This window comes from Phodopus roborovskii, unplaced genomic scaffold, assembly GCF_943737965.1.
Source record: "Phodopus roborovskii unplaced genomic scaffold, PHOROB, whole genome shotgun sequence".
Lineage (NCBI taxonomy): Eukaryota > Metazoa > Chordata > Mammalia > Rodentia > Cricetidae > Phodopus > Phodopus roborovskii.
This window is the reverse complement of record NW_026125939.1, coordinates 211,864-356,042: the sequence shown is the minus strand read 5'-3', so window position 1 is coordinate 356,042 and position 144,179 is coordinate 211,864. Positions and strand designations below refer to the sequence as shown.

At 38.2% G+C, this 144,179-nt stretch overlaps 2 protein-coding genes across 3 annotated transcripts; one reads left to right on the top strand and one right to left on the bottom strand.

Annotated features, from left to right (window-relative positions):
- Nucleotides 1–64,807: 64,807 nt before the first annotated feature.
- On the bottom strand, nucleotides 64,808–106,831 carry Mospd2 (motile sperm domain containing 2). Of its 2 annotated transcripts, XM_051179060.1 has the most exons (16): nucleotides 106,712–106,831; nucleotides 106,497–106,566; nucleotides 91,950–92,105; nucleotides 89,475–89,561; nucleotides 87,596–87,750; nucleotides 84,609–84,669; nucleotides 81,833–81,871; nucleotides 78,652–78,776; nucleotides 75,060–75,236; nucleotides 74,257–74,369; nucleotides 71,982–72,078; nucleotides 71,571–71,667; nucleotides 70,793–70,922; nucleotides 68,317–68,419; nucleotides 67,331–67,420; nucleotides 64,808–65,775 (listed from the first exon to the last, which is right to left on the bottom strand). In XM_051179060.1, the coding sequence occupies exons 1-16, from the start codon at nucleotides 106,718–106,720 to the stop codon at nucleotides 65,734–65,736; spliced, it is 1,551 nt and encodes a 516-aa protein (XP_051035017.1). In that variant the 5' UTR covers nucleotides 106,721–106,831; the 3' UTR covers nucleotides 64,808–65,733. The 2 variants fall into 2 exon arrangements, with proteins under 2 accessions (XP_051035017.1, XP_051035016.1); XM_051179059.1 differs by lacking the exon at nucleotides 64,808–65,775 and having other exon boundaries at nucleotides 65,820–67,420.
- Nucleotides 106,832–110,319: 3,488 nt separating this feature from the next.
- Fancb (FA complementation group B) lies at nucleotides 110,320–134,736 on the top strand. Its single transcript, XM_051179058.1, has 8 exons — nucleotides 110,320–111,321; nucleotides 114,345–114,497; nucleotides 115,355–115,447; nucleotides 118,636–118,764; nucleotides 119,734–119,897; nucleotides 132,816–133,246; nucleotides 133,353–133,587; nucleotides 134,017–134,736. The coding sequence occupies exons 1-8, from the start codon at nucleotides 110,383–110,385 to the stop codon at nucleotides 134,423–134,425; spliced, it is 2,553 nt and encodes an 850-aa protein (XP_051035015.1). The 5' UTR covers nucleotides 110,320–110,382; the 3' UTR covers nucleotides 134,426–134,736.
- The last annotated feature ends 9,443 nt before the right edge of the window (nucleotides 134,737–144,179 follow it).

Sequence of the window (144,179 nt, the reverse complement as noted above, 5' to 3'; positions counted from 1 at the left end):
AAATGTTCATTATAATGAGTTGTTGGCCTGGTTCAAGGCCTCTGGCTTCTGATATATCATCAACACTGGACCTTCACTGAAACTCCACCTGGATATCCTGCCGTTGCCCCCATGAGGAGCCTGTGGTCTTTATTCTGCAGGACCAATCCCTTTGCACACTCTGGCAGGTCATGGATGATAGCTGCTGGGGTGGACTAATTCAAAGCCCTAAATATGGGTCTGAGTGGTAGCTGATTTGGTCATTCCAGCCAACTGGGGCTTCCCCCTCAAGTAAGGAACAGCGCCTGCTCTTATATGTCCATACAATCAGGGCATCTCTCCCATACCCACGATGAGGGCATGAGGGGTAAGACCATCTCTCCTGAATGTGGATCAAGCTCTCTTGTGTAGGGTGGGACTAGTTCTTTTGCTGCAATGGCCAGCCAGGGCCAAGGCCAGCTCTCTCAGGACAAGTATAGCATGGTGTTGGTTCAGCATTACCCTCTGATTTCAACATACATGGTTCCTATGACCCCATGTGGTTTCTTGGGCCACAGAGTTCAGCACAGACCCAAGCTACAGCAGGACCACAGAACCAGACATGGACTTCAGCAGCAACTCAGGCTCAGATATCACCATGGCTCCTGTGGTAGCATGGCCCTAACACACCAACATATCCTTGGGTAGCTGGCCAGATCCCAGGTATCAGCATGGTTCTCAGTGGTAACAGGAACCATGAACATCAAATCAGACCCTGGCTGCTGTAGGGCCATGGAACCAGACATGGCCTTTGGCAGCAGCTCAGGCCAGATGTCACCATGTCACTGGGTGGCACAGGCCACCCAGAATGGTATGGCTTCTGAGGTGGCACAGACCTTGAACATCAACATGATCACAGATGGTGACCCAGATCCTGGGGCATCCATGTGGCCTTTGGTGGGACCATGGTCCAGGCATGGTCCTCAGCAGCAGCCTGGGCCTGGATTTCACCCTGGCCTTGGGTGGCAAGCAAGCCGCTCTCATCAGCCTGTTCCTCACCACCTTTACCTCTTTAGTTCTGCCTCTTTCCACAGCACATGAATTGGTCTCCTTCTCTTTCTCACCCATGTCTCCAGCTAAGTGGGCCTGTGGATATCTTAAGTCAATCCCAGGGTTTGAGAACCCAGGCAGACTCATGCCTGTTTTGCCAGCCTGGTAGTGAGGGTCTCTCTACATTCTGTTACCTTTTTGAGACATACTTATTTTTATTTCATGTTGATTGGTAATTTGCCTGCATGTATGTTTGTACACGCTATGACTTCTTGGTGGCAGCAGAGCCCAGAAGATGCCAGATTCCCTGGATATGAAACTATAAATGGTTGTGAGCCACATAAATGGTTGTGAGCCACCAAGTGGGTGCTGTGGGTTGGACTCAGGTCCAACAAGAGCAATAAGTTCTCTTAACCTTTGAGCCATCTCTCCATCTTTGGCTTACTTTCTGAGACAGAATTTCTCAATGAAACTGAAGCTTACTTTTTCAGCCAGTGTGGCTATCCAATAAGCTTCCATGAACTGCCTTTCTCCACACTTCTTCCTCTTCCCCTGCACTGGGGTTACAGGCCCACTCTCTCATGCCCAGCTCTGTTTATTTATTTTTTATTTTTTTATTTTTTTTTTTTTAGCATACGAATGTTGGGAAGCCAAATTCAGGTACTTGTGCTTACACAGCAAACACAAAGCCATCTCTGCAGCCTTGATTTCAGTATTTTAACCTTAAGTATGTACAGTATGCATAATAATTCTGGGATACCTTCTTAATTTTGCTACAGGAAAACAAATAAGAATGATGAATGTGTGTAAAAATAGAGATTCAATAACTGAGAGTCATCAACCCAAATGTTTCCATTTCTGTTTCTCTCTTGTAATTCTCTCTGAGAATTACCTCTTTGCAATCTCCAAATATCCAGAAGGCAGAATAAGGCATTTCCTTAACTACCCTCACTCTCCTTCCTTCAGCTCTTGAAAAGATTTTCACAGAGTGTAATCTATAAAACATTGTAAAATTTCTCATCCTTAGGGAATGAAATGTCCATGTAGTCTGGCTGTACACAGGAAGATTCATCTACACCGATGCCATTTCCTTAGAGTCTCTCGTGGCCCAAGGGCAGAGAATTTCTAGTTGCATGATCATAAGGCTGCAACTCTAAGACTATGTTTTCTGTAAATTGACACTGTGGTGGATAATGAAAGTAATAGTCTGGGCAGCAAATGGATACACTTCTGGATTTGTAAAATACAGAAAATGAGATGAGATCATTCTGAGGTCCTTTGCAACTGTAGCATTTTATGCTGTATATCAATGGGACTGTATCTTTTTGGAAGCACATTCTCACTTCTTGTTCTTTTCATTACTGAAAAAAAGAGCTTCGTTTTGTGTTAAGACCTTTATGATACCATTGCTTTATAGTGAATGGTGAATAAGTCTATCCCCCTCAATCCTCACATTATACCTTTCTCCTTCTAGGAAGAGTAGGGAGATTACAACAACTAAATCCTAACATTCTAAACTCTCTAAGCTTAATATTCTTACACAAGGTTAAGAACTCTGAACAGTGACAGACACTGTGTCATCTTGTTTTTCCAAGAGGATTTTATTTTTGACCTCTAAGAACTGAAATAACTCAACAGTAAAACATTGAGGACTTTGTGGTAAAGGGCTTGCTAAAGCAAACAGCTGAAATGAAAATTCTATCATCATAGAAAAGCTTTTTGACTTGCACTCTGCAATGGCAGATGGCAAGAGAAAAGGCTGGATTTATGCTTCAATATTAATAGCTAACCCCAAGACAGATGATGCTTTGATATTATAATGACCACCAAACAAGTGCTTAAATTGTGTTCATCTCTGAATTCACTCTCATAACCAGTTTATTGACAGAGAGTGGCTATAAATATGACTGAGTTCATTTTTCCTTTCTACCTTGTGTTGTAAGATCTTGTCCCTCTGGAAAGTAGTACCTTGCTTAATAGATATATTGGAAGATTCTGGTGGTCCAAGTTCAAGTTTCAAACTCAGACTTTATTTATAGGTCACCTGTTAACTGCCACTAAAACAAATTTAATGTGGGACAATGCTTTCTACCTGTGAGGAGGATGGTGGTCAATTCTGAGGTATGACTTATCACCATTACATTTCCAGAATTAACTGCTGAGAATAGCTGACAAAAAGTACCTCTTTACTTAAACTGGTTGTTATGGTCCTCTTTGACTATGACAGTATCACTAGCTAATATGTGGATCTCTCTACAGAACACCTTCAGGGAAGCCAAATGTTAAATCTCCGGTGGAGCTGGAGTTTGATGGCATGAATTCTTGGGAATGAAGGACCTCAAAGGACCTCTTTCTTACCCTAAGATCAGTTCTTTCCCATTTCTTCTCAGTTCCTATACTTCCTGGAATTTAGGTTACCTTAGTAGATAGCTAGCCATCTTATATGGTATATCAACACAATTGTCAACTTCCATTGGTGGCTTAGTATGATTACTGGAATCAGAACTCTTGGATAAGAAATGTCAGTCAAAGGGTAGGGATGTGAGACATGGAAGGGAAGATGAACAGAGATGCAGAGAGAGAGAGAGAGAGAGAGAGAGAGAGAGAGAGAGAGAGAGAGAGAGAGAGAGATCCTGTGGGCAAACTGGAGTTCAACTTACCAGGGAACTTCTTTGAATGATTCTAGAATGTGAGTGTTTTCATTATCTTGTCTAAGGAACTGAGTATTATACAACAATTCCGTCAGTCATTGGTTGAGCATTATTCACAAAGATGTTAATTTCCTGGCATTACCAGCCTGCATCAGCATGGGCACAGTAGATTTAGTGGTAACAGAGACTCTCAAGGAGAGATACAGGTTCTTAAAGTTGGAAGTCCCCTTCAAGAAGCCACCTCAAAGATCTATAGCACACAGAGTACTCTGTATGAATCAAGCTATAGATCTGAAAGATGACTGAATCAGGTAAGTAACATACCCTGGTCTCTAGTTCATGTGCCCAGTCTCTTCATAGTAAGAATTAGAGAATGGTCTAGAAGAAAATACTTGGAGCTTCTTAACATCTAGATACTGAATTCATTCTTTGCCCTTTTTTGCCCACTTTTTAATGGGGAGAATGCTATTTTTTCTATAGAGATAATATAAGGGAGATCGTTATTGTTAAATAAAAATCCAATCTACCATGTTCTCTAAGCCTGAAGTTTCAATATCATATTAACAAATGTCTACAGAGAAAAAGAAATGGCTCCTATCATTGTTGACTAATGGTACCTATTGATAATCTTTAAGGATGTGCTTTCAGTAGGAGAGAAGTGATATTAATGAAACCATTATAAAAATATTAATTAAAAGTAATTAATACTTGTATATATTACAATAAGTAATTTATTGTAAAGCAACCTTTAAAAAATAACTAACATGACCAGGACATTAGATTGGACAAGAACTACATTAAACAAGAAGATCTCAGGAAAGATGTAATCCTTTGTTAGAAATCAACAAAATACCATGAAATCAAGAAGGAAAGCATTGGCTATGAGAGTGAATTTGTGAAGGAGGTTCATTCTGAGAGAGACTTCTGAAAGCAGAGCTGCCAAACATGGTGAATATCACAGCAATACATTCAGGTGTTTTTCTGCCTAGATTCAAAACTAATTATTCATTAAGATAACAATTATGAACCCTTGTAGTAATTTTCGTCACACAATTTTGTGACTGGGGGTTTTCATTCTCTTTATTTTTAGTGTCATCTTTTCTCCTAAACTGTTAATTTGAAAATCAAACTCTGAACTAATAATATTCTTATTAATATTTGTGTGACAGGCTTTCTAATGGCTCACAAGGACGTTTTGAGCTGAATTTCTAGAACCTGTGAACACTTTACAATTTTGAGGATGTTATTAAAATGAGGATAAAGCCTGAATTACACAATTCAATCAGAAGAAGCTGGTAAGACATAGGAAGGAGGAAAAATGGGGAAGACAGTAATTTAGAGAACTAAACCAAAATGGTATCTATGTCATCAAGAACCAACCCACATGAGAAGCCTCTAGAAGTTAATAAAGGTGAAGATCAGATTCTCTGAAGCCTCTAGAAGACTCTGTGTCTGCCAACACCTCGATTTTGTCTTTCTAAGACTTATTTCAGACCTCTGACCTCTGGAAATGTAAGATTGCATTTGTGTTAAGCCTATGCTGAGTTGTTGCAGCTGATATGTTCAGGAAGTCAAAACTCAAACTCAGTCTTCACACTACAGGATTTTCTCTCCATGTTGAGTAAAGAACCTTCTGCTTTTTCAATTAAAGGCATAAGCAGTTCTCAAAGAAATGACCACTTCTAGGGTGAGAGCAAGAAAGACCCATTGCATTGTTGTGAGCAGATTTCTGACAGAAGATTTTTAAGGACAAATTACTTGTTTTAGAACACAGTTTTGGAAGGCTCAATGAATGGCCACTTGACTCCCTGTTTCTAGGTTCCTGGTGAAACACAAAATCATGTGAGTGGGATCATGTTGTAGAGATTGATTATCTTACCACGATACAACAAGAAGGGCCAGAGCAAGAAATAACCTCTAAGAATGTACTCCAGCAGCCTACTCTTTTCAAGAGGTTCCCTGCCCACCTCCAAAAGTTTCCACTACTTCTGAATAATTCCATTAAATGGATTGGTGATACCCTGGAACAATCCACGAATAAATTCAGAGGATCATCCAGTCACTTTCCCCAAATCCCACTGGCTGTCAACTGAGCCCACAGTACATGAACTTGTGAGGAATTTTCATACTTAACACATGACAGAAGTCAAAGTAGAAGGCCTAGAACCAAGTATTTATTTTTATAAAATATTTAGATTGCCTTCTTCTTCAAAACTTGGAGCTTAATCGTCTCACCCAGTATTGAGTAAATTTATTGAGAGTATGGCTAGTATTATTAAGAGTATGATAAGAGAAAAGTGGTAACTGTTCAGCTGCTAAACGTGGCAAACAGGTATACCCTGATATGATGTGATTAAAGCATTTCATTTCTTTTTTAATTCATTATTGTTTCTTTCTTTTTAAATATATATTTATTATTTTTTCTTATTTTACACATTCATCCCAGTTTCCTCTCCCTCCCCCATCTCATGCCCCCATTGTTCCCTCCTGTCCCTTCCCCACCCACTCCACAGGGAGGGTGACATCTTGCAGGAGGATCATCAAAATCTGTCAAGTCATTTGAAGTAGGGTCTAGACCCTCCCTCCTGTCTCTAGACTTTGGGAGTATCTCTCCATGACGAATATGCTCCCAAAATCATTTCGTGCACTAGGGATACATCCTGGTTCCACTGTCAGATGTCCCTTAAATTGCCCAGGCCTTGCAATTGAGACCCAATTCAGGGGTCTGAGTCAGTCCAATGCTTGTTTCCCAGCTATCAGTTTGGGGGGCCATGAGATCCCCTTGTTCAGGTCAGCTGTCTCTGTGGGTTTCTGTAACCTGGTTTCGACTCCTTTTCTCATCACTCCTCCCTTTCTGCAACTGTATTCCAGGAGTTCAGCTCAGTGTTCAGCTGTGGTTGTCTGCTTCTGTTTCCAACAGCTTCTACATGAAGGTTCTATGATGGCATATAAGTTAGTTATCAAACTCATTATCATGGAAGGGCATTTAAAGTAGCCTCTCCACTGTTGCTCATATTGTTAGTTGGGGTCATCCTTGTACATCTTGAAAGGATGGAAAAACACAGCCTAACTCTCCAATGACGACAAGAAGCTAGAAGTTTAGAAAGGCCCTAAATACCTTAAATTCTAGACCCTGTTCTCTGGCAGTAAATAGGTAAAAGGTCACATTCCCTGCTGTTTATGACAGGACCTTGAGTACATGATCCTGGCCTGGTAAGATAACAGGAATTGAACTTTGTCACCCCACCTAGGAGCTCGCACAAATGCAGACCTCTGGGGCTATAGAAAACTGGTTGGTCTATAAAGTGAGGCTTGGATGGTTTAAATTGATTGGCCCACACCATGCAGGCTCTTGATGTTATGAGATGATTGGTTTACTATGCATGGGCTTTGCTGTAAACCCTGTAAAAGCTGTCTCGATTCTGCACTCGGGATCCTCAGTCCTCTACCCCTGTGTGGCATATGACTGTGGACCCCAGTGCACTTGTAATAAACAAGGTCTCATGCATTTTGCATCAAGATATCTTCTCCTTGAATGAGTGAGTGATTTGGGGCGTCGCCTTTCCTGAGTTGGAGCTTGAGGTTCCAAGCTCTGCGGGTCTTTCAGCCTCTGGACATTTCTCTAGAATGAGTTTTCTTTTCAAACCTATAATGGCTCCATTATGGTATTTCGTTTTTTATTTTGTTTTTATATCTCATCTATTGATCCCCTGACTCAATCTTCCCACTCCCACGTGTTCTCAGATCCTCCCCTTTTCTTTCTCCTAACAGTCTCTCCACTCACTGCCTCCCTCCCCTGCTGCCAATATGCTCAGAAGATCTTGCCCCTTTCCCCTTCTGTGAGGGACCTTATATGAATCTTAGACTCCTCCTTGTATTCCAGTTTCTCTGATGGTATGAATTGTAAGCTGGTGATCCTTTCCTCTATGTCTAAAAACAATATATATGAATTAGTACATGCCATGATCCTCTTTTTTGTGACTGGGTTACCTCATTCAGGATAGTTTCTTCAAGTTCCATCCATTTGCCTGCAAATTTCAAGATTCCATTATCATTTTTTTTCTGTTGTGTAAATGTCCCCCATCTTCTTTAGCCATTTTTTCAGTTGAGAGGCATCTAGGTTGCTTCCAAGTTCTTGCTATTACAAATAATGCTAGAATCCAGATGCAGAGGGAGAGGACAAGACCAGGTTGCAGAAACACATAGAGACAGCTGACCTGAACAAGGAGGAGCTAACGAGCCCCCAGACTGATACCTGGGAATCCAGCATGGGATTGACTCAGGCCCCCCTGAATATGGGTCTCAGCCAGAAGGACTGAGCAGTCTAAGGGACCTCAGACAGTGGAACCAGGATGTATCCCTGGTGCACAAAAGGACCTTGCAGACACATCCCCCATGGAGGGATACTGCCTTAACCTAGAGACAGGAGAGAAGTCCTAGTCCCCACTTCAAATGACTTGATAGATCTACATGACCCACCTGGATGGCATTGTCCTACATGTGGAATTGGGGTGGAGATAGGAGGCGATGGTGGTCAGGGTGCATGTGAGGGAGCAGAGAGGGTAAAAGTGAGGGAGGGGGAGGGAGGGAGAGGGAACTGGAATCGACATGTAAAATAATAATTAAATAAAAAATTAACTTAAAAAAAGAAGCCAAAAAAAAGATCTATACTCTAGTTTCCACATATGCATAGCAAGTACATAAGATATATCCATGCCTCTGAACTGAATTATACTTGTGTGCTGTTGACATTTTGTATGTGTTGGAAATAATTTAAATAATAAAATATAATTATCATAATATATACTACTTCTACAAAAAACAAACAAACAAATAATGCTACTATGGACATACTTGAACAGATGTCATTGTTGCATGGATAGTGATCATTTGGGTATATGTCTAAGAGTGGAATTGCCAGGTCCTGTGGTAGATTAATTCCATTTTCCAGAAGATCCACCATACTGATCTCCAAAATGGCTATACAAATTTGCACTCCCACTGGCATATCCTCTCCAGCATAAGTTGTCATTGCTGTTTCTGATTTTAGCCATTCTGACAGGAGTAAGTAAGATGGTATGTCAAAGTTTTTTTGATTTGCATTTCCCTGATGTCTAAAGATATTGAACACTTTCTTAAGTGTCTTTCAGCCATCTTGGATTCTTCTATTAAGAATTCTCTATTCAGTTCTGTACCCCACTTTACAGCAGGGTTATTTGGTGTTTTGGTGACTAGTTTCTTGAGTTCTGTGTATATTTTGGGGATCAGCCCTCTGTCAGATGTGGGGTTGGTGAAGATCTTTTCCCAGTCTGTGGGCTGCCATTTGGTCTTGTCGGCTGTGTCTTTTGGCTTACAAAAGCTTCTCAGTTTCAGGAGGTCCCATTTATTAATTGTTTATCTCAGTGTCTATGCTACTGGTGTTATATTCAGGAAGTGGTCTCCTATACCAATTCTTTCAGGGTACCTCCCACTTTGTCTTCTAAGAGGTTCAGTGTGGCTTGATTTATGTTGAGGTCTTTGATCCATTTTTTTACATGGTGATAGACATGGATCTATCTGCAGTCTTCTACACACCATCATCCAGTTGTGCAAGCACCATTTGTTGAAGATGCTTTCCTCCTTCCATTGTATAATTTTAGCTGAAGATAAACTAGTAGAAATAGATTCATTGACCAAAGAAAATCTTAAATCTAAAAAATATATAACACAAAACATTCAGGAAATGTGGTACACAGTGAAAAGACCAAACCTAAGAATAATAGCCATAGAAGGCAAAGACACCCAGCTCAAAGGTGCAGAAAACGTATTCAACAAAATCATTGAAGAAAACTTTACCAATCTGAAGAAGGACATGCCTTTGAAATACAAGAAGCATACTGAACACCAAATATAGAAAGGACCAAAAAAAAAATGTCCGTAATAATCAAAACACCTAACATATAGAATAAAGAAATAATATTAAGAGCAGCAAAGGAAAAAAAGCCAGGTAACATATAAAGGCAGACCTATCAAAATTACACCTGACTTCTCCATGGAAACTTTGAAGGCCAGAAGGTCCTGGATAGATGTTTTACAAATACTAAGAGTCCAAGGATGCCAGCCCAGGCTACTATACCCAGGAAAACCCTCCATCACTATAGATGGAGAAAACAAGATATTCAATGACAAAGCCAATTTTCACAATACATATCCACAAATTCAGCCCTACAGAAAGTTCTGGGAGGAAAACTCCAACCCAAGGAAGTTAACTGCACTCACAAAGACACAGGCAATAATAGATAATTCCACTTTACTGGAATCCAAAAGAAAAAGTTAATCAGATATACTTACAATACCACCGCCAACAATAAATCTAACACAAACAAGCATTAACAATCAATGGTCCTTACTTTCCCTCAATATTAACGGTCTTAACTCGCCTATAAAAAGCATTTTTTCAATGTTGTTTTCTTATTGCAAAGTCTCTAAGTCGAAAGAATGAGAAAACACCAGATAAACAACAATTAGGGGTATTCTATATGATACATGGCCAGTAGTCTTCAAAACTTTTAAGATTAATGAAAGTCTAAAAAAAAGTGTCAGACCACAGAGTCCAGGAAACAGGGTGACCAGTGTGCCTAGGAAATTATATTATTGGAAAAATCAAGTCTGTAGTTTTGTTAACAGTAAAAGAATGAGACAGATGTGGTGTTTCACACTTGTAGTGCCCTAGAAGCTGAAACATTTTTGCAAGTTCATACAAGCCTGGATTACATAATAAATTTTAGACCAGCTTGAACAACCAAATAAGTCCCTCATCTAAAAATTATAGTGAATGACTTGAAAGAGTAAGAGAGCAATTGTGGATATGTAGCCGTATGTTTTAGACTTGGAGCTTCATAAAAGCAACAGCAACATCTAAATGATGTTTTTCCATTTTCTTCAAACCACTCCCATATGTCAGAGTATCCCAAGTTGTAATCTCTCTCTCTCTCTCTCTCTCTCTCTCTCTCTCTCTCTCTCTCTCTCTCTCTCACACACACACACACACACACACACACACACACATAAACACACACACACTTTATTGTCCTCAGTATCTGCTGAGCACAGCCCCAAATAAATTAAGCATACTGTCATATAGCTCAAATAATCATCACAATAATTCAGTGGAGTAGTTTGTGTATCTCTTCTTTCCAAAGGAGAATGCTGAATCACAAAGAGGTTAACTGACTCACCCAAGGTATTGCAATAATTAATGAAGGAGCATTGACTCTGATTGAGCACAGGCAGTTGGCTCTACTTCTTGTCTAGAATAATAAGTTACAATGCCTTAGAGGCTACATGATTGCCTTGAAGTCACAAAGTTGACTGACTTAGAACAAAGACTAGTATTGAAGCTCCCTGCTTCCCAGTTGGAGGCTTCCCTCTCTCTCCAGGTAACACCCCACCCTCCTTTTTCATTTTCCAAAACACAGTGATGGTCTTTTCAATTTCAGCAGTCACTCTGAACCTTTCCTAATTGCCAAAATGGAACAATTTGAGCAACAAAATAAATAAAAAAGTATTAAATTACAGCCCAAGGTATAAATAAATAGGCACAATCCCTGCCACTGTAATTAAATGATTAAATAAATAACTGAACAGAGAAGAAGGATTTCTTTTTATTCTAGCCCCTGACCCAGCTTAACAACATCTAAACAGCTAAGTCTCTATCAGCCTTGATAGGAGGGCCTGTGCCTCGTCTTATTATAACTTGTTATGTTGTGTTTGGTTGATATCCCTGGGAGGCCTGCTCTTTTCTGAAGGGGAAAAGGAGGAGGAGGGGATCTGATAGAGAGGTGCAGTGTGTGGGAGTGGAGGTGACGGAGTGGGAGGAGGGGAAGGAAGGGAAGCTTAAGTGGGGATGGAGTTGTCTGGATGTAATGTATGAGAGAAGAAAGAAATTGACGAAATTGACATTAGGAGAGAGAGAGAGAGAAGGGAGGGAGGGAGGAAGGAAGGAAAGATGGGGAGGGAGGAAAGGAAGGAATGAAGGAAGAAAGAAAGAAAGGAAGGAAGGAAGGAAGGAAGGAAGAAAGGAAGAAAGAAAGAAAGAAAGAAAGAAAGAAAACGAAAGTTCTCCTTGACATACATTGTAAATCCAGGTTGAAAGCTGAACAGATTTTTTTTTTTTTTTAATTATCGTTGGTCTAGTTTTTTTGTTTTTTGTTTTTTTAAACAAGATTCTGATCCTAAAAGATTGTCTCGGGAACTGAGGACAATTCAAAATTTATTCTGCTTTATGGACATTGTTTTGACAGCTCCTGGCCTTTTTAATCTTTCAGGATTAGCTTTGCTTACAGGAGCTTTATGCTTAATATCTTTTGGCACCCTTTAGAGTTTTTACCTTTATTTATGTGTTCTCTACAGTTAGTTAGTAGTGTTGTCACAAGTTATTGTTCTTCTCCAAAATACTTCACTCTCAAAGAGAACAACAACACAAGATTTTTAGGATTGGAGAACACATTATTGATTTTTTGAAGCCTTGAATCTCTTTTTTTTCAAATTGTATTCAAATGGAATCTTCTCATGCTTTCTTTAGAATCATGCCAACATCTCAGTGCTTAGTGGCTTTCCATGGAACAGATTGAGAACTCTTCACCAAAAGTATCAGCACTTGAACTCATGATTCAATCACGTGTAGCTCAGAAACAATAAAATAGAAAAAAAAATATTTTCAAATTAGTCACAATTACAATTAATACACAATTGTAAAGGGCATTTCTGCTTCTAGTGAGCACTTGCCCTGTTTTATTTCCCCAAAATCTCATGAAACCTAGTGAGGTTATATGTGAGGAGATATAAGTTAGACTAAAGTTTGCTACATTAATTGTGGAACACCATCATTTCATGTTGCCTTGACATCTTAAGGAGAAATGATTATAGTAAAGTAAATTCTGTGACTGTACCAATAATAATCACTTTTATAAGGAAATCATTTTGGTTCTTAAATATACTACCTCCACAAAAATGACAACAAGACAAATTTACTAGTTCATTAGGTACGATAGTAGGAGATGAAGCAAAAGAGAGGCTACCAATAGCTATTCTTCTGATTTCCATTTATATTTCACAAGCAAGGGAAAAGTCATGTGCAAAAGCCTACTAAAACATGGGAAGAAAATATATCAGTAATCTCTACAACCAGCCTTTTAGAAGAAACAAAATTAAAAGTAACAAAATTGTTAATTGGTAATTATTTTTAAAAGCACACAGCAAGTGATGCAATGGGGAGAATTTTGGACTCTGGCACTTTGTAGTTGAGATGTTTAATTGAGATGATAAAATTTTTATGAAGCTTCTGTATTATAAGGGGAAAATTATGCCTTTTGTGTAATGTATTTACACTCAATAGTTATTATAGTTGTTGTTTATGGTTTTATTAAATGACTGTCCAGTTGCCTGCTTTAGAAAATCTTCAGATAAATGCCTTCTTGTCACTAGACTAGAAAATGTCAGCCCTGAAATTTGTTCCTTCTTTGTACTCACCAGCATCCGAATGCTTTAAAAATTAATGTACTGAAGAATTACTTGTTTAATGCTCATAAAACCACTTCTTAGGCTATTTACTTGAAAATGAATTTCATGGGGAGGAAAACACCAAGCAGTAGGGCAGGAGAATATCTTCTAACTGTGATATCAAGGCAGGTTACAAGTATTGAAGTAGCAGCAGGCACTTCAGATGAAGAAGTACATACTTTTCAAATAATGAGGAAAACCATCTGAAGCAGAACAGTGAAGACAAGTCCAATTTGTTAAATGCTCTTAAGATGTAGAGGTAAGAGTAACACTTCAAACATGTTCAGCTTCTGCCTTCACACATGAAAGGAGTTTTATTTCGGTAACCATGGTTACCTTTTTGCTCTACTAAAATACTCGTTAAGTGGAAGAGACCAATGAAGAGTAAAGTTAAACCCTGTTGAGATGTATAATGCAGGCACTGGTTAAATCATAAAATTCCCTGTTGCTTTGAAAATTTTTATTTGTTTGGACAGTGATGAAGTTATTTTCTATAAATGCATTTTCCCATTTCAGGACAGTACCTTGACCTAGTACATAATATGAAATGGCAACTTCTCATAGAAAAACATATACTGACTGACAGTGGAATTATGAGAGTGATTGAGGGAGTAGAATGTGACAGCAAAATGACCATTAACTGCTCATAGCACATAAATCTTAAAAAGTAATACACACCACAATCATATGCAATTATAATTGTGATAAAAAATTGAAAGCCAATACCACTTCCCATAAAAAAATAAGGGAGCCCAAACAGTCAAACTGTGCCACTGTGTCATTATTGAATAACTCAATGTAAGGCTGTGCAACTTATTACTAAGGGGGACCAGGAGGCTGGCAATGGGACCTAAATCCAATACTGGCCTTTCTATGGTTCAATATTGTACACTGGCATTTGTCTTCTATACTTTAAATATAGATGGGAGTATAATATAGATGAACTCAATAGATGATTCTGATAATCATTATTAAATGCTACCTTCTTCATCAAGCCCATAGAGAAAAACTGGTCTTAGAGGATTCCTCTGTGTCAAAAAGATATGTTTGAGGAGAGGAGAAAACCCTGAATGAGTGAAGTCCTGAATGAATGTGTGCTGTTGACATGGACATGGGTGTGGCAATGATGCCATAACCTCAGGCTCAGAGGGATGGCAAGTCTTCCTTGGGGGACCAAGTGAGACAATTGACAATGTATGCAGAGAATGTCAACCATAACTCTCTCTGCCCTGATACTAGTGGCCTGAAGACTGCCACCTACAGAGACTGCCCTACTGAGATTAACAAAACATGTTTCTTTGCTTCCAGTATATGCCATAAACCCTACATTCTTTCCTATCTGTATGTAATAACACTGCCTTCCAGCTAAGATATATATATATATATATATATATATATATATATATATATATATATATATCACTCCATGCTTCCAGAGTGCTTTGATTTCTCCACTAGAAGTCCCAGTCCACCTTATTCCAGCTTTGCTTAGTGTCTGTCAATCTGGCTTTTCTTCTTATTGGGATACTGCAGTCAAGTCTTTCCTTGAAGCTGTGCTAGATGCAGCAGGTATACCTTTTTCCACTACTTCCCAACATAGGGTTCCCTCCCACTCTTTTAGAAGAGAATTTTAGCTGAAAAATACCACTAATATTCAATGGAGAGTTAATTTCCATACTCTCTACAATATTTTTATTGAAAATTATCTCCTTTAGGATTATTTTTTATTTTTAATTATGTGTACACATGTATGTGGACATGAGTACAAGTGTCCAAGGAGTCAAGAAATGGTGGCCAGTAGGGAGCTACTAGGTGTGGGTGCTGAGAAATGAATGCAGGTCCTCTGTAAGAGCAGTATGCACCCTTAACCCTTAAGAATTATTGAATGAACAAATTTACATAGTATAAAGGAAAAGAATACAAGACTGTTGTGGAATATTAGTTCAAAATGTGTTATATTCATTTATGCTGAGGAATATTTATTTAATAATACGAAGATGTGTTACATTCTTTTATGTTGCATTTGTTTAACTCTGTAAAGCTGTGCTACTTTGCCTGGCTAAAAGTTTATCTGATTGGTGTGATAAAGAGATAAACAGAAAATAGCTGGAAAGAGAAAGAAGCAGGCAGGTGTGCCAGTCAGAGAGAATAAATAGGCTCAAGAGAAGAGGGAGGAGTGAGAAAACGAAGAGGAAAGGAAGACACCTGGGACCAGCCACCCAACCACACAGCCAGCTATGGCATAAGAAGGAAAGAAAGATATATAGAATACAGAAATGTTAAAAGCCTATAGGCAAAACGTAGTTAAAGATAAATGGAATAATTTATGTTAGAAAAGTTGACTAGAGAATAGACAAGAGAAGAGAGAGGAGGAAGAGGGAGGGGGAAGAGAGGAAGGGAGAGAGAGAGGGAGACCATAAAAGAGGGAGCCATTATAGGTTTGAAGAGAAAACTGAACCTAGAGAAATATCCAAAGACCTACAAGACTGACCCCAACTAACAATTTGAGCAACAGTGGAAAGGCTACCATAAATGCCCTTCCCTGATAATGAGATTGATGACTAAATTATCCACCATCATATAGCCCTCATCTAGTAGCTGAAACACTGAGCTGAACTGGAATCCAGAGAATGCAGAGAGGGAGGACAAGTCTAAGCTACAGAAACACATAGAGACAGCTGACCTGAACAAGGAGGAGCTAATGTGCTCTCAGACTGATAGCTGAGGATCCAGCATGGGACTGACTCAGACCCTCTGATCATGGGTCTCAGCTAGAAGGCCAGAGCAGTCTAAAGGACCTCAGACAGTGGAACCAGGATGTATTCCTGGTGCACAAAAGGACTTTGGGGACACATCCCCATGGAGGGATACTCCCTTTACCTAGGGACAGGAGAGAAGTCCTAGTCCCTACTCCAAATGACTTGACAGATGTAGATGACCCCTCCTGAAGGACATCATCCTACATGTGGAGTGGGGAGAGGATGGGAGGGGAGGGTGGTCATGGGGCATGAGAGGATGGGAGAGAAAGAAAGGAGGAGGGAGGGAGGGAGAGGGAACTGGGATCAATATGTAAAATAAAAATTAAAAAAAAAAAGAATAAAAAAGAATGTCAAAAAGATTGTTTTTAATTTAAATAAAAATTTATTTTAAAAAAAAGAATGAAATTTGACTAGAAACAAGCCAAGATGAGGTTGGGCATTCATAAGAAAGAATAAGTCTCTATGTATTTATTTGGGAACTAGGTGATGGGCCCCTAAATAATTAAAAAAAACTACACAAGACAGTTTATGAAGAAAAAATAATCTTTCACTTCACATCTCATAATTATCCAGTGTCACTCTTCAGTGCAATTTTGTGTTTATTTTTCCTATTTCAGTGAGTACATGTCATGGTAAGTTTATGTGCCACCTGGATGTCTATGATCATTTTGTCACTAAGGGGAAAGTATGCTTGCAAGGAATACTTATTCTTACAGAAGTGATTGTGATTATGGAATGACAAGGTAATTGAATGAGAGTCCTGCTTCAATCACACCTAAAAGACACCTCTCTCCACTGCAAAATCAACAGATCATTTTTCTTTAATTTAAAAGAGGAAGTTAAAAAGTTTACAAACCAAGTTTTCAAAAGAAAATGTCTTCTCCTCTGAGCCCCATATTTTGAATACCAAGCCTCCTTCCTCTAGTATTTAAACTTCCTTAAGCTCCATTCAACTGACAATCTTCCACTCTAATTTTTACATCAGATCGTTGTCCATTTTTCTTCACCCAATTTTACAAGTGAATGGTCAATACTGTCCATTTTCTCACTTCTTCTCACACTTTACAATGTAATTTGACTCCTTTCTTATGATAAAAATAGCTTAGAGCAAGATAGCCAATCATTTCGGCATTCCTAAATCCATTGAACAGTCTTCAGAATTCTGACATGTTACCAACTACCTTCAAAACTATTGTTCTGTCTTACTTTGGTATATGTATTCTGTGCCTCTATGGCAATTCTAATAAGTATTATACATATGTACTTATTTATGAGGGGGAAGGACTGCATACGCCGTGGTGCAAGTGTGGCTGTCAGAGGACAACTTGTGGGAATCAGTTCTCTCCCTCTATTTTGTAAATAAATAAACATTCTTAAAACTATTCTCTCTTCTGTCCTCCAGATAAGTTTATTGTCTGGTGGGGATTTTAAACTAGTTTGTAGCTAAGTTAAATTCATCATAATTTTTACAATATGGGTTTCTTTTAATAGTTACTAATTTAATAGTTGTCTTCCACAATCATTCCAAATGTTGAAGACAGAAATCTAAGTAATAATGTGATTAAGTCTCTCACTCACCTACCTTCCATCAAGCCCTGTCATAGGAGAAAGAGGATAAAAGGAATTGTAGACTGGTACAAGAACTTCAGAATCCAAAATTTAGAAATGGAAAATATGCAGACATTGTTTTATAGGTGTGACTGTGAAGCCACTGGAGTAAGAAAGTGAAAGCAACTATGAGACTAACAGGTTGAAGCTTTCAACACATCAGTGTGGGTAAAAAGTTATCTTTATATATTTACAGAATAGACATTCATTCTTCTTAACCTCCTTTAGTTCAAAGTATTTTTGCCAGGAACTAGTGAACTAAATTATTTCCAGTAACATACAAGCAAATCTCAAGACAAATATTGACATTTTATACAATGTAGTAGTCAACTGCATATCTCTTTTTCCAATTAGGAACAAGTGATTATTTTCTTCCAACTTTGCCCTTTAATAGAACTAATTTAAAGCTCTTGTTTCCTAGCTATTATAGCTGATCTACACATTTCATGGGGATAGTAGAGATTTGTAGTTACTATCTAAGCTTAAACAACATCATTTCTAATGGAGATATGAATTTTATTGTGGTATTCATAGACTTCCTGAAAATAAAAATATAATCAAAATTTCTGGATTGCCTAACATTATCTGGTTGCAGTAGTGAAAGAAGAGATTGTATGATTTCATCTGCATTCTAATTTATCCTTCTTTGCCATTCACAATAAAATTTTAGTGAATTATAATTTGTTAAGTTCTATATTCTTTTAGGTACTATATTGGTTGATGTATAAATATACTCTTTATAAGCACCTACTTCCTTGTTCAGGATTCAAATTCTAAATTTATGATCTCAAATGACCTTTGCTGATAAATACCTTGTCACATACAAGGTTATAAATTACAGAGATAGAATGCTATCAAAAATGGCCCAGGTAAGCTGTTGGTAGAAAATTAGTTTGGGCAAAGTAGTTTTTTTTTTTTTTTTTTTTGTTTCTATTTATATTTTTTCCAGGCCAGGAATACAAAATCATGTAATTGCTTTCAACATACATCAGTGAGAGGAAGGTCAAAAGTTCTCAAGTTTGATTTTTGTGTTTACCCAGTAGGCTACAACACTTAGTCAGGGGCTTTCAAAATGATTGGATTTGATTTCTTTATATTCTTACAAATAATAAATGTTATAAGTGCTTGGTCAGTAGTTTAAGAAAATTAATCGAAACATCTTACAGGCAATGTAGGAAAATCAAAGTATGAGAGAGAAAATCAAGCAATCTTCAAATAGGCTTGCAGAAATAATTCAAACCTGAAAAAGAAATTCATTAGCAAATACAGTTCCTCCCATTTGTTAGAGGCTTCTAGGACCATTGGATTGTTTCTACCTCTCACTTTTCCCTTCATCTTGACTGGAGCATTTCCCAATCATACTCCATGTTGATAACTAACTAAATACATGAAGAGAAACTCCGCTGTTTCATTGTTGTTGTTCTCTTTCAGCTTGCCTGGTTTAAACAATGAGACATCTGCAGCAGAGGCCCAGTGTAATAGTTAGCTCATCTTTAGAGCCAACATGACAGCATTTAGAATCACATAGAACAAAATAAAAACAAAAACAAAAAAAACACCTCTTCATGTGTCTGTGAAGGTGTCTCCAAAGAGGTTTAATTGAAGAGGGAAGACCCTACCCTGAATATGTCTGGCACCATACTGTGGTCTATGAACCTGAATAAAAAGGAGAAAGTGAGCTGAGCACCAGAATTCCTCTCTTGGCTTCCTGACTGTGGATTGTGCTCACAGTGAATGCACTGTGGTCTCCAGCTGCTTCACTCTTCTGTCAGCACACCTTCTCTGCCATGACATGCTGTACCCCCAAATTCTTCCTTATGTTGCTTTTCAGGTGTTTCCCCTACCCAAATCAACAACAAAAATAAGTACTCCGTAGGTAAGTACACAATTATTTTATAAATACTTTTATATTTCTGAAATACTACTAAGATTTAGATCAATAATATATGATTTGTATTTGTACAATCATAATGCATAAGTATATAGTTTAGTAGATTATTGAAAAATATCCTCGTGTCTTCCCTCTGTGCGATGGTGGTAGAATGACAAAGTCCCTCACCTGTCTCTTCCTGATGATAATCATAAACAGCTCCTGCCTAAATGAGTATCTTGACTTTCATACTGAATAAAAATTACTTCATGTGGACTACTTTTAAAAATATGTATTAATTAGATCATTTAGTATATAGCCTAACATTATTTAGCTAAGCCTTTCATTTATATTTATTATTTATCCATGTTGCTGTGGGGATGTCTAATTCATTCATTGTCTAGGTTAATGCTATGCTATCCTGTCTATCTACATTTATTTATTACTATAGCTATTGAGTTGTGCCTGCTGAGTGTTTTTTAACAGTACTACAGGAAACATGCTTCCTGGTTACATATAAGCACTTATTTCTGTGGTGGAAAAGGTGTAGGAATAAAATTGTCTCAGGCTGTACACATTGTCAGCTTTACTCTCAAATATTATCCAAATTGACTCTATAATATATATTTCCACTAGTGGTGCATGAGAATAATCATTGCTATTCTTGCTTATCAAAACTTAGATATTATATGTACACAAATAAATTGCTATTGTGATATATATATATATATATAGAGAGAGAGAGAGAGAGAGAGGATAGACAGATAGATAGCTTAGTAATTATATATATATATATATATATATATATATATATATATATATATATAATTATGTATGGGAAATGTTGATATTTTTCATCTAGTGTATCCTCTCTTGAAGCTAGAGGCATGAATGGCTGCATTTTATCTATATGTACCCTGTGGTCTCAATTTCCTTAGTGAGTCATAGTGATTGGCTTACTTATAAAATTGAAGAAGATTAAAGTGATTCACTAGAATCTAATTCATTTTAAACATACCTGTAATTTTAATTTCTATGATGTTCTCCTTTGAACATTTTCTTCTCCTTTTCATTACTTTTAATGAAATTACTTAGCAACCATTTATTACTAGGAAGTCTCTGCCAATCAGCCCATCTTATCTCTTCTAAGTACAAGGACAAGCTAAATTATATTTTTCTCTGAAACCACATGTAAGATTAAATTAAAAAGGGCAGCACACTAAATTGAATAACACATCAGAATTCAGTCATTTTACTTATTAAACCCTTTTTAAAAACAGCACTAATATTACTTCTTGCATTTTAGTCCTCACATGTAGATATTCTGTGTCTTGTTAAAGGGCTAAAAACTGAAAATTTGATCACCCAAATTACTTTTGTCATGTAAAATATTGAAGAACTCTACACTCATTAAAAATCTAGACGAGCAAAACCAGTAATGTAGCCTTGTAGTGGAGCAAGGCCCCAGATTCCATTTCTAACACTGCTAAAAGATCTCATCTGGGAGAAATACTTACATAGTCTTTAATATTTGACTTATAAAAGGCCATTTTGATGCACCTTCAGCTATCCTTTGTCTTTATAATCACTCTTTGTATTTTCCCTCTAGGGAATTCTATCAGAAGAGGAAGGGAGAATTTATGTGCACCATCAGTCCTCTAGAGGACTTGCTTTAATATGGAGCCCTGTCTCCTGTTGCTACATATGAAGTTTCAAATGGATAATCATGTAAATCAAAACATAACTCAAGTTTCAAAAAGTTACACATTTCTGATAATTTTGTTGGGCTAAAATCTTTTAGGACTAAATTAAAAATTAATATTTAGCCATAAAAACAATATTTGGCAACTATCTGTAAAGATAAAAGATGCCTAATGAGATTGTTTCTTCTGGTCCTTTCTGGAGAGTGTCTGTTTCCTTCAGAAAACACTTAGAACTTGGCACCAAGGATTACAGTTACCAGTATCTCATTGGCATCAATTAAAACTAAAATAGAAGCAACTTATGAACTCAAGAAGTGCCCTTTTAAGAAACAACGGTCTTCATTCCTCTCTTAGTGATTTCACCAAATGTAAATGTTGGACATCATTAGTCTTACAGCAGTGCAGGATCCTTTCATCACTGATGGTCTTTGAAACTCAAAAGTTCACCATATTCAATGCAAATACCTGTATGACTAACATCTGAAGAGCTTCAGCCACTTTTTCTAACATACCACTGTAGCTTAAAAGGCATCAGAAATTTCATTTCTCATTCTTTTCAGTGGATAAACTTTGTAATGAATTGAAATATTATATCTTCATGCAAATTTAGTATGACAAGAAGCATATAGAGACTTGTTGAGAAGTATAGAATGTGATCAAATCCATTCATCATCTGCATAGAATAGGATGCAAGAAGTATGATCTATATTTCTACTTGGAGTGGGAATATATCTAAGGAGGGAGAAGGGAGAGATGGGGAGAGCAGGAGACACAAAAGAGTGTATATACAGGGCCAAAATTTCATAAGGCCCAGGCAATCTCATCTCCAAAGACGCTTCCTCCTAGAGCAGATGGGAACAGATATAGAAACTCAGAGACAGACACTCTGTAGAGAGCGACAGACTTTGGAACATTCAGCACTAAATGAGATAAATCCATCACTCCCCTTCCCATGGAGATCAGGATACTCCACCAAAGAGTTTAAGAGTCAGAGGGGATGGAGGACATCAGGAGAACAAGGCCCTCTAGATCAACTGAGCAAGGCTCATATGAACTCACATAGACTGAGACATCAGTATACACAGGGCTGATGTGGGCCTGTCCCAGGTCCTTTGTGCATATATTATCAACTCCAGTTTAGTGTTTCATGGCATTCCTAAGTGTGTAAAGGAGTGGGTCTCTGTTTCTCTTGTCTTCCCTTGGGATCTTTTCCTTCTGTTTGTTTTGTCCAATTCCAATGTGTTAGTTTTTATTTTATCTTTTTTTTCTTATAGTATAAGCTCTTGGAAGTACACTTGTTTACTAATGAGAGACATTGAGGGAGTTGATCCAGATGAGAGAGGAGGTGGGGAGAAACTGGGTGGAATAGAGGGAGCTGAAACTGAACAGGATTTATTATAAGAAAAAAAATCTATTTTTAATAAAAGGAAAAAAGACAGAGGCAATCTATTAAAAGTGACTGAATTATAAGTGAGAAATTATAAGTGGATTTACAATGTTATTTTAAGTATAGATATGGTAAGTTTTATTTTTCGTGGGAAGAAAATGCAATGGCCCAAATATATTTTTTCAATAGCATTCATGGAATACAATGTGAACATGATAATGGAATATTATAATGTTACTGATTGACAGATCAGATTGTAGATGAGTTGAGTTCTTTCCTAGTATGTGAGGGGCCCTGGGCTCAAACCCTAACACCACAAAGGAATTATTATTAACTTAAGTGGAGATTTTTTTTTCATTTTCAAAGAAAACTGCAAACAAATTAAATAATGATGAATAGCAAGTTAACTCATCTGTCTTTGACCATTAAGGGTAGATATCTTTCACTAATGAGTCAAAAATTGCTGCTTAAAAACCTGCCTAGAAATGTGCATGTACCTGTACCAGGCTTTTTCTTTTAGGTCACCAACCAGCTCCCAAATTATGACATAGAGACTTATTAGTTTTGAGGTTCAGCCTGTCTTAGGCTCTTTTCTGGCGATCTCTTTTAACTGAAATTAACCTGTTTCTCTTTATCTACCTTTTGCCTTGGGACTTATTGGCTTTTTTACTTCTGTTTGTTTTACTTTCACTGCTTTTCTATGCCTGTCTGCCTGTCTGCCATCTGTCTGCCTTCTTGCTCGGGGTATGTTCCTCTTTCTCTCCTTCTTTTCTCCTTATTCCCTTTCTTCTTTTTAAGTGTATATTTCTCTTCCTATTTAGTGTCTCTGCCTGCCAGCCCTGCCTATCCCTCTCTCTGCCTAGCTATTGACAATTCAACCCTTTATTAGACCAAACAGGTAACTTAGCCAGGCAACATGAAACAAATGAAATACATCTTTTCATAATTAAACACACATCCTTATATTGTTAAACAAAGGCAGCATATACACAAGTAACGCATTTTTACACAGTTAATGTCATATTATGCAGCATAAACAAATGTAATACATCTTTACTTAGTTAAAATAATGTTCCACAGCATATACTTTTTCAAAAAAGGAAAAAAAAAAAAACAATGATGCTACATATATATTAGGACCTCCTGAAACATAAAATGGGGCATGATAAAATGTTAAAGGGTTCATATGAACAAACAGCTATTTACAGCCTTTAACCAGAAGAGGCCCAGGGTCTGCACCAAGGAGGCATAAGATAAGAACTCTAGAAGACAGAGGCAAAAGCAACCAGTTATGCAGTGGCCTTGTGTGTTTACCCTGAAGGGAAGTGCCCACTTCAAGATGTTCATGGCTTCTGACTATTTTAACAGTGCTTATTTTTTCTTAATTTGTGTAGTTTTACATGAAGTATTCTAAATTGCCTTTCACCCAGGTTTGCAAATTAAACAAGATGAAGGTCACTGTTGAGATTTGACTGGCTTAGTCTGCTCAGAGCTTCTTCAGGTCTGGCCTCCATTTTATTCCAACAAAGCATAGACTATACAGATCAAATCATTCTGTTTAAGTCAGTCCTTTCTGCTAGCTGCCCCAACCTTGATGGAAAAAAAGCATCAGTTCAGCCTAGGAATGTAGTTAGTACTTCTGCCCTTGATTTTTCTAATTCTCAGCACGAAGTAAACAATAAATCTTCTGGAACTATGCTTAGATGGATACATGGTGGATTTTTCAGCTTAGTAATGGTTATGACATTTTATTTTATCAGAAACTATAGACTAAACCAGGATGTAACAGGAATGTAATGGACAAGAGAAATTTTGGGGGAAACCCCAATATTATATAGACTACCCAAGTTCTACTTCTCTGAATATTGTGGAGATGATCATTAAAGCTAAACATCATGACATGTTCTCACAATCTTTCTTGCCTGGAAGGCCAAGACAAGGGGATCCTGTAAGGAGTAAGGTTTTTCCTCCCACTGCCGTGCCAGCCTCAATTAACACACAGAGACTCTGTATTTGATATAATGCTGTTGGACAGGTACTAGTTTCTTATCAGCTAGCTTTGTCTTAACCCATTTCTGTTAATCTAAGTATTTCCATGTGGTCTCATCTTAGCGGAGAACCAGCTGGTATCCTGCTCTCTCCAAACTCTCCATGTTGACTCCTCCTTACTACTTGCTCTTTCCTCCTTGTCTTCTAGTCCCTCCTATCTTGCTTTCCTATTGTCCAACAGTGCTTTATTCATTAACCAGTATGAGAAACATATTTACAGAATGACATCTCCCATCAAAATCCCAAGTTCAAGACTTCTGGAAAACATAAAAAGACCCTATCTCAAATTTAAAAGAATGATAGTGTCAGATAACAAATATTTTTGACATATTTACAAGACATTGTAAGTCATAAAACTGTTCCGTTCATTCCCAGGAAATTATTTCTTTTATTTTCTGGAGGAGAAAAATATACTCCCTTGGTCCTAACACCCCTGAATAATCATATGTTCAATGAATTGTGATGGTGGTCACTTCCCAATAAACTCATAGTAAATTGAAACTATTGCAAATCAAAGCCGCAATGAATATACAAACATGTCTCACATATTATTGTTGTTTGACATTATACTGCATCTTAGAGTACCCTTGTTTCCCTTCAACACTATGAAGATGACTGGGAGATGTGGCTTACTGGGAAAACATGTTATATCCTACAAGGTGAGGGTAAAGATCATTATTTAAAATATGATGAATGGGGATAACTTTTACATTGCCCTGAACTCAAAAACATGGAAGTTGATTCATAAATCAGAAGCTGTCTGCAATCTTGGGATAGAAAGTTTCTGTTGTTATTGTTCTTAATGTCATTACTGTTGCTAAAAGAGAGTCTCATTGTGTAACTTGGCTGGTTTGGAGATCGCCATGTATAACAGGCTGACCTCAACTCACAGGGCTTGATCTGTGTCTGCCTCCCAAGTGTTGAAATTAAAGTCATATATTCCATATCCAGCCAGAAATGAATTTTTAAAATATACTACTAGAGTGAAATGAAAGAAAGAAAATGGAAGGAAGGAAGAAGTGAGGGAGGGAGAGAAAGAGGGAGGAAATAGAGGAATTGGAGGGAAGACATAGGGGAAGCAAGATGAAGAGGAAATAAGAACTGAAGGGAACTCATAAAATACTTAGGCAAAGCCCTTAATAGAAAGACTTAGCATAAAACTAGGACCCTGGAGACCTTCATCTTTAGGTTCTATAATGCTGAGATGAGAGTCTGAAAACTTGTCTCCTTCTGTTTTGTCCCTGGAAAGAAGGGGACTATCTAGAGGGGGAAATAGGTGTATTGTCAAAATGGAATATTATATAGACAAAAGAATAAATATAGTAAAGCTACATGAACCAATCTTGGTGAATATCAAACTCACAATACTGATTAAAAGCCTCCTCGTGTTAGGGGACTGGGGAGGTAGCACCAAAATTAAAGTGTGTGTCCTGTAATCTTGAGAGTCTGTGTGCAGATCCTTAGCATTCATGTAAAAAGTCATATGTGGAGCATTAGAAAGATAGCTCAGCAGTTAAGAGCACTGATGATCTTCCAGAACACTGAGGTTGATTTCCCAGCCCCCACATGGTGGCTCACAACTTTCTGTAGTTTTTGATTTAAGGTATTCAATGCCCTTTTCTGGCTTTATCAGATAGAAGGCATGCACAAGGTGCAAAGACAAACATACATGAAAACACTCATATTTGTAGAATTAAAAAAATAAATAAATAAAAAGCCCAGTATGGTGCTATGAAATTGCAATCTTAGCACTGGATAAACAGAGACAGGTGGATCCCTTGTGCTTGCTGGGCAGCTAGCATAGCAATGTAGTGTACTCTGGGTCCAGTGAGTATTTTTTTTTCTCAAAAAATGAAGTGGAAAGCAATAGATCTGCTGACTGGTCAAGTTAATCTCTCTGATCCTCTGTTTACATTTATGCAAAATGAGGCTATAAATTATACTTACTAATAGAATTGTTTTAAATAATAAATGATGTACACTTGGTAGTATTCATCACCATCATCATCATCATTATCCTTTTCTTGTTTCCTTTGATGAATTTCTTTGAGCAATGCACACACCTGCATTTTTATCCATCTCATTTTACAAACTATTATAAGACAAAAATAGGACCCAAGACACTCCTTGCTTTGTTCCATGTATTAATACTTGAACACATGAGACTCACAAAACTATGAAATTCAAAGAAGGACTAGAAGGTTGAAACTTAAATACATTATTCATGAAAGTAAAGGCTGTGGACCATTTAAAGCAAGACTAAGTGATTTTTAGAGGAAATTAAGCAATTTCTCTCTCTCTCTGTCTCTCTCTCTGTCTCACTCTCTCTCTCTCTCTCTCTCTCTCTCTCTCACACACACACACACACACACACACACACACACACACACACCACAAAACCATTCTGGGGAGGACAAAGTTCAGGAAGACTCTGGTCATGTGGTTACTTCTTTGGTTCAAAGTACTCTGCATGCCAAAGTGTTCGGGTCAGTTTCTGAACTTCTTAATCATCTCATAAGGCCACTTTACTGCCTCAACAGAGGTGGGATATTAATACTATGAACAAGAACTCAATACCAGACACCCTCTTGACATTATGTGATGCCTGCAAGCTGAAGGGAGCAGCAGGTCTCAGGAGAAGGAGCTGTTTGCCTCTGATGCAATATGACTTTGCCCATAAGCTTTGTCTTACACCTGAGGTATGTTTTAGCATCAATATCCTGGAAGCTTACAGAGAATCTCAGGTCTACCCCAAACCAACTATATCACAGATCCCTATCTTACATGATCTAAAATGGCAAAGTGTGGCTGCAAAACACTAGTTCTTAAGCTTGGCTACACATTGGAATGGTGTATTAATCATAAAACATGTTAATGCTTGCCTGAGTGCACCTGAGACAGCTCTACTAAAATTTGTCTAGATTATAATCTGGACACTAAGATTTATATTATTAAAAATTCATGTTATTTTGTGCTTAAGCTTAAGAACCATTTCTTTCAATATCACTCTATAGTTTGTATAAGTATACCTTAAAAGCCATGTGATGTTTGTTGCTAGCCAATGATGAAGTAAGGAGGTAGTAGAAGTTTTAAGAGGTAAAGTCTTGTGAGAGAAAGTTAGGTCATTGAAGGTGTGCCTTTGAAGGGGATTTGGGGCCCCTAGCTCTTTTTCTCTTTCACTTTCCTACCACCACAATGTAATTTCTTCCACAATGCCAACAAGATATGATGCCTTATGACAGGCTCAAAAGCAATGGGACAACGATTCATGGACTGAAAACTCTAAATTGTGAGCAAAACAAAACTTTCCTTGGATGGAATCAAAATGTTGCAGACTACAGACACTCAGCACTTTTCCTGTATCTCCACAAGATTGAAGCAAAACAATAGGCTGGTGGCTGCTAGGCGAGGTGGGTATTATGAAAATTCACTGCAGTCCAAAAAACAGACAGACAATAAGCAATCAAGTGAAACTTGGAGATATTAGACTTTAAAATTGTGTGTTTCCCTGAAGACATGGCACCACCATCATCTTCAAACAGATTGGAACGGACTTGGATTTAAGTAGTAATTTCAAAAGATTTTATTTTTTTAAATTCCTTTCCTTCTTCATTTTTGATGAACACACAAGAGACACAATATTTTGTTTTAGAAATAATCCCACATTTCAATGTTTAATTGTGCATTGAAATACTTGAATTTGAGCATTTTCTTCTATCTCACAAAATTCCCTGATAATACTTCTACTTACGGCGGTCTTGATGTGGCCTATGATGAGATGCCCAGGTTCATCTCAAACACATGCTTTCCAGTTTAAGAAATGGTGGTTTTCAGGTTAAGAGGTAGAGAAGTGAGTATGTTCTGGCACATTCTTTTTCTCTGTGTCTTTGTGTCATAAGCATGCTATGTCAGAACAAATACAAACATGTTTGTGTCTGCCCACAATGCCAGAATTTATTGGGTAACAATCAATTCACAAGGTATGGCAGTTTCAATGGCAGCATTTGCAGAAAGCCCCTTTGATAGCTGTGGCCAAAGAAAGCACATATTCTTTTATGATGATCTTAATCACTGATACTAATTCCCAGATTAAACATTATACATCACACAGTTTATACATCAATATGTGTGTGTGTGTGTGTGTGTGTGTGTGTGTGTGTGTGTGTGTGTGTGTTTGTGGGGGGGCAGTTACAGAGTGATTACAAAGGGTTAAGGAGATAAAAAGTTTTAAAAAGTTGGAGTAGCAAAAACTAAGAAACAAAGATGTGAGAGTGGCTTTGTTGATAAGATGAATGAATTCAAAGGAACTCAAGGCAGAAGCTTCTGTTGGGAGTCATGGACCTATGGGTCCCAAATGTGAGAAGGAAGCTGAAGAGTTGAGGGCAGCTGTAGAGGCAAAGTGATAAAATGAAGTCTGGATGAAGAAACAGATGGATGGATGGATGGATGGTTGGTTGAATGGAGAGCAAGTTCAGATGGGAGAAAATGAAGATATACAGAGAGCAGTTGAGTAGGCTACATCAGCAACAAAAACAAAAACAAGCTAAAGTCACAGGGGTAGTAGGAAGTTCTCTACCTATGAGTCCCTGACACACAAGCCAGGTGTATAGATGACAGGTAGAGTGCATCATGTCATCACAGTCTTAGGTCTCTTCCTGTTCATAATATCCAAGCATAGGAGTTAGACCCTTCATTTAGTCTAGTATGTCCAGAAAGCTCTTGGACCTGTGTTCTCTGATGTGATTTTAATATACTCATGTGTTCTCACAGTCTAGGGTAGCGTTTTTTTTTTTTTTTTTTCTACCCACTGGAACAAGTCTTAGATCAGTCTGTGTCACATGGTATAATGTCAGACAATAGTGCTATTTCCATGCCTATGCAAGCAAACAATCATTCTCCATACTCTAAATGGAGTATAGTATTGTGGAATATTAGGTAAAGATGTATTACAGTCATTTACACTGTGGAATATTTGTTTAATGATGCAAAGGTCGGTTGCAGTTTTTTATGTTGCATTTATTTAACTCTGTGAAGCTGTTACTTTGCCTGCCCAAAACACCAATAACTAGGCGGGAGAGGGATAGGTGGGGCTTCCTGGCAGAGAGAATCCGTAGAAGGAGAAAAAGGGAAGAAGGAGTGAGAAAACGGAGGAGGAGGATACCAGGGCCCAGTCAACCAACTAAACAGCCAGACACAGAATAAGAAGGAAAGAAAAGATATACAGAAATAGAAAAAAAAAAAAAAAAGGCCAGAGGCAAAAGGTACATGGGATCATTGAAGTTAAGAAGAGCTGGCTAGAAACAAGCCAAGCTAATGCTGGCATTTATAAGTAATAACAAGTCTCTGTGTTTATTTGGGAGCTTGGTGATGGTCAAGAGGTGGTAAAATGACTGAGCCCTCTTACAGCAGGGCTCAGTGTGAAAAAAAAAAGTAACCATTTTACACAATGTGGTGTAACTTAGAAAGGAGCACTCTATGATCTTAATGATAAGCCTTGCTACATGCTGTGATTCATTAACACATCCTTTGAAGAATTAGTAATGTCACCTAAAAATACAGTACTCTAGTATCCTGATTATTTAAAAGCAAAAGCCCTTCGAGATCAGAAGATTATCAAGAAACCTTACTCTGAACTTGCTTTTTTGTCTTGTTAAAGAGTTATTAGCAATTACTTTTCATTCCTTCCCTGAAGGAAGGTAGAATGAATCCACACCTGGATAGACTTTGTCTCAAGGTAATGTCTGTCTCTCCAGGCTCTTCCAAATTAGAAAGGGAGTCATTTACAAGATAATTTCTGTCTCTTGGGTTTGTTCATCTTCCTCCAGACCATCTAATACACCTCAAAATTACATTTCTTTGCTGTGAAGAAGCATCCGAACCTCACTGGACTATTGAGTAATCATTTGCCTGTGATTTTCCCTATGCACATTAAAGTTAAATACATTTGTATGCATTTTCTCCCTGTTGTTTCAGCAGACTCTATTACTGAGCCTTCAGAGAGAAAGTTTAAACATCCTTCAGCTTCTTCTACACAGTGTTCTATTGAGCACATCCCAGATGGAATAGTCGTACACACCATAGATGCAGAGTCAGTCAGGAAAAACAGGGGATTACTACCAGGGATCAAAATAAATGCTTGGATGACTTTCTCAGCAGGGAACCAGCTATATGCAGGAATAAACAGGGAGAATAACAAAGGGTCTGACCATGTAGGTGCATGGTGTTCTAGCAGATGAGTTAGTTCTTGAAATTGAAATCCTATACCTAGGTCATCCCTACCTAATTGTGTCAAAACACTGGGTTCTTACAACTTGGAAGATACAAGATAATTTCTAAATGCTGTCTGTCACAAATAACAATGGAGGGTCTATTTTCTCTATTGTTCTAGGTTCTTTAGCTAGACTATGAATGAAAACTGACATAAAACAGATTAGCAACAACAGAAACGTTTAATTACATTTATTTTCGCGACAGTCCTGTACAAATATGAAATTCATAAAGTAAGGCCAGGACTGAGAGTATGTGGTGGTGAGTGAGATTCCATGCCTGACATATATGAGGCCTTAGCTCAATATCCAGCACCCACCCACCCACAGTGATGGGATTGACTTGCATATAGCATCTTGCGCTTCAGGAAAAAAATGTGCTTTAAGACTTCTAGAGGCTGAAAATAACAAGTTCTAGAAGGCTGAGGTGAAATGTATGGAAATATATGGTCGCGTTGTGTATTAGACAGACATTGTGTCACTGACATAATCCCTACCTTAACAACTGACAAGGGGAAAGGTTCACTTTAGTCTATCCTTCTCTCTCTCTCTCTCTCTCTCTCTCTCTCTCTCTCTCTCTCTCTCTCTCTCTCTCTCTCTCTCTCCCTCCCTCCTTCTCCCTCCCTCTTCCTCTCTTCCTCTCTCTCTCTCTTTTATCGCTCTTCCCCTCTTTCCTCTCCTGCTCCTATCTCCAAAGGCTGGTCTCCTCCTTTCCCTTCCCTTTCCCCCTTTTATGATCCCTTTCCCTAGTTAAAAACAAAACTAAACAAAAAATAAAAACCCTATGCTTAAACCCATCTCCTAGCATCTGTCTCCCATGGGTTGCTTTTCTGCGGTTACAAGAGCAGGGGCACAGTTTTTGTTTGTTTGTTTGTTTGTTTGTTTGTTTTATCACCCCATAATGATTCTTCTAGTTCTTTTTCATGTTTGACTTTACTTGTTTGCTTGTTCTTTGTTTAGGAATAAAAAATAAAAAACTGTCCTGCTGTAACTATTTAAAATGAAAGACAGACAGGACTAACTACAGCACTGCATAGATCCAGCACCTTTTTACTTTCATTTTAACGATTCTCTACAATTTTTATCCTCTAACAAATTCCATAAGAAATTTCCAAATGGGTTCAGAGTTCAGTGCAGTGTTGCTTAACTCTATGTGCTTAGGCAAAGCATCATGGTGGCAAGAGAATATTATTGTTGTAATAGTAGTTATTATTATTAAAATATTAATACTAGTTAATATAATCATTAATGTTATTTATTATTAAATAATATAATATAAATATACATGTAGGAATATAAATATAAGTAGTAATATATAATGATATAAGTAGATTAATATTTATTATTATTAATATTAATTTTTAAGTGTTGCCACAGACCAATTATGAAACAGAGAGGAAGGCTGAAATGACCAGGGACAAGATATCACAAAGGACTCACCATAGGTAACCTACTTTATCCAATTAGTACCACCTCTTAAAGTGGCCATGGAAAGGGGAAAGGATTATGGGCCAAAGAGCTAGTCCCTGTGGCCAGGCACTGTAGTCACAGGCCCTGTGGCCAAAAGGCAAGGCCCTAGTGGCCCACGGGACCATGTCCCAGTGTCCAGGCTCTAGTGGAGCCCTAGGGCCAGTCCCATCTATCTAGGCCTAGTGGCCAGACCCTAGAGACCATAGGGACAGGCACTAGTGGCCTACAGGGCAAGGCCCTAATGTCAAGGTTCTAGTGGCCACATGCTGTGGCCCTCTGGCCAGGCCCTACTGGAGAGGACATAGTTTCCAGGCCCTAGTGGCCAGAGTTCCAGGACTTGTGGTCACGTTCTGTGGCCAGTGGACCAGGCTATCTGGCTAGACCCTGCAGTCCTCTAGGCAGGCACTAGTGGCCAGGATCTGTGGCTAGAGGGCCAGGCCCTAGTGCCCAGGATCTCTGAATCTCTGAGCAGGTCCTAGTGGCTAGGCCCTTTGGAGGAGGGCAGCCCCTATTGGCCAGGTTCTGTGGCTCTCTGGTGAGGCCCTAGTGGCCAGGTCCTACTGGCCAGGCCCTAGTGGCCAAAAGGCCAGGCGGCCAGAAAATAATGCCCAGAGGACCAGGTCCTAGTGGCCAGGACCAACAGGCCACAAGAAAAGGCCCTTGTGGTCACAGGACCAGGACCTAGTGGCCAGGCCATAATGACCAGAGGTCCAGGCACTACTGGTCAGGCTCTGATGAACACAGGGTCAGGTTCTAATGGCCACCCTAGAGGCCAAAGAGTCAGGCCCTAGTGGCCAGAGGGCCAGAACCAGTGGTCAGGCTCTGTGGCCCTCTGGCCAGGCTGTAGCGGCCAGGCTGTAGTGGCCAGGCTGTAGTGTGTCACAGAGACAGAACCTAGTGGCCAGGACCTAGTAGTAACCAGAGGGCCAGGGTCTATTGTCCAGAGGGCCAGGACCTGGAGGTCAGGCTCTCATGGCCAGAATGCCAGGCCCTAGTAGCCAAGACCTAGTGACCACTGGGGCAAGTACTCATGGCCAGTCCCTAGAAGCCAGAGGGCCATGCCCAGTGGCCAGTCTCTGTGGCCAGAAGGCCAGCCTATGGCAAGGACCTATGGCCAGAGTTCCTGGCCATTTGGCTAGGCACTATAGTCCTCTGGCTAGGTGCTAGTTGACAGGCTCTGTGGCCAGAGGACCAGGTCCTAATGGCCAGGCCCTAGTGAACTAAGTGGTTACCAGGGATAAACCACTAGTGGACAGATCCTAGTGACCCCCAGATCCAGGCCCTACTGGCTCACTAGAGCCAGGCCATGGTGGCCAGTCCCTAGTAGCCCACAGGGCCAGGCCCTAGTGGCAGTTGTCTAGTGGCTAGTTCCTTGTCACCCACAGGGCTAAACCCTAGTGGCCAGACTCTAGTGATCCAAAGGACTGGGCCCTCCTTTTTAGGCCCTCGTGGCCCACAAGGCTGGGCCATCTATTCAGTGTCTAGATGGCCCAGTGTCTAGATGAACAGGCCCTCTGGTAAGACCATTTGGCCAGGCCCTGTGCCTAGAGGGCCGGGCCCTCATGGCCAGGACTTAGTTGCCCACAGGGACAGCCCCTAGTAGCCAGGTCCTTAGGCAAGTGGGTCAGGCCCTTTGACCATCTAGCCAGGCCCTAGTGGCCAAGTCCTGTAGTCAGAGGACCAGGTTCTGTGTCCAGGCCCTGTGGCCAGGCCTTGTGGCTAGGCCCTGTGGCTAGACCCTGCAACTAGACCCTCTGGCCCTCTGTCCAGATGGCCAGGCTCTCTGGTCAGGCTCTTTGGCCAGGCCCTGTGGTCCAGAGAGCCAGGTGACAGTGACCAGGCCAGGTCCTGGTGGCCAGGCCCTGTGTCCCAGAGGACCAGGCCCTATTGGCCAGGGTTTGTGGCCAGGGTCCTGTGGCCAGTGCCAGGGCCAGAACCAGGTCCAGGGCCTGGGTTAGGGCCAGGGCCTGGGCCAGAGCCAGGGCAAGATCCAGCTACTGCTCTTTCAATGGTAATAATTTGCTAAATAGTCCATTTTTTGATAGCTAAGACAGGGCTAGGAGCAGAGCAATAGCCAGGACCAGGGCCAGGACCAGGGGTAGGGGTAGGGGCAGGGGCAGGGGCAGCTACAGCTGTTTCAATGGTAGCAATAAGCTAAATAGCCCTACTTTATTTGATGTCCCTGGTCAAAGCAAGCAGATTCTTTGATGCCAAATTTAATTACTGATACTAACTCTCAGATCACACTTTACATATAACATATGATATTACACATCATACAGTCCTCTGCATGTAACTCTGTATGTGTCTGTCTCTGTCCATCTGTCTTCTTCCACCTATGTGTGAGGAGGGTATAGTGTGGAGGGGGGCTGTATAGTGGCAAGGCCTCTCCTAAAATCTACTCCCAGACTCTTCCTCCTGAAGTTTCCAGGACCCCAAATTAATGCTCTCAGCTGTGGAACAATCATTCAGGACACGTGACTGTGGGAGATATTTTATATTTAAACTCTAATACTTTGTTATGCAGATGAGTGTCTCTCAAGTGATAAAGGTAAGCTATTACTTCTGTTTTTAAAACAGTTATCTTTATTAATGAAAAGATACATAATAGATGGAAATTATTTTATTAGCTCATATTAATTGAGCATGGTAATGGGATTAGAAGCTTCTTTTACAAATAGCAGTTTTTTCTTTGCAGTAACTACTGTCATGAAAATTCTCAAAATCAGCATGTCAAAGGGAAATATTGGAGGACTAATGTGTTTTGTGCCTCCATGTAATTTAGGAATCAAACACGGACCAACTCAGACCCCCTGAACATGGGTCTCAGTTAGAAGGCCTGGGCAGTCTAAGGGACCTCTGACAGTGGAACCAGAATGTATCCCTGGTGTATGAAAGGACTGTGGGAGCACATTCCCCATGGAGGGATACTCCCTTAGTCTAGAGGCAGGAGGGAGGGCCTAGTCCCTACTCCAAATAACTTGACAGATTTAGATGATCCCTCCTAGAAGGCATCACCCTACATGTGGAGTTGAGGGGATGGGTTGGGAGGGTGTTCAGGGGGCATGGGAGGGAGGGAGGGAGAGAAAGAGAAAAGGAGGGAGAGGGAACTGTAATCAATATGTAAAATAAGAAAAAAAATTAAAAAAAAACAAAAATATAAAAAAAAATGAAAACATATGACATAATTGTAGATCAAGAATATCAAATGCAATCTAGGTACAATTTCGTGTACCTATAATCCCAGTACTGGATAAGAGGAGGCAGGAGTTCAGGGTGATCTTTAGCTATGCAGTCAGGTTGAATACAGCCTGGGTTTCATGAGTTCCTGCCTCAAAAAAAAAAAATATATGTATACATATATATATATATATATATATATATATATATATATATATACACACACACACACACACACACACACACACACACACACACACACACGAACTAATAATGTCTCATAGTTTGGTAGGTATCTGTTTTTCACTAGCTCTTAGAAGGGACTGTTTAAGCTGGACAAAGCAGCCTTACAGACTACAGCCAAGATTTCTGAATCTTCGAATCCCCCATGACAGCGCCCCTTACCAGCAGGAAGTAGTTTGGAAAGAACGACGCCCAAATTCCCAAATATTGTCTATAAATGTTTGTTTTCATTTAAATGGACTTTAATGGATTTATTTAAATAAATAAAAAATAGTTAAAAAATAAAAAAAAAGAGAGAAGGGACTGTTTAGGAAACTTCTTTGGAATTCCCTGAGTGATTACAGGATCTCTCTACCATTTATTGTGGTTCCATAGAGTACATTTGGGTTCATGTTAAGGAGATATGGAAAGATGGGCATTAAACATGATTTTAAAAAAAAGCAATCATGTGAATAGACAATTGGAACTTTGTACCAGGTACTACTTGCCTGATCTCTGGGGAGGGAAGTGAAGCTGCATGTTAAGTTCAAACTTATAACCAAATATTAGTCAATTGCATCTGTATAACATAGTCCTAGTAAAAACTCTCAAAACCAAGATGAGTTTCTTTGTTGGTGAACACTTGGTTTTAATGGAAAAATGAAGTGACATGACCTCATCTAGGGGAAAAAAAATCACTGGCGTTATATATTTTGCCCTATGTACCCCTTCACTTAACTTGTAGTGTCCATAAGTCAAGTGCTTTCATAGGCTTTGTGCTTCTATGGGTCATTTAAGTGACTTGCCAAACCAGAGAAAGTAATGGGAACTCCTGAATTTGTAATGTAAGTGAATTCAATAGGTTCCTCCCTTGGTGAGTACAAAATCTATAACTACAGCCAGCGGATAAAAAGAGTTAAGAGAGATTTGTTACTTGCAGCTACTACGGGGTACACTAGAGGTAATTCTCATACCAGTGGTACCCTTTGGCCAAAGAAAGAACTGAGCTTTTATTGGGAAATGTATTAATATTCATATAGGAAATACAACATTACATGTAGAGGGGACACATTCCTGCTCATACTCACGCACCTGGGTAAATAATTTAATATACTTTTAAAAGAAAAAGTCAGTGTGACGTGGCAATATTGCCTAGCTTTCTGAAGTCCTTTAGCAAGGACAACAACAAATAATGTTGAAATCATAAAGAGGCAGTAGTATTTCCTGTACACAGAGAAGCTGACCCTTAAAAGTGCCTGCCTATTAGCAGAGTCTTAGTCCACAGGCATGACCCCAAGTGCTCCAATAAATTAGGTCCACTAACTCAATCAAAGTGAATGCTGAAAATACCAATGGACCAAAACAGGAAGGAACATCAGGTAGTATCTATAATACCAGGAAAACAAGGGGACAGATGGCCTTCCCCATGTGTTTGGAAGTACTGACAGGAGCACCTAGACATTATAGGGAGGGAGCAGACATGGAATGGGGCAAAAGTGTGTATAGTTTATTTTGGTTACACTGTGGTCTGGCTGATCACTATCTTTGGAATTGTCAGTTGTATTCCCTTCCCTTGTGATCAGAAAACCATTGCTGCCTGTGGGGGTAGTTCCCACTATTGTCACAAGATATTCTACTGTCATATCTATTGCTCTTGAAAGCCAAGGGAAATGACTCATAGCAAAGGAGATAGGTGCAAAATAGAGGCAGAGATGCCAAGTTTTGATCCGATTTTAGTTACCCATTGAACATTTGCATGGCAAAATAAGAGTCAGGATTTCTGGTAAAAGTTATCTGTAAGTTCATGTTATATGCCTAGTAATTAACAGTAGCCTGCCAAAATTGCATATGTACCGAATAATGTCACATTTGTATGTGGCTTTTGTACTTAGGGCTATTTTTAATGAGCGAGTGCTTTTATCCTGTGAAATCTGCATTAACTCACATGGCTAGTATCAGAACCGTCTTATTGTATTATATAGAAACCAAACAAACTATGCCCTCAGTGGGGTTAGAAAGAGCATAAACTTACATGGAGCACAATTTATGAGTTTATAGACAAGAATTTCTGAGGCTGGAGAGATTGCTCTGTGGTTAAGAGCACTTGCTCTTGCACAGGATTAAGTTTCAGGTCCTAGCACCCACATAGTGGCTCACAACTATCCCTAATTAAAGTTCCAGAGATTTCAACTCCCTCATCTGGCCTGAGTGTACCAGACATACACATGGTGCACATACATGCATGTGCACAAAACATTCATATAAACTTTCTTAGAGTTTCTATTGCTCTGAAGAGACACCATGACCATGGCAACATTGAGGCTGGCCTGCATTTCAGAGGTTTAGTCCATTATTATTATGGTAGGACATGGTGGCATGCAGACAGACATGGTGCTGGAGAAGGAACTGAGAATTCTGCATCTTGATCCACAGGCAACAGGAAGTGAACCATCTATCACAGTGGGAGCAACTTAAACCTATATGAGACCTCAAAGCCTGTCCCCACAATGACACAATTCCTCCAGCAAGGCCACACCTACTCCAATAAGTGCCAGTTCCTTTGAGGGCCATTTTCTTTCCAATCCCCACGCAAACAAAATAAAAATAAATCCTAAAGGCAAAACTTTAGAATGTTCTTTCTAGTTGCTATTTACAGCTTTCAAAGTTGTGAAATAGCTTTTTAAAATTCCAAATGGGATAATAGGTCAGAATAAAGTATGGGTATTTTCCCATGAAATGCCAATTTTTCTGGATATACTTGCTTTACATGAAAAAGAAATGAACCTGAGAGGACTTTAAATTTATCTCCCAGCATCTAAGGAGAATCTATATATGAACAACACTGACTGACCAGTAAACAACACTCAAGTTTCAAACTTAAAATTCAGAAAAACTGAACTTCAACTCCACTGGCACATATCCTATGATCACAAGCCTCCCAATTGGGAAATTCCTTCAGATGTGCAACTCAGTACAACCTCGTGCGCCCTGTGGACATTAAAAGTCATGAAATTAGTAAATAAATAACCAATGCCCCTGTTTGTTTTCTCAAGGCTAGTCTGTCTTCCATAATAAAACATGAGCATCTTATCCACAAAATAGTATTTCCATATCTTCTCATCTCCCCCACTGACCTGCTCTTCTTTATGTATTTTGGGTTTGATATTTCCCTTTATGTCTCTGACTTTTCTTTGCATTGTTGACCTGTATTTCATTTAGCTCCTGCCTTGTATGTGAAACCAAAAGTCACTGTCTTGAACATCATAAGAGGACTGTCCAAATGTAGCACATTTTATGTGACTTCAAATCCCATGCTAATTTAACATGTTAGACATATCTATAAAAATGATGAAGTTACTTGGGTTCAAGTCCCAGCACTGTGTACAAATTTTCTTTTAGATAAATATAAGGTTCTCACAAACTAATTTAGGGTAATTATCAAGGTATTGTCTCAGCACTGGCTCTCTGCAGCTGACCCCACATCTCCCGAGAAGTTTTGGAGATCCAAATTCTCAAATTCCCAAATTCCCTCCCCCTACTCCAGTCTTTTAGAACCAGAAACAGTGAGATTTGTTTCAACAGGTTATTGTACAGATGTTTAATTTCTGTAAATTCTGACATCCAAATGGTCAGCAGAAGCCAGTATACATAATGAAATGCAAAAGATTTCCACCTCTGCCTCTGGCCATGACCTGGTTACATAGCTTTGCAAGCAGAACCTCCAGAGCTTTGAAGACAAACATAACAGAGTCACCATGATAGTCACTTATTTGCCCTACTCCATACTGTGGGGGAAAGAACTATACAAACCCAATGGGAAGTTTAGAAATTCCAGGATTCACTCTAATCCACATTTATGTTCTAACTACACATCTTCATCTGCTTGTGGAGAAACTTTCCAATATGCTCAGCTGTACAAACCCATCGCTGAATATCCCAAATGCTTAAACATTGGCTTCTAGAGCACTTGGCCCAGGAAAATCTGGGGCAACGAGTTTTCAACAGAGTTGTTTGCTTGAATTTTTAGCCACAGTTCAGAGGACCTCTGTTACATGCTGTTCTATGCCATTAACATCCACTCCTCTTGCTAGTGTGACTCATATTTTGGCATCTGTTCCTTTTGGCAAGAGATGAGACTTTTAGTCATAGTGTAAAGCATGCAATTCTCTCTCATCCGTTTCATTTAAACTTCTTTTCTCTTCCAAATCTCCCTAAAACTCCTTGCCAGAGGTGCTGGCTCCTCTCAGATACTCATCTCAAAAGTGTCTTCTGAATGGGGGTGGAGAGGATGTTTTCACTTGGGAGGATATTTTCCAGTATTATAGAATCTGGAAGTGAATGTAGACAAATATCTTCAAAAGGAGACTCTGTAATTATGCACGTCTGATGAAAATGACAGTCTGCAGGTGGCACATCACTTTAGAGGTGTGATCACAAACACCAGCCTCCTTGGGAGATGAGGTAAAAGCAGTTAGTGCTTAAATTAGTTTATCTTTAATTTGCATTTGATGTTGGCCCACCAGGTGGGAGCAAGTTGATGAGTTGAGAGTCTCTGTTTTGCAGAAGAGCTGCTCTCCCTTCAGCACATCTGGAGACTTGGCATGCCTATGAACTCTGCTTAGTTCACACAAGAGATTCTGATGCACAGGAGACTCCTAACTGTGGGAGGCAATGCTTTGAATTTGGGATCTGGTGTTCCCAGTAATGATGCATCTATCTATAACATGGTCTTCTGCACTTGCAAATGCTTCAGCGTGTGTAGAAAGTACCTCCTTTGAACATGAGACATATTTTATAAGTTTATTTCCTACTTTGTTAACTGTTTTTGTTAAGATCTTCATGACATCAAAGTCAATTTTGCATCACTAATAATAGCATTTTAGGCAGTGTTTTCAAATGCACCTGACACCAAGCATGATGAGCTGGGATTGGTTTCCAAGATTCCATATGGTGGAGGGAGAAAACTGAATTCAATAGACTGTCTTCTGACATCCATGTACATGATGTGTTCCACCTTCTACGAATGCACGCGCGCGCGCGCGCGCACGCGCGCGTGCACACACACACACACACACACACACAAATAATTGTAACAAAAAGAAACCACAATGATCAGGAAATGATTCCCTCAAGCTTTCTCTGATGTTCTAATCACCTGGGTGAGACTGATACATGTTACATAAAGAAAAACCCAAGACCTAGAGTCCAAAGAACACCCAGAGCCCAATGAGTCTTTGTTCCAGTCTATTGTCTGCTCTTTAAGCCCATTTTTCTCTCTCAAAATCGTTTACACTTCCTCAAAAAATGCCTACATCATCCACTTCTTTATAAACAAGATATAGGTAAACTGTATACATAGCTCAGCAGTTAATAGGAACCAAGTTTGGGTGCCAACACCCATGTCAGGAGGCTCACAAATAACTATCTGCAACTCCAGTTTCAGGGGGATCTGACACTGCTGGCTTCCAGGGGTACTTGCATTCACATGTAGATATCCCTCTTACACAGTTAAAAACAAGCATATCCACTTCTGAATCTCATTTGGTTATTAGATAGTGACTTTCTTTTGACATCTTCATGCACAGAAAATTTACAGATATGCCATTTCTCCTGTTAATCTGTCTATTGTCAGTTTGTTCTCATTTATCAAACAATGGGCCTCAATGGAGGAGAAAGAACATTTTATACATACTTACACCTAGTTTACACCCCAGATCAATGGCATCAGACTGAATGAGGGAGGGACAAAAATAAAAAATTGAAAAGAGTTCCAGAACATCCTGTTGCTACAGAGGGAGAGAGACAGACAGACAGAGAGAGAGAGAGAGAGAGAGAGAGAGAGAGAGAGAGAGAGAGAGAGAGAGTATGTGCTATTACTTGGACAATTACATTACAGTTAGTTGAGGGGTAGACAAACCTAATTGTAAGGAAAAGAAGATATTGTGCTATGATATGGCATAAAAGTTTCTTGGTCTTATAAATATTAGAATAGTCAGTGAAATTGGAGCAATCGGAGATACTACTCACCATTAACTTACCTGTTTCTAACTGGTAAAGCATTTAAGTTAGTGTCTGACAGTATTAATTGTGTTCTACTTCAGGGGCATCTGGGTTGGAGAGGCATTAACTCAGGACAAAAAAAAAATCATTATCAGTGTGTTCATGTTACCCTCTTAATAACATGCATGATGGGAGATGTCATTCTGTATATGTTTCTCATACTGGTTAATGAATAAAGCACTGTTGGCCAATAGGAAAGGAAGATAGGAGGGACTAGGAAACAAGGAGGAAGAGGGAGTAGTAAGGAGGGTCAGCATGGAGAGCCTGGAGAGAACAGAACTGCCATTCCTCCCCTCTCGGTAAGACCACGTGGAAATACATAGACATGGGTTAATAATTAAGACAGAGCTAGCCTATAAGAAACTAGCACCTGGCCAACAGCATAATATCAAATACAGAGTCTCTGTACATTATTTGGGGCTGGCAGCGTGGCGGCAGGACAAAACCAGGCGGCGGGCGGAAAAACCATACTCGTTACACATGCATATGAAGATTCCTTTGCACAGTATGAAGAACAATTATGTCTGTAAACTACAGAGTATCTAAGAACCTGTGCACACAACCCTCCCTCTTATACTCTATTATTTAGGTGACTTCAAAAAAGTTCCCACGACTTCTCAATAAAATCAAAAGGGTTGGATCTATGCAATGGATAATGAAAAATCAAAACAAACAATACAAAACAAAACACCCTCAAGTAATTTCAACTTGCCTGTAAAGTTGAGAGCCAGTGGTCTGAAACAGCTCTCCTCAAATTTGCTGGCATACTAGAATTCCCCATTGGAAGCAGGGAGTCATTAAAATGAACAGTCACATGCTATTATCCACATAAATGACCTGAGAATCCTTAGGCTGTGTGTGGCTCAGTTATGGACATTTTATTACCTCCCTGGGTAAGTTCAATGTGCATACTGCTCTGAGAACAAGTTCTCTGACAGGTAGAAGAGAAGCTAATGGAGAAAAGAGGATGTAGGAAAATATCATTAATAATTCTGTTCACTTGGTCAACTGCTCAAATTCTGTTTTTATAAATGATTTGTCTTTCAGTGCTGGAGCAAGTCCAGTGAATCCAAACAGCTTGCTCTCTGATTTGACATTATGTTGAGGTATGAAGTATCCCCAGAAGAAGCTGCACTCACTCACTTATTTGGTGTACTGAAGGTGAAGATCACCCTTATTCAGAAAGCTCCAGCTCAGCATTTTCTCTTACCTGCCTTCAGGCTCTATTTTATAAATTCCTACTATGAGATTTGCTTCATCCAGGGAGAACCATGCCTTAACTTCAGCTGCATGTTAAAACCACAAGAAGAGGTTTCAAGTTTTCAATGCCCAAGTCTCACTCCACCTCAGTGAAAGAGTCTCAGCAAGAAGAGGGAGGGGCAGAGTTCATACTAAGAGAGTGTGATTGTGTGTGTGTGGGTGTGGGTGAGTGTGGGTATGTGGTGTGTATGTGTGTATATATGTATGTATATGTGTGTATGTATGTAAGTGTGGTGTGTATGTGTGTATATATGTATGTATATGTGTGTATGTATGTAAGTGAGGTGTGTATGTGTGTATATGCGTGAGTGTGAGTCTGTGTGTGTGTGTGTGTGTGTGTGTGTGTGTTTTGGTGTTGAGAACTGAGCCCTGGACCTCCTGTGTGGTAAGTGAATGCTCTGCCTTGTGTTCCACCACCACCCCACTGTATCTTTAAACTGAAAAATGTGTTCATAGAATTTTAGATCTCATGCAGCAGCTTTGGTGTGCATTTCTCTAATAGAAAATATCCAACATCTGCTCACATGGTTATTTGCTGCCATATATATCCTCTTTGGTGAGATATTTGTTTGAGTCTTTTGCCAATATGCTAACAAAGCCTTTGCACTTTTGCTGTTGAACTTTAGGGTTCTATAGATCTTCTTGATACGTTGTCAGATACTGTGTTGGTTAATATGTCCCTTTGATGGGATATAGAGTCACCATGGAAACAAACTTCTGAGCATGCATGAAGGAGTTTCTACATTAGGATAACTGAGGCGGACACACCTGCCCTACATGTAGGATCTGCCATTCTCTAGGCTAAGATTTCCATATTGCATAACACATAAAGGAAAAAGTTAATAGTACAGCATTTATCTCTTTCTCTCTGAGGACAAACATTAATCTCTGCTCCCTGCCTATACAAACAATATACAGAAGCCTTCTGCCCTGCCCTCACATGTTCCCCATTGTGATGTGTTATGACCCTAAAAAAAGAGCAAATAAAATTAAAACAAAATCTCAACCTACCTTCTTTTTCTTCTTTTTCCTTTTTTATTTAAATTTGAAAGAAGGTTATTTTACATGCCAGTCCCAGTTCCCTCACCCTCCTATCATCCCCTATCACCACCATCAAAGCCCATTCCATCCCCTTTCTGCTCCCCAGGGAGGGTGATGCCTTCCACGGGGGATCTTCAAAGTCTGTCATATCATTTGGAGCAGGGCCTAGGCCTCCCCCCATGTGTCTAGGCTCAGAGAGTATCCCTCTATGTGGAATGGGCTCCAAAAGTCCATTTGAACACTAGGTATAAATACTGATCCACTACCAGAGGCCCCATAGACTGCCAGTAATCATAACTAACACCACATTCAGGAGTCTGGGTCAGTCCTAGGCTGGTTTCCCACTTATCAGATTGGGGTGCATGAGCTCCCCCTTGCTCAGGTCAGCTGATTCTGTGGGTTTCTCCAGCCTGGTTTTGACCCCTTTGCTCATCACTCCTCCCTCTCAGTAACTGGATTCCAGGAGTTCAGCTACTGTTTAGCTGTGGGTGTCTGCTTCTGCTTCCATCAGAGTCTAGATGAAGGCTCTAGGAAGGTAGTTGTCAATCTCATTATCAGGGAAGGGCATTAAAGGTAGCCTCTCCATTGTTGCTCATCTTGTTAGTTGGGGGTCATCCTTGTAGGTCTCTGGGAATTTCCCTAGTGTCATAACTCTCCTTAAACCTATAATAGCTCTCTCTATTATGGTTCCTCTTTTCTTGTTCTCCTCTATTCTTTCCCTGTCTCAATCTTCCTGTTCTTTCATGCCCAACGATCCCCTATTCTTCTCCACTTCTCTTTCTCTTAACTTCCTCTCCCCTCTCTCCATGCTCCCAATTTGCTCAGGAGATCTTGTCCCTTTCCCTTCTACAGGGAACCATGTATGTCTCTCTTAGGTTCCTCTGTTTTTCCTACCTTTTCTGGTGGTGTAAATTGTAGACTGGTAATCCTTTGCTCTATGTCTAAAGTCCATATGTGACTGAGTACATACCATATTCCTCTTTTTGTGACTGAGTTATCTCACTCAGAATGGTTTCTTCTTGTTCCATCCATTTCCCTGCGAATTTCAGGATTCCATTTTGTTTTTCTGCTGAGTAGTACTCCATTGTGTAATGTACCACAATTTCTCCATGTATTCAATTGAGGGACATCTAGGTTACTTCCAGGTTCTGGCTATTATAAATAATGCTGCTATGAACATAGTTAAACTGATGTACTTGTTGTATGAATGTGCATCCTTTTGGTATATGCCTAAAAGTAGAATTACTGGATCTTGAGGTAGATTAGTTCCCATTTTCTTGAGGGACTGCCATACTGATTTCCAAAGTGGCTGTTTGAGTTTGACTCCCACCAGCAGTGGAGGAGTGTTTCCCTCTCTCCATATCCTCTACAGCATAAACTGTCTTTGGTGTTTTTTATTTTAGCCATTCTGACAGGAGTAAGATGGTACCTCAGAGTTGTTTTGATGGCCCTGGCCCTGGCCCTGGCCCTGGCCCTGGCCCTGGCCCTGGCCCTGGCCCTGGCCCTGGCCCTGGCCCTGGCCCTGGCCCTGGCCCTGGCCCTGGCCCTGGCCCTGGCCCTGGCCCTGGCCCTGGCCCTGGCCCTGGCCCTGGCCCTGGCCCTGGCCCTGGCCCTGATGTAAACTATTATATTAGATGTAAATAGTGAAAGTTTGACTTCTTCCTTTCCAATTTGTATCCTCTTGATCTCCTTTTGTTTTCTTATTGCTTTAGCTAGTACTTCAAGTACAATATTGAAGAGATATGGAGAGAGTGGGCAGTCTTGTCTTGTCCCTGATTTTAGAGGAATTGCATTAAGTTTCTCTCCATTTAGTTTGATGCTGGCTGATGGTTTTCTGTATATTACTTTTATTATGTTTAGGTATGTTCCTGTTATTCCTCATCACTCCAAGCATTTATCATGAAGGGATGTTGGATTTTGTCAAAGGCTTTTTTAACATCTATTGACATGACCATGAGATTTTTTTTTTCAGATTGTTTATATGGTGGATTGCATTGATGGATTTTCATATGTTAAACCATCCCTGTATCCTAGGGATGAAGCCTACTTGGTCATGATTTCTCTGATGTGGTGGCACAGGGCTGTAATTCTAGCACTCAGGAGGTAGAGGCAGGAAGTTCATGACTTTGAGGATAGTGAGATACTGTCTTTAAAAAAAAAGTCACAGACTCATAGCTGAACTTAATTTTAATAATCCATTTCTCTTACTCCAACTTAGATATTATCACTTCAATGTTAATCAGTCTAAAAAATATTGAGGCATCTTGTCGCCTTTTTTATAATGTGTTGAAACCCAATTTGAGGCCAGTGAAATGGCTCAGTGGGCAAAGGCCTTGGCACTAAGTCTGACGTCTGACAACTTGAATTCATTCCATGGGACGTTTGTGGAGGAAGGAGAGACTGACTTCTGCAAGCTGTCATCTGTCCTCCACACATGCATGTGCTACTCCTTCAAATAATTAAAAAGTAAGAAAACTGAAAAACCCATATGTTCCTAACATTTATATCATGTCTCAACTTAAACCACCACATTTCAAGTGCTCAATAAACACAAATGGTTAAATGCCTAGTGATTTGGAAATCACAGTTTCAGGCAAAGGAAGTATTATTCTTCATCCCTATCTTTCTCATGCTTGTTAACTGAATACTAAACCCATGTACTGTTTCTACCTCAAGCTAAATGTAGGACTGACTCCATTCAAATAATAGCAGCTGTATTTAGAAAGCCTTGCTTCTGATTAGAGCAGGATGAGACCCTCTTGTTCTAGACAAATGCATTCATGGCAGAATTTGCTGCTATAAATATTTATGTCGGACTGACAGTGATGGCCCCACAGGCTGAGAGCCATAATGCCCTCTCCCCATGCTTGGATCTTATCTTATTTGCCCTCCACTAAAGTTATTCAATTCACATGAGTTTGCACAGGGTTCTAAATTCATGAAAGCCTTGTTTAGAGATGCAATGGCACAGCAGTGAAGGTAGAGCAAGGTAAATCTTCCATATCATCACTTAAAATGTCTAAGGAACAAAATGCTGAGCAGAACTGATTTCTGCTCTACAAATGAATGCATGCAGATTTAAAGAAATGCACCCTTACACACCCAAACCAACTGGAATGACTTCTCAATCTCAGTGCTTCTGGCTGACATTATTTTTAATATTTTAAATTTTCTTGCTGTGGGGCTGCCCTGGGCACTATTAGTATATGTGGCATCATCTGTAATCTCCAACGTCCATGACAAATATTATCTCTAGACATTGCTGAATGACCCCTGGAAATCACACTGAACTGAGACTCACTGGACCACGTTGAAATAGATTTCTAAAGTGTGCATAGTTTCCTCTTCCATTTGCAGTTGTTTTTTTTCTTTTCTTAATTATTTTAGACAGGACCTCATGCATCTCAGACTGACTTCAAACTCACCATAATGCTCAGGCTAACCCTAACCTTTTGATCCTCTTGCCTCCACTTCCCAGTGCTAGGATTATAAACCTATGCAACTATGCTGGGCTTATGAGTTGCTAGAGAGCAGATCTAGGGTTTCATTGCATGCTAAGCAAGCTGTTAACCAATTGAGCAATCTTCCTTCCTTGCTTGCTTCCTTCCTTGTTTCCTTCTTCCTCACTTGCTTGTATCCTTCCTTCCTTCTTAAATTCTTTATCAAATTTGAAGTTTCACCTGAGTAACAGAATTCCTTTAATATTATAGAACACTCCAATTTATTTTTGCCTTTGGAGAGAAATGATGCTTTCTCAAAGTTCTCGTGAGATTTGTTAGTCATTGAGAAAATGTTACGTGGTTTTTAGGTAACAGTACTATGGATAACTTAATATTGAGAAGTGGGATAGATTCTTATACTGATGCAAAACACAACTCTTACCTCCAAAGGAATGAGAGCTTTTGTTCTTACCCAAGTGTGAGTGAAAATAGCCTGGGAATACAGATTCAAGAGTGACCCTGAATAACATGTTCCATTGTGGAACTTTTATAGTCACAGAACAAAATAAAGCCATAAATCAAGGTATTTACTAACCACACTGATGGGAACTGCACATAGGCATTTCATCCAATGTGGGGAAACTCTGCTATGCATTTCAGATATTATCAGATGGTCTTCTTAGCCTTTTTGCTTGTGTAAGCTAGTAAATATGCTCAAAGGTTTTACCCAACTAACAAAAAGCATGTTAGGTCAGATACATGGAAACATAATGAATGCCTAATAGAGGACAGAAATAGTCCAAAATCCAGGCATAATGGCTAACACCTGTTATCCTAGCATTCAAGAGGAAGGGAAAGTAACAATACCACAAGTTTGAGGCTGGTCTGGTCTACATATGAGTTTCAGGGCAACCTGAGCTACAGTGTGAGATCTTGTTTCAATGACAACAACAATAATATTCATAAAAATAATTTTGCTCTAGACAGACCTGCAATGTTCCTACTACCCACAATCATGAAGTTCTATGTGTGTGCATGTGTGTATGTTCATGTGTGGGTAAGGATGTAGGTATTTGGGTGCATGTGGAGACCAGAGGAGAACCTCGATTATTCTTACTCAGGGATCATCTACATTTTTTTGAGACAGGATCTCTCATTGACCTGGAGCTTGCCAATTAGACTAGGCTGGTAGGCTGGTGAGCCTCAGGAATTTACCTACTGTCTGTGTCCTTATCAATGAGATTACATATGCATGTGTCTGTTCTCCGAGGCAAGCAATTGCTCTCTCAGCTGTGCCCTGCTGCAAAAGAGCATTCTACTTGGACTTGTTGATAGTTTGAACCCCAAATAGAGGCATGGGGAGCGTCAGAAGATCCTTATGTGAGTATGCAACTGTGTCTTAATTGTTAATAACTGGAGGAGGAGGGGACAGAGAATATAAGCCTAAGAAGCCTAGGGGAAGCGGGGTTATCTGTCTATGTGGCCTTTAGCCCTGCTGGGTAAGGCTTTTCAGGCCCTATGGCCTGTGGGAAGGGGAGTACCAACCCCCTCCACCTATGCTCTGTGAGGAAGCCCAATAAACACAGTGGTTCCCCGGAGTAAACTTTGGCAGTACTGTGACTCAGTTTGCCTTTGGGGCTTTGGTATTGGGACTTTAGGAGAAGGGATATACATTGCTTATGTCTTCCCATGAGGCAGTGTTTAAGTAACAGTCACCATGCCTGGTTCTTAAATGTGGGTTCTGAGAATGAAAGTGAGCTTTTAACCTACTAAGCTATCTTATCAGCCCAGAGTTCTAAGCTTTGTAAACTCTTCAACACAGGTGTTTTATTTTTCTGACAATTTCAAGATTATTCACTACCCAATGATTTTTCCTCATTCTGGAGGGACAGCTTAAATTCCCACACATATGGAAATAGTTTGCCCATTTCTCCAGGCAGAAAGATGACCCTGGAGTCAGAAGTCTTCCTCTTCTGTGCCAGAGCTCCTCAAAGAGATTTTATTCAGCATTATGATTGCTCCTGCACATTGTATAAAAGAACAAATGCAGGATTACAAGTGGCATTGCAGATAGAAGCTAGTAATTGAAGCATTGAACTAAACCAAGAAGTTGGTTTACTATATCCAGAGAAAATGGACAGAACAAAAGGGACCAGTTTAGGGACAGTGTGATTGGAACACAGAACTCATCAAATCCAGTTGGAAATTAAGAGAAGATTGACAACATGAATGCTTTCAGTGTCCACCCTGTTTCTTCTGAAGGGAGGAACTTGTGACTCCCCATCATAGGGATGACAGATCCAGATATGGGGATTTAATCAACAATTTAATTTAGTAATCTCAATTCTTGTAGAACTAGGCAATCCTTTATTAATGTGATAGGATAAATGTTCTGATAGGCTGAAAACAGGTGAGCTCATAAGTATGGCAGAACAGTAGAAAACAAAAACAAAACAAGGAAAGTATATTGGCCATTACAAAGTCACTTTGCCTATAAGGTAAAAACAGTAACTGGTGGGGATGAGGGTACAACTCAATGGTGTAGTACATTGAGGATGTTGTTTGGACCCTTAAGTAAACTATAGTCAATGTGACAAACTCAGTTTGTTCTGGTCAGTGATCTATTTGGGGTGGGTGTATGGAGAGCAGGGAACTAAACTCAGAGAATCACATGTATATTAATCAGGAGTCTGTAAATGAGCTACAACCCCACCCCTCTTTGTTCTGATGAAATACCTGCCTAAAGCAACTTGAAGGAGCAAAGGTTTGTTTTGGCTCACAGTTTAAGGGAATACAGGCCACTATAGTAAGAAAAGTATGGTAGCAGAAGCAGCTCACAGCTGTGGTGATGGGAACCTGTTTACTTTTGGGAAAATCAGGAGGTGGAATGAGGTAATGGTGCATTTCCTTTTTCTATTGGTGTTCAGTTCAGGACCATAGCCCACAGAATGGTGCCACACACCATCAGGACAGATCTCCTTACCTTAGCTAATCTGTTCTGGAAACATTTTTACATAAACATCCAAACTGTACTTCCTTAATGTCCTGTTGTTTTTATTCTGTGTGCTTTGTATGTGTATATGTACATACATATACACGTGCATGTATGTGCATTTGGAGGACAGAGGTTGGTGTTGAGTGTCTTCCTCAACTTTTATCCATCTTATGCTTTGAGACAGGAACACTCACTGACGATGTAGTTCACTGATTGGATAGGCTGTCTGGACAATGAGCTCCAGGGATCTGCTTGCCTCTGCCTCCTTGCAGCACCAGCAAGCCCATGTCTTATATGCATACTAGGATTCAAATTCAGGTCTTCAAGATTCCATAATGGGCACCTTACTAACTGAGCCAGGTGTTTTTTTTCCTTCTATTTTTAAAATTTAAATTGTTTTATATGTCAACCCCAGTTCTATCTCCCTCCCCTCCTCCTCTGTCCACCACCAATCTCTTACCCCATCCCCTTTCTGATCTGCAGGCCTTCCATGGAGGATCTTCAAAGTCTGTCATATCATATGGAGCAACCTTCCTCATGTTTCTAGGCTGACAGAGTGTCCCTCTATGTGTGATGGGCTCCCAAAGTCCATTTGTATACTAGGGATAAATACTGATCCACTATCAGAGGCCCCATAAATTGCCCAGGCCTTCTAACTGACACCCATGTTCAGGGGTTCTGGGTCGGTACTATGCTGATTTCCCAGATATTAGACTGGAGTCCATGAGCTCCTCCTTGTTCAGGTCAGCTGTCTCTGTGGGTTTCTGTAGCCTGATCTTGACCCCTTTGCTCATTACTCCTACTTCTCTGCAACTGGATTCCAGGAATTCAGCTCAGTGTTTAGCTGTGGGTGTCTGCTTCTGCTTATAAGATAGTCATCAATCTCATTATCAGGGAAGGGCATTTAAGGTAGCCTCTCCACTATTGCTTAGATTGTTAGTTGGGGTCATCCTTGTGGATCTCTGGACATTTCCCTAGTGCCAGCTTTGTCTTAGAACCCTTTAATGGCTTCTTCTATTATGACATCTCTTTTCTTGCTCTCCTATGTTCTTCCCCGACTCAATCATCCTGCTCCCTCATATCTTCTCCCCTCTTCATCTCCCCTAGAATCAGGTGTTTCTTAATCCAATCAAGTTGACAAAGTAAACTAACCATCCTCTCCAATGTTTCCAATGTTTCTTTCTTTCTTTCTTTCTTTCTTTTTTTTTTTTTTTTTTTTTTTTTTTTTTTGCATCTCTTTGTAGAGCCCATCTAGCATGTTTTTGAAAGTGTATTTTTCAAGGATCTTGAATTGCAATTTCAAGGCCAAAAAGAGAAGATGAATGACAGAAAAGTATTTGGAATGGAAATTCTTCAATATTACTTCCCAATCAGTGGTGAGCTCCCTTCTAAATACCAACCTGGGAAACCAAAACATGGACCATCAATCCTAACAGTGAAAGCATGTGAGCATGCAGCTTTCCATCTGTGGCTTTGATGGGAAGAAGCAATTTATCAGCTGAGTCAGCTCAAAGAAGGAGGGTAGGATGGGGGAGGGGAAGGGGTGGAGAGAAGGATGGAGGAAAGGTGGGGGAGAGGAAGAGTCAGCTGTAAGTTTTGTGGGCAGATGACTGGTACTCAATCTCAGACCACTGACCTTTGACAGTGGGACAGTCTTTGTTTGAAGAGGTGCTCTGTTCATTTTGTGACATTTCATAACATCTTTGCCCTTTTCCAGACAACCAGCACATACCTTCCCAGTTAAGAAAATCAATATGTTGCCAGCCATTGTCAAACGCCTACCAGGTGCCAGCAACTCCCCATCCAACCACCAATGGACCACTACTGCCTCAAGATGATTTAACCCAGATTGGAAAATTTACAGCAAAGCTTCCAAAATTATCAGTAGAGAAAAACTGTTTGTGTATACATGTATATGTGATGTGTGTTCATGTACTTTCATGTATTAGAATACTATGGGTGTTGTGTGGAGGTCAGATGACAAGCTTGGGTGTCGTCCTTGTTTGAGACACAGTCTCTTTGTTGTTGGCTGTTAGGTGGGTGATACATCGTAAGGAGTCTCTTGTCTCTGCACCTTATCTCTTTGTAGAAGTACTGGGGTTACAGACCCTCATGCTTCTGTACCCAGATGTCTGTGAAATCTTGGGGTTCAGACTCATTTCCCCCACATTTGTGCAACAAGTGCCTCATCCACCGAGTCATCTCCTCAGCATCCCCTCATGAATTTTTAAAGTTTTTCTAATCTGTTATGAACCTAAGAATCTTTAGAACAAAATAAAATTGTCTTTGTGTAATAATTCACCTTATGGTAAAACTGTACCTTAAATATTCATTGTTATTTAAAAATAGAGTAAGACAAGGACACACCTGCTGCACTAGTTAGGTTTTGTAAACTTTTTTTTGATCAGTTGATGGCCACACATCTTAAATTGGGGTTTGTTTTGTTTTGTTTTTCGAGACAGGGTTTCTCTGTATAGCTTTGGAGGCCATCCTGGAACTAGCTCTTGTAGACCAGGCTGGTCTCGAACTCACAGAGATCTGCTTGCCTCTGCCTCCCAAGTGCTGTGATTAAAGTTGTGAGCCACCAACGCCCAGCCAATTGGGGTTTATATGTAATATATTACGTATTTGTATATATGTAATATATATATATGTTTAGGTACAGAGGTCTTCCTGTTTAGATAAAGCACCGGAACTCAGAAGAAAATGACAGCACAGCATAGTGGAACAGTTCAGGACAAACACTAAGGCAGTGTCAACTAACATGTCAGATGTGGTTAATTTGTTCCTTTAAGATCTTTGGGTATGACCTTGACATTCATAGTGTTGCTGGTACATTAGCACTGGATACAGGAGTCTTATTTCTTTGCCCTATCATAGCATAGATTTGGAAACTGGTGGCTGGGTGAACTGTGGAAGTTCCATAGTAACTGACCTCTTCTTCCTGGATGAATAAGGCAGATGAGAAACCGCTGAAGTCAGAATCCTTAAATACATCCAAATATTCGACATTTGGTGTCTACTTTTGCTCAAAGCAACGTGTTTTGTAGCTTTGAAGCCCTATTTGGTGTGTCCCCTTTTTCTTCTAGTGGTTCCCTTTCTTCAATGACAGATTCACTAAAATACTAGGTAGACTAGGTCTTGCTTTCATCCATTCTTCCATCTTTTTTTTTTATAAAAATACCTTTTGTTATATTTGTGTGTATGTATGTGTGTGCTCACGTGTATATGGAGGTCAAGGAGTAACTTGTGGGAGTCAGTTCTTTCCCTTCACGTGGGTCCCAGGGATTGAACTCAGGCAATTCTGTCATCTTTGTATGAATGCAATGGTTGAAGTGGTTGTGTTTTGTTGTTTCATTTTTTATTGCTTAGTTGGTTGGTTTTTATTTTTGTGGGTGTGGTGGTTTGAAAGAAAATAGCCCCCGTAGACTCATAGGGAGTGGTGATAATAGGGGTGTGGCCTTGTTGGGATAGGTGTGGCTTTGTTGGAGGAAGTGCATCACCAGGGGCCAGGCTTTGAGTCTCAAATGCTCAAGTGTGACATTCACTTCCTGCTGCCTGCCAATCCAGGTGTAGAACTCTCAGCTCCTTCTCCAGCACCAAGTCTTCCTGCATGCTGCCATGCTTCCTGCCATGGCAATAATGGAGTAAACTTCTGAAACTGTAAGCCAGCCCCAATGAAATAGTTTTCCTTTATAAGAGGAGCTCCGGTCATGGTGTCTCTTCACAGCAATAGAAACCCTACCTAAGACCATGGAAAGGTTTTTTCCTATTTGTTTTTGTGTGAATAATTTTCCCTGATAGTCAAGAAGAGAATGAGTACTAGAATTGCTCCTTCCATGAAAGGAAAGCCTGCCTAAGAAAGTGCTCTAGTGCTATAATTTAAGGCTGCCCTTTATGTTTGACCTCTTCCATCTATGCCTACTTAACTTCAACCTTCCATTGTGTTATAATCTATCAAGGAACTTCAGCAAATACAGCTTCCCTATTTTGGATTTCTAGTTCCCAGAAACATGAACAAAATCAATTTTCCTTCTTTATGAATTATCTGTTTGAGATATCCCATTACAGCAACAACAACATCATACTGTGGCAACCACTACAGAACAGCATCAGCAACACCTGGGTGCTTTCTGAAAATAAAGAATCTTAGGCCTCACTTCATACTTACTGAGTCATAATCTGAATTTTTACAGAAGCCCCAGGGAATTGATTCGGTACTTGGTGTCTACTTTTGCTCAAAGCAACGTGTTTTATAGCTTTGAAGCCCTATTTGGTGTGTCCCTTTTTCTTCGAGTGGTTCCCTTTCTTCAATGACAGATTCACTAAAATACTAGCTAGACTAGATCTTGCTTTCATCCATTCTTCCATCTTTTTTTTTTTTTTATAAAAAGACCTTTTGTTATATTTGTGTGTATGTATGTGTGTGCTCACATGTTTATGGAGGTCAAGGAGTAACTTGTGGGAGTCAGTTCTTTCCCTTCATGTGGGGAGGTGGAAGCATTGACAAAATGAAGGAATACAGGCATTATTTGGATTCAAAGCTCAAGGGTACAGTCCATCATGATGGAGAAGTCATAGTGGAAGGGGGTCTATGGTGACATATCCACATTCAGGGATCACAGACAGATGAATGCTTGTGCTCAGCTCACTTCCTCCTTTTTATTCAGTCCAGAACCTGAACCTGTAGAATAGTACCATGAACATTTAGGGTGATTCCTTTCACCTTGGTTAAACCAGTGTATTAACTTCCTCATAGACATGAACAGACATTTGTTTCCATGGTAGTTCTAAATCCACATTATGTTGAACATCAATATAAGCTGTCACAGATGTGCGTAACTACTGCATTTGAACACTGAAGGATGGCTAAACCATACATATCTCTAGGTGCTCTCACATCCCTTTGTCTTACTGACCAAGTAGTGTTGGATAAAATGGGGACCATCCTAAGTCTTTGCAGAGGTAGAAAGGATAAACTACAGCAAGTTGGATGCAGGGAGTGGGGTGCACTCAAGACAGAGAGTAATATTGTGGGTAGAGCAAGCAGAGCTCTTTTGAAATCCTAAGAAATATGTAGATTAGTGTCTAACAAAGCAAGTTACCATGGGGCTGTTTCGGGGAGAACTAAGGCTATAGTTATTCATGGCCCATCAGTCAAACAAGAAAAAAGGACTCTGGTTTTGAGATCTTTGCTTTGAGGAATGAAACCAGATATCTGTTTGAAAAGGGAAGAGACCAAACACGAAAGACATCATGATAGGGAAAGCATTTTTCCTGTTGCATTCAGCGGCAATGCTGCATCACTTTGTTTTTAATATTGATATAAAATAATCTTGATGTAGCAACGGAAATTAGGTAACTAAGATGGGTCATAATTACATTTGTTTTCATAATTAATTTTTAACATCTTTCATCAGATTTCAATTATAAAAAGCAGGCATATCATAAGCTTATTTTAAAAAAAATAAAGAGAGGCTAGAAAGATGGCTCAGCAATAAAGAGCATTGGCTGCTCTATCAGAGAACCCGGGTTCAAGTCCCAACACTCACATGGCAGGTCACAACTGTCTGTAACTCCAGTTCCAGAGATCTGACACCCTCACTTAATGACTAAATACACACAAAGTGTAAATAAATAATAATAAATAAGGAAAGAGAAAAATGGAGAAAACCAGACTTTACCATGAAAACAATTGCTGTTGATTAAGTACATTTTCAGAGTTTTCCATCTATCTGGAAAGATTAAACATTTTTTTGTATTATGTTTTCTGAGTAATTATGGACACACACACATGCACACTGTCTGCTTTCTTCACATACATTTTATCACACTGTATTTTAAGATTTTATTTTTAGGGGATGTAGAGATGGCTCAGTGGTTAACATCACTTGCTGCTTTTGTAGAGAACCCAGGTTTGGGTCCCAGCACTCACATGGTAGTTCACAATCAATCATCTGCAACTCGACTTTCCGGGGATTCATTATCTTCTGGCCCCTGTGGGCAATGTACTCACATGGTACACCCACGAACATGCAGACAAATATTCATGCAGACAAATATCCATACAAGTAAAACAAAATTTTGAAAATTTAAAAATGTTGTTTTTAGTTTTATTTATTTCTCTCTGTGTGTGTTATGAGCACTTGTGTGTGAGTACCCATGTTGGCCGGTAAAGGGCATCAATACTAGGGAACTGGAGTTGCAGGTTATTAGTGAGTAGACTAATGCTGGGTCCTGAATGTGAGTCCTCTGGAAGAGCAAATAGTGCTGTTAGCCACAAAGCAATCTCCCCAACCCTTATCCTAATAAATTTTGTCATGTTATGATCTTTGCACCATTTTGGATATACACTCATTCTAATGATTCATGAAAAATGGTTGAAAGTGCAAGTGTGTGAATTTCATGGGTCTTATGTTTCATAACTATTCGGATAAATACCTCATAGAAAATAACGAGGATCCTACAACCTATTCACAGAAATGTTTAATCCAAGAGCCCTCTCTTAGTACAGCCCACCACTTGTCTCATTTGGGAGCAAAAAATATCTAATCTCTCTATTGGCAGCAAAACCCAGAAGAGTTGCTGATTTAATTCAGTGGCTATTTGTAGAACCTATTTGTAGATGCAGACTTGCCCTTTTATTCTCACCTTAAGAGTGGCAGGCAGAGATGCTGTGCCAAAGAAACAAACAAACAAAAAAAAGCCCTCTGCTTTTCCCATCTACCTTTCTGTGACATTTCTTTGGAAATAATCATCATCTAGAAACATACCCTTCTCTCCCATCCCGAGGATGCTTGGCAGCTAGCCTTAGAGGGGAGAACCATTTTTCCCGATAGGATGTAAGTAAATGGAGACAAGTTAGTAGATGCATTATCTAGAGGGGCTAAGTAAGAAATGGATTGATTTCACAGATCCACTAATGTGAAATCCATTTAATGAGCACACAAAAGAAATCCATTCACTTAATAAGGGTAGTTTTCAGGAGAGAGTTTGGAAATTATTTCTTATTTCCAAGAATGGTCTTGTTGTAAAGATAGACATAATATAAAAGAAAATTGTGCATGATACCTGGTCAGCTCTCTCTCTCTCTCTCTGGAGAGATTTCCAGTGTTGAATAAGCTCTATATGGATCATGGGTTTAAAAGATTAAACAATTCCTCTAATTTGCATTATACATCTGAATTAATTTTTAAGAGCTGAATGTCAAAATGTCATTCTTTCCTAGTGATTATACGTGCAGTTGCAACTCCTAGACTCTACCAAACACAGGTCACCATATGCCCTCTATTTTTTTTTAAATGTTAGGTTAATGTGCATAGTGATATGTCCCCCAAACCACAATGTGACACTTAGTTAATCATTAATGTCTTCAAGATAACACAGGGATGTATTATGCATCAGACAGACTTCCAAGCAATATGCCCTAAGACATTTACATTTTCATTTGTGTTGACTAGTCTTGCTTGTCAACTTGATGGGATTTGGGATCCCATGGTGGAGGAAAACTATGGATATATCTCTGAAGGATTTCCTAGATCAAGGTAATGAAGGTAAGAAAGCACATCATAATTGTGGCTGACATCATTTGGTTGAGGTCTTTCAATGACTAAAAAAGCAAAGGATTGTTGAGTACCACCATGCATTCCTTTTTGTTTCGTAACTGTGGATGCTGTTTTTCTTGCTACCTCGCTGCTGCTACATCATGGTGGTCTCTATACCCTGGAACTCTAAGGCAAAATAATCCCCCCATTTTTTCATAGGTTACTTTCTTTGGGTGTTTTTTCATAGCAACCAGCCAAGAAATGAATATATAATTCAGTTCTTATTTGATAACTTCTTATATTATTCAGATGCTGCATTTCCAGGTTACATTTGTGGGACTGGGATGCACTATTTTCCAGACAAACATGTTTTTACCTATACACTCCCTCCTCTTTGGAGCATCCACTTTGGAAGCTGTGCATATTATCAGCTAGCTCCTAGCATGACACACCTATGTATGTGGAAAAGTGATCGAATACTGGTTTGCATTCTAGCCTTTCCCTCCCTAGGAAAATTTGGAGAAATGACTCTGTCAACTCTCCTTATAGATTTTCTAATTCACTTGATGGTATTTCCTGATGGGGAGTCCTTACCTACACAACATCTGCATTAAGATACACCAAGTTTGACTATTGTTAGTTATTATAATCTGATCAGGTATTTGTAGATTTCTGGGACATGGCCAGCTGAAAAAATAATAATCCCATTTCTAATAATTGGACTGTAAAATGAAGATTTCTCATGACAAAAATAGTTTGGTTTTTGATACACTCTCATATACTTCAAACAAGAATTTGGTATTTTGTATGTTAAATCTTGACTGGGACCAATCACCCTATTCTAATTCTGTGATTTCCTGACGACAGGGGCTATATCTTGTTTCTTTTTGGGACACTGTGCCAAGCATAGTACTTGACATGTAGAAAACATTCAATACATGTTTAACTACTTTTGAAGTAGTTACATAACACAGGTATACATAACACAGGTAACTTGGGAATAGACATTAACTGTTTGGATTATGAAACCCATGAAAAAACATACAAAATAGCTTCTAACTACAGCTTTTGAAGGTGGGGGAATGTTTAATTATCAAGTAAAATGAGAAATTATTTAGAACAGAGAAATCTTTTCTAACATTTCCACAGTATTCCTCAAAGAATAGCCCAGGTCCTTTGACCTCAGCATTGTTGGCATGTTAGAAATGCAGAATCCATCCCAGTGCCAACTGTTCTTAGTCACACTCTGGCTTCTCATTCAATGAGTCCTTCCAACACTCCTAGAATGGGTCTAAGGATTCCTTATTGATCTGTCTTCCAGGTTATTTGACCCTGCTTAAGAAGTGATATTTTCTTTGATGCTTCTATAACCCATTATGATTGGTTGGCTTTCCCAGGCATATAACTAAGAGACCCAAGCAGTTTTATATCCCTCAAACTTTTCTGAACCTACAAAATGTCGAACTAGTCCATTTGATTTAAGCATTGCTTGCTTATGGACTACTTTGCAAATAGTCTAATGCTATTACGTATGTTATTTACTGGAGGGCAGGAAAATACAATATTGAATAATGAGTCCTGTGGGCAAGAAAAGGGATGTGGAAATTTCACCTATAATCGAGTTAAAGAACATTAGATTCAATAAGTAGCTGATAGATGTGCCTGGGGTAAATAAAATGTATTGGTATACATCAATTTCACAGTATCTTTTCTTTTCCCTGAGCCTTTAATAAAAACGTTTATTGATTTTAAGTCATAAAATGGAAGGGTTAATAGGAACAATTAGCCAAAGATCAGTGTCAAACTCATTAAAATTCAAAATGTCAGTAAAGAAGAAAACACTACTGAAATGAAAAGAAGAGCTCAGAGGAACATAGATTAGCAAGAAGACACATAAAGAAATGTCACAAACACATGAAGCACCAGACTGTAAGGCTGTCATAAAATTGTGTGTAGTTTAATCTAGAGAATGGCATAAACTTGAAACAAACTTGTTATGTGGATACTTTCATGTAGTATTTGTAATGAGATCTCCTAACCTTAGGATTTTCACAGTGACTCTGAGATCTACTTGGCTTTACCCTGAGTGAATATTTGCTAATAACTGCCTAATAGCCAGGAATTTGGGCCCCCAAGCTCTGTGTGGGCTGGTCAGAGCTCAGGCAAGCAGCAAACAGAGAACAATAGTGGCTTTCACGATGACCGTGCATTTCAGAGAGTCTCACATACCCTTTCCATGTTCAACCAATCCACAGAGAGATAACAAACACAAAAGTGGTTGAGAAAGAACACAGAGATTGTACTCTGGTCATGACTAAACCATAGACTATTGTAGGGGAAATGAAAAACAGGAATGCAAATCAACTGAAAGATCTTAGAGATTCCATGTGGGTTTTGTTGTTGTCCTTGTTGGTAAATCCCACACTTTGGTAAAATTGGCTAATTTCACAAATGACATTGAGAAAATAAGGAAAGAAAGCTCTTTCCCTCTCCTTCTTTATTTACAATTGTCGTGGCATTTTGACTTTGACCCTCTTAGTATTCTGCTTTATAGAGAAATAGCTTGAATAAAGAAGAACCCAAACAAAAAAGTTCCACGTGTTTTGTTTTGTCAAAGACTAGTTTTTTCCAGCCTTAGTCCCATGGCTCCCTACAATAACATGTGTGTGTGGTAGGCCCAGTTGGAATGGTCATTTTGAAGTTACAATGGTGGGGGTGGGGACAGGGTGTCAGAACAGCAGGAGGTAACTGATCAGTTAATATCTAGCTATTTCAAATTATTTATTTTGTCTGCAGTGTGAAGCAGAAAGAACATCACAGTTAGATGCAGTTTTTTCTACATGAGAAATTTCAGTGGTGTCTTTCTAATCTTGATTTCTCAGGTCAGAAAAAGCATAGTCTCAGATTGGTAAAAGGTAATTTTAGCATAAATGATTCTATTTTGATTATTTTAGACTGGTCTCTTGGGGCCTAATGTGGGAGATTAGTATAAAAGAGAGAGTCACCTAAAATTTTTATTGCACAAGAGGTCTGCAAATTTTGGGAATACCTTTTATTCTTTAAAAAAAAAATTATTATGCACATTATCACATACTGATTCTAGCACATTTAAGCTGGAGATGTAGCTCAAGGGGTAGGGCAGTTACCAATGTACAAAAGACCCTGAATTCCATCCCTAGTACCACAACAAAACAGAAACAGATTCTGGGGGAGAAACAATTTTTTTCAATGCTGCGATTCTTAACAGTATATGAAATAGCAATTTTTTGTCCCATTGTGAGCTATGCACTGACTTTAAAAATATAAATGGTGTGAGATGGACATCTCTGCCTTTAATGCCTATGATTTTTTCAGACATCTCAGACATATACTGGATTTATATTGGCTTTTTATATCAACTCCATTTCAACTTTCTCTTTCAACCACTTATCAGTTCAGCCACATTAAAAAGGTGCATTTTCTAGACTATGTCAGACTATTTTTATTGTCTCCTATAGTCCCCACCACCAGTAGAAGGAAATAGTTGGAGTCACAGGGTTAGAATAGTGCAATCACCTTTGTTTTGACATTTGGTTGACAGGTGGCAACATATTTTTGTTGTTGTTGCTGTTGTTTTGTTTCATTTGGCTTCTGATTTATGTTGTTCTACCATATCTGAATGTTCTAGGATGAAAACATTTTAGTACAAATTTGACTGCAAACACATTTTACTCAGTGAATCGGAGAGGTAGTATAGGATAGCCTGGCTCACAGAAGTGACAGGTGACTATAACATCAGGGAAAAACAAATTGTTTCTTAATCGGTTGTAATCCCAGCTCCAGCAAGGAAAGGGAACAGACATGATATAACGTTTGGGAAGTCTCTCACAGTCAGCAATTTATACACATACAAATTCCAAATACACATACAAATTCCAAAATGAATCAGGGAGTCAGTGAACTTTTCAACATGCACACACAGTTTGAGAACTACTTGAAAATGCACAGAGTATCTGCTGGAAAAAAAAAGATTGTAAGGTATTAGAATTTGCTTTAAAACAAACTGGACAGGTTCAATATTAGAAACTGCATGCAGGTCATGGGGAAAAGAGGATATATGCTCTCCTTTTTTTCCTATTTTTTCCTTTTATACATTTTCATAAAGAATCCTTATGTCTAAGAAAATTAATTTACATAAATCCATTAAACTGAATGGACTCTTCCTAAAGGAAAGAGGCACTTTTAAAAAGTGAGTTGTTTTCACTGGAGCATCATTTAGAAAAGTACAAAATTCCTGGGAGTACCCTTTGTCCTATCAAATTAACTCATTGTCAAAATCTTTTTTGAGTGCCTTTATGATGGGATAAATGTTGAATTGGGGGGGGGAACGTGCTTTCTCTTAAGAATTTGGACATGATCACTTGTGTGGACTGAAGCTGTGACTAGGCTAGAGATACACTATCCCAGAACCTGTCACTTGGTGTCTATTGAAGAAGTTCTAGTTGATGGCCTTTCAAGTGAGGAATATCTTCAAAGCCTCCAGAGGAGGCAAGGTTAAGCTCTGACCCTGTTTCCCGGGATAATGAATTTGGAAAACATTCAGGTAGGTCCCACCCAGCACAGCCTTCTATGAATCATCTACTTGCCTGTGGGGGTGGGGTTTGAGAATGTGATGCTGCATCACATTCCTAATTAAGGTATGCTATATGGCAGAGACTTCAAAGGCTTAGCTTAATTAAGCTTCCAAAAGAACTAGTCTTGAGTTAAAGTTTGCCCTGGGTAGGGCTCTAATTAGGCAGACCCTTAAAGGGAACCAGGTCCCATTGGAAAGAAGAGATTTGAAGAGAGGGCAGTTCTTCTGTAAATGGCTCATGGTGGTGGCCACAAAACAAAAATCCAAGAGTAGCTTCTAGGAGCTGTCAGTAAGGATCTCTGCCACCAACAAATAAAACCTAAGTATCTGGGCACTCTCCCACACATGTATACTAGTGAAGGGACTGAAGCCTCAAATAATCTGACTTTAACGTATCACTTTTTTGACACCTCCCCCAGTTTCGGTGAACTTTTCTAGAATATCATGAAAATAATTACCCTCAAAAGGAGCTTCAGTCCATCATAACAGGAAGGAAAAAGTAATTCCCTTACTCCGTGAGTATGCCAGCCCCTTAAAAATAATCACATGAACTCCTTTATAAATTCATGCTCCTGAACCCACTGGACAGTTCCCTGTCCTGGAAAAGCAAGCTCCAAACTTGGGAGTGTTTGCTTTGCTGAGCTTTGCTAAATAGCTGCTTAAATTGTGTATGGCTCTTGACTAAATTAAAGAAGAACTGAAGAACCCCAGAATAGTCTGTCTGTAGCTTAGAAAACTAAAAATCTCACAGTGTTTGTGTGCGTGGTTTGTGTGAACGAGAAGGACCGGGTGTTGGGTGTCCTGCTCTATTACTCTCTGTCTTGTTCCTTTGAAATAGGGTTAACTCGTGAATATGGAGCTAGGCTGATGGCCAGCAGGCCCCATCAATCTTCTCATCTCTGTTCTCTGCATCTTTCCCAGCTGTGCAGTTACAAGTATGAGCACACCTTGCTTTTTAACATGGGTGCTAGGATCCCAACTCTGGTTTCCATATTTAGCAAGTGCTCTTACCCACTGAGCTATCTCTACAGCCCTAAGAAATCAGTTTTTCAGCTTTTCTATCATCTGTTTGAAGAACTGACATTTGGCTCTCAGTGAGGTACAATGTTCAAATTATTCCCCTATGAACAGTTCTAGGAAGGTATAGGGAGGCCAGGCTCAGTAGACAGCTTAACTATTTTCTCACTCTCACACCTAACATGTGTTAAGATATAATCGCCCAATAGGTAAAAGATACACAAGGGCTGCCTTTTTCCTAGATAGGAAATGCAGGGAGGGGACTAGGACACAGACAGTCTGCCCAACCACTGTCTCAGATAGTACAAATAGAAAGAATTCCAGCCTTCCTTTGGGCTCTGGAGGAAAAGCCCTGAGTGTTTGGGAGGGCCCACAGTACCAGTGCTGGGAACCTTCCAGTGGGTGGTAAAAACTACAGAGGGAAAGAGCAGCTTTCTGTAATCAGCCCTGCTCTAAGTGGAGATTTCGCCAGAGAAACTTGCTGCCTAAAAAAAAAAAAAAAATCTTTCTTTAGGAGAGATCACCCAATCCCAGGTTGGTCCTTTACTCTGCAGGTTAATGGTCTGTCGTTGTAAGCCTCTTTTTCTTTTATCACATGTATTGAAGCTTTTTTCCTACCTGATCTGTATCTCTGATTTTCAATGTAGGAGGGGGGGGGGAGCTGCTTTTATTTATTTTGAAAGTTATGTTTTCTAATAGTGAGGAGACAAACATTATCCGGTTCAAAGGCCTCTACTGTCACCAGCTTGGGCTGCCACCCTCTTCCATCATGCAATTAGCCATTAGGTAGAAAAGGTATGTGGATACAAGGACTTAAGGAGGGGGTACATGGGCAAATCCAGACTAATGTGGTCCAGAGAGGGCTTCAATAAGAGCTTCAAGCCAAAGTAGTGGATTTAATGTCAAAAACTGTACTGGTGCACAGCCTCTACCAGACACAGGGGCAAGGAGAAACTGGAGACACTCGAGGATAGGGTCTCTTGACATGGGATACATAAGCATGAAGTAGTGTCCTTATATAAATGCACAGGTGATACAAACGAATTATGATGACCTTTAAAAGGGCAGAGATGGTCTGAACATTGATTTTTTTAAAAATAATGATTTATCAATTAGAGACAAGATTTTTTTCCTGATGATATTTATTTCATAAATGTAATTATTTTCTAAAACATATTAAAATAGAAAACATGTTCTTTTGATCAATTTATACAAAGAAAATACCAATATAGTAATAAAAATACTGAAAATATATGAAAAGCACCAGAACATTAGAGAAATTACACTGGCAACAATTCTAGGAATATATTTTTTATAATTATACAATAAAGTGCTATTAAATCCAGTCAAAATTAGTGGCAAGATATAAAAAGTTATGGTTTTATGAAATTTGAGACTAGGTTTACCAGCAATTGCATTTTAGGCTACTTGCAGATCAAGCTAATGATCTTTTATTAATGTTTTCATGGAAAATATATTAATTTCCATTTCTAAGTGAAAACAAAAATCAAAATGAAAATCCCTGGTGATTTGATCATGAAAAGGCAAGGACATGATTAAATTATTGATCAAAATACCAAAAATAATCTTGAAAATACGATTAAATTAAATGAAGACAAAACCAAATAAAATGTAAATATATAGATAATAAAGATTAGTAGAAAAGCTTAGATGCCTTTGACATTATGGTTAATTTTCCACAGTTCTGTTTAGTCACATTCACCACATAGTTTTGAGGAGTGATGTAACAATGTATGCATGTTACATTCATGTATGTTACTTTACAAGGAATGCTAACAAGTTATAGTACTGAATTCCAGACATTAAGCGAGGCAGGGTATTTAGTGTATCAACATGATTTTCTCATGAAACATTAAAGGGACACCGTTAGGACAATTATATTCCTCATCTTGGTTAATTGATTCCTCATTATCTGATGAGGAATGAAAAGCACAGACAAATACTTTGGGATGAGATTATATTAAGGCCCCAAATCTACCACTTGGGAAGTCACTGTGAACATACAGGGACATAGAAACTGTGCACAGTACTTAGTGTGGACTGCAGTCTGTTTCACATCTGGAGGTGGCAAACTGAAACAGAAAAACCCAAAGTAAGACCAAGTATCACACTAGTGTCCTTTTAAGGTTTTATTTCCCTAGCTGATATTTTAAGGAGTTCTGTTATAGCACTCCTCAAAACTCGGTTTTGGAATTAACGTCTTCAAGCTGAGAGACCCCAACTCTACTCCTGAGAATAATAAATTTCCAAACATGGCAAAAAATTCATTTGCTAGGCAGACTACTTTTCTTTCCTCGGAAGTAGATAAATATTTGAACCTAAAGCAACTGAAAGTGGTCACGTTAATGATAACACAAACTAATTTCATTAGCTTCTGCTTCTGCAAGGTGTTATCTCTGCAGGAATTTAGGAGCCATATGAATGTATCAAAGGCTTAGTGTAGTATCAAGTGGTTCAGAGAGCTCATTGGGAGTCGTGGTTCCCATTCCCTAAGCCTCTTTGTTTTGTTTATATGTTTGCACACATCACATGGATACTCCAGTCTTTTCAAAGTTTTCTTCTCACCAACAATTTTAACAAGGACCATTTTGAACCCAAGGGTAGTTATACTAACGAGCTAAAACAACTAGACTTTCAATGCTACTTAATGCCTTTCACTTAAAAATAAGGGTGAACATGGCATAATTTGTGGTCCACAGAAGAGATTCCTTTGCACTGGAATGAAGGTGAAGATGTAACAGTGGAAGAGTAGGCCCTTGTAATAAACCAGTCAAAATGGTTCAGTGTCCAAACATAGTGAGTGCCATAGAACTGGCTAGAAAGGGGGACTGTGTTGGAGACTTTCCTTCTGGGCACTGTTACCAGAAATCAACAAAAATTCAACCACATGTAGCTTTGCATATTGGTTCAAAACCAGTGTTCACTGAAGAGCCCAGATTAATAAGAGGCAGGCTGCTCAGCAATGCTGAGAAACAAAGGCTAAGGTGGTTTGGCATTAAATAGTTCTACATTCCAAAAAGAATATTGACTATCATCTGGAAGTAGTTCTCAAAGTTACAAAGCCATGATTACATAAATTACTCTGTTTAGGTATGTTTCCTTTTCAATGTACATATTTTACATACATAGTATAGAAAAGCTAATAAGTCAGCTCAGCTAGTAATTCTGTATTTAAAAAAAAAAAAGCAGATTGTATCTTTTGGCTACAACAAAGCATGTTACTTAGACTTTTCTGCTCAGCTCATCTATTTACATGATAAACCTTTGCTTTGAAATCATTCAAATCAAAAAGAAAAAATAAATTATGTCTAAGCTATTAATTTACACAATGCATATGCTTTTACTTAGTTTCCTAACAAGCTATAGTCTCTAATAATCAATGCCTTGAACATTTCTCTATCCAAACAACTTGTTTTCAAGCTAGGTGCCCCTCTGTGTGGTGCACATTTCCCTTCAGGAAGCCCAGATTTTCAGTAGTTCTAGAAGGTGGGCGGAGAAGTCTGAATGGGGGGGGTCTATATATCTTCTCCAGATAATGTCTGAAGGAAGGAGTTATGTTTCTGACCAGGCACCATTTATTTAACTGTATAATGAATAAAAGAAAGAAACAACAAAAGCAAGCAAGACCATTGTTAAGGCAAGCAGCAACTGTTGGAATCTGATAGCGCGCTGGAGTTGGTCTTCAAGTTTTCTATTGCTTTCTAGTAAACGATTGAGCTAAATGGGAAGAGAAAAGGGATGAAAGATTGATATCAATGAAACAATCATTAATCATGAGCATGCCAAACTGGAATATCAACACTCCAAAAACTAAAGGGATGGGGCCCATCTACTTTGAAAGGTTGGGGGCTAGAAATTCAAGGAGGCATCCAATGTAAAGTTTGGTAGACACGTATGCCCTTCATGCTCTACTCTGAAAGGTCCAGTTTTCTAGTTGAAACAGGAACACTTCTTGGAAGTCCAGACACTTTGGAACTATTTATATCTCTTTGGTTTCTTTCCTTTTGGGCATCACACCTAACACATTGCCATAGTAAGTAAAAGTTCCATCACTGAGGCATGTGCACAAGACCCCTTTGTTTCTTTCCAATTAAAAGGCACTAGTTGGTGCTCTTTTTATATAAGAGAGAAGTCTTTTGTATGCAAGAAAGCACCAGTGCTTTACCATCTGACCCCTGATTTCATAGTAAAATTGCCATAGTCTTTAAACGCTTGTGGCCTTCTGAAACTTGCCAGTCACCATTTCTGACTGGCTTCTTCACAGAGAAGAGGACACTTCCAAGCCAGCTTTGCTAACTCACACCTGTAACTCTAGCACTTGGAAGGCTGAGGCAAGAGGACTACAAGAGTTCAGGCCAGCCTGAGTTTGAGATGAATCTGAATCTTTGTCTCAAAAAAAAAACCCACAAAAACCCAAGAAAAAAAAAACAAACCTTAACCCCTCAAAGGAAACAAAACCAAACAAAGAAGAGGAAGAAAGAGAGGGAAAAAGAGCAAAACGCAAACTTTCATTGTGTCTGTGTTAAAAGGTCCCTTATGTTAGTGGAACACAGATGGCATCGTGGTGCTGATTACCACTCGTGATCGTTTAGTCATGAGGAAAGCACACTTACTTGTAGATATATATCTTCACTGGTTTTATCTGACATGTTAGCAGCACTGTCTTTCAACATGAGGGTGTTTGGTTTGGTGCTCTCAACAGTATGGCACCTCAACCTATGAAATTCAAAGGAAACAACTTCTTCAGAGCTTTATTAAATATTTTTTCTGAAAGTAAAATAGGGAAGCAGAGGTAAATGCAAGTTGTGTACTGGAGGCAAAAGGTTTCATTCGTCTCCTTAAGCACAATTCAGAAAGTAGCTCAGTCTATATTTATCTATTATCTTCCAGGGTCTTTTATTCTCCGGTGAAAATGAAAGCTGAGGCTTTGTGCTTGCTTATAAACCACTGAGCTTAACCCTCGATCCCCTTTTAGCTACCTAATGCGTATGAAGAACAAGAGACTGTGCATACTGCCCACTGCCCCAGGGGACTCAATAGAAAGCTTTTCTATGTGTTATTCAGTAGAATTTACCCAGATTATATTCCAATTTCTAGAAAGGAGGATGGTGCTTTACTTGAGCTTTTAGTACCAAACCACCAGGATCCCTCCCACCTTCTAGGTAGGAGCTGTGGTTCTCTCCTCTTGAGAGCCCTGGAGCTGGCAGCCATTGGGAACTGGTAAAACCCAAAGCAAAGGAAGTAAAGCAACTTATATTTAACAAACCCCCTCATTTTGAGTGTTTCACAAGCACTTTGAATTAATTTCCAATTCTTTTTGTGTCACTCATTCTTAACTTTATCAAAAATCCCCCATGCTTTTAACCAGAAACAAAAAGATCTTGAGTTCCTGGTCACCCCTGGAGTAGGTAGCAAAGTCCTGTTTCATGAATAGTGCAAAACAAACTCAATCAAAACAAACAAAGCCTGGCAGAATGCAATTTTTATTCCTATGGTATAATTTGAAAATGTAAGTATGTTATTATTTTGTGAAAAACGGGTGGAACCTCTACTTGGTTGGACCTACATTAACTTCTCCAATGTTTTTTGTTAGCTTTTTTTTTTTCAACTTTGAAACTTGGTTTCCCTATGTAGTCCATGTTAGCCTCAAACTTTGATCTTCCTGCTGCAACCTGAAAGTACTGTGTGTTGGGATTATAGGTCTGATTGCCATGCTCCTCATTTTCTTGTTTGCTTGGCTGTCTGGGGGATGGAACCTAGGACCTTGAACACATGAGGCAAGCACAGTAGTACTGAGCTATCTTCCCAGCCTGTTTCTTCACACAGTGCTCATATTTCTCATGTTAAAAACCTCAAAGTAGGCTAGGCATAATGGAGAGCACTTGTAATGCCAGTCCCTAAAAGGCTGAGCCAGGAGAATTATTACAAGGTTGAGGCAAATGCTTGGCTATATAATGATACCCTGTCTCAATGAACAAACCACTCCCCAAGCCAATAAGCTCCTCTAATTCCAAGACGGAAACAAACCACCACCCCAAACAGAACCAAAACCAAAAACCCACAACAAAACGTCAGAGACCCCTTTCATGAACTTCATAGTTGCTCTGTAATCTGCTACACCTCTAGGGTAGCTAGCTGTCTCTTGGCCACAGCTCCCCACCCAATTAAGGAAAATAATCCTCCTTGCTGGTGTTCATGTAAGCTAAGCACATTTCTTTCTCTTGAAACTTGCTGTGCTGGTTACCAAAAAGCGCTTTGTGCAGATACAATCAGTCACAATGTGACTTCCTCTTTCATTTCCTTCATGTCCCAGACAGTGTGCCAACAGAGAGACCATCCTTAATTGCTCCATAAAACAGGGTTTCCTATCTCAGTGCTACTGGTTTTGGGGGGGGGTGGCTTGTGCTTTTGGAGGAGTAGTGTTCATCAGATGCATTGCAGAAGGCTTAGGAGTATTTGCTAGATGCCCACTGTACCCATCCCTGAATTCTGAAAAATAAAGATGTGTCTAGATGTTGGCAAATGTCCTTGGGTGAGTGGGGGTTGATATCACTTCAATAAATTGTAATCCCATTTTAAAAGGAGTAAAGAAGTAGAAAGCAGTTTTCTCTTGTTTCTTTTACTTTCTTATATATATATATTTAAAGACGTCTGGCACAGATGACATACAGAGGCCCACACAAGTATACAACTGTGCACTCCCTATTAAATTGTTTTCTACTGTATTTCTTCACATGGGAAAAGAGTGACTGAATTCTCTGAGTAGCTCCAGAGTACTCCAGCAAGGGTGTGTTCTAAGGAATCTCACGTAGGATTTACCAGTGGCCCTACAAGTCCTGCCTTTGCCTTTTCACTGCTACAGACAACACTGCTACAAACCATAAAGCAAGTGCACATTCTGATAAGGTAGACCTGAGGGTCAGAGATGCTCACTTGTCAACTGGTCAGTCCGTGAGCCACTCCCCCCTTTCGATCCAGGCACCCCAATAATCTGACAGTTGTAAGGAATAGACAATGCCCCACCCCAGGGATTTCTCATTTTCTGTCTTCCATCGAATTTGAGAGACTGCTGTGAGTAAAAGCGCTTACCTGTGTTCCATCACTTTGCTTCTTGGAACTTCTTTCCAGAACTGGGCCAATTCTGCTGGCCCAGTGCCAGACAGCTGCTCCATTTCTGCAGCCATTATCAGAAACCGGTCTTGGGCAGAGACTCTTAAGCCTGCACTCCAAAAGAAGAATGTGACATGCTAACACCAACTGTCCTGGGGCTACATATATGGCTTAAGGTATTATTATTACCATTGGAAAGATTTTTATTATTTAAAACAATTTTTAAGTTTAAATATATTTTGATTATATACATCCCCTCCCTAAGTCCTTTAGATCCTACCTCCATACCTACCCGACTGTAAGTTCTTTCTCAAAAAACAAAGGAAACCCCAATACAACAATAACCCCCATCCCAAGAAAACAAAATAAAACATCACCCCCCAAACAAAGACCCCAAACAAACTGTAACCAAATATTTATCCCTGGTATAGGAATGGACTTTGGGAGCCCATTCCACATAGAGGGATACTCTCTCAGCCTAGACACATGGGGGAGGGTCTAGGCCCTGCTCCAAATGATATGACAGACTTTGAAGATCCCCCATGGAAGGCCTCACCCTCCCTGAGGAACAGAAAGGGGTTGGAACTGGGGTTGGGGAGGACAGGGGAGGATGCCAGGGTGAGGGAACTGGGATTGACATGTAAAACAAGCTTGTTTCAAACTTAAATTTAAAAAAAAATATATATATATATCATAAAAAAGCACACAAAAAAATCCCATGGAGTCCATTTGAAAAAGATAAGGAAAGACAACTCACCTCCATGTGGAGAAACAATTATATCAATTGAAGCTCCAGGGTCACAGCTGCTGTTACTAGGCTTAACTCTGTACTTCTCTGGAGCAGTAGTTCTCACCTGTTTACAAACAGCACATAACCTCACACTCTTTTGGAGGGATAGCTTAAGAATGACTTAATAAAAAAGAGCAGCTAATAACAATGAATGAAATCTATTCAACCACCTTGGTTGTTATTTGGGAATGTTGTTTGTCTTCACCAATAAGATAAAAAGATCCTGAGCTGAATATTTTACACACAGTAGTTTATTGCTCGACTACTGCTCTTTCCATCAGTATATGCCCCAAATCACTTGTCATTATCTCACTTTCATAATTTATTATGGCTTTAAGTTTTTTTTCTGTGTGTGTGTGTGTGTGTGTTGGTTTTTACCTTAAAGGCCACTATATTTTTTGTAACGTTTGTCAACACTATTAGAGTTTTCTTCTCTCCAGATTCCACGCTTCCAAAATATAATTCTTCAGCAGGGCTAGGTGGATAAACAAATAAGGCATTTGTAGTACACAGACTAAATAACATTATAATCAGTAGTCAGGAACAAATATTTGGCTGACAGGTAATGCTCATTTGTATGAAGAGACATTCTTATAAAAGATGACTAGAAAACAGTAGTACCTAATAAAATTTTGTACTTGAACTTCCTGATGCTAGGAAGTCCTACGGCTTTCCCTAAGGTTAGAAGGAAATCAGGAAAGAACAGAAGAGAGACTATGAAGATGCTGAATTAAGCCTGTAATCAACACAATCTATGGTGGATCTGTGTAACCTCTTTGGGAGGTTTTGGATTATAATTGAAAAATCACAGACAGCATTGCTGTGTCAGCTTTCCCTAATTCCAAACACATTAGACTTGAGAACCCTTCTTACACCAACAGAGAAGAACATAATTTTCCAGAAAGATAATTAGAGATATATTTAAATAACAGAATAACTTCGTACCACACAATGGCTTTTTCTGAGTAGTACAGGAGAAGAGACATACATGGAAAGAAATATAGAGTAGCAACTGGAGGGCAGTTAAACTAGAAAAACTAGTAAACCTCAAGCTTCCAGGTTTGCTATTATTGGCTACTGTAATATCTATACCCTAAAATGAAAAATTCAAATCTCAAGAAGAATTGTATAGTTTAGCAACATTAGCCTGTGCCTCAAAACAATAGGAAGGATATTTGGGGTAGTGTTTTTGTTTGAAGTTGAAAACTGAATAGATTAAGTGTTTGTTTTTCGTCATATAACTTATGTATGTATGTATTTTAAGGTTTTCAGACTCTTTAGGTAGCCCAGGCTAGCCTGCAAGTGTGTCTTGCTTTTTAAGACTGCTGAAATTGAAGGCTTGCACTGGTAAGCCCAGATGGAGATAAGTTTACACAATAAATATCTTCACATCAAGGCTATTCTTTGAACTAGAGAAGAAATGTATTTAAGGATGATGTTGCCCAACTTTGGGCAAGATTGTAAACATATATGATTGCTTAATTCCTTTTGGAGTCCGTGGAACAGGAGACATGGAAAAACAGCAATGTTATAGATCTCAGAGCATGTCTTAGTAAGCAGTATAAAAATCAGGAGCAGCTTGGGGAGATGGTATTGTTGGGGTCCTTGTGCATGGAAAGAAGCACCTCTGTAACTCTTATGGTGACATAGGTAGTGAGATCATGTTCAAAGTGCAGTTGTGGAAATTGTTCTCTTCTAGCCTGCCTCTCCAGCTGTTCTCACTGTTTAAATACAGTATAGGATCTATGTTTTGGATGGTCGTTCTGTGAAGCATGAAGTGCTAACTTCCAAACTAGTTGAAGAAAAAGTGCAAACATACAAACTCCAAAGGTGGAAAATGGCAAAGACAAACCACAGGAGACAAAATTTTATGTTGTGTGTCTCTCCCTTTCTCACCTAAGTACACACACAATGGCAATACATTCAAATCCAACTCCAACAAGAATCAACACACATGGAAACAAACCAGTTTTGTTAATTAGAGAATTTCAGATTACATTTATTAGAAGTCTAGCTGTATTGTTGATGGAAGATGTATTCCCGTATACTCCAAATATGAAGGTTTTAAGGAAAGGGACAAAAATGCCACGTTAGGTCATCAATAACTTGTGTTGGTATAGCAATATTGATCATAAAAATACAGGAAATAGTCCAGGGCTTTTTCTTTTAGTGCTAGGGATAAAATTCAGGGCTTTACACAATTCTACTCATGAGCTACCCCCAGATCCCAATCCCCAGTCTTTTGGGTTAATAACCTGGAACAGAGATAAAAATGTCTGCAATTAGGGTTTTGTCAAACCCCTATTTTCCTAGCACACACTGGGCTTTCAGAAGGTCAAATCAACAAATATATCCCCTTAATTTTACAAGTATCAGTAATACACACAAATGTACATTAAGAGTTATTAATAAATGAATATTCAATATTATTATCAGAAGCGTGATCAGGGCTTTGACACCCATTCAGTGAAAGAAATAATTTTAAAAAAAGGTCATTAGAAATAGTTACTAAGTCTGGCAAAGAAGGCAAAGTGTACTCTCTATTCTCAACAGTTTAAACAACAGGATAGAAATTTTCTTTATTTTGCAGTCCTCCCCACCTCCAAGATGATCAAGATATGTTATAGTAATGAGAGAATAAAATTTCTGTTACCTGATGTGTAATAAGGGCCCTTTAAAAACACTCAGTGGCTTTTTAAAAGTTTTCATCTTTGAATCAACTTTTTCGGTTTCATCTGGTTTGGAAGCAGACTCAGTTGTGTTAGTCTATAGATCAAGACAAAAACAGAAACAAGGGAGAAAAGATGAAGACATTTTAGTTCTAGTTGGACAGGTCATTGGGAGAACAATTAAACATCTAGACTCAACACAAATTGTAGTTTTTTTTTTAATGTGTTTAGCATGCCAGGATAACATGTTTAACATATATTGCCATGGCCATGAAAAATATTATATGATTCTTTTATAAACATGACATTATGAAGATATTTGTTCTAAATTATAATGTACTTATCAAGAAAACCCTTGTTACATTTTGTAAAGAGTGACGATTAACAACCCCTTCAAAACGAGATAAAGAGGAACTTTATCCAGCTGAAGTTTTATATTAATCATTTTTATCTTAGATAAATAAATATATTTTTGACAAAAAACATTTGCCAAGTTTTGCATAGCGCATAGACTCAGCTTTTTCTATATGGAAAATAACAGTATGTCGCAATTCAGTTAACCTCATCTCTCCTCCTTCATTTTTTTCAAGAAAGACATGGAAGCAAGGTAACAGAATTATCCCAAAGACACAGGCAGAGCTGGGGAGAGATGACAGTGCCTCTCCCTCTCATGCTGGGGATTGAACCTAGGGCATCATGCATGCTGGACAAGTGCTCTACCACTGAGTTATGTCCCAAGCTTTAGATGACAACTTTTGATTCCGTTTCACCTTATTCCTAAAATTACCTTTTCTGACAGAGCTGGTTGTTCTTCATTGGAAACTGCTTCCAAGGATTCCTTACCATCACCTTCTATATCTTCTTTACTAGAGGTTTCATCCTCACTGGCAATCGGCCCATTTTCACACAGTGGTGTCTGGAAGTCATCATCTACCAGTGGTGGGTAGCTATACTTGAAAGGATCCTAAAGGAGAGAGTTTTCCTTATCAGCCTGCTAGTAATGTGGAGAGAAATGGTATATTAAAAACTGATTACTTTGGGCAAGAATATATGCTCAGTTAGTGAAATAAGGAAAATATGATACTCATTTCAAACTAGAAAGGGAAAGAAAAGTGCATAGATGGCTCAATGGGTAAAGTGATTGCTGAGCAATCACGGAGGTTTGAATTCAGATCCTAGGTGAAGAGCTACATGTGGTATTACTTGCCTGTAAATTCCAGTACTGAGAGGCATAGACATGAGGACCCTAAGGCTTCAATGGCCAGCTAGTCTAGCTAGTGAGTAAGTTCTAGGCGCAAAAAATTGTTGATCCCTGGCCTCCACATGTGCAGGCATGCACACCCATGCACACATACTTATACACCACACAGAAACAAGGACAAGGGCTGGAGAAGTGTTTCAGTGCTGAAGAGTGCTTCCTGCTCTATCAGACACCAGAGTTCAGATGCCACCACCCACACCAGGCAGTGTACAGAGAACTGCACGTGGGACTGCAGCTCCGAGGTATTTTTATTTTAGCTACTTTTGGCCTCCATAGGTACCTGCACATATATGTACACACACACACACACACACACACACACAGAGAGAGAGAGAGAGAGAGAGAGAGAGAGAGAGAGAGAGAAAGAGAGAGAGAATATATATCTTTTAAAAAATCAAAACATGTGAACAAAACACATGAGGAAGTGGGCATGCTAATTACATATGATAATTATATGGCTATAATCTGAGTACTTTACAGTCTACAAGAGACCCTGTGTCAAAGGAAAAAAAAACATTAAGAAAGCAGGAGAAATTTGCAATGATGGTTTTATTTTAAAGTTTAGTATCTGAAATACCCATATTCAGTTTTTATAGGTTAAAATACAAACTATAACATTTCAGATTAAGAAAGATACAGACTTCTAATTAAATTTTTGCCTCAAATCTCTTTTGAGTATTGAAAACAAACTGAAGGACACTGAAAACTTAAATTTGTTAGCCCTTGGTACTCTTTAAATACAATTTGGTCTGGCAGACAAAATATACCTACAATTATTTACATAGGTTTTACACCTTAGAAAAAGACACTTCCATATTCATTTGCACAGCTATGTAAATGCTAAAAAATTTATTTGAGATAGGGAATCACCATGTAGTTCAGGCTGTCTCAGAACTTGCAATCCTTCTACTTTCATGTCTTGGATGTTGGGATTACAGGGGTGCACTACCACATCTGGCCATGACATACTTTCAAATACACCCACCTGTTTCTGATCTCTGTTAATAAATAATTAATATCAGTTCAAAAGATTCTGAGGGCTGGCAAGAGCATTTGCCTAGCATGCATCTGGCCCCTGGTCTGATCCTTAGCACCCAAAATAAAGGAAAATAAATCAATCAATAGCTTTGGCAGCACATTGTTATGGATACATTACAAATTCAAAAGACTATGTCAAAATCAAATTCAGTAACTTATGGTTTATGTTAGATACTGGAACACAGCAGCATACATAGGTGGAAGCTTGCTATACACTGATTTGGAATTATCTCTATGCTGTGTTCTGAAGGAAAAACTAAAATGTATAATACTATACAAATACACTCCCTCCTATTAAAAAGAGATGAGTAGGAGGAAGGCTTAGTATACTTGCCTACATGTGTAATACTCATCCCTGGAAATGAAGAAAAGCAATCATGGAAGGCAGTAGGGTATTTGAGACTAGAGTAGAAGAACATTTATAAAGACATGTTTTTGAATATACTTTTGAATCCTAAATCCACTTCAGTTTAGAATCATATATACACATTAGATATTCAAAAATTAGTGAACTCTGAAACGTAAGTGAACAGTATTTACACCATTGCATCCTTTTTGTGAGGTATCAGTGATAATTCCTTGGGCATTATGATATGGCCTGGATCTCCCTGTGAAGGGGAAATAGAATAGATTTTGCAGGCTGAATAGGGGCGGGTGGGGATGGGAACTGGAGAGATCAGGTGGGAGGGATGAAGGGAGAGAGTATGGAGAGACACAATTGGAACTGGAGGGCATCTGGGGGCCAATAGGGAACAGTGTAGTGGAAACTCCCTGGAATCTATGAGGATGATTCTATCGAGGCTATGGAGCCTGAACCTGCCATGGTCTATAACAAGGCAAAGCTTATAAGGATGGTACTGGAACTCAGCCACAAAACCTTCAACCTACAGTCTGCCATGAATGCAAGATGCTCTGGAGCAATGGTGGTGCAGAACTTGTGGGAATGGTCAACCAATAACTGATCTAATTTGAGGCCCATACTATGAGAGGGAGCCCATGCCCCATACTGCCTGGATGATCAGGAACTGAAGGCTGGATAGCCCAGAGACCTACGACAAAGTGAAACACAAATGGAAAATTCAATGTTTGCTAATGATATTCTGCTCTACTCATAGATCAATGCCTAGTTCAGCTGTCACCACAGAGGCTTCCTCTGGCAGCTGATGGGAGCAGATGGGATCCACAGTCTAGACAAACATTAGGAGGAGCTTGGGGGTCCTTGCGTAAGAGAGGGAGGGAGAAAAAGGATCTTGTGGACACATCCCCCGTGGAGAGATACTCCCTTAACTTAGAGACAGGAGAGAAGACCTAGTCCCTACTTCAAATGACTTATATGACCCCACCTGGATAGCAGAGCCCTACATGTGGAATGAGGGTGGGGGTGGGATGGGGGTGGAGGGTGGTCAGGGTGCATGTGAGGGGGAGAGATGGTAAGAGGGAGGGAGGGAGGAAAGGAGGGAAGGAGAAAGGGATCGACATGTAAAATAAAAAAACAATAATAAAATTAAAAAAAGTCAAAAAAAAAAAAAAAAAAAAAAAAAAAAAAAAGAGGGGGAGGAAGGACTATAGGAGCCAGAGAGGTTGAGGACACCAGGAGAACACAGCTCACAGAATCAACTAAATAGGGTCCATGGGAGCTCACAGAGACAGAAGCAGCAAGCATGGGCCTTGCATGGGTCTGTGCTAGGTCCTGTGACTATGTTCTAGTTATTATAGCTATTAGCTTGGTGTTTTTGTGGGACTCCTAACAGTAGGAATATGGGTATCTCTGACTCTTTCTCCTGCCCTTGGGACCCTTTTTGTCCTACTGGATTGGTCTTATTGTTCCTTATGCTGTGTTTGGTTGATGTCCCTAGGAGGTCAGTTCTTTCCTGGGGGAAATGGTAGATGAATAGATCTGGGGGAGAGGAGAGTTTGTGGGGGTACTGGGAGGAGTGGAGGGGAAGCTATGGTTGTAATGTACTGCATAAAAGAAGAATAAATAAAAACATTTAAAAAGATACAGCCTCTTCCTTTTGAGTGCACAGTGTTGAGTGCTATTATCCAGTGTGAGTCTACAAGTTTCAAGGACTGTACTTACTGTCCCACCCATGTGGGGAGGCAGGTATTCCACACTGACATACTCCTGGATTTCATTTTTACTTGTAAACTTCAACAAACTTACTGCTTCGGGCCCAAGCCAGCTTTTCACAATTTTGAAAGCAGCTGAGGAAACACAATCAAGACACAGAACTTCCATTTGTTTTGTCAAGCACTTTACTGTATATACTAACTAACCCATGTCTTGTGAAACCAGTTTGAACTAGGAGCTGTTAATGTGTTTCTCCTGAGGCAGGGCACTTACCATTCTTTAATTCTGGGAGGGGGGCTTTAGGGTATGCATGTCCCTCACAGGTTTCAAGTGTTCCATGGAGATTTAGGAAGGCTAAATTTCTCTGATGTTCACTGAGCAGCTTTTCAGGGTTTTGACCTCTGACCATATCTATCAGTGGTCTCAACAACTATGCCTTTTAGACAATGAACCAAACTACTTTGTGACTCAGGAAGGAATTGCATGATGTTGTGAAGAATCTTTTACTTTGTGTTTCTTCTGATAAACCCTCAATATGAAAAGCCTTCTCAAAGGGAAAGGCAGAAACAGGAGGAAGAGGCCTGCTCATTATGGCTGTGAGCCAGGACCAGCTTCCTTCCTGACTCAAAACTGCATTTTTCCCAGGCCTCACAGTTTATATAACAACAAGAAAGGCTCTACAAGAATCCACTACTACCAAACATAGGTATTTGTACAATTCTGTCCTGTGCTATGCCACTTGTTTAATGCTTAATTTTAAAAGGTATTTCTAAGGGGACATTTTTAACCCATTTGGAAAAATCTAAAAGTGGAATGTTGCAATAAATATGCAGAAATGGTACTAGAAAAAAGGGGAAATAAGAATAATAAAAATATTAAACCATGGTTTATAGAATTATGTTTTTATTAAAAATTCTGTTTCACTATGATTTAAACTTTTGTTAAAATACTATTTAAATTTCCCTTTTCAATTTAAAATAGCTTGTAACTTGACAGGATTGAAGTCATGCTATTGGAATTAAATGACGTGTTAAGTCTGATTTTTTTCATGCCAGCTTTACTGAAATAATTCACAAATGATTTTTAGTTGTGGGTTATCACAAATGCCAAAAAAGCTGTTCTGGCAGTTAAAAATTACTCTTACCTAAAGAGAGGTCTGACCTTTGCTCCCAGCTTCTGGGAAGTAGCCTTCTTATTTGGCATTATTGTCTTTTTTAGCCTGTGGTTCTTAGATTAGTAGGAACAGCATCTCAGATTTAGGGTGGGACTTGAAAAACCAACATGTGATTTAAGGTAGGGGTAATGGGTCATGGAGTATCAGTAAGGACTAACCACAGGCAAAAAAAAAAAAAAAAAAAAATCAATGCCTACATAATGGACATAATGGAACTCCAAGACAATTTCTGAGCACCAAGGCATGAAGGCTTCAATGAGTATCATTGCTTTCATTGAGTTCTCGCAATCCTAGTGAGTGATCAAACATGAAAGGCACTTAGGGAACTTGAATTTGTGGAAGGTAGCCTTGTACATACTACTAGGACCCCTTTAAAATATTAATATATATATCTCATGAGAAAATATTTGATTTTTGTCACTTTTTCATTTTATTAATATGGTATATTACTGTGATTTTCCCACTAGGACCAACTTTACATTCTTAAGACAAATCCTGCCTTGTCATGCTTATGTGTGTCTGTGTTTGTATGTGTGTGTGTGTTTGTGTGTGTGTGTGTGTGTGTGTGTGTGTGTGTGTGTGTGTGTGTGTGTGTGTATGTGTGCATGTGGGAACCAGAAGACAATCTTAGGAGTGATTCTTCAAGAGTTATCTGCCTTGTCTTTTTGAGACAAGCTCTCATTGGTTTGAGTTAGGTCAGACTGGCTGGCCAGATAGCTCCAGAGTTCTGCCTGTTGGTACCCCAACCCTTCACTCCCAGTGCTAAGGTTGCTGGCACATGGTACTACTACAACCTGCTTCTTTACACAGGTTCATGTGGATTAAACTCATTTCTCAAGTACTTGACTAATGGATACATCTCTGTAGCCTATAATGCTTTTTTTATTTCTTTGGCTACAGTTAGTTAGTTTTGTCCTTCTGTAGTGCTCGAGTTGGGACTTGGGGCTTCATAGAGCTTAGGCAACTGCTATATCACTGAGCCATACCCCTAGCCATAGTACCTTCAGAGAATTGGTGCATCTATAGCAGTAAGGGGTTACAGTTTTCTTTTCATCTGATATTTGTTTTCAGGCCTGTATTTACTCACAAATGAGTTACAAGCAGTTCTTTGTGACCTATTTTTAGAACTGTTTACAAAGTATCTGGGTAAATTCTTCATAGAATTTGTCATTTGTCAGAAAAGCTACAGGAACCTGAATGTTTCTTTGTGGGATTTTTTTTTTTTTTTTTTTTTTTTTTTTTGGTTGTTGGATACTACTTCTGATTATTCTTGAGTCAGTTTCAGTAGTCCGGGTCTTTCTAATAATTTATCACTTTCAGCTGGTTTTCTAATTTCCTTGCTATATAATTGTTTTTTAATTCCATAAAGTCAGTAGTGACCTCTGTTTTGATTTAACATTTTACTAAGTGCTTGTTTATTCTTTACCAGTATTAAAAGGGTTTTTCCAATAAAGAACTTTTCATAGCACTGAATTTCAGTTTATAGAGTTACCCTATTGTTTGCAACAATGGACTTTGCAAACACCAGTGAAAGCAGAATGTGAAGAAGCAGCATTCCTTTGAAAATACTTAGGTAATTTTTAATGGCCATTTCAAAAGACTCAGAGCAAAATTATGACTGTCAAAAAGGGCTATGTGACTACAATGACTTAGAGTGACTTCAGACCCCTCCCAACTTGTTCCTCAATACTTGAAACCCAAGGGAAAACCTTGCCAACACATGTTTTGTCAGACACCCTATGTGTGGGAAACAGAATGAGGCTCCTTATAATTGTTTTGACCAAATAGCAGATTATCTTGAGGCTGGTTTTAGAAAAGACTAGTGGAAAAACTCTCAGTTTCTGAGGAGAGAATGGTAGACCTACTTAAAACAAAAACAAAAAACAACCTTTTAGCCTTTTAAGAGTACACAAGTATAATACAAACATTTTTCTAAACAACTGTAGAAACATGACTGAAACAGCAAAGACAAATGAAAGTCAAAGTGCTTTGGAAAAACACAAATAATACACTCACCATTCATTATCCAAGGCATATCAAAGATCACTATTTTTGCTGAAAGACATAAGAAAATCACTCAAATCGACTTAGTATGTTGTAGAATATTATCTTAAGGTATATTACATTTGTTTATGCTCTGGACCATTTGTTTAACAATGTAAAGATGTGTTGTGTTTGTTTATGCTGCATTTGTTTAACTCTGTGAAGCTGTGATTCTTTGCCTGTCCAAAATACCTGATGGTCTAATAAAGAGCTGAATGGCCAACAGCAGGGAAGGAGAAATAATAGGAGGAGCTGGCAGGCTGAAAGAATAAATAGAAGAGAAATCTGGAAAAAAGAGGGAGGAAGTAAAGGAGTTAGATAAAACAAGGGGAGGAGGACATCAGGGTCAGCCACCCAGCCACCTAGCCAGCCAGGGAATAAGAGTGAAAGTAATATATACAGAAGAAATGGAAAAAGCCAAGAGGCAAAAAGGTATTTGGGATAATTTGAGTTAAGGAAAGCTGGCTAGAAACAAGCCAAGCTAAGGTTGGGCATTCATAACAAAGTAAAAGCCTCCGTGTAATTTATTTGGGAGATGGGTGGTAGGCCCAAAGACCAAAAAGAAAACCCTAACTACATTTAGTACTTCTATAATACTCTACCAGTTTGATCTAATCTAGAAAAAACTACCATGTGAGGAAAAATTGAGCTGATTGGCCAAGTTTTAATTCAGGGAAGTATGAGTGGTGCTGGGACTGACCAGCATCTCACAATGGGGAGGAGTCATTGTCCTTTGGCAAACAAAGAAATTCCTTTGTTCCTTTACTGAATTTGCTGCTTGAACAAACGTACATAAGAGAATTGTTAAGGGGACATGGGTGTGACATGTCAGATCAGTGCTGAAAGCAACTGTACTTTCAAAACAATATTTCCCTGTCTAATTTATGGCTTCACTTATACTTTCCTTGAGATTACATTGTTAAACTAGCCACAGAGCTGCCCCCTTCATTCTGACTCAAAGAAACAGAAACCATTTTTTCTTAAGTGTTATGAGCGCTAGGAAGCCAACAATTCCAAAGTACACAGAACTGTTATTTTACAGACGGAACTGAGCACATTAAGTAGCACTATCAACACCTGTGAGGGGGAAAATAATCGAAAGAACAAAGGAGATTTGTGATAGCCCATTCATTCTTCTCTTCCAGAGGAATCAAATATGTAATTTTTTTCCCCTCTGAGCAGCGAACCCCATAGAATGTTATACAAAACTAGCACAAATTAAAGTGCACAAAAAGAACATGGTTATCAGTAAGAGGTAGCATGGTGCTCTATATTCCTGATATTCACCTGGGGTATAATTAAGATATAATAGTTCATGGCAGGTTTTGAAGAACAATCAGTTTAAGAGCCCATAACATCCAATGTCTGCAAAACCACACTATTTTGGTAGAATGCAGACATCATCTGTAGTTAACTGAAATGAACAATATTATCATTCACCTGTACATGAATCTGTGAATAGTCGTTTCAAAATAATCCTGGCATATTTGATAAATAACTATAGTTGTGTTTTTTCTCAGTGGCTCATCACAAACGCTTTTAAATATTTCAGTCAACAGGTATTTTACAAGGATGGATGTATTTTACAAAGTAATACTTATATTAGTATTATTTCTACATGGCTCACCACAATGTCCTTTAGATCCTTCCATAAGCATTTCAGTTTTGTTTTGTCATAAAAGAAGCAAGTTAATATCACGAAGTAGTAATCCTATAGTGTCCATTGATGGGTACTACTCAGCAAGATTTAATGAGTCATGATATGTGCCAGATACACAAGGAATAGTAGATTGGTCAAGTTTCCCAACCTGGACATTGCTATTCTCTACAAACATTTACAAATAGTCTCTAAACTGATTGCAGAATAAGGTTGTAGGTGGTGTTGATTCTAGACATCCATTATGCTTTTGGTTACCCAAGAAACCCTAATTGTGGTATCTCAGGAATATGCACAGGAAGTTCTGTGAATTTCCATTTTGATAACCTTTTGCCTCTCTTGCCTTTTCAGTTTTACTAAACTGGAGTTAAAATATTTGACTGTTATGTGTTGGCCATTTATTTCTCCCATTACATAAATCTAACAGATGAAAAATGAGCAGCATATAAGGCTAAGTATGAAAACATCGTTTGTGTCATTGATGGGAGAATTACCATTAAAAACAAACAAAACAAGACTGAGTATGTTAGTTCAATAGTAGAACATTTGTCTGGCATGTACAAGGCCCTGGGTTCAATCTCCAGCACCATAATAAAAATAAAATAGTATGAATCTCTCTAACTACCAGAGTCAAATATAGTACATTCTGATTCAGTATTTTCTTAGCACCATTTTTAAAACAGCAATTAGTAACATACTGCATTTATTTACATACAATGTGCTTTATCAGTACTGCTTATCTGTTCTTGCATGCAAGTTCCATATACTAAATATAATTTTAGACAGAGATCAGTACAAATAGGCTCATATTGCAAATAAATATATGATTGCACACAGCTGTGTGTTAGAAGTTACAGGATGGTTTGGCATTTAGAACTTCACTTGCGCCATCAAGTGTAAGGAAAACTACAAAAAATTATCTATATATCTACTATGATAAGAATTTACATGTCTATCTAGGAATACATTTAATGTGCTTCATCCAAAAACAATATTTCAGGCATGAGACTATATAATATAAAGCTTTATAATATTTGGACATCATCTATAATTTCAACCTGTTATAATTTTACAAAGGTGTAAGTTACTTACAGAGGTATTTGGGGTAATACACCTTAAAGCAGTTGATGATGAAGCGTACAAAGTCCATGTCCTAAAATAAAGATAAAAGCTTTAAGACTGGCAAAATTAGAGAACTTCAAATTATACATTTCAAAAGGTAAGAACTTATTAAATACGAGTGAGATGACTATTTTTATTAAAAGATAAGCTAATCTAAGTATCTATAGCCCTAAGGGTTAAGGTTTTAGGTCATTAAGCTAAGAATTGGCTCTGAAATTGAGGTGAAGAAGTCAGACACTTTCTGGTATTTTAAAAACTATCTGTATTACTTCAACCTAGTTACATGCTTCAGGCTATGAGCCATGGGGTATGCAATGTATATAAAAGTGATCCTCACACAGACACTCTAAAATTCTATTGAACAACTAAAGAATTATTTAAAAAAAAGAGTATACAGCTTGTAACCGATTAACTGGAATAATATATATGTGCTCATTTGTAGCCACACATGTCATGGTTTAGTATTTACTTCCTAATTTTAATTTTTACCTTGTAAGATCCAATAAAAATACTGCATTAATTTTTTACATAGTGATTACACTGATAAGACCTGGCAGATAAGTTTTGTTTAAGGGAACTCAGATTAGCTTTGTTTTTGTTTTTTATTTTTTTTAGTTTATAGTCACATGCTGTTCATTCATTCCAGTTGTTAGGAAACTTTATTAAGCAGCTGTCTGGTTCGCTCTCTTGCATCATGTATAACAACAGGAAATTAGGTCATTAGGGATATTATTCATGTTTCATTCCCCATATTATTCCATGCTAGCAGGCTTTCATTAATCCTGTTCTGCCACCTTATAATGCTGCTAGTCTGAAGAGCTAAGCAGACAGGCTGAAATCCAGGACAGCTACTAAAAAGCTGGTTATTCTAGATAGGACAGGCTACAAAGTTATTCCTAGCATATGAGTTGCAATGCCCTTAATTACAGTAAACTGAGAGTATGCATCCCCAGCTATAACTATTTAGTACAGGAGAAGTCCTAGTATACATATAATACCATTATAAATAACCATTATATCCACTGGGCATAGTTTCAAAAATCTATATTTAAGTAAGAGCCAGAAAAGGGGCTTAAAACTAGCCATATGAAATTTTGGTTATGTAGTTTAAAAGCATTTTGGTTATGTATTTTAAAATCTGTGGCCACTCTCAGATACTCTTACTAGTTTTCATCTAGTAGTCATTACCATCATTTATTCAATTGAATGTCCTTGTTCATAAACATTTGCGTTACTGCTAACTTTGGGGATTTGATGTCAGTGGTGTGTGTCTATACTGGGTACTACATAACAAAGCTCCACGAGGCAGCATGCTGTATAATCTCTCAGGGTATTTTTCAGAATGGTGTCCTTATCATGTAAACTATCCATCCTCTGATGATGCATGCAAGATTTCTCTTTCTACTTCAACTGCTGAGATTGGATACATGTGTCCTAAAATGTTGATAATTTAAAGTATAGCTATTTGTATAATTTTAAATGATTCCATACTTTTAGCTATGAAGGTGAAAGGCCATAATCAACATGATAGTCCAACTCATACTAAAGCATTTTTTATTTATAAGCTGACTTTGTGAATCATAAAAGTGTCATATAAACAAAGAAATTGTTCAATAAAAATTCTTTTAATAATGACTGAAATTTGTAATAGCACCAATACTCTTTCTTTACAAATTAGAAATGACATTATGTCAGTCACTTGAAAAACTTTCAGATAGCTCCTGCCAATTAGGTAACAGAAAACATTAACATAAATTGTTTATGGTTGCGAGGTAATAGATAGGTAACTATGGTATCTAAAGACCAATAGAATCATAGTCTATCTTTATTGAATGTTGACTTATCTAAGTAATTTTAGTTTCATTTAGAATATAAAATATTTTATTTTGTAACTTACACTCCATTCAATGGAAACTATGTTTTTTAAAAATGCAGGGCATTATAGTCTTACTATGAGAAAACATTCTTCCATCTCCCTTCTAAAGCTCCTTTTAATTGTTCTATATAACCTGCTTTTGTTGTTGTTTAAATTAAAAAAAAATCATTATTTGGAGCTACATAGCAAATTCTGTAGGACAACAGTTTTTTTCTAATCTTAAATTCTTAAATAGGTATTCACCAATATTATTATAAGTTTTCCACAACAACCAACATATGTAGTTTCATATCGTTTATCAATTAGGTATGACATAATTTACCATTTTGCCATATTGGACATCTAGACTTTTTCCCAATCTCTCAGTATTCTTTGAAGCAGTCTCACTATGCTGTCTGGGCTATCCTTGAACTCCTAGGTTTTAATGATCTTTATATCTAACCTTCATAAGTAGATGTGGTTATTGGTGTACATAGAATAATGTGTTGCTATTGGTATCTAGTGATTTAACCAAGTTTTCAGGTTGGTAATATCATCTGAAGAAAACTGGTCCCCCAAGCTTACTAAATAAAATAAAAAATAAAAACATTCAAGAAGTATACACAAGTTCGCAACAAAAACACAGAACATGGCATGAGGCAAACTCACATGAACATCTTGCACCCTCCGAACAAGGCAAAAATATAAGATCACAGAGATCATGCATGTGTTTATTCAATATTTAGTGACTGTGTTACTTTGTGCAAAGCATGGGGGTTGGTGCTAGAGCATATTAGTATGGTAAAAAAGTTCAGTGTTCATCACAATAACTCATGCCCTGCCAGCTTCCATGTGTTACCTCTCCATCTTTTACACCAAACATGGAACATTGCTAGGATATATAGCATCTGTACCAAATACTGAAGCAAATTTAATTCTCTGCAAACCCTACTCCACATCTGACTTCACACACAGTGAAAGGGGAAAAATAATCCGTTTGGATTCTGCTAGTTTCATTTTACAATATTTGTTTGGCAAGAATACAGGAAGAACAGAGGAAACCAGAGCAAACTATGATTTACAATTAATGAAGAATGCTTACTATGCTATTGAGTCCAGTTTCCGACATGTCAAACATCACTGTGATGGGCTTCCCATTTTCTCTCTTGGCATATCGTTCCAACCAGAATGCTATAAGTTTCTTTTTGTCCATTATGGTTTTCTGGTCTTTTATATGATACTTGACTCTGATCCAGACTTTAAGCAGAACAACAGATAAAATAAGCATATTATTGGTGGCATTTTCATTATATATTATATCCATTGATATATAAATATACATATATATTCTTTCCCTTGGCATGTTCCTTCATTTATAATTCATCTTGTTTTCAATGAATTTAAATTTATTTAAAATGAGAAATAGTCGCACTTGGGACCTTTAAATTAAACAGTAGAAGAGAGGCAAACTAGTTTTCTCTCCTTTAGAAACTATATAGACGTAATTTTTAAGTGCGCTGAAGAGAGAATGCAGGTGAACAAACACCATTTTGTAATAACCCAGAAGTGCTCTTCACTATGCTTAAGAGGAAAGCCACTGATCTGATCAAACGCTAGAGAACATGTTCCACCCAAAAGAGACACACAGACAAACAGGAGGGAGGCCTAGGGGAGAGCCATGCAGGGGAGTGGAAGGCGCACAAGCTTCAGGTGGTGGCAGCTAAGACAGAGGCAGGGGACGCCTAGGTGACTCTGGAGTCCTCGCTTCATTTTGGTTTTCCTATTTCAAAACCTAGCTTGGGTGGTGCCATAGAGGTGGGAGTGGAAGAAGCCAGGGAGGAAACCTATCTGGTTATAACCTGGGAAGGAGCTGACAGTAAGGAAGCAGGGTGGGCAGGACTGAACTGAGGACATGGCTTGTGAAGATGAAAAAGGAATCCAAAGGAGAGCTAAGAAATGGACCAGAGTTGAGCAATCCAGAAGGAACATGAGTGACAGGACATGAGTGTGAGTTATAGATCATATTGGAGGCAGCTCACAGTCAAGAGACACCAGCTGGTAGGCAGCTGGGTGTGCGGCAAGTAGCTTGGGAATTGCATGGGATCCACACTGTGAGTTGGGAAATTGCCAAAGCTAATGTGTCTGAGATGACCCCATGGGACAGTATCAGCTGCAAAGTATAGGAAACCAAGAAAAGAACAGGCTTTGGGAAACACATTTCAGGAGCAAACCACAGAAGATGTCTGTGAAAAGGAGACTGAAAAAGAAGAAGCAGGGAAGAAGAGGAAAATGCACTATACTGTCAAAATACAGTGCAATTCACAAGCTAAAGAAAAGGCGAGTAAGATGTACACAGGCTCTCCTACCCTTAGTAGCAACTCAAGCTATATTTGGGCAAGTGGAAAGGAGGATAAGAAAGTCATCTGAACAACAGATGACTACTATTCTTCTTCCCACTCCTAGCCATATTTCAGAAAAAAACTAAGCAGAGTCCAGGAGAGGCTTGAAAGTCTATTTTACATATTTAGCAACTGTCAAAAGATTCTTTATAAAAATAAATATAGGGTGGAGTAATAGCAACAGTGAGAAAGAAGATAATCACTAACTGAAATGACTTTGGCTCTGTTACTACTGCTCCAGTGTCATGCCTGCCTGCTACCATAACTGCTCACCATGATGGTCATGGACTCTAACTCTCTGAACCATAAGCCCCAAACAAACTCTATTAAGTTGCCTTGGTCAGAATGTCTCATTACAGAAATAGACAAGTAACCAAGACACAGTGTCTGTGTTTGCTGCTTAGTTTAAGATAATGCAAACGATGCCTTGGTATTATTTGACAGGGCTAAAGATGGCCCCATACCTCTAGTTGCAGGAAATTAGTTGCATATGCATATGAAAAAGTCCTGTGATTATTAATTGAGACACAGACATACATCTTAACATCTTGAAAAGCTGGAGTATGAACTGAATATACTTACATAATTTGTTACCTTCTTTATCATAACCATGGAGATAAATACCACCAAGTTCTAATAACCATCTTGGAATAGAGGATTCACTAAGATCTAGAAAGAAAACTCACACTGTAAAGGCAATGCTACATAATAGTTCTACCATCATTTACTCAAACTTGAGCAAGATTCAACTTACTTAAATCTTAAATAAATTGTAACTTATTTTTTTTAATATTAGAAAGAGTGGTTGGTAATATAACAGCTATTTCCTGCTGAGGAAACTGAAAAAATATTTACAGATGATGGAAAGAACATGGGAAACTCTCATCTTTGTAGATAGCTTCGCAGATTCTGGTTGGGTTTCAAATAACAACTTGACTTATCAGCCCATGTTAACACTAAGAGACCATTTGATTTAATGCTGGGGGTTTCTGGGTGTAGTTCAGTGGTAGGAAGGTACATTTAGCACAGACAAGGTCTTGTATTCCATCCCTAGGTTCTCCCTAAACAAACAAAAGCTACATTAATAAAATACTCATACAATCTTAGAATTTGCAGAGGGGGTTAAATCACTATCTAGCAAGATGCTAGCCATTTTCTCTTTGTTCCCTTTCTTCCACTATAGTTCCCCCACACTGTGTGTGTGTGTGTGTTCGTGTGTGCGCATGAGTGTGTGAGTGTGTGTGTGTGCTTGTGTGCATATGAGTGTGCATGTGTGAATGTGTGTATGAGAATGTGTGTGAGTGTGTTTAGCACAGACAAGGTCATGGATTCTATCCCTAGGTTCCCCCCAAACAAACAAAAACTATATTAATAAAATATTCACACAACCTTAGAATTTGAGGGGAGAAAAAAAAAATCACTGTTGTGTCTAACAAGATGCCATTTTCTCTCGTTCCCATTCTTCCTCTCTAGTCCCCACACTGTGGTGTATGTCTGTGTTTGTGTGTGTGAGAGTGTGTGCGTGCTGTGTGTGTGAGTGTGTGAGTATGTGTGTGTGTTGTGGGTTGTCTTCCTCTATCACTCTTACCTTACTTTTAGGAGAGTCTCTCACTGAATTTTGAACTTGCTGACCTGATTTGGTTATACTAATATACTAGCTGACCAGCAAAGCTCTCTGGAATCCTGTGTCCTCTCCATTCTCCACCTCTCCAGCACTCAGCTTACAAGTGCATGTTGCCATGCCTAGCCTTTGAAGTGAGTGCTAGAGATCTAAACTTAGTCATGCTTGCTTGTGCAACAGCCATTTTATCTACTGTACTACTTCTCTACCCCCAAGATGGTATTTTTCCACAAAGCTTTATATACAGAAATCTAATGTTTTAGAGCAGGTGAAAAATGATTCAAGAAACAATATAAAATTCAGGAAAGACAAACAATAGACTGGTCTCCAAGGGAAGCTGAGGACCAATGTGGAAAGGCAGCGCATGAAGGCTTTTGTTTCATTCGCTAGCACTTCCCAGAGAACTTTCAAGGTTTCTCTCTCATTCCCTCTGCCTATCTCATATTGTTGCTGTGTGTCACCAGAGACTAGCAACCTGTACAAGAATCAGGCATTGTTGAATTTAGTATTAGAGTCTCAAACTTTACTCTGAATAAGTTTATTCGGTCCATGATTTAGAAATTACAGATGTGTGCTTTTTTCTTGATTAATACATGTTTCTTTGTTTAAACTGCCTACAGTTTTCACATTTTGCATCATTTCACTTTTTAGATTTTAGGTATGCCCTTTCTTGTGGACTCTAATATAAAGGATGGGGAGAAAATTAGCTCTAGCCTTGTTAACTATTTTGCATTAAGGCTTTATTTAGGCCCAGTCACTCCAGAGTCCATAATCTTCTATGTCATGCAATGCTTTATAGGCAGTTGATATGGGTAGTTATGTCTACTTATTCTTGTCAATGTTTTAGAGTTCCTGCAGAATTCTTCATACATCTGAAAACTACTGTAAACTTCACTCTAAGATTTCAAACGCCCATTTTGATGACCAATTTCCATCCAGCAGAAGAGAGTTTAGAAAAGGCTGCCATAGGAATCCTTGGAGATAAGCTGGCTTTGCTGGGCTTCCCATTCAGTTATGGAACACTCAAAAGCACATGCCACTTGGGGATTTGGAAAGGTATGGCCAACAACAGAAAAAACAACACAGGACAGCAATATCTTCTTATTTCTAGGGCTAATAGGGAAGATTATTTTGCATTGTTTAATGAAATCAAACCAAACACAGATTAGATTAGGCAACCATGTTTTTAGTGACAATGTGTGATTCGGTTCCCTGTCATCCGATCTTCTTATGAATAATTCTCCTAAGATTTTGTCATAAACTGTCCCTTTGAAAGTATGATTAGGCCCCTAAAGGAAAAGTATGATTAGGCCTCTAAAGGTAATATTCTAGTGTTTATGATGACTGCTAGAGATGTGTACAAATACAGACAAACATCTAACAGTAAGATTTATACATATGGTATTACCCTGTCAAGGTTAAGTCCAACAGCTTACCATTGACAGAAAACTCTTTTCTCCACTGAAAACTCTCATCAAGCATCTTCAGTGTTTCATCCACAACATTATGTCTCCAAAATAAGTAACTTTCAACCCAGTTATCATCTTGTTGAAGCCTTTCAACATCACGTGGATCATATTTTTCTGACTTTTCTAGAGAAAAAAAAAACAGTAATGAACATCTAAATAAAGTTAATTCTGCTGTGAAAAATAACAAAAAATAATGGCAAAGGAGAAGAGAGACACACATAGGGATGTGTTTTAGGTGAAAACGCAATCTAAAGAACTGACTGTATTCCTAAGTGAGAGAAGAAAAAAGATATCTAAAGACTACAGATTTGAGAAATTATCTATGTTGTTCAGGATGTTTTTGAATCCTTGGAGTTCAAGCGATCCTCCTGCCTCAGTCTTAGTAGCTAAAGTCACAGGTGTGTACTTCTGTACATGGCACAGAACATCGTTTTTTTTTAAAAAGTCAAGTGGAAAACTGTCTATTATCCTGAGTGTACTTGCTAATACTTTATTCCTGTGACAAAAAAAAAAAATCAATGAGGGAAAGATTTATTTTTGGTGGATTATAAAGTGGTCTTCAACTTGTGGCCCTTCTTCCTTGGTCTCCCAAGTACTGGGATTATGGGGGTGTACCAAGCAGATCAGCCAAGGAAGCATTGATTTTGTGTCTCAGTTTCAGATGTTTTACTCTGTGTCTCTATTATTCCTTGGCCTAGTATGTCATGGCAGAATGGTACTAGAGAACATGGAAGCAGAGAGAGAGCCAGTATGGAGCCAGGGAATGGGTATACTATACAACTGCAGCCCCCTCCCCAAGTGACTAACTTCTTCCAGCAAGGCTCTGTCTCCTAATAGACCACTCAGCTATGTACTCATCAATGAATTTGTCAGTGCTCTCACGATCCAGTCACTTCTCATCTGCTACCAGCTTTTTTAAGGGATTATTTCACATCTAAACCATAACACATTATCATTATGTTTTCAGACTCTGAGGCCAAGATCTCCAATAATAATTATAATTGTGTGTCTTCATATAGATGACATATACCCCAATAAATTCTATACCAGACATTCCTCCTTGTATGCTATCCTCACTAGTTTACTGTAAGTGAATTCTTTATGTGTCCCTGGAATCACCCCCACACATCCAAATTCAACCAGATACTTCCTCTTCTTGCAAATATTTCCTGTGACCAAAAGTTATTCTTCAGTGAGCAGCAACAGATCTTCATTTAAGCTTTTCTTAAAGCATTCAATACTATTTATCTTGAGTTAGAGTTACTGGTATGCATGCCATCTTTCAAGTTAACAGTAAGGTCCACAGCCTGTATATCTTATGGATTCTCCAGAGCAGATGACATAACATTTACTGACAGACTCTATTCTGTCTTTACTTTTAGTTCCTCAACTCTCCATTCCCTCTTCTTGCTAAAGCAGTTTTAGAAACTTCTCTGGCTTCTGCATTTCCTTTTCATTCACAAGTATTTAGTTGCTAAGTTGTGTAGTGTCTTCGTCCTCTCCACTTGTACTGCCTTTAGTTCAGGACCCCGGAATAACAGATGAAAGGGCAGGAAAAGTATAAAGAGCATTGAGACAATTAACCTATTTGAGTATCCCCTTTTTTCATCTGCAAACTCTTTTATATACTCAGAGGGCTGTGTGAGGGTCAGATGAAAAAGAATGTATGAAGTACTTAGAAATTTAAAACACCATAAAATATGAGATCATAAATCACACATTTGAAGAATGTCACCTAGGGTATCGACTTTGATATATGGGCTCTACTTTTCTAATGTATGAAATGAGTAGTTCCACAGTACAACAAATTTAGAAAATAGTTTTAGCTCTAGAATTTTAAAATTCATTAGTATTCCAAGTACATTTTTCCTTTAATTATAAATGACATTTGAGAGCATAAGATGACTTTAAAAGAGTTAACATAGCTCTGTCTCATTAAGGAGGGATCATGCCATTGGCCATTGTACCCATAGGCTATTTTCCTTAAAATTACAGCTGCCTTCATCCATTTGCAGGAAAAAGTCTGCCCCATATCCAAGTTAGCATAAGCACAGTCTGGCTTTTCTCTCTCCTTCTTTCCTGAACATGATAAACACAATGACTACTTTTCTGGCCCTGGCCATAGTCATAAATTTTACCTGCTATTGCTTTTGTATAATCAGTACACATGTCAGCACAATGAAAAATGTAAATGATACCTTAGAACTATGATAAAAGCCGTCTGACCTCACAGGTTTCTTGAAGTGTCTTGGGTATCCACTAGGGTCCCAGACTATACTGAAAAGTACTTACATAGACATTTGTAAGTGATACAAGCTCAGTAAAAAGTAACCACAATAAAACAGTGAACCATTATTGTTCACATTATTACTACTGGTAGCACTATCATCAAGACACTGACCTCTACTAGAATTTTCTTTTTTTGTTGTTGTTGTTCCTTTTGGTTTTTCAAGATAGGGTTTCTCTGTGTTACAGCTCTGGATACCTTGGAACTCATTTTGCAGACCAGGCAGGCCTTGAACTCATAGAGATTTGCCTGCCTCTGCCTCCCAAGTGCTGGGATTATAGGCGTGTGCCACCACTACCCAGCTGACTACTAGACATTTAAATCCCTCTTTCCTTTGGTAGTTTTCATGGATACTGATCTCTGCAATCAGAAGTTTCCATTTAACATTATTATTAATAGGAATGTATTTACACAGCAAATTCTGTTGTTGCTGTTTTAACCATTTAATCCTGGGCAGGCAGAAATGAAATCAGAGAAAGTGATAGCTGGGTAGAGGAAGAGGTAGGGTTTAGCAGAGAGAGGCAGAAGAAAAGAGGGATAAAGAACAAGTGGATATAGGGAAAGGGCCAAGGGAGGAAGGAAGGAGTGGACACAAGATAGCAAGAGAGATATGGGGCATACAATAGATGGAAGGAGAATGAGAACAGAGCATACGTCAACAGTCAGCATTCTATGGCTTTGGATCACAGTTAAAGGACATCATTAACTATACTCAGTACAACAAAAGCCACTGTTTCTTTTAAAATCATTTGTTACTCATCTGTTTAGTTGTATTATTTATAGTATGCATGCATGTGTGCATGTGTGGTGGTCAGAGAACAAGTTTCTGGAGCCAGTTCTCTCCTTCTGCCATGTGTGTTCCAGGAGGTGAACTCCATTTGTCAGAATTGGTCGTACACACATTTACCCATTAAGCCATTTTGCCAGCCTCCACAATGCCTTGTTTTCATAACTAGGCCTTAGATTCCCCCATGAATCTTTATGACAGATCAGATAAAAGTCCTGACAGGGGTTTGGAAAGAGAAGTGCAGACTGTGGATATGCTAAGTATGGAAGTCATTGGGAAACAACAACAACAAAAAACAAAACAAAACAAAACAAAAAAAACAAAACAAAAAACAAAAAACCCACTCCCTTAGCAGATGGCCACAATCTACTCTGAATATCTTCCATCTGTCGAGCTATGAGGAAGACAGTGAAAGGTAATCTTCTATGATGAAAAAGTCTCAAGTTCTAGCATACAACAGAACCACTAAGGGCTGTTAACACAGGCACTCTTGGGTTCCATACCCAGATGGTGAATTTTGGAGGAGATCCAAGAATCAGTAAGCTGCAATAAGGACCGTATTTAGTGAACCACTGGTTGACTGCAGGGTTTGGAAATTCCCACCACCCTACCCCATGTAGGTACAGATGGTAAATATCTTAAACATTTAGGGACACAGACACCCTGTTGTCAATTCCTTGTATATGTTTTAAAAGCACTTTAAAATACAAACCAAACCAAAATAATTGTCAGGTGAGGGCTATATAGAAACAGGCCATGGGTGATCTCTAGTAAGTTGCAGGGAAAGTGGAACTTTATGCTTCAGTTGCTTTCCTTCAAGAGTATCAAGGTTTAAATTTTTACCAGTCACCAGCTAGTTATCCCAGGCTAAACAGACTTAATGGATTTTGACCATTCTTACATATTATGGACTGTGTCAAGGCCTCAGTGTGGACTCATTATGTACAGTTTGGTATTTGCTCTACTTAGTCCAAGTCAAATGGGAGAATGTGGGGTCCATCTCATTAAAGATCCAAGCCTGGAGACACAAGCCTGCAATTCCAGTTACTCAGGAGGCCAGGACAGCAAGATCATAAGTACAAGGCCTAAAGGCCTACCCCAGCTACACAGTGAATTCAATGATAGCCGGGGGGACTTAACTAGATATTTTTTCAAACTAACAACTGAGCAAAAAGGCTAAGTTAAACAACTCAGTGGTAGAATGGTAGTGTGCTAGCTTAGCATGTATGAATCCCTGGGTTCAATCTCCAACACACACACACACACACACACACACACACACACACACACACACACACACCCCATAGGGAAATACTGTTCATGAAAAATAAGCAATAAGCATTCATTTTAGGGAACCAGCTCCTTAAACCATAGCTGCAAATGTCAGAGTCCGTGTGTAATGAGGGAGAGGGCATGAGGGGAGTGCTCTACTCTGCTGCCATGCTGTCAAAACAGTCCTGTACTCTATTGTCAAGAGCATATCTTAGGGTTGGAGATAGTGTATTGGTACAGAGCTTTCCTAGCTCAATTAAGGGCCTGGGCTCCCTATTACCACATTACATTTTTGAATCAGAATGACTATCCCAGTGTAAGTCTCTCCCCGACCAACCCTGACATTTCTCAGGGCACAGATATTCAATAATAGATTGTATTGTTCTTGCCCTTTTGAAAAGTTAAAAATTTACAGACAGAAAATAAAGTTATCAAAAACCTAGGCAGCAAAGACCCAGAATTGAAAAAAAAAAAAAAAAACCCAAAAAACTAATACAATAAAACAAACCTAGCTTACCGACTTTGGCTAAAATTACCCCTAATCGTTCCATAAAGCTTTCTATTAGTTTAATATTTTTGGTACTTTTCATTGTAATACCCTTATTAAACCACGGATAATTTAACAGAAGTAAGAATTACACACATTGCTGGGAAGTTATTAATCCATGGAGGTAGTTGTTTTGGCTTCCTAAAATTTAATTTGCTTTTAAGTACCTGTTTATTATGACTCCAAACATAGTTGCCTAATGGTGTGAGAACCTGGCCTTTATGATCTAGTTGCTTTAGAATTTTCTGAGACTTCTTTTATTGGAGCAAAAGCTCCAAAAGTCAAAAATATATTTTAAAATTATCTATTTCCTATTTGTTGGGTAGGAGAATATATACACTCAAACACATATACAAACCTACTCATCTGTGTGTCTACAATCAAGTTTGTTCACTGTGCTGTTAACATCTAAAATTGTAAGAATATTTTCACCTACTTTGTTCTAGCTGTGAAAGAAATGTGCTGGGATGGATTCCTTCACATGCTTATGGATTTCTTGAGTTTCCTTTATAATTCTGAGAACTTGCATTTTAAGGCTACACATATATCATTAATTAGGTTTTCAGTTGTTGAATGTCTTGTTCTCTGAAAATGTACATCAGTATAATGAAAAAAGAACCATGGCCAACTGGAAAAAGTAGATGATATTAAGTTCTACAGTGACCATAAATTTTATAACATTGCTTAGTGAGATGTATCAAATTTATGTCCTCTCATTCTTTGTAAAGTGTTTACTAAAGGGGAAAAGTTCATTAGGAATTTTTATATGACCCTATTCAATAATAGTCTAGAGATTGTTTCTTGTTTGTTTTGTTTTATGTTTTCATTTTGAGACAGGGATCCATGTAGCCCAGGATGGCCTCAGACACAACAAGAGCTGAGGCTGGCCTTCATCTCCTGATCTTCCAATCTTCACCTCATGTGCTGGGATTACAGACCTGAGCTACCTATCACGCTTGGTTGTTTCAGATATTTTACTGTGATGGTTAACTTTAATTACCATCTAGATACAACCAAGAACCATCTAGGAAGAGTCTCAATGAGGAATTGTCTACATTGTATTGGGCTGTGGGCATGTCTTAGAGGATTGTCTTAATCAAGTTAATTGATGTGGCAAGGCCTAGCCCATTGAAGGCAGCATCATTCTCTTGACAAGAAGTCCAGAACTATGTAAGTGGAGGAATGAAGCACATGTAAGTAAGCAAATGAGCATATATGCATACATTTCTCTCTTCTCTTGATTGCAGATGTAGTGTGACTTGCTATTTGACATCCCCATCTCCATTTACCCATAATACTAGATTGTAAATGAAATAAATTTCTCCCCTCAGTTGTCTTTTGGTCAGGGTGTTTTATCATAATCAGAGTTATTGTTAGAGATAAAATTTTCAGTAATGAAAATTCACTCCTGTACCCTGTTACGAAGAGTACAAGTTAAGTCAGAGATATAGTTCAAGTAAAGGCACTGCTCTCTAGTACCACAAACCAATGAAAAGTACACTGTAAATTAGATAAATAGCCTGTACTTTTACTGTCTAAGCTATTAAAATAAATGTGACTAAAACAAAATCACCATCCTAGAACCGGCATTATTTCATGAGCAGGTGGCTTAAAACTGCAAATGCCACTAAACATTAAAACTGAAGATACATGACAAGGGATATATTGCCTAGATATATGAATTAAAAAAAAACACTGAAAGGTAAAAGAATATTTTCTAGGTAATGAAAAGGGCCGTTACTGGGACTAAAGATTAAAAAATAAGAGGACTATCAATTCTTCATTCTCATCTAAGATTACGGCTCAAGCCTTTGTAGAAAGCCGCATTTAATGTCCTCTAAAGCAATGGCTTGGTAAGTTTAGATATAACATAAGGATAAAAATCAATCCTTTTCAGATGTGGAGTTGGTGAATATCTTTTCCCACCAACCCCACATCTGACAGATTTCCAAAATATACAAAAAACTCAAGAAGCTAGTTACTAAAACATGAAATAATCCAATTAAAAAGTGGGGTACAGAACTAAATAGAGAATTCTCAATGACGGTATCTAAAATGGCTGAAAGACACTTAAGAAAGTGCTCAACAGCCTTAGCCATCAGGGAAATGCAAATCAAAACAACTCTGAGATACCATCTTACTCCTGCCAGAATGGCTAAAATCAAACACACCAATGACAATTTATGCTGCACAGCATGTGGAGAAAGGGGAACACTCCTCCACTGCTGGTGAGAGTGCAAACTTGTACAGCCACTTTGGAATTCAGTATGGCGGTTCCTCAAGAAAATGCGAATTGGTCTACCGCAAGATTCAGTAATTCCACTCTTAGGCATATACTCAAAAGATGCACATTCATACAGCAAGGACATCTATTCAACTATGTTCATAGCAGCATTACTTATAATGGCTAGAACCTGGAAGCAACCTCAATGCCCCTTAACTGAATAGATGGATAAAAAGTGGTACATTTACACAATGGAATACTCAGCAGAAAACCACAATGGAATCCTGAAATTTGCAGGAAAATGGATGGAACTAGAAGAAACCATCCTGAGTGAAGTAAACCAGTCACAAAAAGACAAACATGGTATGTACTCACTCATATATGGATTTTAGACATGGAGCAAAAGATTATAAGTCTACAATTCACACCGAAAGAAAAGCTAGGAAACAAGAACGACCCTAAGAGAGACATACATGGTCCCCTGGAGAAAGGGAAAGGGACAAGATCTCCTGAGCAAATTGAGAGCATGGAGGGAGGGGAGCCGGGATTTAGGAGAAAGAGAAGGGGAGAAGAGGAAAGGAGAGGTGAGGATGGGGGAACAGGAAGTTTGAGGCAGGGAAGGAATAGAGGAGAACAAGAAAAGAGATACCGTAATAGAGGGAGCCATTATAGATTTAAGGAGAAATTTGGCACTAGGGAAACGCCCAGAGATCTACAAGGATGAACCTAACAATCTAAGCAATAGTGGAGAGGCTACCTTTAATGCCCTTCCACGATAATGAGATTGATGACTACCTTATATACAATCCTAGAGCCTTCTTCTAGTAGCTGATGGAAACAGAAGCAGACACCCACAGCTAAACACTGACCCTGACTCCTGGAATCTATTTGCAGAGAGGAAGGAGCAAAGGGATCAAGACCAGGCTGAAGAAACCCACAGACTCAGCTGACCTGAACAAATGGGAGCTCAGGCATTCCAGTCTGATAGCTGGCAAACCAGCATAGGACTGACCCAGACCCCCTAGGGCCTGCCCCAAATGGTATGACATACTTTGAAGACTCCCCATGGAAGGCCTCACCCTCTCTGGGGAGCAGAAAGAGGATGGGCTGGGGTTTGGTGGGGGTAATAGGGGAGGATGTGAGGGTGAGGGAACTGGATTGACATGTGAAACAACTTTGTTTCAATTTTAAATAAAAGAAGGAAAAAAATCAATCCTTTTCAAAAACTGATTGACAAATAATTATATACATATGGAATATGTAATATTCCCATGCATACATTGTAGAAAATATAACTAAAGCTAATGAAAAGATCGTCACTTTATGTATGCAAAAAGTATAGGCATTGTTCACAGCAGCACTAAAAACATATGAAGCCTAAAATTAATCAATTGGTTTATGCATTGTATGAACTATTACAGTTCCAAATTTAGTTATATTACACAATATGAAGGAGTTTCAAACTGATGCACATCATTGGAATGTATGCCCAGTCTTTATATAAAAGTAAAAATGAGAAACAAAATTTTAATAAACTTTTGGTGGAGGAGACTTCATAGGTGATACAACTAATAAAAAACAAGAGAATGAGTAACACCAAAATGCAAGAAAAGTGTCTCCCAAATGTCACAGTGCATGGGAAATGTCTAAAGTAATATGGCTGAATAGTAAATACATGGTTGTGCATTCTTTCATGCTTTAGAGATTATGTCCATTAAAACCATCAACATTCAACTAAAAGAACATAAAAATTAAAAGGGTAGAGACATCACTGGGTGAGAGGAATCAACTTAAATAGCAACTCAAGAAACCACAAAACAATGTGATGGGAGATGTCATTCTGTAAAGCAACTCAAGAAACCACAAAACAATGTGATGGGAGATGTCATTCTGTAAATGTGCGTCTCATATTGGTTAATGAATGAAGCACTGTTGGCCAATAGGAAAGCAAGATAGGTGGGACTAGGAGACAAGGAGGATTCGGGAAGTAGTAGGGAGGAGTTTCAAGATGTAGGACCAACAGGGTGGTACATTGGCCCCTCTCTCCATTAAGATAAGACCACATGGGAATACTTAGATTAATAGAAATGGGTTAATATTTAAGACAGAGCTAGCCAATCAGAAATGCTAGTAACTGGCTAACAGCTTTATATCTAATACAGCATCTCTGTGTGTTATTTGGGGCTGGCATGGCTGTGGGACCAGGCCGGTGGGAAAACTGCTTGTAACAACAATGAGTAATTCTGAATACATTAAGAAACTGCCAAAATCAATAATAGTGTCATAAACAAAAAAGTCATATGAATAAATAAATAAATAAATAAAATCATACGAAAAGAAGTTTAGCCAAACTAGCAATCAAATACAAACTGCAAAAAAAAAAAAAAAAAAAAAAAAAAAAAAAAAAGCTATTAGTGAAGAAATGATGAAATGATGAAATGTGTGGGCGACCAAAATAATCCAACAAGGCCAGTAGAAATGAACTTGTCCAGCCTGTATGGCGGAAGTTTGATATGTATTATCAAATGAGTCCCAAGTATTTATTTGTGAAAACAATAATTTTATTCTAAGACATGAATCTAAAGGAAGTAATCTTAAGTGCTTTATAAAGTTGTACTAACAAAAACATGGTGACAATCTAAATGTCCAAAAAGGGATTATTTAAATGAAATGGCAATTGTCTTTTATGAATAAATCCAAATATGAAAAAATATATATACAATATTGCCTCCTTTATAAGATGGGGGATTAAGATCACGTCAATAAAAAACGTAACATACAAATGGAAATCAGGAAGGTCCTTTAACTTTGCTTTCATAGGATATAGACAAAAGATTAGAAAAAACTCTACCATTCTTAACTATTTCTAGATGGTATGGAGTCTTTTTTACTTTTCTGTCATCAACTAAGTTTATTTAAATAAATTCCCATACCTGTAAGATCAGACAAACCTCTTGAGCACAACCGGCTCTCCACTTATACTGAAGTACACACACATCACCTGGACCTCCACAGTTCTCTACACTGTACTTCTATTGTTTTCATCCACATACACACATCTCTTTGAGGCTTACAACAGCAAGTTTCTTACGCTTCCTGAACATGCTGCATAGTTTTCACATCAGTGCCTTTGTTCAGACTGTCTGACCCACCTAGATTACCTTCTCTACCTGGCCCAGTTCCACCTAAGTTCATAAGAATACCACCTGGGTTAGTCAGCTTTCTGTCACTACAACAAATATCAGAGCTCAAGAGAGTAAAGGTTTATTTTGGCTCAGTGTTAGAGGTTCAGTCTGTGATCAGTTGGCCCAGTTGCTGTTAAAGCTGTGGTGAGGAGGGACATCAGGCAGGAGGCATGTAGCAGGCCCAAACTGCTAACAATATGGCCCAGGAACAACAGGAAGAGAAAGGAACCAGGGTTCCATGATCCCCTTTAATGGCATCATTCCCAAGAGCTCTTACTAGGTGATCAGTATCTTTTTTGTTTGGTTTTGGTTTTGTGTTTTCAAGACAGAGTTTCTCTGTGCAACAGCTCTGGCTGCCCTGGAACTCACTCTGTAAACCAGGCTGGCCTTGAACTCACAGATAACCACATGCCTCTCCTTCCTGAGTGCTAAAATTAAAGGTGTGTGTCACCACTCCCTGGCTGCAAACAGCTCTTAAACATTCTGTTATTTCCCAACAGCGGCATGTTTTAGAGCAAGCTTTTCTAAGGTTGGGAGCTGCTGAGCTTTTCCATGACATTGCTTTTAACCCAGAACTAACCCCATCACCAAGCAATAGGTATCTTTCTTTGTCTTAGCACTCATCAGTCTTCGAGAAAGGGTCTCATGGATCTTAGGCTGGATTGCAAATACTAGGGAGTCAAGGCTAATGTTTTTGGACTCACAATCCTCCTGCTTTCACTTCCCACTTTCTGGGATTACAGGTACATGCCACAATGCCAAGGGATCACTTTGGTTCTTATTACTTGTGATGCAGTTCACCTTATTTGGCCGTTTATCTTTGTTCTAATGCTGTCACTAGATTGTACAAGTTAGGAAAATGGCTCTATCATTCACCTTTCTCTAATACTGACAACCTGATTTACAGAATTAAGCACATAATGAGCACTTTCTGAGCTGAATAAATTATTGTCACAAAGAAAAAGAAGAAAAGAACAGGAAATGTTTCTCGTTTGAGACTCAGAGTGAAACTTTTCACAGTAACAATGACAGAAAAAAAGCACCATAATTATGGACCTGTACTTTCTTCTTTTTTCTGCTCAAAAATCTACCCATATTTGGTAATATTTTCTACAGGAACAAAAAATGAGATTGGAATTCACAAGAATCTGTCTTCAAATGAATGTCTGAAGGGAGATACTTGTGGATAATAAATATTTTTCTTTAGGAAAAACATCATTATAGCTTGTATGAAAAACTAGTGTTAATTACAACAGAAACAGTGAAAGACAAAAGATTTTTCCAAACATAAAGTTAATGTTTCTATTTTCTCTCTCTCTCTGCATATATAATTTTTGATATTTCAAGACAGAGTTTCTCTATGTAGCCCTCATTGTCCTAGAACTCACTCCATAGACTAGGCTATCCTTGACCTCACAGAGACCCATCTCCCTCTCTTTCCTAAGTGCTGGGTGGGATAAAGGCCTGCACCACTACTGCCCAGCTACTACTTATGCTTTTTAAAGACAGGATTTCACTTTTAGTTCATCTTTACCTAGAACTCCATATAACAGATCATACCATCTTGGAATTCAAATGCCCTCCTGCCTCAATATCCTGAGTTCTAGGATTATGTACATTAAGAACCACATTGGCTTTCCCAAGATTAATTTCAAAAAAGCAACCTTATAGGGAAGAATACATGTAAACTAGAAAGCCTTATTATATCAGGGTACACCTGCAACTTTCAGGTGAGAAAGTCTTTTGTGGTTTCTACTTTCTTTGCCCATAGAATCTTTTTACAACTCTCATGTACATAACTCACATACCAGCTCACCTATATAAGTGTATCTATTTAAGGGTAAAACCACCCCATGACATACACAGTGCCTTTCTCTGAAGAAAAAAAAATGTCCTTATGAAATTGCTCTTTACCAGACTTTTGCTAGGAAAGGGGATCTGGTTAGGTTAGTTCTTAATTTGGAATGTCAATTCTCCCAATCATCTTCTAATGCATATCTTCAAGGAGTGCTATATTAATTCAAAGAATATATACTGAACTGTGTGAAAGGTATTGAGGAGTGAGAAAACTACATAAATATTCTGTCTTCAACTTCTATAGGCTGCTATTACTAACTAATCCCATCTGTCATCTACTGAGGAAATGAACAATACGCAAACAGGACAATTATAGGGTAGGAGGGAAAGTACGCTGGACAGGAAGCTACTTAATAACTGGCAAAGGCCTCTCAGATACATTTAAACCCTGGAAAGATAAACAAATAAAACAAAATAGGCCTAACCATACACACAAACTGGTGAAAAGCATCCCAGGCTGAGAGAAATGGAAATGTCCCAAAATGCAAACAGATGCATTTTGTTTGAAGAACACAAATGAAGCAGTGTAGCTATGTTTTTCAAATTGTGGGTCATGTTTTGGAATGTGATGTCAATTTTGTGGATCACCTTATGTTTAAAAGGAAGTCCAACAGAAAATACATTAGTCACATGTTTTTAGACTAAATACCTTTTAATGAACTTGTGTGTGTGTGTGTGTGTGTGTGTGTGTGCACGTGCATGCCTGTGTGTGTCTGTGTACTGGGTTGCTATCTCTATGTTTCTTAATGCAGGGAGTGGTCAAATGTGCACTAACCAAGAAGAGTAATAACAAGTGAGGATGGACAGGTAGCCAAGGGCTAGGCAATATGTGGCCTTGCATTTGTAGGTCATCAAGAAGAACTGGAACTTTATTCTAAATACATGCAGTGGGAAGACACTGAAGGGTTTCAAGCTAGGGAGTGACATGATCTAATCTGACGTTGCGATGTTGCTGAAAGATTACTACAGTGAAATCCAAAGGGCCTGAGTAGTAGGCCAGGCCAAAACTCTAACACTAGGGATTCTGAACAAATTGCTTAATCTTACTACACTTCACTTCCCTCATTTTAAAAATGAGAAGACTGAATCAAGTTAACCCCAAGACCTTGAGGATTGCATAACTTATCTATCTTCTGGTTAATCCCTTGAGTATAAGCAAATGACTATTATAGAATCATCAACTCATTAGTTATGAATTATGTCTTAACATACTGTAAATGATTATTTTCATATAAAAAGTTGTTTTAGAATTATCTCCTTACTATAACGAGATATGATAATAGACATGAGTGAGATGCCTGTGATAAAAGTAAATGGAGTGCTTTTGCAACTCTCTGGTATAAAGTTTGATGCATGAATAAAATTGTCAAGGAGGTATGAAAAGATTTACTGACCAGGCTATTTGGAACATGTTTCCTTATTTGTTCATCAACTGGTGTACAAAACTGAACAGTGTAAGTGTATAGGGATATTCTGGTAAGCACGAAAATCAAAATACAAAAGTTTACTTCCTTCCACTGTAACCAAATGATTGAGGCAAAATCTATATCGACAACCTAGTAGTTTTTACTTCCATGCTTAATGATCTGATATATGTTTCTTCACTTAATCCTTTAACTTTATGTATGTTTCACTAATGTGGAAACAGGAACTCAGAACATGTAAGTAAACTATTTAGTGGAAGGGCCTAGACTAGCATCAATCAAGGCAGACAGCAACTTGAGCATTTAAATCTTATATAAATTACATAAATTAAATAAAATACATAAATTAAAATTACATAAATTAAAAAATACTGATTAGTAAATACATGACAAGTATCTATGCCATTGAGACATTGAATATTCAATCAATAAATCAATTCTACACTTACAGAAACTTTCTAATACAGAGTGTGGTAAGAACTTGTGAGTAGCACTTTTGGTTTTAAGAAGCGGAATTAAGCAAAATAAAAGGAACTGGGTTGCCAAATTACTTACAAACAATATAGCAAAAGTACAATGACAGCTTCCAGGTTCATTTTCTGGTGAAAGCCATGCACAGAAACCATGAACTGCACTGTGTCATTTATGTGTCATTTATGTCATTGATCAAATAGCCCGCCAGGCCCATGAACATGAGATCCTAGACATATTTCTAACTTACATTAACCTTTTAAAGGAAGGAGCCAGCACACCATCTGCCCAACTGAAGCAGTGCACAGAGTATGGCAAACCCCTGAAAGAGGTACAGCATTTTACCCTTGAGGTTTGAAAAGTTCTTAACATCTGCCAGCAAAAACACCCACAAACACCGCAGCAAAAGTTGGACATGCTCACCGCACATCCCGCTTCAACCCCTAGAATACATGCTCACCTGTCACATACTCAGCTTCGAATCTCCGCCGGGTCTCAGAGATGAGCTTGGCTTTATTCTGAACGTTATTCTGGATGGGAGACACAACAGAACCTTAGTAGGTCTTTAACTCAGATCACTCTCTGCACAGCGCACCTGAAACGGAGCGCAGGGGCCCTGGGCCTGGAAGACAGCTTCCCGGTCCAGGAACCCAGAAGTGGTACTGTGCTGCTCACCTCGGCCATGGTCACAGTCGTGGACTTGATTGTAGTAGCCGTCACCAGTTTTACAGCCGGCAGCCAAGTATCTCATCACCAGCCAGCCCAGCCCAAAGGTAGACCAAGAAGGGAGGGAGGGAGGAGGAGGCGGTCGCGTGACACCGGAAGGTAGAAGGAAGTGTCTCCGAACTGTCCAATCCCATACTGGCGTCCGGGGTAGAGGCGGGAATAAGTGCTCTGCTGGGCTCCCACTTGCTTCTCTGAGGAGAAACCCCGCCCTCCGACGTCCTCCTGGCACTGTTGTCCCGCCCCCAGCCGTCTGGAGCACTCCCCTGAAGCACAGCCTCTGACAGCTCTGCAGATCATTCGCTTCCAGCACGCGGGAGGCCCGCCCTCTCAGGTCTCCCCTAGCAACCGCCTGGATCTGCCTTCCCCGCTTTTTCACTCAGCTATTGGGCCCGCTGTCCCAGCGTGCAATGCGCGGGCGGGAGGTTTGGAGTTATTTGGCGCTTCTGGAACTTGGCGATTTGGCTGCCTTGGAGAACTGTTTTTTATCTCCTGACCCGTCGCGGATAATGTGGATTGTGAGTGTTCTCTATATTCGTCGATTATTTCTGTTAAGACTTTTTGTTGTAGTGTCTCGTATTATAGTACTGACAGGCTTGAAACTTGGTCCATAGCCCAGGTTGGACTCAACTCCCAGACACGCTCCTGTTGCTAGCTCTCTGATGGAGATTACAGGTGTACCCACCATTCTTGGCTGTGGAGTGTGAGATGCTTACAGGGCAAATGTTTTTGAACTCTGAGTTCAAGTGGTTATAGTAAGTTAAAAGAGGCCGGGCGGTGGCGGCGCACACCTTTAATCCCAGCACTCTGAAAGTAGAGGCAGGCAGATATCTGTGTTTGAGGTCAGGCTGGTGTACAGAGCGAGTTCCAGGACAGCCAGGGCTACACACAGAGAAACCCTGTCTCCAAAAACAAAAGCAACAACATAAAGAGAAAGTTTAGAGGAAAGGTGTTATATTGAGGTGTTTGTTCTTAAGGAGGGCTCTTATGTCTGCCATGTAAGTGACATTTATGGTTGTCCCACCTTGGGAATGGGAGTGTATCTGATTTCCAATGGGTACAAGCCAGGATGCTGCCAAACTTGCAGGACAAGTCACCATCCTTATTCAGGGCAAAATGCAAATGTTGCCAAGGCTGATAAAAGCTTAGATTTATAAAGCACTGGCACTAACTTTAGCTTTGGTGGTTTAGTAGAACATAACAATACTGCCTTTCTTAAAAATAATAGATACTGAAAACTACTTGTCAGAATTGTGTATATATTATTCCCCTAGGTGCTGGGGCTATAGCTCAGTGGCATGGTGCATATTGGAATGCAGGCCTGATGTTCAATCCCTAGCAGCTCTTCCCCTCCACCAAAAAAGAAAACCCAACTCTTCCCTCATAAATCCCTCATTTGTTCACCATAATAAGGCACTTAGCACCTTTGCCCATATCGAGTTATATATACATTTTTATGGGAAGAATTGAAGACATTGTTTAAAACTTGTTTGAAAACATTCATAAAAATATTTGAGTAGCAAAAAGCTCCTTAAGACTCTACTCCCCATAGTCTGTATTAAAATTTAGCCATCATGATATTCAATACATGCTTTTTAACTCTAGTGTGATGTTCCATCTATTTATTTTCCTACTGCTAATCATTCAAATTTGTAATTTTTATGTTACAAATAGTAGTGCAACATATACTTTAGAGGAATAGTATCTTGCCATCTGTGGCTCTATTTCTCTGGGGTCAGGTCAGAAATGCAAATACCAAAGATACACATTTCAACTTATTTTCATGTTAAATTCTATAGTCAGCTCTCTCTTCCACAAATTACTTATTAATTATCCCCTAATCATGAACTTTGTTCCTCATTCACATATTTCAATACTGTCATTCAAAATACAGCAGTGCCATTCTGGGATTTCTGTATTTTTAATTCATTCCATGTGTTGTAGTCACTTAAAAGTGTGACTCTGTATGGATAGCCACCAAAACAAGAGAGAACAACAATTTTATGTCTATTGAATTTAGCACATTTTCCATTGATTACATCTAGTTTACTCATCCTCTCACACTGCCTTCCTATAGGCAGTTTGTTCTTAATGGGGAAACTCATGGCATGGTGATATGATTAACAGGGTTGACTCAAAGGTAAAGTGACTCTTGTCTAAATCTGGCAACATTGCTGATTAGTATTATAAGCACAGATTAATGCTTCAACCTTGGACGGTTCACTTTTGTTAAAGAAGGGGTCTGGATTTACAGAAAGGAAGGGTAAGAATGTTTATTTTGAGAGAATAGTTATAAACCTGAAATAATACAGTGCATGGATTGTAATGGACAGAGATAATAAGCACAAGTGATTGATCACAATTACTTAATTCTTCAGTACATTATAGTTAGTTGTATTCACCCTCAATTCCCCCTATTTTGAATAATAGTTTTCCTCGGCTCATAAAGATGTATTGTGAAATAAGAAGTATGTCTGCCTTTTTCTGTAGATATTTGTAAGCATTATTTTAAGAGTTTTCACCATGTAGCATGTATAATCTTTGTCTTTAGGAAGCAAGGGCCCAAGTGCCTTGGTTTTGGGGAGCAACCTAATTTAGCAATCAACATATTTAGGAAAGTCTGAGTTTCAAGACAAGTAGAACATTGATTAACTGAATCTCATTGTAAAGATGCTAATATAAACCCAGATGAGATTAGTAGATGGTCAGAAAAGTTGCCTGAGTCAGAAAAATATCTGAAGTCATTTTTCAGTGCTCTCTGGTTCTCTCCAGTCCAGGCTGGCTTGGGGCTTACCATCTTCCTGATCTCAAGAGTGCTGGGATTATAGATATAGTCAACTATCTCTAGCCTCCAAGTACTTTTAACTTAAATTTGGGGTATGCTCTGTATGTGTGTGTGTGTGTGTGTGTGTGTGGTGGTGGCTATGGTATACATATGAATGTCAGAGGACAGTTTTTCTGGAGTTGCTTCTTACCTTGTACCCTCCTTAAACAGAGTCTAGCTATTGCTGCTGCTGCTTTGCACATTCCAGGCTTAGATGGCTTGTGGGCTTTCAGGAGGTTCTTCTGTCTCTGCTTCCCACCTCACCAAAGGAATGCTGGGATTACCAGGTATACTACTATATCAGACTGCTTTTCACTTCCTGAAGTCTAGTCCTCCAGTTTGTTCAGCCTTGTGCAGCTAGCACCTTTACTCTCCTGATGGGAGGTACTTTTAATAGAACATCTAAATAAAGCTTGCTGTGCTGTAGCACATGCAGATATCTTTTCTGACTTAGTTATCCACAGTCTTACAATTGTTTGAGTAACTATGGCATTGTCACCCAGAGCATGACACACACCTATAATCTCAGCACTCCAGAGATAGAGGCAGAGGAATTATTAGGACAGCAAAGGTATATTATAAAACAAGGCCTTCTCCACAAAATGTTGTCACAATTGTATAAAAGTTTTAATATGTTTACTTAAAATGAAATGTGTGTGATAATTTTCTAACAAAATATGTTTTCTACACTGCCTGTTCCATTTAGTCTTTCTCCCTTTTTCCCCCTTAGGATTAAAGGCCTCCACTGTAATCCATTTGCATCTGGAATTGGATCAACACAGAGACTTGATGTATTAGAATGGCTGACAGCCAAGCAATACCATTTGATGAGCAAGCAAAATGCTTATGTTATAATGGGGAAATACTTGTTTTTCATTTGTCCAAAGGAGAGTTTGAAATGTCTACAGATACTTCTGTATTATATGTCAAAAGGATGGTATTTGACAGAAAAACAGGAACATTTGTTTTGATATCCAAGGATTTTTTAAACATTAAGGAGAAAACTTCTCATTTAAAAATTCTTTGTTGTAAATGTGTGTCAGACTTCAGAACTAGAATTAACCTCCCTTGCATTTTGATACAAGATGCAAAATATAATAGTAGAGCTTTCAAATATTATATATTGTTTCTTCACAATTCGAACAAATTTGAAAAGTATTTGAGTTTCCAACTCAACCATGCATTGGATGAGAGCTTGAAGATCTTTGATGGTCCTACACTTTTTTGGAAATATCTCAACAAATTCTTCTATATCTCTTCCCAAATTGGGAAAGTTACTGATATATCAGTTAATCTTTCCTCTATTGAGTGGGTAGGTGAGGTAGAAAATTTTGGTTTAATATTTTTGGGGCTACCAGAACCTCCAGAGGCTAAATGTATCCACAAGCTTTCAGAATCAGATTATGAATTTTCCAATTCCAACTTTTGTGCATATGCTCTGACAACTCAAGAAATATTAAGCAATAGTTATCTTATTCCTCTTGCTTACAGTAGTGTAGTAACTCATGTGCATGTCTGTGCAGCTGAAATGGTCGACAACAAGTTAAGAATGTCTCTGATTGCCCTTACACGAAAAAATCAGCTCGTTTTGTTCCAAGATGGCATTCCTGTAAGAGTATGCCAGCTTCCATTTCTAGATCCTTGTTCAATTCAAATTCTAGATTCAGGTAAAGGAAACCGATTTTTCATTGTGTCATTCAACTCTAAGGCGTGTGCTGTTTCGGAAAAGAAATTTAAGGTACAATGCTTTATCTCAATCTCACAGTAATTCAGTTGGTAGTCTTGGGCTTTTCTTTTCCTGTTTTGCTTTGTTTGGGTTTTTGAAACAAAGCTGGGTCTTCATATGTAGTTCAGGTGTCTTTAATTTTCCAACCTGCTGTCCTGACTCCTAGGATTACAGCTTTGTGCTAACATCATGTCCTATTTTATACGTCAGTTTTTAGCATTAGTCTTTGTAGATGTTTCATTGTCTTTTTTTTTTCCTTTCTTGAAGTTGTCTGAATTCTACCTGATAATGGTTTGCAACCTTGGTTTTTAAAGTCATAAAGCTTTTGAGTTGGAAACATAAATATATAACTGCATTTATTTGTCTTTTATTATAACTTTGTAATTTTTATTAATGCAATCATATTGGAGTATATAACTTAGAAGAAATACAGTGATTATACTTGAACAAGTATACTTAACAGTAAGGACAAACCAGTAAACATAGTAGGAATTAAAACAAAACATTTTCTAATATTGAATACCAAGTCTTTACTATTAATGACCTTCTGTGAGAAGGTCATTTAATAAATGAATATTTATTAAATAAAATAATATTTGTAATGGCAGTTTGGTCCTCATACAGAAAGTAACAATCTTTCTCTGTGGAAGCTATGAATCTATTCATTTTATGTTTCATTCTAAGAAGGAATTGAGGTAGCTTACAAAAAACCAAACAAGCATTAATTCAAGTAAATAGTAGAAATTCAAGTCATTGTGCTCCCAGACCAGCCCTTCATAAAAGCCCCAGAGATATTTAATTCAGTGATAGTGTTATATTTTCTCTTAGGCTTTCTCTCAAGGAGAAACTGTCTCTGCAAGTTTTGACAGGAATCTCTTTAGTGACCATTTCAAATTTGAGGCCATTGTCAGGTATGCACAGATATTTGTGTTTTCAATAAAAGAGATTCATATGTTCTGTAGTTGTACTGATTAATATAGCCAATAGCCTTAGGAAGTTATGGAGTGTTTGACATATGAGTGGTCTGAATTAAATATATTAGGGATCTGAAGTTGACCTGAGATTTCAAAATTAGTAAAGGTCTAGGTATGGTGCCAAAATGTAATGCCAACAGTAGGGAAACTAATGTAGAGCTAGTAAGACCCTGTCTTTGAAAAAAAGATTTAGTGAAAACACAGTAAAATATTTTGATTAGTTGATTCTATTGAATTGAAATGGCAATGTTCTGGACATCCTGGGTTATCTAGTAAGCCCTCCATATTTAAGTGTTCTGAGAACACTGATTCTGCCAATGGCAGATTTAAAATATTTAAGAAAAACTGGGGTTTGTATTGAGTATGCACAACTTTTTTCCTTATCTTTATGCCCTAACAAGTACAGTATAACTACTGTAATCTTGTACTTTCATTGTATTTGACACTATAAATAATCTAGATATTGTTTTACAGTATATGATGATATGTGGGTAAATTATTATATATAATAATTATTGTTGTTGTTGGTTTTTCAAGATGGAGTTTCTTTGTGTAACAGTTCTGAATGTCCTAGAACTCACTACATAGACCAGGCTGGCCTTCAACTCAGAGATCTGCCTGTCTCTGCCTTCTGAGTACTAGGATTAAAGGCATTCACCACCAACCTTGGCTGTATATTATATACAAATACTAAACATCCACATAGTCTTGAGTCCACAGAGGGTCTAGGAGCTTATCTTCCACTTACATTGAAAGATAACTATATTACCTTTACATTTTTACTGAAAGTTTAAGGTTGAATGTATGTGTTCCTTTTTTTTTTTTTTTTTTTTTTTTTTTTTTTTGGTTTACTTGTATTTCTATTAAATAGCACTGCTTAAAAGATATTAATTACAAATAGGCATGTATATTCATATTCATGCATAGTTCTTTGATTTTTACATGTCCTAGGAATGTGAGAAGCTACACCAATGTGACTACGTAAACATGAGTTGACACATGTTAAGCAAATTTTGATTGCCAGTGTCTCCTCTCTTGTAGTTCATTATGTCCCACAATTGTGAGAGGCATGTGGGGTTTCAGATATGCTGCCTCCCTGTAAAAGTAAAGAATCACAGCTTTAGGAATTAATCTTGTAGGGCCAGGGTTGTTATTTCGTTATGTAGATTTAAGTAAGTACCTTACATTCTGTCCAAAGTATAAGCAACCTTCCTGTGTCATCTACGTAAGAAGTCTGAAGTCTGTGATCCTTGTATTCTGAGTGGGAAGTGTAGCTCTTCGATATTAAGGAGGTGATCTGATACTTGTGTTAAAAGCCTTTAGCTCTATGGATCTTTAAGGAATCTATTTTAAATTCTGTCTCTATAGATCTTTAAGGAATCTATTTTAAATTCTGTGTCTCCTATTCTATTACAAACTTAACAGATATTTCTATTTAAGTAGAATACTTCTAGGTTTCCTGCTGTTAAGGTTCCATTCATTTCCCTTTGTGCCCTTGATAGTAATGCCTGTACCACCACCACTGGAGTTAAGCTGTTAAATTAATCTTGAGCTTATTCTATTTTGAGAAGTCTTCTAACATGTACTGGTACTTTTCGGTTATCCAGTGCCACTGAATTCCTTGGGTAATTGGTCTAACTGTAAACAGCATGTCCATCGAGGTTTATGAGAAATATGATCATCCTTAAATTATCCATACTAGACAAAATAATCTTTACTGGAGTTTTACTAATGCTAAATGTTAGGCTTGCCAAAGTTTTAGATGAGAAGTGTGTGAATTTGTGCATAGATCATAAGATTTAAATACAGAGATCAGGACTGTGACAGTCTCTAGATAAGCATTAATAAAATATGACATAAATATCTACTTACAAAATTGTCATGGTTCCTTATGGTTTTGGATTGTATAGTAGCTCTATCTTTAGCTTTTGTATTACAACTTTCTTCAGTCATTTGTAAGGATGAAGTTAACAGATTATAAGTGCATGAAACAAAAAGACTTACTACTTGGTTCATATTTTTCCTTCCTGTATTCCTCCTGTAATGACCCTATTTTTTCAGGTTGTTGCTAAGTGGGAACAACTTAGCGTAGTCCTGATAAATGACTTTGTTGGAATTGGAACTGAACAAGTACTGGTCATTTTTGAGGATGCTCTGAACACAAATCAATTGACTTCATTTGCAATAACAGATTTTGTCAGAATAAGCTATTCAGTAAGTAGTGTTTAAGAGCTTGATTTTCAATCTAAACAGTTTCTATCTCTATCCAAGTCCTCCGTCTAGATGATTTCACACTTTAAAGCATATAGTTTGTATCCTTTAAATGTATACATTGTCCTTTTCAACAAATATTATATAAATTGTCCATACTTTTCATATAAACTTGTATTGTGGTATATCTAAGGGTCACTCAAATGACAGTAATGCTCAAAGTGAACTTTATTGTTGCTTCTGAAATACCATTTTGTATCAGAAAATATTGCTTAATTAAGGAATAAAAGAAAGTGGAACTTTTTAAGAGAGGAAATAAATGAGTGTGAAATGGCTTAGTGGCAATGGTACTTTGTTGCCAGGCCTTATGACCTGAGTTGTATGCCTAGAACTACATGGTGGAAGGAGAAAGCTAACTTCCAGAGGTTGTCCTCTGTCCCCCACATACATGCCAGGACACATGCTGTGAGACACTCCCAATTCAAGAAAAAAAATAAATGTAATAAATGTTTTAAAAACTAACGAAGAGTTGAAGTAATCTTGAAGTCTTTATTATATGAGAAATGATGTTCCAAAAATTTCAGATCTAAGTAGAATTCGAATCTCTCCAATTTTTTTTTGTAAAATGAATATGATTGCTCTTTACTCTAATGTTTTATAGAGAATAATGCTATAGTATACAAATTTTACGTAGTAATAGTAGGACCTATAGTTATATTTGCCTAATCCCCTGTTGTTGATAATACATAATTTGTTTTTCACAAAGAACTGCCCTTTAGATAAATAGTGATTGTAATTTTTTTTGATCCTCTAAATTTACAGTTTTTTTCAAAATTTGTCTTGATCTTTTCTGTTATTAGACTGAACCACTGGATTTCAGTGAAGAACTTTTTGCTGAAGAAGAACATGAAAATTACTATTTGGTACTTCCACCACTGGAAGCGCAATTAGAAGTTAGTGTCTCTGTCTGCTGTTTCCTTCTGCGATTTGATTAATAAGTTCTAGCTGAGTAAACTAGCATTGAAAAGGCATGTTTACAGTATTCAGCAACTCAGTGTGTAAGAAAAAGGGGGTGTTTCAGAGAGCTCTATGTTTTTGGCACTTCAGTGAAAAACTATTAATATGAAGATGAGTGTGATGTTGTGGAGCCTCTGATTTTATCACTTGAGAGGTTGAGGCAGGCCAGTTGTTAGAGTCTAGCTTTGACTATTCACAATTCCAGGACGGCTTAGGAAACACAAGACCTGTCTCAAAAAATTATAACCCAAACTCTTTTGATGTTACATGTAACTATATTGTCTTGAAATGATAACTTTTTAAAGTAGGATTTAGTAGAGTTAACAAGCTATATGAATAAAATAACAGAAGCCTAGTTTTAAAAGGATCCCGACCTATAGAATCAGTATGTCACAGCATTTCTTAGTGTGGCAGTGAATATAATACCTTATAGCACATTAAAATACATGTAACAATCAACTCTCAATTTTTCACTAATAAACATCTCTACAAAAGCTAGGCATGGTGGCATATGCCTATAGCCTCAGCATTTGAATGGAGCAAGAGTTTAAAGTCAATACATACCAAGTTCTAAGCCAGCATAGATGAGACTTTCTCAGACCATGAAAATCTCTGTAAAAGATTTACTGGTTTTGGCTAAATATACCAGCTGTATTGCACTGCATTAATTTTCATTACTGACAAAGTTCCTAACATAACATCTAAGGCAGTGTTTCTCAACCTGTGGAATGTGACCCCTTTGGGGAGTCATGCAGCTTTTTCTCAGGGGTTATATATCAGATATTATACATATCAAATATTTACATCATGATTCGGAGTAGTAGAAAAATTACAGCTATGAAGTGGCAACGATATAATTTTATGGTTGGGGTCGTCATAACATGAGAAACTATATTAAAGGGCCACACAGCATTAGGAAGGTTGAGAACCACTGGCTTAAGTGAAGATGAAGGACATTTTTTTTTTTTTTTTTTTTTTTTTTTTTTGGATCACAGTTTCAGATACTTCAGTTCTTGGCTGGCCAGCTGCAGTTGCTTAGGGCTTGACATAGGCAGAATATTGTGACTGTAGGAGTATGGTGGAGCACAGGTGTGCCATCTCATGGTGGCCATGAGTCATTTCATGGTAGCCATAAAGCAGAGAGTTTGTTTGTGACTCTTCCTGCCCCTTTTGATTTCCATAGTCCCAGTCTATGGGGTGATAGATGCTGCCTCACACCCAGAATGGGTCTTGTCCCCTTTAGCTTATTATTTTGTAAATACCCTCACAGACCCTGTGCTCATTAGATTTTTGTCAACTTGACAGAATCCAGGGTCATCTTGGAAGAGGGAAGTCTTTTAGAGATTAACTATTCATCCCTCTTCTCCTCATTTTGTATATGATGAAATTTGCAAACCCAGAAAGAGTAAGTACCTTAGAGCCAAAAGTAGAGTCCATTGCATCAACAGTTAGCAGGGAAGAAAATGGAGGACACATACCTTGAAGAAACTTGTAGCAAGATGTTGATAATCATTGTTTGTTGTGCCCCACAAATAGATGTAACACAAATGCTCATCAACAGACGTGAACTGGTCACAGGATGGAGTGCTGTAGAACATTGAAAAGTAAAAATATACCTCTATTAATAACAACATGACTAACTTCAAATGTACTAACTTCTGATGTACACAGAATGATTCAATTTAGGAAGTGTTCAAAAAACACACAAGACTAAAAACACTCCTTAGGAACATATAGGAAAAAATGGTAAACTCAGAAGACAAACAAGGAAGGTGAGTCCAGGTCAGGTTGCCTTCTGGATAGAAAAAGACACCTGTGATTATTTAGGCCTACCAGGCAGCTCCTTGAGTACTTGAATAAAGTTTTTATGGGTGTGGACGTCACTTTTATTCTTCAAACTTTTCCAGATTGTGGCATTTGGGTCATTGTAGTAGCACTCACCATAAGGAATATTAAAGCTAGGCTCAGTGTTGAGCAGGGCAGTTCGTCTCTGTATTGGGTTTTTGTTCAATTTTCTGGTTTTAAACAGATGAAAGAAAATAGTCCTTAACATGCATGGGAATGTCTAGAAAGGTAAGCCATCTACTGGTTACAGGAATATGTATATAGGAAAAGGATGGGAATACTTTATTGACTAGATTCTTACAGTGAGCTTGGTTTAGTTTTATGGTTTAATAACCAAACTTCACAATATTTTCAGCTAGAGATTTCTATTTTGTCCTGGAGCACAGGGGGCATGATGAGAGAGAGAACTGACAGAGGCCAGTGTTAATTTCAGAGGGTTCACTTTCAGTCAGTCCACCTTGAATGAACACATCTCCCACCCAAATTACAAGCAACCAAGTACTTGACCAATGGAATATGGGTACCATGAAGCCAGTATAATAAGGCCACCATGAAATGTTTCAAAATAGTAGCTACACTTTACATAATTTTTGGTAATGAGGTAAGAGAAATAATTCCATTTTCCTCCAACTTTTTGTCATTGATAAAAGCAACAACAACAAAAAAGTTTAATTCAAAAGAAAGGAATTCAAAAGGTTTTTAAATATAGAAGCTGGGTTAATATTGAAACAGCTTCACATGTCTGTCTAAATGAAACTGTTTTTGTCAATTCAACAAGACTATTTACACTTTTAGTAGCAAAATGTATCTAATATTTTTTTCACCCTTACATCTGGAATCTAATTACATTGCTATATAATAAATATATTGCTCTATTCCCTGTTCTGAGCCAATGTTAGTTTCTTCAGTAGTTTTCAGTAGATTATTGTGTGTATGTGTCAATAGAGTTTAGTAGGAAAAAAACATCCATAAAACAGATTGTGGGCATTGTTCTGTGGGAGGCCTCAGTTTTATTTATAGTGATACATGTTATTTAGCTCAGCATTGAAATGGGTACTAATGTATCAGTATACTCAGTTTGGTGAATAAACCCCACAGCAGTTACTTCAGTATCTTCCTGTGAGCACAAAGTACTATTTTTTGTAAGATAAACAGAATCTATAAGCAAAAGAACTTTTTTTCTGAAAGTGTTCTCTGCAGAGCCTATCTGCAGAAAGTACATGACATGTCCAGTGTCATTTGAAAGTATCTCTGATAACTTTTTCTTTCTATTTTACAGGCTTCTATTGTTTTTCTTAACAAATTACAGGAACATATCTCATTTAAAGATAAATTTATTGCAAACTCTTGGAAGGTTCTTTTAAACTCAATTTATGGGAAAGTCGATAGTACATCAAGTGATGAGGAGGTAAAGTTAATTGTGACTATTTTATCATTTAAGCATTTGACAGTGTGCAATCTAAAGCTATTTGAATAGAATTAAGTAGAAAATATTGCTTACTAGATTAAAAAGAAGAGTGACAGGGTAATGATAGACTTTCATAATATTGAAAAACATTTGATTAAGGAGGCCATTATCAGCTCTGCTTCTTTGTAGCTGTGTGATTTCACACAAGTTACTTAACCTCTCTGTAGCTCAATTGTTTTATCTATAAAATACAGAGAACAATATAACCAACAAAGGATGTTGTAGTTAGTGTGAGGGTTCAGTGGATTGCTGTATAAATGCTATTTAGACATAAAAGTAAAGATTCAGTAACTAATACAATTATTTCCTGTAATTCTGTAGTTTCTGTTGTTGCTATAATCTCATGTTTATGGTAATGACATGAGAATGGCCTGGACAATTAACAATGAAATTTCATCAGAAATATAATTTAATCAGATTTATTAATACAGAAGTTTAGATTTGAGCTTAGAGCAAATTCCAGATTGGATTGTTTCACTATACTTGTGGTATACATTATCAGTCTTTATAAAAATCCAGGTTTTGTTCCCACTGGCTCTATGTCAGATAACTAATCTTCTAGTCATGATTCTTGACCTGAATATATAATGTCTCATGAACTTTATTTTCATAAGTTATGTGTAACTTATAACTTTTTATTTATTGTATTATTTTTATCATTTATTTTATAACATGTTATAATTTATTTTAAAATGCTTCTTCATTGTTGAGCCTTTTGACCTTAACATGATATAATCATCTGCAAGTGTATTGGGCTGAATTTGTAGCTACCTTGGGAAATATGTGGTCTATGGGTCTCAGGTTGAGCATGTTATTTCATGTCATAAATCGACAAAGCTAATCTCCCTATATATCTTTGGTTCATTGAGTACATTTTTTAGTCACCTACTTAACATATTTGTCATTAAGGACTGTCTTGTTCCATTCTGTGATGAAGATGAAAACAGTATCCATACCCCTGAGGAAAAGTTATCAGAGAATTCTCAAGAATCAGACCATATTGTAGAGCAAACATGGTGTCGTGTACTAGATGATGACTTAGTTGTTGGAATGAAAGTCACATCTTTGAAACCGTGAGTAAATTTTAATGTAATAATGCTATGTTAATGCTGCATACCAAAACTGTCTAGTTGAAACTAATGAAAGACATGTGTAATTGTGCTTGTACTAGTAGCCATATTACAAACTTAAATAAAAGTAAGTGAGATTAATTTCAATATTTTATTGGCTATCCTATATCCAAAGTTTCATTTCAACATATAATCAGTACAAACAGTATTAGTGAGATATTTGTTTTCATACTGAGTTTTTGAAATTCCGTTTGTCTAACACATTTTAATTCCCACTTGCCATGTTTCAGCTATTTAGTAGCTATATGTGTCTGGCTTGCAATGCTCTGCTAGAATCCATTTTATACAAATGCACTGAGTTTATTTGAGGAGCATGAAATTTATAAAATTAGGATAGCATTCTCAGGGTGGAGATAATTAAAGGAGTACATGGGACTTTTTTATCAAAGTATTGAGAAGAATTGGGAACATTTTAAATAGCATGGACTGGAGAAAGTTTAGTTAAGTAACTAAGTCTCTGATAGAAGATTTTCCGCCTTGCGTTGTTGAAATCATGGAGAGGAAATAATATCTACTGTCTGAAACCTAGCAAAAAGCTTTTCCACTAAAACAGTGAAGCACAGATGTACATGCAGGTGAGTTAGAGAGTCTCTGCTAGTCTATTTGACTATAACAAAACTTACCTAGTGATTTGAGGTTTCTACTTGATCGTGTTTAAGTGAGTTTCATTTTATTTCATGCTGAAAGATATCACTATGAACTAAATTAATCTAGAACTGTTTTGCCCAGCCTGGCCTTAAACTCTTGATCCTTGTGTCCCAGCCATCCTAGCACCAGGGTATCATGAGTATTACCATGCCTGGCTGTTCACCAACTTCCCAAGGTGTTTGAGGTGATGGATCATAAAGGTGTTGGGCATATTTGTTTCCTGTGGTGAATTAGGTGAATGCTTTTTCTAATACAAAACTAATTTTGCAATTCTGAGTTTTATAAACCCAAATTCATTATATAGTTTTGGTGTATTAATTGTAGATTTGGTTTGCTCATACTTGGTCAAGAATATTCACATTTGTGAACATGAGTAAAGTCAGCTTAAAATTTCCCTCAATAACATTTTCTTGATTTTAGTACCAAAGCTGTTACAGTTTGTTCATTTGTTCATTCTTTTATTTGTGCTGAATCTTGCTTGGCTGCCTAGGCTGGTTCAGAATTCCTGGGCTCAAGTCATCCTGTCAACTCAGCCTCCTTAGGAAGTAGGCTGATTTTGTTTTGTTTTTCCTGCTCTATGGAAGATTGTTTAAAATTCAGATTATTTGTTCCTACTCATCTGGAAAACAGTGGACACCTGGAATTTTCTTATGAGATAATTTTTAACTGGTGCTCGATTTCTCTAAAAGTTGTGGATAATTCAAATTTTATTCTTCAAACCCTTTGCTTTTATTTTATAATAATCTAATGCTGATACTTATATTTATCAACATTGTTGTTAGTAGTTTTTCATCCTAAATCATGCATCTATTCAATCTAATACTTTTTTTTAATGATTTGTGATTTTGAAGTTTTTCTAATTTTTTTAAAAAAATTTCTAGTACTTCATTTTCTTATTTAGGCTCATACTATTATTCTTTTTCCAACTATTTCATCAAGATATGATTGGATGTAGATTTCTTTATATTCTCAATTAGGTTGTTAAACTTCCAGGCTCTGACAATTGACTTTTTTTTTTTTTTTTTAAGCAGTCCAGGAATGGGGCTAGAAGTAGTATTATACTTGTTCTTTCTTTATTCTTATTTGTAGCCTACCTCCATGCCTTCTTTTCATCTCATTGACTCCTAGGTCTGGTCTTCTGATCTAATGCGTTTGCTCATTTTAGCTTCAGTTTTCTAGTCAACTGTTTATTCCAGTCTCTGCAGGTCTCATTTTTTTTTTAAATTTACATTAATTCTATTTACTTCTTTCTACGTCCGCCTGATCAATTTTTATTGTCTCATAATATTCTTTTCTTTTTTTAAAATATAAAACTTTTAATAATTTTTTTAGAATTCCATGCAATGCATTTTGACCGCATTCTCCCTCCCACCTGCTCCCAGATACTCTCTTACCCCCTTCCCACCTGCTTCCGTTTTGTGTCCTTTCCACAGACCTTCCCATTCACTGGGTCTTACAATCTTCCTTCCCCCTCTGCCATGTTGCTAACTGAGCCTCAGGTGTAGGGGTTGGTTGGTAAAAGTTGTCAGTTGGGGACATACCCCATGGTCAGTTGTTCTCTGCATTTTGACCAGTTTATAATACATTCTGAAATGGTCTCTATTGGTAGTTAAGAGATGCTTCTTTGATGAAGGGTGAGAGCTACATTTATCTGTGGGTAAACAGATAAGTACTTAGAGTGCAATTAGAGATTGTACTGGTTTAGAAAAACGGCAGTAGTAGCTTTTCCTCCAAGTTCCATGGCCTTACCAGCCATGGCTAGTTGGCTAGTTTTACAGTGTAAGACATGAATTCCCTCCCATTAAGAGGGCCTTTAAATTTAATTATGTGGCTACTGGTTACACTAAGATATAAGTGCTGGTATTACATCTTTTGGGAATATATTGCCACTCTGATCATCATTGTGATTCATAGGTATTACAGCTGGGTAGGACTATTGATTGCTTTTTTCCATTGGCAGTGTGGATAACCCCTTCTGCTCCTGTGAGAGCCCGAACTAAGGGAGGAGGCTCCTAAGTCAGTTTCCTCTGGATTCCTCCAAGTCCTATGTCCAAAATATGTAATGTTTTCTGTAATATGGTCTTATCCTTTATTGTGGTAGGCAACCAAGGTCAACTGCAATAGCTTATACAATTTTGGGTCTCTCTTAAATTGCCTTGACCAGCAACTTGGAAAGCTTCTCATTCTTGGCACTAGCAATTTTATTAGAAAGTTTATGGTTTGGGTTGGACATTGTCACCCTAAGTGTTATAACTTCAATTAAAGATATATATTACTTATGTATATATACATTCATAGCTATTATATATATTTATGTAACTTGCATATACACATATATGTCATTCTAAGTAAATGTTATTCTTTATGACATTTTCCAACATCCTTAATGTTATTTATTCTTCTCCCCTCCTTTTCCCTCTGTAGTGCCCTCCCTCCTCCTTGAACAATATTGTTGATTCAGTAACTCTGAACTCGTAGCCAACAGCACTATCACTCACATTGGAACAAAGCTTCCATGTGTCATGACTTTCCATGCTTAGGAACACAGAACAGCAGCTCAGCAGTCCACTCCGGGCATTTTAAACCAACTCTGGCAGTAAGTAAACTGCAAGGAAGATCTAGTCCGTGGCAATTGAAATAGATGGCTGACATTTCCTGGTGCCATTTTAGTGGGGGGGCATGCCTGTTAGGCAACTCAGTTTCCCCAATTTTGTGCCTATCTGTGTATCACCACCAGAATTCTGGAGTGTCAGTTTTAGGATTACAAATACATCAGCAAGTGAATAAATCTACAAATGTGTATGGACTCTGTGAATGATGAGGGCCAACTGTGTTTGTTTAACTAGCCAATGAGAAAATTGCATAAAAATGGCCACCCTCGATTTTCTTCCTTTCAATGCAGCCTTCATTGGTAGTTGTCCTCTCACAGCACCTCTGAGTTGGATATCTTGAGTGGGTACAATAGTTTGAAAAAAGCAAATAGAAGCTTTGGTGTTGCTGGTGCAATGGAGCATGTATTCAAGGTCTGGACTGGTTACTGGTTGGCCTCCTGGCTTATGTGAGACTTTGCCAACTATACCCTTCTTATCATCCATTCTGACAATGAACCAAGCACTGGACCTGTGACTAAGACCACCCAAGGTTGTGCATTACAGACCTGCAGAATCAGAAGACAAAAGCTTGTGAGGTCGATGAGGAATGAATTGCTCTAAACTACTAAATATCCCATTTCCAAAGAGCCTGTCAATTAGTGCAGTAGTGTTCAGGGGACACTAAAATGTACAAAAGCTTCTACAAGTATTTGGAATGTTGGGAATATGCAAAATGACCTAAGCTGGCCTTATAAGAGCTTTTTCACAAGATAAGCTGGACCTAGAACCTTTCTACTGGAGCTTCGGGAGTAGTGAAGTAATGGGTGTGGGGAAAAATAGCATTAGCTAGTTGGAGAGGAAGTGTATAGACACCCCGGCAAAAGAAAATCTCTTTGCTGGACATTCTTCATTTGATTTTTGTTGTTCTTTGTTTTAACTGAAATTTCTATCTTTTGGGATTTCTTCTATATAGTTATTCCCTCACAACTTCATGTATGTCTATAATGTATTTTGGGGATCACATTCACCACCATTACTATCTCTTATTCCTCAGCTGCCTTCCAATATCTCCTTTCCTACATTCTTGTAGAGGTGTGTGTGTGTGTGTGTGTGTGTGTGTGTGTGTGTGTGTCCCACTGAATTTGGTAGATTTTTTTTTTTTTTTTTTTTTGGTTTTTGAGTGTTTTATTGAGTATTTTTTTATTTAATTTATTATTTTACATGTCGATTCCAGTTCCCTCTCCTTCCCTCCCCCTCCCTCCCTTTAACCTCTCTGCCCCATCACATGCACCCTGACCACACTCCCCTCCCATCCCCACACCCCAATTCCACATGTAGGGCAATGCCATCCAAGTGGGGTCATGTAGATCTATCAGGTCATTTGAAGTAGGGACTAGGACTTCTCTCCTGTCTCTAGGTCAAGGCAGTATCCATCCATGGGGGAATGTGTTTGCAAGGACCTTTTGTGCATCAGGGATACATCCTAGTTCCACTGTCTGAGGTCCCTTAGACTGTTCAGTCCTTCTGGCTGAGACCCATATTCAGGGGGGCCGGAGTCAGTCCCATGCTGGCTTCCCAGCTATCAGTCTGGGGACCCGTTAGCTCCTCCTTGTTAGGGTCAGCTGTCTCTATGTATTTCTGGTCTTGTCCTCTCTGACTGCATCTGGATTCTAGTTCGACTCAGTGTTTATGTATGGGTGTTTGCTCCTGTTTCCAACAGGTATTAGATGAGGGCTCCATGGATAAGTTGTTGATCTTACTATCCAGGAAGAGCATTTATGGTAGCCTTTCCACGGTTGCTCAAATTGTTATTTGGCGGCAGTCTTATAGGTCTAGACCTTTCTTTAGGTTCAGTTTTCAATTCAAACCAATATTGGCTCCCTCTTTTATGTTCTCTCTCTCTCTCTCTCTTTCTCTCTCTCTCTCTCCTGTCTTCTATTCCTACCCTGACTCAATCTTCCTAGTCACACCTGTTTTCCTCTCCTCTCCCTCTCTTTCTCCTACTTCTCTCACCATTCACTGCCCCCCCCCATTTCCCCTGTGCTCTGGGGGACTTGTCCCTTACCCCTTCTTGTGAGGAACTTTATATAAATCTTTTAGAATACACCTTGTATTCTAGTTCCTCTGTTGGTGTGAATTATAGGCTGGTGATCCTTTGCTCAAGGTCTGAAATCCATGTATGAGTGAGTACATACCATGTCCCTCTTTTTGTGACTCTACCTCATTCAGGATGATTTCTACAAGTGCCATCCACTTGCCTGCGAATTTCAAGATTCCATTACTTTTTTCTAGTGAGTAGTATTCCATTGTGTAGATGTGCCACATCTTCGTTATCCACTCTTCAATTGAGGGGCATCTAGGTTGCTTCTAGGTTCTTGCTATTACAAATAATGCTGCTATGACCATAGTTGAACAGATGTCTTTGTTGCATGGGTGTGGATCATTTGCATATATGCTTAAGAGGGGGATTGCCAGGTCCTGTGGTAATCTAATTCCCATTTTCCTCAGGAACTGCCATACTGATCTCCAAAATAGCTGTATAAGTGTGCACTCCCATTAGCAGTGGAGGAGTAATCCCCTCTCTCCACATCTTCTCCAGCATAAGCTGTCATTGATTGGTGTTTCTGATTTTAGCCATTCTGGCAGGAGTAGGATGGTATCTCAAAGTTGTTTTGATTTGCATTTCTCTGATAGCTAAGGATGTCGAGCACTTTCTTAAGTGTCTTTCTGCCTTTTTGATTTCCTCTATTGAGAATTCTTTCTTCCATTCTGTACCCCATGTTTTCATAGGGTTGTTTGGTGTTTTGTTGACTAGTTTCTTGAGTTCTTTGTATATTTTGGAGATCAGCCCTTTGTCAAATATAGAATTGGTGAAAATCTTTTCCCAGTCCATGGGCTCCCATTTGGTCTTGTCCACTGTGTCCTTTGCTTTACAGAAGCTTCTAAGTTTGAAGAGGTCCCATTTATTAATTGTTGCTCTCAGTGTCTATGTACCTGGAGTTATGTTCAAGAAGTGGTCTCCTATAACAATTTGTTCAAGGGTACCTCCTACTTTCTCTTCTAAGAGGTTCAGTGTGGCTGGATTGATGTTGAGGTCTTTGATCCATTTGAACTTGAGTTTTGTGCATGGTGACAGACATGGGTCTATCTGCAGTCTTCTACACACCCTCATCAAATTGTGCCAGCACTATTTGTTGAAGACGCTGTCCTTGCCCCATTGTATTTTTTTTTTAGCTGTCTTGTCGAAAATCAGGTATTCATAGGTGTGTGGGTTAATGTCAGGTTTTTCAATTCGATTCCATTGGTCTACCTTTCTATTTTTGTGCCAATACCAGGCTGCTTTCAGAACTATAGCTCTGTAGTAGAGCTTAAAGTCAGGTATGACGATGTCTCCTGAGGTTCTTTTATTGTACAGGGTTGTTTTGGCTATCCTAGATCTTTTGTTTTTCCAAATAAAGTTGATTATTTTCCTTTCAAGGTCAGTGAAGAATTGTGGTGGGATTTTGCTGGGGATTGCCTTGAATCTGTAGATTGCTTTTGGCAAGATTGCCATTTTTATTATGTTTATCCTACTTATCAAAGAGCATGTGAGATCTTTCCATTTTCTGGTATCTTCTTTAATTTCTTTCTTTAGAGCCACAAAGTTCTTATTATATAGGTTTTTCACTTGTTTGGTGTTACCACAAGAAATTTTATGTTGTTTATGGCTATTGTAAAGGGTGATGTTTCTCTGATTTCTTTCTCAGCCTCTTTGTTGTCTGAATAAAGTAGGGCTACTTAGTTTTTTGAGTTTATCTTATATCCTGCTAGTTTGCTGAAGGTGTTTATCAGCTGTAGGAGTTCCCTGGTAGAGTTTATTTTGTTGCTTATGTAAAACTATCGTATACTCTGCAAATAGAGACAGTTTGACTTCTTCCTTTCCAATTTGGATCCCCTTGATCTCCTTTTGCTTTCTTATTTGTTTAGCTAGAACTTCAAGTAAGATATTGAAGAGATATGGAGAGAGAGGGCAGCCTTGTCGTGTTCCTGATTTTAGAGGAATTGGCTTGAATTTCTCTCCATTCAGTTTGATGTTGGCAGTTGGTTTGCTGTATATTGCTCTTATTATGTTTAGGTATGTTCCTGTTATCCCTGATCTCTCCAAGACCTTTATCATGAAAGGGTGTTGAATTTTGTCGAAGGCTTTTTCCGCATCTAGGGAGATAATCATTTGGTTTTTCTTTTTCTGTTTGCTTATATGGTGGATCATGTTGATAGATTTTCGAAGGTTAAACCATCCCTGCAATCCAGGGATGAAGCCTACTTGGTCATTGTGGATGATTTCTCTGATGTATTCTTGAATTTGGTTTGCCAGTATTTTATTGAGTATTTTTGCATCGATGTTCATCAGGGATATTGGTCTGTAGTTTTCATTCTTAGTTGTGTCTTTGTGAGGCTTGGGTACCAAGGTTATTGTGGCCTCGTAAAAAGGGTTTGGCAATGAACCTTCTGTTTCTATTTTGTGGAAGAGTTTGAGGAGTAGTGGTATTATTTCTTCCTTGAATGTCTAGTAGAATTCTGCACTGAAGCCATCTGGCCCTGGGCTTTTTTTGGTTGGAAGGATTTTGATGACTGCTTCTATTTCATTGTGGGTTTTAGGTCTATTTAAGTTGTTTGTCTGTTCTTGATTTAATGTTGGTAAGTGATGGTTATCCAGAAATATGTCCATTTCCTTTGATATTTCAATTTTTGTGGAATATAGGTTTTCAAAGTATGACCTGAAAATTGTCTGGATTTCCTCTGTGTCCATTGTTGTGCTCCCCTTTTCATTTATGGTTTTGTTAATTTGCATATTCTCTCTCTGCCTTTTGGTTGATTGTTGATTTTCTCAAAAAAAATCAACTCTTTGTTACATTGATTTTTTTGTATTGTTTTCCTGGTTTCTATTTTGTTGATTTCAGCCCTCAAGTTGATTATTTCCTGGTGTCTACTCCTATGGGGTGAATTTGCTTTTCTCTGTTCTAAGGTTTTCAGTTGGGCTGTTAATTCTCTTATGTGACTATCCTCTGTTTTCTTCATATGGGCACTTAGTGCAATGAACTTCCCTCGTAGCACTGCTTTCAAGGTGTCCCATAAGTTCAGGTATGTTGTATCCTCATTCTCGTTGAATATTGGAAAGTCCTTAATTTCTTTCTTTATTTCTTCTTTGACCCAGGTGTGGTGGAATTGCACATTGTTCAGTTTCCATAAGTTTGCAGGTTTTCTGCGATTTGTGTTGATGTTGAATACCAATTTTAAAGCATGGTGGTCTGATAAGATACAGGGGACTATTCCAGTTCTCTTGTATCTGTTGAGGTTTGTTATGCCACCTAGTATGTGGTCAATTTTAGAGAAGGTTCCATGTCGATCAGAGGAGAAGGTATATTCTTTTGTGTTTGGATGGAATGTGCTATAGAAGTCTGTTAAACCCAGTTGAAACATAACTTCTGTTAGTTCTTTTGCTTTTTTTTTTTTTTTTTTTTTTTTTTTTTTTTTGAGTTTCTGATTTATGGTCCTGTCTAGTGTTGAGAGTAGTGTGTTGTAGTTTCCTAGTGTAAGTGTGTGAGGTTTATGTGAGCTTTGAGTTTTAGTAGTGGGTTTTTTTTTTTTTAAACAAATGTGGGTGCCTTTGTATTTGGGGTATAGATGTTCAGAACTGAGACTTTGTGACTTTGTGTTGATGGATTTCTTCCGCGATGAATACGAAATGACCATCTTCATCTCTTTTGATTAATTTTGGTTTGAAGTCTAACTTGTTAGATATTAGGATAGCCAAGCCTGCTTGCTTCTTGGGTCCATTTGAATGGAAGATCTTTTCCCAACCCTTTACCCTGAGGTAATGTCTGTCTTTGAAGCTTAGATGTGTTTTTTGTATGCAGCAGAAGGATGGATTCTGTCTTTGTATCCATTCTGTAAGCCTATGTCTTGTTATAGGTGAGTTAAGACCATTAATGTTGAGGGTGACTAATGACCATAGATTGTTGATGCTTGTTTGTTTTAGATTTGTTGTTGGTAGTGGTATTGTGAATATATTTGTCCTGCTTTACCTTTGGTTTCTGTTGTAGTTAGATTATCTGTTGCCTATGACTTTGTGAGCATAGTTAACTTCTTTGTGTGGAATTTTCCTTCCAATACTTTTTGTAGGGATGGATTTGTAGATATGTATTGGAAAATCTGGTTTTGTCATTAAATATCTTGTTTTCTCCATCTATAGTGACTGAGAGTTTTGCTGGGTAGTAGCCTGGGCTGGCATCCATGGTCTCTTAGTACTTGTAGGACATCTATCCAGGACCTTCTGGCCTTGAGGGTTTCCATGGAGAAGTCAGGTGTAATTTTGATAGGTCTGCCTTTATATGTTACCTGTCCACTTTCCTTCGCTACTCTTCATATTCTTTCTTTATTCCTTATGCTAGGTGCTTTGATTATTATTTGTTGAGGGATCTTTTTTCTTTGGTCCAGCCTATGTGGTGTTCAGTATGCTTCTTGTACTTTCATGGGCATGTCTTTCTTCAGATTGGGAAAGTTTTCCTTGATGATTTTGTTGAATATGTTTTCGGCACCTTTGAGCTTGGCTTCCTCACCTTCCTCTATGCCTATTATTCTTAGGTTTGGCCTTTTCTTGGTGTCCAACATTTCTGAATGTTTTGTGTTAAGGATTTGTTGGATTTATGATTTTCTTTGATGAATCTATTTCCTCTAGTTTATCTTCCGCGCCTGAGATTCTCTTTTCCATCTCTTGAATTCTGTTGCTTATGCTTGAGTCTGTAGTTCCCTATCTTTTGCCCAGTTTTTCTATTTCTAGCATTTCTTCTGTTTGTGTTGCCTTCATTTTCTCTATTTCAGTTTTCAAGTCTTGAACCATTTCCTTCACCTACTTAATTGTTTGTTCTTGCATTTCTGTACTTTCTTTACTTCCCTTAAGAAATTTGTTCATTTCTTCCACTTTTTTGTTTGTTTTTTCTTTCTTTAAGGGATTTTCTCACATCTTCTTTGAGGGCCTCTATCATTTTTATGATGATAAATTTTAAGTAGTTCTCTTCTGCTTCATCTGTTTTGTTGTTGTGTCCCGGTCTAGTTGGTATAGATTCCCTAGATTCTGGTGTTGTTGTGCTTGTCTTTCTTTCTTTCTTTCTTTTTCTTTTTCTTTTTCTTTTTTTTTTTGTTAGGTGTTTTCTTGTATTACGTCTTCCCATAGCTTCTTACAGTAGGTGTTGGTGGGGTCTCTCCCTCTCTCTATGGTACTTCCCTGGTGGACTTATGTGGGTCACGGGTTCAATATCTGCAGTTCTGTGTGGTCCAAGCTCTATAGGAGGTCTCTCCACAGGCAGGGTCCCAGGGATGGGGTTCAGCCATCAGGCTCCAGGAGAAGACTGGCAATGGGGGTTAAAGATCTGAAGGCCAGAACTCTGGATGTTCCTTGTGCCTATAGGCAGATCTATCCTGGGCCTGGTACTCTCCAACTGAGGCTTCTTTATGGGGGGTCAAGGATCATGCTGTCAGGTACTCAGAGTGGTCCTGCAGAGATAGGCAGATCTCTGGGAGGGGCCTGGGACTTCAGTAGAGGACCGGTGGTGGGGGTCAGAGACCAGGCAGGTAGAAATTACGGGTGATCCCACATGTATAGGCAGGTCTCCTGTGTTCAGACCCGCTCCCAGAAGTTCCCCGAAGTTGTGTGGACTATTGGCTCCACCCTCTGTCCCAGTGCTCAACCAGAGTGGTGGGACAGTGGGTAGGTTAGGAGGAGGGCTGGCTGGCAGTGGGGGTGGGTGGGGGTGTATCAGAGCTCCAAGAGCGCTCTCAATGGGGACAGGACACAGGAGCAGGGTGATCCAGAGCCAACCCAGGGAGTTCCCGGGGGAGGGTTTAGGGGAGAGGCCTCCCAAATTGGGCCCAGACTACCTCTAGCCAAGGCCTGGCAATAGAGGACAAAAGCTGGGCTGATACTCAAGATGTTTCTGCACCGATCTTGTGTCATAATTTTCAAACTTTTATTTCCTAAATATGCTGAACATATTTATGTTTTTAATCCTTTTTATGTATAGAAAATTTCAAACATACCAAACAGTATGGTGATCTCATTTTCTCATGACTTAATTCCAATAATCATCAAATATTGGTTATCTTGTTAAATATACACCTTCATTCAGATCCCCCAGATTATTTTGAAGCAAAAGTACGTCATCTGTAAGTATTCCAACACATATACACACACATAGTGAGAATATTAAAATTGTGTTTGACTACCCTTCTCAAAGGTTAACAGTAATTCTCCTGGGCAATGTTCACATTTACCACTTGTCTTGAATTTAAAATAAAAATTTAAAATATAGGCCAAATAATTTTTACTGTACACACACACACATACACACACACGCACACACACACACACACACACACACACACACACACACACACACACACCAAGCATTTTTCCTGTAAAGTTCAATGGGATAGACTTTGCTGAAATCATCCCATGATATTGCTAAATATGTTTCACTGTCACCTTTATGGCTCCTAAGTCAGAAGTTAGATCTCGAGGCTCAGTCATTGAATAAATATTTGAATTTATGTTAAAAGAACACTTAATAGATATCGCTTTCTCCCATCAGGAAGTAAAAACGCTTTGGGATTTATCAGGCAGAATAGCATTTTTAAGAGAAGCTCTTCAGGAGGTATATACTTATGCCCATAAATCACATGAAACAAAAACCTGGTCATAACAAAAGTGCTTGTTCATACCTGGGTGGATTGTGGCTTCTGACACTTTTAATTGGGAGTAAAGTCTTATCACTACTAGTCTTATTATATCTCACTTTCTTGTCCCTTGCTGTAAATCCAAGTTCTCACTTACCCTAACAAAATTTCTTTTTTCTTCATTCTACAATCTGTATATGACAGTCACAGAATCAAAATAACAACAGTATGATTGTTACAAGTTGTTTCTTTAAAGTTCTTTTCACACTTTAAAAGTCTTCATGTAATCTTTAGTATAACTCAGGAGGTAGTGAAATTCCTCTATTTGGGATGCATTATCATTCTTTGATAATGTTGACAGAGCTGGAATATGCCTAAATAAACCTGAGTTTATTTGTCAATTCTGAGGAATATCAATCAGAGAAAAATTTCTAAAAGATAAGAAATAACCTATATTTAAAAGATAGATTTTTTAAAGTTACTCAGGGAAGTGTAAGACAGAAGGTTACTTCAAAGGTTTTTTTATTCTAAATTATTACTTAAAACTTAAGTTAATATGTATTTTCATCATATTAACCCTCTTTTCTCAACTCCTCCCAGATCTCCCTCCACTTTTTTACCTATTTATTTTATGTTATTTCCTTTAAAAAAAAAAACCTGGAAATCTAGTTTGTGTTGTTCAGCTCTTCTTGGGTATGGGGACTACCAAGAGTGTGGTTGATATACCTGACATCACAGACCTTTTCAAATCTGTGTGGCTTTTATTCCCAATTCTTTACATTTTTACATTGAAATGATTTTTCCTAGGGAAGGAGAGAATACTGGTTTTCTTATTTTGTAAACCTTTAATCATTTATTTGATTCTTTTAAAAGAATGTGCAAAATAAACCCAATTCTTGTTTCTTCACAGATCTCCTAAAGAAATGTCTTTATCACTGATAATGGATCAAGGCAACAGGTCCAGCTTTCCACTTATGAAGTGTCAAAGTCAGGTGACTAGGTTGAGTATGAATTCTTGTCCAGAAGCATATTTGATGCCAGTGGAAACAGGACCAGAGATAAAAAGGATCAAGTTTACCTTTAGTAGCAAGGAAGAGGAAAACTCTTTTTGTGGACAATCATCTAAGACAGAATCTACACACATAATTACTGCAGTCACTTCTCTTTCACCACTTTTAATATTCAACAAATTGTGTTGCACTTTGCTGTTAAACATTAGTGACAGAGATAATGATGAAAATACTGTGCATGATTACATTGTATGTGGTAACCTTGAGTTTAATCTACAAGATCTTTTTAGTATGAACCACCTACTGGCATTCCCAAAGAAACAGTCAATAGGTAATTTGAGGGGTAATTTTTTATTTTATGTTTATTTGGATCAGAAGATTTTGAAAATTGGTTGATAGAATTTCTGGACAGAATTTGTGATGTGTTTTTCTTGTAGAACATATGGAAGATCTTGTCTCACTTCTTGCAGTATTGCAAAAATATTGTTTTCATGTCACATCACCTACCGGTGTCCTGAATCTAATGAAGTTATGGCTTTTGAAACACATGAAATGTGAAATAATCAATGGATTTACAGAAATATACCTTTATAAAAAGCTGCGAAATTGTGGGGCACTTTTCTCTTGGGAGCTAAGAACAACATTTGAAGGAATTTTAACAGTATATTGCAGGTAATGTACATCCAATTCAAACCAGTTCAGAGAACTTTGTGTGTCTGAGTGGTCTAATAACTACCTCTGTGTAGAATTCTGTGCTAGGATATGTGACAGTCATGGCCTGGTATTGTTTGAATGGATAGAAATGTAATTACTTTGCTTTAGTCTTTTGTTTTGTCTATTTTAGAACCTTACAGTTATTTTAGAGTTTACCCCTTCCCTATACTGAGCAAAAGATATGTAATCAGGTCAGTAACCTGACTGCTACTGAGTTAATTAGTACAGAACACGTGTACTGATATAATCAGAATTTTCTTAATGAAACCATGTATTTTTTATTATTGATCTTAGTGTTTATGAGTGAATAGTGATTACTATAATATTTTGCATGTGACTATTTGTATTGTTGCAGTTATGTGACATTGTGTTTGGGTTTTATTGCAGGAATCAAGGAGTTTTGTTTCAGTGTCTTGATCACCTCATCAAAGTTCTCCCTGAAAAATGTTTCTTCCAATATCTGAAATTTGGAAATGATGATTTCCTGATTAATTATTTGTCATCTACTTTGGAGAAGGAACTAGTTACCTTTTGTTCTCTTTCTACTTCTGCCTTTGAATATGTTAGGGATGGATTTATGCATCAGTGTGAGACAAGTAAAACAAATAATTGTATCACAACTGCTTCAGAGAGAAAGTACAAAATCCGTCTGCACAAGCGAGAACTACAGAGAGAGAGAATGATAAAAGACTTGAATCTGAAAGTAAATGGTGGCAGTTATGTGGAGATGACTTTGGCATTAGCTGAGACTCAGTTGAAATCAGACCTTATTGTGAAGAAACTAGCCAATTCGTAATTGCATTTTCATAATCTTGTTTTAAAATATTTCAGTGAGACAAAATAAGAATCTGTGTTATCATTAACTTTGGAATGAATGATTATTTGTTTGGGGCTTTGTTTTATGTTAGTAGGAGGTTTAGCAGCATCTTTGGCTGCATCGACCTATTAGATATTCATAATATTCCCAACCTACCTTCGCAGTGTAATTAAGGCCAGGATCCCAGGAAACCATTTGCTATGCAAGGACAGCCCACATAGCAAAGAAATAAATCCTATAATCCAAAGAACTAAAATGTCAATAACTTAGATCGAGAAATGTTTTCTTAAATTTACAATTTAAATAAAAAAATATATTGCTCTGTTAAAAAAAAATGATTCTTTTTTGGGTGTTTTGCTTAGTAAAACATGGTATGTTAAAAAAAAACAACTTAAGATGGGTGCATTAAATTGGATTGTCAGCAGCCACTTCTTTATATACCTAGCTCTTCTAAAAAGTTAAATGTAGTGTTGAGTGAGACCAGTTTGTGAAGCTCGGGTTATATTGCACTAGACAACTTCTCTAAAATTATACAACTCTGCAAGAATATAAAGAACTCAGGATGTTTTTCTTAAAAGCACATCTCTCTCAAAGGACTAAGTGCACCTCACAAGCTACTATACTATCAAAAGTCAAATTGTGGGGCTGGGCAGAGAGCTTAGTTGGTAAGCATTTGCCCTGCAAGGCTGGGGACCTGAGTTCTGATCTTGAGATCCACAAAAGCTAGATTCAGTAGCATGGAGCTATAATGCAGTGCTCCTACAATGAGATGAGAAGTGGAGACAAGAATCCCTGGAAACTCAATAGGGGTAGCTTGATACATGAAGTGACAAACAATAAGAGGCTCCATCTTAAACAAGATGGAAGGTATACCACACATGTTCCTGTGCACACACACACACACACACACACACACACACACACACACACACACATTATATGTGCAAAGACATCGAAGATGTTTTTGATGCCTTCTGAAATTCCAACTGTAGGCAAAAAAAAAAAAAAAAGAAAGAAAAGAAAAGAAATACAAAATTCTAACTAAACTAAGGAATATGGTTCTCCGTTGAGACAGAAATTTAAAAATAAGTGAAAATTCCTTAAAGAACTGATGTATAAGATTGTATAAGATCTAGTGAGAGACATTTGAAATATATAAAAAATTCAACCTACATTCTGTTTCTGAACAAGAATTGTAAAAAAAATGCATTTAGTATGTGTGTGGTTTGCAAGTACCATGGTATACATGTGAACTTCAGAGAACACTTGGGGGTCATTCTGCTTCCACTATGTGGGTCCAGGGGTTGACTTGGGTCATCAGGCTTGGTGGCTAAGGCCACCCACTGAACCATATTTCTGAAAAATAATTATTTGACTAAGATGCTGATTACCTTCTCAGTTGAAAGAGCTAAAGATGATTGTAGAAAGTGGCACCTTATGTTTACATGCATGAAGTACTAATTGCTCCTATGCTTTCCTTGTAATTAATGCTCTGGGCATGTAAATGGTTTGAAAAGAATAGGGCTTATTTTCTTTGTTATATATAATTTTTTATTTAATATTTTTAATTTAATATTGACAACTGTCAGTTTGCCTAAATCCTCTAGAGAAAAATTTTCAAGACATCTGAAGTGTGAAAATTGTTTAAATCTGGGCCTAGATTTAGTGTAAGGTCAGGATATACTTATTGACAGGTATCTCTACACCTATCAATGATCTCAAAGTCCATATAAATACATTTTTAAAGATTCAGGCATTATACTGGCCTGCCCCTGTCACCTTTCAGAATGCACTCAGGCAGTACCCTCGTCAGCCCAGGGTTCCATGATTACATAGTCTGCACTCAGGTGCAAAGGACCCCTTTAAAAGAAAGACCCCCGCCCACTTATGCTCTCTTTCCTGCTGTTCCCCTGGGCAGACAGGACTTTTCCTGTCTCCCTCTTCCCTCTTCTCTTCTCTCATCTGTATGTGTCTGTGTCTCTTTACCTCTTGTCTCTTTCCTTCCCGGTTCCCTCCCCTTTCAATATATATATGTATTTTAACTTAAGCTCTCTGCCTGACATGTTTGTCCCTCCGCTTAAGACACGCTCACCTCATGGAATTCGACAAAGTTCCCCTCTCGCATTATCATAACTACATTTGTATGCATATCTGTGCATACATAAGGTTAATTTGGTTTTCAGTATTAGGGGTTAAGCCTAGTTTCCCATACCAGCTAAACAAATGCTCTACCACCTCTCTTACTTAAAAAATAATTAAAATATAATTACATCATTCACCTCTTCCCTTTTCTTCGGCCAACCTCTCCCATATCTCCTCCCAGCCCCTCCCATGTTCCCATACTGTCTCCCTCTGAAACTGATGGCCTCTTTTTCTTTATTTTTGGTGGTAGTAGTTGCTGTGGTGGTTGGTGGTGGTGGTGGTGGTGATGGTTTGTGTGTGTGTGTGTGTGTGTGTGTGTGTGTGTGTGTGTGTGTGTGTGTGAGTGCTCATGCAACAAAGGTATAAATGTAGCCTGCTGAGTCTATTTTTGTTGTTTTTGTGTCTGTGAATTCTGGCCTGACCACTGTATTATATAACAAATTAGGGGACTCATCCCTGGGAGTGGCTACTTGCCTATAGTACTTTGTCTAAAGGTGGGTCCCTGTGAGATTTTTCTCCTTTCTGCATTAGCATATTTGTTGATCATTGTTCAGGTCTTGTTTAGGCAGTCGTGTTTAAGAGACGCAGTCTCCCGGAAGACTTTTTGGCCCTCTGGCTCTTTCTACATTTTTCCCCATCTCTCATGTTCCCAGAGTCTAGGTTCAGGAGCTGTGTTGAAATTTTACCTGTTGGGGCTGGGATCCACATGATCTGTGGATCTTTGCAGTGTATTCAGTTGCAGCTTTCTGTAATCATCCTGTGACAGGACCTCACTAAGATATCTAGGCTGATCTTGAACTCACTCTGTATCCCAGTAAGCATTGAAACTTAGTCTTTCAGCCCCAGTCTCCCAGGTAGCTGCAATTATAGGCTTGTGTTACCTGGTCTAACTACATATGGTTAGTTCTGAACCTAAATTCATAAAGTATATAGTAATTAGTATTGTCACCTACTTGAGGGAAACGTTAAACCAAATTGGAGGGAGGCACACAAACATCTTGATATTACACCCTTTGTAATAATTTTAAAAACTAACAGTAGGCAAGTGGATATTTTATTGTCTTGATAATATCCCTTTATACCATTTAGAATTGGCTAAGTCCCCCCACTCCCAGTCTCAGGGGAATAAAAGAAATATAATCAACTTTTCTGTCCATCTTTTTCTCCTAATAAAATAAAAACCAAGCCATTTAAGCTAGAAACCTTGTAAATCTTTGTTTTCCCCCTTTTCTCTACCTCCCTTTTCCTCTTTCCTCTAGACACAGAGAAAAACACTTTTTTGTTGTTTTTGTTTTTTGGATACAGGGTTTTTCTGTAGGTTTGGAGAATGTTCTGGAACTCTCTTAGAAAAATAGGCTGGCCTTGAACTCACACAGATCTGCCTGCCTCTTCCTCCTGAGCGCTGGGATTAAAGGTGTGTGCCACCACTGCCCAGCGAGAAAAAGCATTTTTTATTTCATGTTCTGTAAGTTTAACTTGCAGAAAAATTACCTCCCATTTTCAGAATTTGTGGTTGTAAACCTTTTTCTCAGGCATTTTTTCACACATGGTATGCTTAATTCTAAGGACAGTTGATACAATAGAAAGTCAAACTGTATGCTTCATTGAGTTCTTCCAAGGGCTTATTCTGTTTGCCATTTAGGGTTATCTGTATCTGTGATTTGAGTTGCTTATTGCCTCAACAACAGCAAAAGCCTTATTTCCCTTTAGTCCATATTCTTGGAATGCTAATGGTCCAGTCATATCTTCAAAATAGCTCTAACTTTTATTGGTAGATTAAAGAAAATGTCTTAATTTATAGTCCATAGGTATTTTGCATTTTAAATGCTGATAACATATTGTACCTGTTATGGTAAAGCTTGTGGTGAACCTTGTTGGATTCCGTGGCTTGGGAGGGTGACTGGGTCATTGGACAAACTTGCCAGGCAGACAGAGTTTAGTGAGAAGATTTGTTAAAAAGGAAAGGGGGGAAATGAAAGAGAAAGGAGGTTCTGTCTGCCCCAGGGGAACAGCAGGAAAAGAGAGTGTAAGTGGGCAGGGGTCCTTCTTTTTAAAGAGGTCCTTTGCACCTGCATGCAGATTACACAACCGTGGAACCCTGGGCTGACCAGGGTACTGCCTGAGAGCATTCTACCTGGTGACAGGGGCAGGCCAGCATAATGCCTGAATCCTTACAGTACCGCTGAAACAAAAGTTCTCTGGCTTCAGCTCTTTTGTCCCTGTTTAGGACCTCATTTCTGTAATCTCTCCTGCCTGTTTTATTCAATAGGAGCCAGGTCCTGTTTAGATACTGACTTTTGATTAAGGATAGTAAGCCAAACACCACCGTACTCTCACTGTTTGGATAGTGGCCATGTACACTTTGCTGGATGAAAGTACTGGTGTTGGGGAGGTGGTTTGTGTGGGAGGGGACTGGGAGGATTGGAGGGAGGGGAAATTGCAGTTGGGATGTATTGTATGGAAGAAGAATATATTTTTTTTTTTTAAAGAAAGAACTTGGGCTTATAAATAGTTCAACATCATGGCCCTTAGTTCAGTCAGTTCTTTCCCACCTTTAACACCATCTTTACTTGTCCATTTCCTCACAGTAGTAGTCACTTAGGACAAATCATAAATAATGTTATGGTCAGTAAAGCATAGCACTTGTCATCAAAATGCTTAAACCTTACAAGTTCAGTCAGGAGTTAGAAGTACCATGTGCTCTATTAATTTCCTCTTGCATACCCAACTCCTCCTTTTGCTTTATTACAGTTTTCTTTTGTTTAGAAAGATCCTTTCCCCCCGCAGCTCCAGTGATTGTGGAGAGAACTTGGTTCTCTATGGAGGAAAGGAGTCTGTGTAGATCCTACTTGGAGTAGCTAGTCCTAATTTTCAAAGCTGAGAGTTATAATCACAGGAAATTAAGCCTTGGAATGAGATTAAAAGTAGACAGAAATTTTATTGTTACATCTAAGTCAAACCAAATGCTATTTTAAACTGCACTGCCAATTCAGAAAAAAAAATCCTTGTGTCAAAAATGAAGGGTTCTGTTATAGAATTGTTTCTAGCTGCTAGCTTTGATATCAGCACATACTTGAAAAACTTGGTTTAATTATTTCCTCTGTCTTTGTCTATCTGTCTCTAAGACAGAGTCTCGTTGTGTGGTCTAAACTGCTATGGGCCTTGCTGCATAACCCAGTTTGACCTTAAAGTAAAAGGCAATGATCTCTGCTTTAGCTTCTTGAGAGCTGAGATCACATGTATAGGCCACCACCCCATATCATCTGCTTCCTCTATTACAGGAGGCCAGTTTCCTTTATGTCATCCTCATTGAGGCACGCTGTATGCCAGACTATTTCCGATGCATCTCTGTGTTTCCTGTTTTAGAATATAGAATGATAAATGGAAGGACTATATCTGTCTAACATGTTTTTGACTTAAGAGTTTCTTAAAACGTCCAAAGAATTCAGACTTTCAATTATAGCATCTGTTCTCATATTTTCCTGTCCTGTAACAAAAGAAGAAACCTTGATCCATTTTTGTTGTTCATTGAATCTTTCTGCTGGGAGAAAAAAAAACTGTTTAGATGTCCTAGGACAGTTTGCAAAGTAGAGTGATATTGCTATATAATAATGATGAGCTTACACCCTTTCCAAGGTATATAGTAGTGTGTGAAACATTAACCATTTCTAACCTTTTCTACCCTTCTCAAAAAGCAAGGGATTAAAATGCAATTTTGAGAGGACATGGGATGTTTTAATTTTTAAACCTTAAAATGATTGAACAATTTGTTTAGTTCAAGTGCATTAATAAAATCCTCTTGTAAGCTATCCAAATAGGAAATGTATTCTATAACTTTATACTTTTAAAATTCTGATAAAAGTAGAAAAAACATTTTGGTGTTAGAATCTTAATGGATCCAGGATCCACTACTAGTAGAAAAATCCTTGAAAACAGGCAAAGTATGCAGTTTGTGTATTGGTCCCCAAAGAATGTGGGGGGTGATGTGCTGAGTAGTCTATAGTATTCTGAAACTCATGCCACCTACAAGGAGGACATTAGTCTCAAAACAAATCATAGAATAAGAATGACAGAAACTAACCCATGCTGTATCCCACTTTTCTGTGGTATGGATTTCTGGGTAGTATTTGTACCATTTATTGAACTAAATGCTATGTTCATTCTAAAACTGCTTTTCAGGACAGTGGCCACTAGCCTGTGTTGCTAATTTAATTTACATTTGCATTAGTTAAAATAGAATAAAAAATTGCATTGAGTGTCTTACTTGACCTAGCAAGATTTAATAGTCCCATGTGGCTAGTGGCTAGCATTTGATCATCACAGTGTAGGACACAGGCACAGAATGTTTTCTTCCATGGTGCTGCTTTAAGATGTGTATGATTCACATCACAGATAAAGAAACTGATACTCAAAGGGGTGAAATAATATTCTCAAGGTCACATGGACAGTAAGGAACAGAACCAAGATTATAAGCCTCCTTTGCTCTGTCAATAGTACGTTTTTCTGCTTATAGCAAGTTTATTAATAAAAATAGTCATGACAATGGCAGTTTTGATTGGCAAATTATAGTTATTATTTTAAAAGATGGAATTTTAAATACATAATTACTCAAACTATATCTTTAGTAATATAATTCAAATATGAGCAAAAAGGTAGACCATGAATAAATCCTTCAATGGTTATATTCTTGGGGTCCAGTGTGCTAGAATCAGCTGAGTTTTTTAACTTAACTACTTCCCTCTAGCAATATCTATATCACCCTATTTTTTGTCAGTTGATTTTGTTAGGAATATCACTTTTCAGAATTATTGTACTACTATTGCTGGTTCATATTTGGGAATTTCTAAATGAGAGTCAAATCTTTAAGCCTTAAGTAGCTTCTTTTTTAGACTCACCTAAGTTTTCCAGTATCAGAAGTATTTGTCATTATTTGACCATCACGACAATAGAGGACTTGGAATTCCAGGGAGAAAAATGCAAGTGATCTATTCTAGAAACATTACTTTTGTTTTATGTGAATACTACATCTCTTGAGCAGAAAAAAGGGTAGAATTTTCTTTTCTATTTACAATTGTTGTCTACTTTGATACTTCCAGACAATAGTCATTTAAAATAATTTCACCTCTTTGGAAGTACCAGTAGTTCATGAAGTAGACAGATATAAAGTGGTCTGTCCATTCAGTCCTGTGTTCTCTGTGATTTCATGAATATGTTGTACACATCTAAGAGCTGAAGATACAAAGCTAATTTTCTTGGCTTCTCAGAAGCTTACACTTTTAATGGAGAGACTAACATACAGAACTGTACCCTAGAGTAAGCTCAACAAGTATCCCCAGTGTTCTAAGGGGTCAACTTTAAGGGGTTTTGTCCAATAGAAGCACAATTTGAGAAAAGGATTGTTTATTTTGAGGAACAGGATGTCTTTTGGGAATCCAGCTAAAAACACTCACATTGGAACTAGTTATAAGATTGAAGGTATTATGGTGGTGTTTTACCTCATGATTCAGAAATACTCCCAGAACAACAACAACAAATCCAAACACATACACTAGACCCTTTTTAATATCATGAAGGTATTTAATATATAAATCATACTTTCAAGATATTTGGATGATTTTTATGTGGAACTTAAGGGTCTAATCAATGTTAAGCAAACCCTCTGCCACTGAGTTTCATCATTATCCCTGAAGTATTTCTTGATGATTGAAAATTTTATTTTATTATATAGGTTAAACTCTGATTTCTACACATGTACCCAAATGCATGTGTGTGGGCATACTCACATAAAAAAATATGATTCTTATGGTTGCTGTGGGGTAAAATGTGGGGTCAATGAAAGAAGATGGAGTAGATAAGGAAGATGTCAGTTTATATTTTGGATTAAAGATGTAGTTTTGAAAGAAACGTACCTTCAACTCCCTTGATGAATTCATCTAATTTTGCGAACTTGTTTTTTTTTCATTAAATGGTCTGCATTCAAAGAGAGCACCAATTCAGGCTCACCTCAATACCTTCCTTGGCACTTGCTATATATCAAAGTGCAATCTCATTTTTATATATTGAAAATCTCAATCCAGTCTATTGTCTTCAAGATGAGAGTATATAAAAAAGCAAATATCATAATTACAATAGCAATAAAAAGGTTCCATAATAAGAAATGTTTCTAACCAGAATGAAAAACACATTTTAAAAGACTTCAAATAAGACTTAACAATAGTACATACCATTTTCCTGAATTGGAAAGTAAATGTCATTAATTTCATTCTATATTCACTTGAGATTTTAATGAAATGTCAGTAGGGCTTATAAGAAACAAGTCAAGCTGGTTCTAAAATTCTTGTGGAAAAAAAAAAACAAAACTAGAATCCAGAAAGACCATAATAACACTTTTAAAAAACACATGGAGGAAGTAGCATCTCTCTACTGGATATTAACATGCAGAGTAAATTATCAGTAAGTCAAAGTTTTGTTCTGTCAAGTATTTAGACATACTATAATCCAATATAATGTTTATAAATAAGACCACATGAATTTGGTACATGACAGTAGTGACATTTCTACTTAAGCAAAGAAATGATGGGATTGGTGACACAGCACATAGCTAAATTGGAAAAGTTCTTGCCTAGCATATGCCAAAGCCACCCCCGCTCCAGCACCACATAAAACCAAATGTGTAGGTCAAGACTTGGAATCTCAGCACTTGTGAGGTAGAAACTAGAGAATTAGAAGTTCAAGGTCCTTTTCAGTTTTGTTATTGCTTTAGATAAGACTTCAAGTACTATATTGAATAGGTGTGAAGAGAGTGGACAATCTTGTCTTGTTCCTAATTTTAGTGGACTTCTTTGAACTTCTCTCCATTAAAGTTGATGTTGACTTTGGTCTTGCTGTGAACTATCTCTATTGTGCTTAATGTTCCTTGTCTCCCTAATCTCTCCAGTACTTTTGTCGTGAAAGGGTGTTGGAGTAAGTCAAAGGCCTTTTCAGCATCTAATGAGATGATCACATGGCTTTTTCTTTCAGTTTGTTTATGTGCTGGATTATATTTATTGATTTTCATATATTGAACCGTTTCTGAATCTCTGAGTTAAAGACTATTTGATCTGGATGGATACTCTTCTTAATGTGTTACTGCATTTAGTTTGTGAGTATTTTGTTTAGTGTTCTTGTATCTATGTTCATAACAAAAAATGGTTTGTAACTGTCTTTTTTTGTTGAATATTTGTGTGGTTTGGGTATCAGGGTGACTGGACTGTGGCCTCCTAAAATGAATTTGGCAATGTTCCTTCTGCTTCGATTTTGTGTAATAATTTGAGGACAATTGTCATTAACTCTTCTTTGAAAGTCTGGTAAAATTCTGCACTAAAACAATCTGGCTCTGGACTTCTTTGGTAGGGAGATTTTTAGTGAGTGCTTTTATTTCACTAGCCATTATGGGTCTGTTTAAATTGCTTATCTGATCTTGCTTTAACTTTGTTAAGTGGTATATATTAAGAAAATTATTCATTTATTTTAGATTTTTTCAATTTAATGAGGACAGGTTTTTAAAGTATGCCCTTATGACTCTGTGGATTTCCTCAATGCCTGATGTTAT

What these genes read in the sequence shown, in the direction of transcription:
- Mospd2 (XM_051179059.1), bottom strand. An exon ending in CTCCCCACATGGGTGGGACA is followed by an intron (nt 75,237 to 78,651) that starts GTAAGTACAGTC and finishes TCTCTCCTTTAG; the next exon opens with GATCCTTTCAAGTATAGCTA. An exon ending in GGGCCCTTATTACACATCAG is followed by an intron (nt 72,079 to 74,256) that starts GTAACAGAAATT and finishes TTATCCACCTAG; the next exon opens with CCCTGCTGAAGAATTATATT.
- Fancb (XM_051179058.1), top strand. Translation starts at nt 110,383, where the DNA reads ATGGCTGACAGCCAAGCAATACCATTTGATGAGCAAGCAAAATGCTTA. An exon ending in GTACATCAAGTGATGAGGAG is followed by an intron (nt 118,765 to 119,733) that starts GTAAAGTTAATT and finishes TTTGTCATTAAG; the next exon opens with GACTGTCTTGTTCCATTCTG. An exon ending in CCCAAAGAAACAGTCAATAG is followed by an intron (nt 133,247 to 133,352) that starts GTAATTTGAGGG and finishes TTTTTCTTGTAG; the next exon opens with AACATATGGAAGATCTTGTC.